The sequence below is a fragment of the Chaetodon auriga genome, chromosome 2 (assembly GCF_051107435.1).
Source record: "Chaetodon auriga isolate fChaAug3 chromosome 2, fChaAug3.hap1, whole genome shotgun sequence".
Taxonomy (NCBI): Eukaryota; Metazoa; Chordata; class Actinopteri; order Chaetodontiformes; family Chaetodontidae; genus Chaetodon; species Chaetodon auriga.
This window is the reverse complement of record NC_135075.1, coordinates 21528377-21655487: the sequence shown is the minus strand read 5'-3', so window position 1 is coordinate 21655487 and position 127111 is coordinate 21528377. Positions and strand designations below refer to the sequence as shown.

General features: G+C 40.7%; 2 protein-coding genes across 2 annotated transcripts; both read left to right on the top strand.

Annotated features, from left to right (window-relative positions):
* Nucleotides 1-14614: 14614 nt before the first annotated feature.
* On the top strand, nt 14615-95354 carry LOC143326801 (A-type voltage-gated potassium channel KCND3-like). Its single transcript, XM_076740720.1, has 7 exons — nt 14615-14970; nt 15949-17120; nt 77062-77224; nt 84738-84839; nt 90675-90767; nt 91508-91752; nt 92788-95354. Exons 2-7 carry the CDS (start codon nt 16018-16020, stop codon nt 93023-93025), a joined length of 1944 nt encoding a protein of 647 aa, XP_076596835.1. The 5' UTR covers nt 14615-14970; nt 15949-16017; the 3' UTR covers nt 93026-95354.
* Nucleotides 95355-101794: 6440 nt separating this feature from the next.
* On the top strand, nt 101795-116165 carry inka2 (inka box actin regulator 2). Its single transcript, XM_076740706.1, has 2 exons — nt 101795-102221; nt 112897-116165. The coding sequence occupies exons 1-2, from the start codon at nt 102150-102152 to the stop codon at nt 114157-114159; spliced, it is 1335 nt and encodes a 444-aa protein (XP_076596821.1). The 5' UTR covers nt 101795-102149; the 3' UTR covers nt 114160-116165.
* The last annotated feature ends 10946 nt before the right edge of the window (nt 116166-127111 follow it).

The window sequence follows — 127111 nt, the reverse complement described above, 5'->3', positions numbered from 1 at the left end:
AAAGGATCTGAAAGGATCCTCCACCACTGAAGAAACATTACAGTATTCCTCTGGATTTCTTTTTTCTGTTTTGTGTATTTCTCATAAATAATTTGCATATTTAATATTGATAAGAAAAACAATTCAGTGTTGAAAACCTGCAGTCCTACAAATCCTGTTCAAATGAAAGACCTACAAGTCAAAATTTTGTTGTGTCAGCACAACTTTTTTTTGTTGTTTTTCACACCAGTCTTCCACCACACTCTTCCTTATCTATGCTGACATAATCGCTGACTGAGGTGTTTTTGTCAAGTCCATATTTAATTCTTCCAAAGCTGTCCTGGCTTTCAGCCCGTTTCTGAATCCAAGTCCAAACAGAACATTGACATTTAGCTCAGCAGAGAGGGAGCACCATGAAAAAAAAGTACACTTTGACTTTCAAAATAGCTGCTTGAATGATAAAGAATATTACCCCTAAAGGTTGTGGTGTGCTCAGATGTGGTCTCTTCAGCTGTGTGAAAGCTGTTCCGAGTTCCATCAAAAGTTTTCCAACTTGAAAAGCCATATTTAACCCCTAACATCTGGGGCCCCAATCAAACCTATATGAATATACTACAAAACTTCAATCTCTCTTACTTCTGCAATATCATTCCCTGCTTAAGTGAAAGTATTCTGGCATTCAAAATTCATCTCCATTTCACACCTGGCGCTCCATCGTAGACATAATGTGGAGATGACACGCCGTGGTGGCACAGACACGATCAGAGGAGGGATGGAGAGAGGGAGGAGTAAATATAGCATCAGAGTCTTGGCAGGAGCCGATGACAATCTAGGACCTAATCTGAGGCAGTTATCAGCATCTGTTGCCTGGCACCCAGTTCTGTGGGGGTTTTAGTTATTCATCTATTGCTCCATATCTGTCACTTTTTTTTGCATCTGATTCCCTGTACAGAAGATGCATTCAAGAGTGTGGGAGGATGCAACCTCTCAATACCCCTCAGTGAGTCAATCTGTCAGTAATTCACACATCTACGTGCTCAGCTCACCTGATTACATACATGCAGCCGTTAAAGAGTTTAAGGTTGGAAAATTGATTTGTTTTGCCACTGGCCATGTTAAATGTAAATTGCCCGAGTGCCTGACCTTGAAGCAGTCCTGATTAATCATTTGCATATCTCCAGAGTGGTAATGTGTCTTCAAGCAGCAGACTGTGTCACTGTTACCAACGTATTTGTTTTCTAATCATGTAGCAGCAGCTGGATGTGGTATTTAATATCTAACAACTGCTTAGTTATTCATGTATTCAGGGTATATGTGTTCAAGTTGCTTACTTATAGCACTTAGATGTTGTAAGGCATTGATTGGATCCTAAAACTGTGCAAAACTAAACAAGTGTTCCCTGTTAACTCCATTATTCAAGTGTATGTTGACTTCAGTCGCTAAAAGATGAACATGATCTCTGGAAGGATTAACTGAAAAACTCATGATCAGTTTAATTTATGGGCTGAGACAACAAGAAGTCTCTGAGCTTAGACAAACTATAGCCCACTTAGGTATTAGCTGACAAAAATGGAGCCAACTACAAATCACTGGCTTACAAGAGAAGAGAGACAAATGGAGGTTTGGCATGTTCGATGTGATTTATCAGCACCCTGGGTGACATTTGAACCAACTCTTTGACAAAGGTCTTTTTTCCCCAACTAGACAAACCAACCCCATCAATTTGGATGCCCACTGCAGTTTTTGTTATCAAGGCCTGTGAGTTATAAACCAAGAGTGTGTTGATCAGCATGAGGCATGGGGAGTTTTATGACCCTGTCTGAGCTGAATACACCTCAGCTCATTTTCCTGAAGGTGAGTTGTTTTTGTAAACGATACATCGACTGAGTTTGATGGCTTTGAGGTGCTATATAGGGCCAACAAAGTCTGATTTAATATGTCATCACAAGGAGAAATGGTTGCCATCTTAAAGTGGAAAACTCTTCAACCTAAGTAGCTTCAAAACCTTGAAATGTGAATTATTGAGTCGTTCATGATGTATACAAAGTAATGAAAAGGATCATTGCTTTCCCTCATAAAAACAGTTGAGCTTAAACAAATTTGCCGGACTTGATACTTGACCCAATCTCTCAAGAAAGACTTTGTGGCATTAAAAGAACAACAGCTTCCTCTAGGCAGCTGGCAATATAATATGATCAATACCACACAGACAGACAACTAATAAAGTCATCAAAGGCATAAACATGGAAGGGCAATGTGACAGTCTGAAGATATTGTTTCTCTTTCCTGCTCCCAAATGACACTCAAAGTACTGTCTAAAAACCGCTATTTGGATAAATAATGGCACAATACAGAATACGCATATCTCAGTTGGAAGAGGCGGCCTGTTTATCCAGGCAACCATCCAGGCTAAAAGCACCAGATAGCAAAATTATGAATGGTAATTTAATCACATAATGGCTCCTACACTCTCCAAAAGTCTAATTCCTTGTGTCTGCTCCTCTGTAACAAGTATGCAGTGTGAATTTTAATGACGCGTATTGAGGACAATTGTTTTATTCCATTTTAGACAACTCTGTTCGTGACTGATGGAAAATGATCTTCAACAGATTCGATATAGTAACTCAAAGGAGAGCGCACGGATATGCACGTCTGATATGAACACTGTTATAAAACTGAATTCGATTATCTACTTCATAAGAATATCTAGGCTACAAGAACTCAAGAAAGGCCCGTTATCATTTCTTCTCCTGCTTTACAGTTCACATTTAAATATTTATCTGCAGAGCTGGAGTTTTCAGAGAGACAGTTGATGAGACAGTTGATAAGATTTTTTACATGAAATGTTATTAAGTCTTTCAAAGTGAGAGTAACATCAGAGGTGACTTTTTGAAAAATATTACAGCTGGTGCTGCATGAGTACATGAAGTATTTGTTGTTGATTTAAAGCTTAATTAGAATTCAGTCCATCTGCAGCACTCATCCGTCGGCAGCTGAAATACAAAACAAACTTTCATATTCAACTCCATCGCCAGGCAAGACATATTAATATTGGACAATTCGGCAAATCCTCGCAGTACCTACAGTGGCAATGATTTTTGCTTTGTTTCATTCTTACATTCAGTGCCAACATTTGCCTCATGGCATCCTGACATAAAGACTAGCTTGACAGAGTTTTTGTGCTTTTGCTCACTGAGTATGATGAATTCCATGAGGTGCTCAGTGAAGTTGACCGATGGAAGCACAAAACGCTGCTCTACGCACAGCTGTAAACAAGTGAAAGAGAAACTGTGTTGGTGCTGTCAGGTGGAACCATGAAACAGAGGAGAGGTCTTTTTTTCCCTTCCTTTGTAATGCTTTTCCGAACACTAGACAGATAGTATGATATACACTGCTTCGGTAGTCATTGTTGGTTTACGTCATTGCTCCTAGAAGTCGATTTTCTAGCAGCCGATTACATTGAGCAGGTAGTTAAAGATGGTAAGCTCAGATTGGTTTGGAAACAACAGTAAGAATTTTTGACTCTGTAATCACCTAATCTGACACAGTCACCAGACAGACAGAAATATTGTGCAGTGTGAATGCAGCATCACCACACCGACCTCCACACCCTTACTTTCTGCCTACTTAACCCAAGGGGACCGTAATTGACCATTATTTGCAATTGCGATTTCTAACTGGCGACCATTGATTTTGTTGGCTGAAATGACAGCCATCGTTGGCAGATTTTGTTAATTATAGCTCTCTTGCAAATTAAGTGAATGAGCTGGTTGGATATGCTGCTCTGGTTGACTTGTGTGTTTAACCCTTTTTTAACCAGATTAACTGTTGTTTTGCTCAAACATAATCAAAGTTTTTGCTTTTAAGGTCAGAGGAGAAAAGGCTTTTAGGATGAGGAAGAGCTGCTGTGTCTGGAAATGTAAATCCATCTCTGGTAATACTGACTGCAGTTGGAGTGTAAACCCAAATCTAATAAAGCCGCTGATGTTTCCTCAAATTCCCTCATAGCTTCCAAACAGTGGGGGAAACTGTGCAGTGTATGTCCTAGTTGGGAAGAGAGCTTTTTAAATGTGAACTGTAAGCCATCAAACTAATGTAGTTAATCAATTAGGTGTTCTGTGCAATGATGATGTGAAATGCAAAGCCTGACAGGCTTGCCGTGCCTCAAAAAGCACAATCAGTTCTTTGCCGTTAGTCTGTCCCTTAAATAACATGTTCTCTTTAATGCTTATGTTTATCACCCAGGTGAACATGAAACACATTCAGTAGTTCTTTTCACTCTCCCTCTCACCGATTTTGGTGGTAACTAATCAATAGTCAAAGGATAGATTGCTTTCTGAACCGGTGGAAGTATCCCGCAGGACAATGCGTGGCAGGGTGTTATTCAGCTGGTGTGGTTCTGAAAGCCAAGCACTTTTTTACTTTTATGTTGAAATGGTGGCACTATCGATTTAGAGACACAAACAGTGAGGGCTTTCAAAGCATCCCTCTACCCCCCTCTGTATCAAAGATCTGTTTGAGGGGATTTGCAGGTGTATTCTTCTAAGAAAACCAAAATCTGAGCAACAGCTCCGAGATATCAATGAGTGATGTGAAACTATTTTTTTTAGCATCTGTTTAGAGGAAGATGAGCTGCAGGTAGCAAATACTGTCTGAATAGAAGGCTGATTTTTGTGACACAGAACAATGCCAGCATGTCCAGATGAAGTAGGATTGTTTCTCTTGTACGTATCAATTTCATGACAGCGTTTTGAGCTCATCAAAGTATGTGTGCTAAACACAATCAAGCTGATCTGTAGCTGGACTCGCGTAAACACATTCGATTTTACCGATGAGGAACGTAATTCTCTCTCCGATGTGAAATCTCAGGCTGTGACTGCTCATATAGTGCTCTGTTTACCTCCAGCTTTGTCATTATCACTCACCAGACAGATTGATTCAAAGGCCCAATCAGCCATGTTGAAGTAGATTGTTTGTATGTCTCTTTGGCTTTGGGTATTCTTCCTGCAATGCCCTCTTTCGGTCCTGGAAATAGGCCACAATTTCTCACTGTGGCCCTAGAGTAAGCACCATATTCTGTCATTTTCATCAGTAAAAAAGAACATTGGAAACTCTAAGATGACAGACAAATTGTAGAGTGCAGCATTTGGAATGGCTACTAAGAGAAACTTGAAGAAAAAGTTTTTTAACAGATTTGAACTCAGTCTAAAAGAATTACAGCATCACAGCAGAGGAGGGATAAGACGAGGCTTCACAAAAATCAATCTTTGACAGAAATGCCAAATGGATTTAGGTATTTAGATAAGGTGTTTCCCACATATCGCACACATACCACGCCATGGCGGAAATTGGACACAGCCAAAAATGTCTGGATATCGCCGCCCAAAAAGTTTAAGTACTCAATCATACTTCACTCTAATCTAATTGAGTTGGAAATTAAAGCCCCAGAATAAGGTTAGTGACAGAGCTTTTATAAATGAGGTATAATAATAGCCAAAGAGAATTGGATGTAATGATATCATCAAGTCAGTTTTAGGATTATTGAGTCATATGGAAGGTAAAATACCTCAGGAGAAGTTGTGTATAGTTTGTTTGGGAGAAATGACAAATGGAGGCCAGTTACACAATATAATGACACAGTACACGTGTGAGCCACGTGAATATACATTAACGCATACTGCCTTTGAAAAACAACTGCACATAAATGTCAGAACAGCAATCATCTTCTCAATTAATGCCGGCCTGTGAGTCTTTTAAAGATAGACCATTGAATAAATTACTCCAGTAATGAGCTAAACCAACGCTACCACTAGAAATGTGTTACCAAAGTAACTCATTTAAATTGTTTGACTTTTAGCCAAAGTGAAATCAGGTTCAGAGCATGCATGTAGCTTTCAAGTTAAAATTAACATTGTCCATGAAAATATCATCTAAATGTCATCACAATATCGCACCTTACATCTCGTTGTGTGCCACTGACCCATGGCTGATTGGCCAGTCTTCACACCTTCGCACCTGTTGTACCCCTTTCTTTGATTTTTATGTTCTTTCATTTTCACACACACACACACACACACACACACACACACACACACACAATTCTATTTTGAACTCAGCACCCCAGACCTCTCTAAGTGTAGACTCTTAAAAATGAGATCGTAATCTGTCAATTATTTATCGTTTTGTCTATAAAATTAGTTTGAGTTTCAATAGCATAAAACTCACAAACAAAACCGCAAAGAAAATCAGCAGTTCATCACACTGGAAAGACTGGAACTTGAGAAAGTTTTTTTTATTTTTAACGCTAATGATTCCCTGACTCTTCATCCAGCTCCACCATGGGGTTGCCCTTTTGAAGATTTGAGTAAAACGTCCCAAACAAGATGGCCGAGAAATTGTTTTTGGTTCATGACCCAATGAAAACTAATGGCTTTCCCATCAGTATCAGTTGTTAAAAAAGGCTAAATTAAGAGCGAGATGATGGTAAACATTATACCTGCTAAAAATGAACATTTTAATGTTGTCGCTGTCTGCCATTAGCATTTAGCTCAAAGCATTGCTGTGCCCAAGAATTGCCTCAGAGTCGTTCTCCTGGCTGTAGACTTAATGCTGTTGCTTATTAAATGGCTTTTCATAATGCATCAACTGTTAGAATTATAACAAATGAGATTTTTCTCATTCAAATCATCTTTTAATCAACTCAAAGTTTCACCGCTGTATAATTTATTGAAATATTATTGTGGATTTCCTCAAACTTATTCAGCCTGCTTCCCTCCCAGGACAATCAAGTGGCTGTCTTGCGTCTGCTCAATGCTTTGATGTTTCTGAATAAATGTGTTGCAGATAATGATGCAAACCATTACACAGTAAGTAGGTCAAGACAGGAGAGGCCCAGTTGGGATTTTGTATCCTCCTGTTGTCACATTTCCACCTATCAGCACAGCATTGTGTGCATGCATGTGGGGGTGTCATTCATTTGCAAGGGCATGCAATTGCAAATAATGCAAGTGTTAACAAAAGCAAATAGAAAAAACACTTGTTGCTCCCACATCACATCTAAGCCAAGCTGATACAGGATGACATTTGTCTCAATTGAACCCACTGATGCTGATGATTTTGTCATCCAGTCAGACTTCTATAATTGAAAATATTCATTACTGTATGTAATTTATTACTTTGTCATAAGTCAGCCTTGGAGTCCTTGGACCATTCACTGCACTCATTATAGTTTTAATTAAAAAACGGAGCTATGATAACGTTGCTATTTTCTGAAGGGCAATGACACATAATGGGAAAAGTTCCAAGTGTCACCAAATTTGACAATAAAGTACAGTCAACACCACTTCTACTACTACTACTACTACTACTACTACTACTACTTCACTATGTTGCCATTACTCAGTCGTGTACATCTTCTCAAATTTCATCCTTAATATTTAAGACTGCATATTTGACTTTGTCCTTCAATTGATGTAATTGAGTCATTCAGAACCCTGTGTGATATCACAGCTCAGCTGAATTGATCAATATTCAGTGAAGGGCACTGACACTGGTAAAATTTCAGTTCCCTGCTTTATGTTTTCTTTATGTGTACTTCAAAGGTATACATTAATCTAAAAGCAAAATGCACTGTAGCTGGTAAATATGAAAAGAATACCGCAAACAACTTTCAGAAAGGATGATTTACATCCACATTAGAGTGCACTGCTTTAATGTGTCATTGGTTAAATGCCCTATAATGTTAAAACACCTGCACTATCTGGGTCCATTTGCTGTTGACAAATTACTTTTAAAACTCTGCTGTAAAGCTTTCTATTCATCATTTCAGTGAGACTTATGGCAGTGTGTTTACACTATATGCTAATTCCTCATTCTCCCCCCCACCTGATTTGACTGTGTTTTGTATGCGCTGTTGGCTGTTATGAATTTCACATAGGAGTCTGTGTGGTTTTTATTTGCTCTGCTGCTCAAAGTTTAAGGGTTTCCCAAAGTCAAAATAATTTCTCTCTGAGTGGTGGGCTTCCATGAGCAGCTGCTGTAAACAACAGCCAGCCTGATGGTGTTGGTCAACACTGCAGTCAATCCATTTTTTGTCTCCGTCTTCGTACATTTTCTCTGCATCTCCACAACAGGTTGGATCAATGGGATTCATGCATGTTGCACTGTAGCGTGCTCTGTGTTTGGAATAATGAAGCCCGGGCTTGGATCTTTTTGTAAGTGAGTCACAAGATGACTGCTCAAACACAATCAATGCTACTGGCTTTCATCTGAACTCATTTATCCACACCCACACTCTCTTTGGGTCTATACTCTGTCTCAGACTGATGGTCTGGCTTGCTTTTCTCTCTTTAAGATACACTTGTTATTTTTCATACTCACAATGATGCAGACACGACCGTCTTTCTATTAGCTCTTCCCTTTGTTATTTTCTTGTAGCCTCTCAGGGCCACTGCTTCTCCAGCTGTTCATGCTCTGTAATTGTTCAGGGGACACCTGTGGCCCATGTCCAACTCATTACCTTTACTTCCGTTTCATGACCACCACGTTTGTTTCTTTCTCTACTATTTATTTCCCTATCTTTTTATGTAGGTAATTGTTATTAAAATGGCATGCGTGTCATTCTATGATTTAACAAACAAGTGGCATCCGCCTTTATTCTCTGATGAATCTCCACTGAATCTTGAATTTCAGTGTATTTTACTGATGAATGCCTGTAGAATTATTCTTATCAGATAAAGACGGCCATCAAACCCTCTATTTACAACATTCCCCATGATAAATATTCAGCAGACTGGGCCCTGGCAGAAAGATTACAGGATACCAAACCATTTGCAATCATCATGGGTCACATGGTGAGTGCTGTTTTTATGTGTAAGTTATGCTGTGTGAGATGATGCAGATTAATGAGACTATAGCATGTTTTGGGTTTTCATCTTGGCATAAAAAGGCATTTTAAATGATGTGAGGGTTAATTTAGTGGGGAAAAAAGTAATGGTTCCCTATCACATTAAAATCCACCTCACAATACATTTAGGAAAGAACATCCAAGGCTTCAAAAGGGCGTTCCACTGATTCCTACATCATTGTCGCAATCAGTCACAATGGAGCGTTTAAAATTGAAATGATCAAAGAGATATTTCCTTTTTTATTCCATGCATTCTTCAAAACATGGCACGCATGTGACCCATTTCAGAGGCCACAGTGTTATCTTTATGAATTTGAGTAAAAAAACAAGTAAACGTATGATTGGGGAAAAAACATTACATTACATTGTTTGTCTAAGGGAGATGGATATAATGCTAAATGTTTTAATTATTGAGAGTCAGTTATTTATAAATGATTGAAGAAGCCAAACATTCAGTACCTGTAAAAACTGCATTTACTGATTTTTTTCCCCCTTTTTATTTATCTATTTACTGGCTACACGGAGGCAGTTCAACACGCTCGAAAAACAACAGTAACACGTTATAAACTTATGAAGTTGATATGACAAACATGTTAGCTAACAGTTGCATATTTACACATCCCACAGACACTGTGTGTCTGTGTGTGTGTGTGTGTGTGTCTGTCTGTCTGTCTGTCTGTCTGAGGAATCTAAGTCCATTCACTCTCCTTTTAATCCTATTTTGGTCTCTACCAGCTCCTTTTGAGGGACTAACCCATCTGTCTTTTTAGCTGCTAAAAACTCAGCACGTTCAATCGCTCGCTTTTTCACGAACTCTGACTGTCGGCTGTTTAAGTGCTGAGGCAACACGTTCTCATCCCAGGTTGTCAAATACCGACACCGTATTTGACACCCAGTTTCTTTTGATTCAAACATGCCAGCCTGCTGTGCAGTAACACTGTCTTTCTTTCTTTTTAAACTAAAGTTGAAAGTTGTGAGTGCAATTATCCTCAATTCAAGGTTCTCTCCGATTCATTTAATTTTTCTACACATAAACCATCACTATATGCTTTTAAGTCTTTTCCCTGTGGACTGAATGCCACAACTGAAGTGCAGGGAAAAAAAACATTTGTGTGTATGCTATGAAAACCTTGAAGGATGGATAGGAGGCTGAAAACAGAAGTAACCCTGAATATCAGCTTCTGACATAATGATGATGATCAAACATCTACTGTAAATGAAAGATTTTTTTGTAGAGAACTAATCTAATTCAAATTTCTCAATCCAAATGAGAAACCGCTCAAATAAATGGCAGTAGATGAAGCCTGCATCAGGCTCTGTACTCTCATGGAGTTAGTCTGTGTTTAGGGAGCTATAATTCATAAAATTTGGCTTTCATCCAATCAGCAGCAGCGGCCCCAGGTGCAGCACACCCAGATGAAAAATACCTTAAACTCTCAGCTGTTGCTTTAGCTCTGGTCAACAGAAATTGGATGATGAATTATTTCAGAATTGATACAATTGTCTAACATTTAAATATATGATAAACAGTGATTGATTATACCTGCATTTCTGAATGCCAGATTTGTATTATTTCTTTGCCTTTTATCTATGGAAATTGGAGCTGAATAAGTCTCAACAACTGCATTTACTGAAAAGCTATCCACACATGAATTTTGTTGTAAATGAGCACCAACTAATGTCTTACTTTCCTCAAACTTCAAGAAATATAGTTTGAGATAAAGTTGGCAAATTTCTGTGAAAAACCCTGATGGATTAGCAAGGCTTTAAGAAAATATGCTGCGATAAACAAAGCTGCATTACACTGAAAGACAGCGCGTTTGAAAAACGGTTGACATAATTATTTGGTTGCAGTGATATTTACATATCCGTTTCCCTCTCTGGAAAGCGTTTTATTCCCTCTTTACTTTTTTTGCAATAATGCTCTTAAAATACCCTTCTTTTTTGAATATTTGAAAGCCTCGACTGTCACCATCTCATGCAAAGTACTGTGGAAAAATTGCCCATAAGTGTTCTTCACTAAGTTCAAGTTCAGCAGCTACCCCAGAGGTTTGAATGTCACAAAAGAGTAAGAATGGGGAAGATCATCCACAAATCACAAATGAAACAATGCTGCAGACAGTGATGGCAGTGCCAAAAAATAAGATTTTATTGATCTTATTTTTGTTTCAACTGTATGCGGTGTTATTTCTTTCAAAAGTGTGTACCCAGAAACTACAGTGACGTACCTAAAGACATCAGTATAATGTGAATTTGTGCCCTCTGATTTCTTTAATGGTATAGTGACGGAGTGGGTCTATATGTATGTTCAATGCTCACTGAAAAAAGAAGTGGTTACACCACAGAGAAAATGCAGTTTTAAAGGAAATAAAGATGAAAAACATACCTAAAAATATTTTCATTCTGAAGCTCCACAGTGCTATAAGATGAAACAAAAGCAAGCCTCTTTGTGTGAGAATCCCTGCAACTTAAAAAATACTCAATTCATGAATATTTCACAGGATGTGCCAGAACTTCATCTGAACATCTGAATGTACTGGAGTCCATCAATAGCCTATCTGTCTTAACACCCAGGCCACACAGACTCACTCGCTTTCTTTCTCTCACTTTGCCTCTCTCCCTCTCTCCTCTAACGGCCACACACAAGGCCATCCATTCAAAGGCCCCCCTCATCCAGCCACAGCCGTCCCCTGAGGTGCCTATATGTACAGACCATGCTGCTAGGATTGAAGTGTAAGTTGGGAGGGAGAGCCAGTGGGGATCGTTGCTTCTTCATCTCTGATGACGAAGCTCTGCAGGGCTTCCTCTGACACCCACTCTCTGCTTTGCTCAAAGTTTGATGATGAAGGCTTGTTTGAGAAAAATGATGGCGGAGGGAATTTTTAGTACTGGTGCAATACTTAACACTTGTATAAGAGCCTTTGTGGCTAGTTCTTCAGGCAAAAGGAAGTCGTGAAATCATCTCTAATTACTAACTGCAACACTGCGGAGTAGCTGGTGTGGATTTGTTTTGTTTCCAGATTAGCTGTTTGTTGAAGTAATTAATTAATTTGCTAGAAAATACATTAAAGCTGATAAAAATCACTGAAGTCCAGTATAGTTTTTAATTTGTGGCTTCCGAAATGAGTGGTGTCACGCAAATTTCAAAATCATAGCCACTTATTACTCAACATTGATATAATGTTAATTCAATATGCACAGCCCATGGATGGATTACCACCCAGGCAGAGCAGGTGACTGCCCACAGGCCCCAAAAGCTCCTCTGTATGTTAACAAGTTTGTACAGGTTAATTTTTTTCCCGGCTTTTGGGTTAGTTTTTCTTGATCCAACTTAAGGGTCTCAGGATCGAGGGTGTCGTGTGCTTTCCAGATTGTAAAAGCCCTTGAGGCAAACTTGTGATATTCGGCTTTGAGTAAAATTGACTTGACTACTAATTTAACTGAGGTTTTGTTTGGGAGTATGCACCAATCAGGTTGGATAAATGAAATTATAAGGGCCTAAATGTGGGTCTTGCTTTGTTTACCTAATCTTGACAGGAGTTTATTGTGTTGAAATAAGACAATAACTATTTTATTCCTGTTGCTTATTCCTAAATCAGCGTGTTAAATCAAGTCACCATACATCAATCCTGGAGCAATAATGACTCAGTGTGAGACCATTTATTTTTCTGGATATTACATTTGAAAAAGTGAGGGTTGTATTGTATAATTGAGGACAACACATTTACTTTGTCACAACAGCAGACGTTGTTTTTGAATGGAACGAGTATCGGCCCCCGCATTGCAGAGCGAGCCTGTTACATTAAGCGAGTGTTGCTTTGGACTGTGTCCCACCTCCATCCACTGTAAAACAGCTGAACAGGTTGACAGCTTCAAGTACCAGGGACTCATTGTGGATAATAAATCAGTTCTTGACCAATATGCTGCTACTATTCATAAATGATCTCCTGTTACTCTACAAAAGCGTAATCCTGTTGTACCATTCCCCCTGTTTTTTCACCATGCTGACCATAATTAGCTTCCCTACACCTAACCTCTCAGACCTCAATAACAGAGCCATCACATGCACATCACACACCATAATAAATGACCCCGATCACCCACTCGATCCACACTTCACATAACCTTTGTGTGGCCACAGATACAGGACTTTAAAATGGAGGAGGGTCCGCTTTGGCAGAAGTTTTGGCCCTTTAATCATTGCAGAATTACATAAAATACCTCACTGAATTCAACATATAGTTATGTGTTTGTACTTGTGTATGCAATATGTGGGGATGTGCATGTAGTAAGAGGCATCAGTACATGACCATGTAGAATATTTACTGTATTTATTCTGTTGTGTGCTTTTCTTATGAATCTTGTGAAAATGTGCGAATTGTGAAAACAAATTTCTTTCCTGGGACAGTGAAGGTTATCCATCAAGAGTCATTTTTCAAGGTGCAAAGGGAGACTGTCTTTTAGTCAGAGTCGTCTTATATTCTGACCAATACAGTATTCTAGTGTAGAAAAATCTAAGAAAAAAAAAAAAAACCAAAAACTACATGTCGCACACACAGACCATATAAAAGAAGTGGATGTAGCCTCTAGATCTGAAAAGAGAATCCAGGGCAGAAGTGCCTTAAATGTGTATTCTATCTATTGGTCAGCACTGGTTGCAAAAAGAAGTCTGATTGTATAGAAGTCTATGAGAAAATGACCTTATTTCTTGCTTGATTTGTTATCTCAGTTTCCGAATAAGTTTAGGGTCTCAATCACTAGTTTCAAGCCTACTTCAGTACAGTTCATTTTGTAAAATTATGGTCCCATTTAGAGTAAAATAGCTGACAGTGCAGGATGTGCTATGAGGTGTAGCTACCTTGTGATTGACAAGTCCCTACCACAGCATCCTGTCAATCAGGATAGAGGGGTAGCAATATGTATCCATGGCACTGTGTACATGAAATATCCCTGATCTTGTTTTTGGGTGAACTTTGACCCTTTCATGGTGTGTTTTCAGTTCATTAAAATTGATAGTAACATTTTGGTCCACATGTCGAAAAGGCAAAATTAGCACCCTAATCAATATCACAGTTAATGTGATTTGGCTGACCAAGCTAGCTGGCTAGCGCTAGCATGAGCTGATGCGTGAGCTTGTCCAAGTATGGTCCCTTATGGCTCCAAAAAGAAGAAGAAAAAAATAACAACAACAGTCGAAGTGTCAAACTCAAGGCTTGAAAATGGTCGTCCACAACCAATGGGTGACATCTCGGTGGCTCCTTGACTCCTTGACTTCTTTTCGACAGTCTATGATTGCACAGAGTGGGAGGAATGGGGGGTTAATAGGGGCCCAGCAGCTCATTTTGCCCTTGGCCCCTCAAAAAGTTGAATCCGGTCATGTTATACCATCCTGGAAAATGAGAATAATGTTGTGTAAGGAATTAATTACACTCATTCAATTAGTGTATGAGTTAGGACAGTTATTCTGCAGCCTTTTAGTACTTAACTCACTACAATATGAGTTCATTATACTGTATTAACCATCTGTACCATACAATGGTATTTTCTGATTTAGTAGGCAATGCAGCTCCACAGTATTGAATGTAGCCGAAGTGACAGGGTGGGTCTGTCACATATGATGGCAAAGTGAGGCAGAGGGAAGGAGGGCTGATGACACAGGGCTGGCACAGTGAGAGAGACGCACATTGTACTTTGCGCTGGAGAAAAGGAGGCGCGCTGCTCTTCTCCATCACATTTCACTTTCCCAACACTGACGAGGAAAACGAAAGAAAGCCAGGATGTAAAATCCAGTCAGGGGACGTCCACAAATCCCGCAGCAGACCAGTTTCTTCTGAGTCTCTGAGTGGTTCCATAGACTGGCGAATTCTGCTCCATCGGTCGCGGTGTGTGCGCTCTGCTCGGTGCAGGAGTCTGTCGACCGACCGACCGCCGGGGAGGAGAGGTGCCGCTCGCTGCTTCATCCCGCTGGATGGATCCGTGCTCCTCTTCGCTCACTTGTATCTGAGGACTCGGTCTTTACACAAAGTCTCACTCTGTTTGGAAGAGTTGGGATTTTGCTCCCCTCCCTCCCCCCTCCACTTTTATCGGTGAGTGTGTTTATGCTTGCTGCCTGATCCATTTCACACCATTTTTATCTGAGAACACGTTGAGATGCGTTTCTAAATTAGCATATGTCCAGTGAGCAAATGCATTTCGCGTTCAGCAGCTATGTGCATGGAAAAAGTCTTTTTAGTGTCCGAAAGTAATGTTAAGCCACTTTTGGATATATTATGTCTGTGTAAACATATGCAATTTAACCTTCTAATAAAAAAATCAAATGACCAGGGGATATAGGTTGTTTCTTAAACAATTTTCAGGTCAGTAATGTTTTTGATTGAAATTAAAACAGTTGTGTAATTACATTTCCATGGAGATGAATGTGGAGCAGTTGCCCCCTTATTCAGATTCAACAGGTTAGTTTGAGTCCTGACAGTCTGCTTCTCCCTGTGGGTCACTTAATGATGCTGCTCAGGACAGATAGGTTTGCAGTTCTAGTTGTGTCTTTAATGCTTCTGATGCTGTTAGTTTAACCGATTAGCTACACTGTCCTCGCTGTACATCTGCCTGCACTCGTTTTGTTCATAAATGCAGACCAACAGATTGCTGTTGGCCAAGTGTATGCAAACTGTTGCAGGCTTTACGTATCTGTAGAAATAATGGAGCATAAATTTCATGGAAACTTTCCATTGAGGTAGTTATTTGTTAAAACCTGAAGAGAACTGAGATTACACTTCATCTTAACCTGTGCGCTGGTTGCCTGGCACTTGTGCTTCAGCTGTTGCCATTTATCAGCTTTTTCCTCCAAACTGAATGACATTTTGGACAGATTCTGCTGGACTTTGATTGAAAACGGGGGTGACTAGAAATTTAATAGAGATGAAAACTCAGAGGGAACTCAAAATGTCACAGTCTTTGTGCCGCTTTGTTTTGTGCCATGATGGTAAAAACTGATGTTTTGGTTGATCATCTAGTGTGCTGCTGTTTTCAGCTTTGTTTCTTTGTTTTTGTTACCATTTATTCCTCAGATGTCAGTTGAATTTGAGGAAAGTCAACTCTGAAGGTGAGGAGGACTACTTCAAAGACTCTGCTTCACGATGGCGACAGGTGTAGCAGCGTGGCTCCCTTTTGCCCGGGCAGCAGCCATTGGCTGGATGCCTGTTGCTAACTGCCCCATGCCTGTTGCACCAAGAGACAACAGTAAGAGACAGGACGAGCTGATCGTTCTCAATGTCAGCGGCCGTCGTTTTCAGACCTGGAGAACAACTCTGGACCGCTACCCTGACACCCTGCTGGGCAGCTCTGAAAAAGACTTCTTTTACAATGAGGAAAGCAAGGAGTACTTCTTTGACCGGGACCCTGATGCCTTCAGGAGCATCCTCAACTTCTACCGGACAGGGAAGCTCCACTACCCCCGCCACGAGTGCATCTCGGCCTACGATGAGGAGTTGACCTTCTTTGGCATCATCCCTGAGATCATCGGTGACTGCTGTTATGAAGAGTACAAGGACAGAAAGAGGGAGAATATAGAACGGCTGCAGGATGATCAGGAGGAGAACAAAGACCAGAAGCTGCCCAACATGAACTTCAGGGAGACCATGTGGCGGGCCTTTGAAAACCCCCACACCTCCACCATGGCCCTGGTCTTCTACTATGTCACAGGTTTCTTCATCGCCATCTCAGTCATCACTAATGTGGTGGAGACAGTGCCCTGTGGTTCCACCGCCAACCAGAAAGACATGCCATGTGGTGAACGCTACACAGTGGCGTTCTTCTGCATGGACACCGCCTGCGTCATGATATTCACAGTGGAGTACCTGATGCGCCTGTTTGCCGCTCCTAGCCGTTACCGTTTCATGCGCTCAGTGATGAGCATCATCGATGTGGTGGCCATCTTGCCATACTACATCGGCCTGGTGATGACCAACAACGAGGACGTGAGCGGCGCCTTCGTGACGCTGCGTGTGTTTCGAGTGTTTCGTATCTTCAAGTTCTCCCGTCACTCGCAGGGCCTGCGGATCTTGGGTTATACACTCAAGAGCTGTGCTTCAGAGCTGGGCTTCCTCCTCTTCTCACTCACCATGGCCATCATCATCTTCGCCACAGTCATGTTCTACGCAGAGAAGGGATCCAGCTCCAGCAAGTTCACCAGCATCCCGGCTTCCTTCTGGTACACTATTGTCACCATGACGACACTTGGGTGAGTAATAGACATATGCACACCTACGTAGACACACACACAGGTAAATCCATAAATGCACATGTGCACATCGTTAGCATCCTTTAAGTTGTTCACTGCTTTACAGCATTCGTTCGAGGAAGAAAGCAATCATTTATTATGTTAATGGATGCACTAGATGTTTTTTGTGTTCTTTTTAAATAAATTGAATAATTTATGAAAAGTGCTTTGAATTTCAAATGAGCATTAAACAGCCTGCCCCCATATTTCAGTATGCTACAGCTTATTTGAAGCTGCCAGCGTGAGTAAGGGTGGGCAGTGTAACATTTGTCTACCAGCACAAACACTCGAGGCATTTTGTTTGCCTCACTTAGAGCTCACCAAATAAGGAGGCAGTGAACACATACACCTGAGTATTGAAACGATGCCCAGATGCTACACAAGTTTGTGTGCGCTAAGCACTTGATTGATGTTTTTGCTTTAGAAATAAACATTTCTCTTTTCACTTTTGGCCTTTTTAGAAAATGATGTATAACCTGTGGCTTGACCTGAGACGTACAACAGGGCTTAACCTTTTTGATTAAAATGATGCTGATGTTGGAAACTGACATGATTAATTGCCCAGTTCATAGCCATTCAATAAACTAACAATCTTTAGAATTTGCTACACGACTCCTTACTATCTTTGGATGAACAGTGGCTCAGCTAGATTTTGTTGCAGAGAGAAAAACACATTTTCTGTATTGTACTCCTGCACGTCTTTTCCCCTAACTGGGGCCACACGAGAAGCATCATATTTATGGCCCGAGCGTTCAGTATAAAAATGCCTTGTGAGGAATTAATTTAACTGCATTATAAAGTCAGATCTCTCAGCTGTGTGCCTGGAGGCGAGGTGTCCCATGAGAGATCCTCTGTCACCTTTATTATGATTCCACTCCGCTGTTAATCTTTCACACGAGCTGGGATTCAGTGCCGTGAATGGCAGGGTGAACTTGAAAGTGCTCCCGAAGTTTGGCAGAGTGGAGTGCACTATTATGAAGGCACAGTGAAAGAATAGTTATGAGTTCCTAAAAATGTCTTTTTTTTCTGGCTCTCTTTGTAGATAATGCTCCATATGCAAAATTGACTTTTGGAATGAAATTAAATTCAGTGGTTTCACTTATTCAGATGAGTAACAGACAGCATGAGGATAAATGACTGTCAATATGATCAGGCAGGAGAAGCATTAAAGGATAGATTGACATTGTTTAAGTCTGTCTTAAATCCCACATGCTCGTTAAGTATGTACATTACAAAGCATAATTGGTGTGATGTCATTATTTCAATATAAGTGAATCTCACAGTTCTCACTTTGAAAAAAAAGTTCAGTTGAAGCTAATATGAGGCTTCAGAGAAATGTAGCATTTGAAAAGCCGGAGGTTTTTTCTCTTGACTTAAATGATTAATCGATTATCAAAATAGTCAGCGATTACAGTTCTGATCAACTGAACTTTGGAAGGTCTGACTCCATTACTGACACCGTAATTGTCCTCACAGCCACTATGGGTTGTAGGGACAATTGTAGCAACCAATAACTGCAGGTACACACGGTCATGTTGGTTTGTTTTAAAGGTGTAATATTAAGATTTTCATGAAATCAAGGCCTTTTTTGATACTTTTCATATTTATTTGCGCAACGGCCATTCAATTCAATACAATTCATTTACATTTGTCACCTCTCTATATATTACTTTTCACTGTCAGTGGAAATCTTACGAATTGTAACCTTAAAACAGACTTGAAAATGTGAACCTTCACATGAACCATTTTCTATTACTGAGGATTTAGGCACCTTGCCAAAAATCTGTTCAATAAAATGAAATTTAGGACATTTTTTTTTCCCAGATACACCTCTCCAAATAGGACCACAGACTGAGCGCTTTAAAGCCTGTTCACATTGTGTCTAAAGTGCTCTGTTTCCTGCAGTGTTCATTACTGAGAGTGATCTGCTCAGGGACTAAGAATACTGGACAGGAGAACGTGTAGGCTGTCATGCTGCACCTCATATGACCCATAGCAAGATACCTAATGATGTGACCTTGTGGCTTTTTTTCAAACTAAGTATGTTCAGTTTCCCTGTTGAGGGGTGACATGTTTGGCTGGCAGACTTGAAACTTTCTGTCCTTTAAGGTGACATTACAGTAGTTATTTCAGCTGTGGAAAACATTTTTGCTTCGGGTTATGGTCAATGTGTCAAAGTTCTGTCTTTTCACAAACATAGAAATGGAAACCAAATGAAGTCAGGCATGGATCTCCAGACATTAGCCTCTATACTGAAAAGGCTGCCTGACCTTACGTGCTCTATAGTATTTATGTGCGTATGTGTGTGTTTGTGTGTTGTGTGTATATATTGTGTAAGTATTATAAGAGGGTCTTTTGTGCTGGACATGAAAAAGGATAGAAATGCCAAGGTGAAAGCATTATGTAAATTGCGAATCCTGAACAATGAGTTTGAGTGTGGAGCCATTATGTCGGACACACAATCGGCAGCAGCACTGAGAGTCTATCTACAGCTCCGACAATAGAGATCCTATTCCCTAACCAAGGACAGTCATTTGCAGTCAGGAAAACTATCACCTGATGCATGTTCAAGGCTCACATAATCATTTTGTGAGTGTTCAAATGCACCATGTTTTATCTTCCCAGCCACACGGTTGTATGTACTTCATAGAAATGGTAAGATATTGTCTGGCATATTTCTGTGCCAGATCAAATATCTAAGATCCAAAAGCAAATCTAAGAGAATACGAACTGTGTAAGCTCGAACTTTCTGTGCTCTTCTCAGATAAAAATCTGTTCATTTTCTGCTTTTCCAAACAGAATCCAACCACATTTCTTTGAGTCCCAGAGTACGAATGTAGATAAGTAAAAGTAGAGCTTCATTTCTTACTGCATAAATTCAGAATTTTGTAGATTTTAAACAACACAAAAAAGTATATTTTTAACAGCATTTAAGATAAGAAGGTATCATTTTTATCTTGTGATACTAGGCTTTGTTTCTGTACTTTGAATATAAATCTGAATATGATCCATGCAGTATTCAGCTGTTTGCAGCACCATGCACTGTGACCTCCTTTAATCAAAACATTGCCCCCCCCCCCCCCCCCCCCCCACACACACACACACACCCCCCGCAAACTTAGAATAAATATGTAAAAAAGAAAAACAAACGCAAACAGGTGCAGTACAGCCTTTGTTCGGTAGAACTCCAACCCACACAAACAAAACAAAGCAAGCAGGTGAAAATAAAATATGTTCAAATACTGGTGCTAGTACGTGCCCCCCGACCTCCTCCAGATTCGTTAATGTGCAGTAAGAGAGGCTAATCTGTGCATAATTACAACCGCAAGTGAACAGCCAGCCCTTTCACGAGGCTCAGCGTTCCCTCCTGCCTGTCGCCTGTCGATCGGTTCACCTGCTGAACGCACATATGGTGAGGTGATGAGGTGACCAATAACCCATCTGTCAATGCACGTAAAAGGCACCGGGGGAAAATCTTAGAACTACAGGACATTAAGTGAATGAATCGATAGCACCAATCTATGCTGGCTTTTACCTGCAGGTTTGCTTAATTGTGCCTAAATTTGGCAAATAGATAAAAGAAATCGTACAATTAATTTGGTCACAGGAAATGCAGCGTATTTGTCACCTCAGCCACTTATAAAAAATGTGTTTACACAACAAGACATGCTCATTTGGGGCGTTTCTGATGGTGGATCAGGCTTCAGTAGCAGGTAGTAGTGGAACAAGAAGGAGCAGCCACAGTGAGCTGTTGAGGCAGAGAGCTGTTGAGACTCCAGCTCCTCATCAAGGTAGTTCGACAATCTGTCCCCATTGAAATGGTTTGTAGTCCATAATTTATGTTCAAATGGAGCCTCTGGCAGAAACACACAGACATTAACAAACAAACACACACGTTAACTGTAGGCAACAGTTTTTGAAGCCTCTAAATGGAGAATCAGCCAATAGGATACGAAACATATAAACACACTTGACATTCTGCAACAGAGGCTACATTTACATGCACAAAATATTCTAGTTTTCACCCGTGTTCCAATGAATACAATACAAAGAACAAAATACAACAAAAATTTTGATGAAAGTGAAATTCCACTCATTTTGCCTTTACATCCAGCTGCACATGCTCAGCCTCACTCTTTCATTCGCTCAGCCACCTTTTTGAAAAGGTCAGGGTCGTGATATTTGCACATATCCAAAAACCTGTTGAAATCCTTTCATAATGTTTAATGTTTAAAAGCAGCAAGTCTCCGTCCAACCAGAGATGTGGATTTTTCTTTGTGCATGCATCTCTACCTCAGCCTTGCAAACTGTTGGCTAAGCCATGCACACAGCTGACCGTAAACAGCCAAGAGGCCATGAGTCACAAACTGCAGTAAAAACCCCAACTAAGTCGTATATTCTGAATCCACTGTGTACATGTCTCCTGAAGCCAGTATAACCTCAGCATATCCCTTATGTCTTGAAGGAAAGTGCTGTTTGAACGATCTATGTAACATTTAAAATATTGTCATATTTGGAATAATAGCTGAAATAAGTGTGCACATAAATGTAGTCAGGGTGAAATGTGTTGATGTTGACAGCTGACTGTCAACATTTTGATCAGATGAATATATATATATTCTCAAGGAGCACATACACACATTCATATTCTGGTTCATCACACCCACACACACACACACACACACACACACACACACACACACACACAGTTATTGCCTCTGATCTTGTCTCGCCTTTATGACCTGCCTCTCTGTGTCCTCTCCGTGTCTGCGTGAGCCCAGACAGGGCAGCGCAGCAGTTCTGGGTAATGGGCTGAAGCTGAGGGAGATGAGGGGGAAAAGGGACTGACTGGCTGTATAATCAGCCGCTTTCACTGTCCAGGAACAGGGGTGTTAAATCAACCTCAGGTGCCTGGTAAAAGGATCTGGATTGAATCTCAGCAAGGTCCGCTCCCTGCGGCTGCTGCTAGAGTCGGCCGGATCCACAGTCATTGGTATCAGTGGGACAGGATCCAAAAGATTGATGAGGCAGGAGAAAGCCCTCTCTCTCCTCCTCTCTTTCTCTCCCTAACTTATCTTTCTCTCTCCCCCTTCCTCCCCTCATCCCCCACGAGTCTCCCAGGGGAACAGCTATTTTGAGAACACAGGCTCTGTGTGTGAAAGGGAGTTATCTGTTTCAACTATAATCTGATACACAATACAGGCACAGTGGATGAGAGCGGCCGTTTTTACCTGCATGACAGGTGCAATGGAAGCAAAGGTTCGCTGGCACGCCACCGGCTCTCCCAAGTCGCCCACGCCTCCAAAAACATTATTAACCCAATAATGAGAGAAATATTAATGAGGTGTGCATTGAAATCTGACTCTGGTGTTATAATTAGAGTGATTCTCCCAGTTGTAGAGTCCTGGTCCTGGACGGAGGCTTGTTCTGTAGCAGAAAGTGAGAGAAAATGTTGTTATGCATGTAGGTCATGTTCCCATCTCTGCCTTAATCAGTGGCTATATATAATCTGCTTCTTTCTTCAGAGAGACTTTTAGCTCGCTCCCCTCTGTGTCCTCTGCTCAACATCTCTATTAGACAATGTGGACTGGGCCTAGGGGCCAAAGGCAGGAAGAGAGAGGTCAGACAAGTCAGGCTTTGGGTCCACGGGATCTCGATGGTGCAGGGTTTGTCGAAATAGAAGGAAGTGGCCGAGAAAGGCCAAACAAAACTTTGTGTGTTGCCTCAGTTTTGTCCATATTCATAAGCCACGCTGTCATGCATATGCATATGATGCAACTAATGATTATGGTGATGAATTTTTCAGTGGATGTATGAAACTCAAATGATACTTTTCATAATCTCTGAAAACAAATATCTGCATATGAATACAGAATCTGTGGGCAAGGGATAAAATTTTGGTATTGGAAGCATTCCTGTTGCCTGATTGTAGTCCAAGTAGCGTTGACCAATCACGTTTGGGCAAGCCTTGGTTGCATGCAAGTAAATGGTCCATGTGGAGAGCAACAGAGGTGGAATGCATTGGCTGAAATGCAGTCTTAAAACCCATCAGCTATTGTCTGACAATGATTTAGCAATTCATTTTGTTTTAATTTATCTGCATTTATGTGTAGACATATTTTATAGAGATTAGCCAAAATGTTGAGTTTGAAAGTCAAAACCCAAAAGCATTAAGTTTGAAACAAACGCAAGCAGCAAAACTTCACAATCTGGAACCAGCGAATGTTTGGCATTTGGCTTGAAGGATAAATCAATAATCAGAATTATTGTGCTTTTCTGTCAGTGGGCAAACCATATCTGCACAACACCTTTTCTTAACTGCATTCAAATGTCCACACAGACTTCTTTTTTTCATCTTGTTTACCAGCATTGCTGTTGTTTAGTTTGATCTTTTGGAAAATGGCATCTTAACAACATCTGATAAGCCGTAGTTGCCTGCTTTGTCTTGAAGTTTGTGCTCCTCATGAATATTTTAAAAGATGTAAATAAGGTTAATTGTCTTAACTTGACCGATGATCTCCATGGCACCGTGAAACCGCAGTAAACAAGTCTGGAGCAGTGAGTTGGTGACAATAGAGGAAGCATTAATCTCAGGCCTGGTTGTGATGAAAGGTATTCTTAACTGCGTTCTTAGCTTGGCACCCGGCTCTATGTAAAGGGATTAATTAACACAGGGTAGAACAAAGCCTCTCATGTTGGGAGTTAATCAATAGTCTGAATATTTCAGTTTTTACAGCGTTGATGTAATATCTAAAGTATCCTCTGTCATGTTTGATCTCATTGTGTAAGATTGGAGTGTGGTTTCTTATCTTTTGATTTGCTTGATTTGCAATTAATTCTATGTTTTCCAAGTACTCAAGAGCTGGAGGTATTATGTTTACAGCAACAGTGGGATAATTATAACAGAAGTGAGGAGTTTGGATGGCCAATTAATTCTGGAATGACATACATTGTTTTGTTAATAATTCAGGATCTTTGCGCCGTGCTGCAGCAGAACAGAACTGGGATGTGGGGCTGCATAGTTTGTAAGTGGGAATGTTCTTTCACACAAATCGTGAGAGGTTACTTATTGTGGTGCTTTTCTATGGCAGCCTGCTTTCAGATACAATTAATGGACTATTTTGCCGCTTTGCAGAACCCCTGGGGTCAAAACGAGTGCAGCTAGTAGGAAATTAGAAATATTCCTGCCTTTATCGGGCCAAGATGCTCTTGGAGCCAATTTCCCAACACAAGGCTCCTTAATAGAAACCTTTCTAATGATAGCTGTGGAATTTAATTTAGCTCCAACACGGGTTCATTTAACACCTAAACTCATTTAAAAAGAATTAAACTTGCAAAGGATAGTGGTGTCTGGGAAGCTAAACGACCTCTGTTCTTTCTTGCCATTTCTCTTTCTCTTACTGGAGTGGTAAAGTGATCAAAGCTTTGTCCCACACACACACACACACACACACACACACACACACACACACACACACACACACACACTACCCTTAACATGTTGAATATGCATGTGTGTATGGTATCACAGCCTGACCTCTAGTTTGATGGCAGTAAAAGAGAGAAAGTGGCTGATGAAACTCTTGTTTCACACAGACGGTACCCTTTGTCAGTACTGCCGTCACTTCGAGCAGCAGCACAAAAATCACCTGTGAAGTCAAAAAGTCACAAACCAATGGCACAAAAGATCTCACAACACTCTGGCCTCAGTTTAGCCTCTTAGGCCGATGCATTTCGGCCAAGAAGTCTTCTTTAGAGCACCACAGAAGTGGTGTCAACCTCTTTTTATAGCGAGAAAGTTGTTTTTCCAAGGCTTGTAGGGAAGGTGTTGACTTAAGCTTGGTTTAGGCTTCGGCGTCGCGGCGACGCCGTACCTACGGCGTACACCCTACGCCGTCACTGAGCATTCGTAGTTCTGCGTCGACGGAACGCGTTGCTCCGCAATTCACCGTCAAGCCGCTAGGGGGGTGCGGCTGTGTCTTTGTATGGTTTCGGGGGCTCTTGCTGCCGCGAAGAGGAGTTGTAGAGGTGGTCGTACTTGCGTACCTCCTCGATAATTCTTTCTTCGGCTTGGTCCAGTTTTTCTTGTAGCTCTCACCACAGAAACTTTGAAAATGGCGGTGTTGTTGTGCTGCGACCATAGGGCTGCGACTGAACCGAAAATTACGTTCTGAACGGACCAATCACAGTCCTCGACGTTCACGTCACTACGCGTCGACGCGACGCGTAGTCAGGATTTTTTGGAGGTGCGCGTCAGGCTACGGCGTAGGGTCCGCGTAGGGGTCTGCGTCGACGGCGTAGGTACGGCGTCACCGCGACGCAGAAGCCTAAACCAAGCTTTACAGTGATCAATTCAATACCATAGACGTAGACACAGACATAGACAAACTTTATTGTCATTCAGTAAACAGCAGGCGTACACCAAACGGAATTTCTATTGCAGAGCACGCTCATTAAAGGAATAAAAAAGAAGTTTTCAACATGACGTCAAATCATATATAGACTGTAAGCCTTAAGACACCATCATTCTCCATCAGAACTGCTTGTCAGAGGGTCGAATAGCTTTGGAAACTCCCTCCTCCCGCAGCTTTCCAGGGTCGGATTAGGGAGGTTTGTGTTCGACCAGTTCTGTAGCGTTTCATAGCAGGCAATCTGACGTTCACACCCACCCTACTTTGTGATTGGCCAGCTGTATGGAAGTGCGAAAAGAGCTGAGGTTTTAACTTCTCTCTCAAGCTTTTTTTTTTTTTTTCTTTCATTTTTGACACAACTATTTCTGACACTGTTCATGTGCACAGCAGAAGGAAATGTATGTTTGTTGTCCCCCATATTAAAAAATTTTAACATCTCCTTCCATTCATAGCTTTGGGTGGCTGCTTGGATCACGGATAAACACTTTTGTCCTCCAATGTGGTCGGACACCTCGTCATACACGCTACTTGTTGAGGTTAATCCAGTCCGTAGCAGTAGCTTTGTACTTTTCTTAGAGACCAACAACATATGGAGCTTCACTATTGACAGGGGCAGTAGGTATCCTTGAACTCTAATCTTCCTTAAAGCAGTATTAAGTGATTTTTTTCACCACTTGGGGGCAGTAGATCAAGCTGTAAACACCAAACTGATATTATGACCTTGTAAAGGGCAAACCGGAGCACTCGGAGTAAACCCACGGAGGCAGGAAGCAGCTCCAGGTCTGGATTTGAACCTAGAGCTGCACCCTGTGAGGCTGCAGTCCTAACTGCTGATCATTGTAGATCAGGTAAGCAACGGGCCGAGTTTGGTGAGTTTGTCTCTGCTGCTCTGGACAACCATCCAAAAAGGAAGGGTGAGTTCTCCTGGGGGTGACTGTCGTCCTGCTTATCTGTGCTGAAATTGTCGTGGGGTTTCAGCTTGACTTTGAGGGACTTGATTTCAGATTGGAGGCCCTCCTTCTCCCTGGTCTTCAGCTGGAGCAGATCTTTGAGCTCGTCCTCTTTCGCAAAGATCAGACGCTGCTTCTCAATAAATGGGTTTTTTCTCCAGGATCTGATTAACCCGTCCAACGTTTTGTTGCCTCACAATCTCTTTCTGAACCATCGCAGTCTCACACTTTTCCTTTGCAAGGCAGAGTTTTGAGGAAGATGACTTCCCCTTTGTGTTTCAGCTCCTCCTGCTGTCCAGGTGTCTCCTCTCCTCTCGCCCACCTGTTCCTGGACACACAAACTTCGTTCAGTTTGGGTCAGTTCAGACTCAGAGTTGCCTCTCGATTCTGGTTTTCAACAACCTCTGTAAAGGGCCTGGTTTTCACGAGAGGACCTCACCCAGACGTGTTTTGAAAAACTTAGTGTGGCATAGTTATAACTGTAGTCAGAAACATGTAGTCAGGTCTCCCTTTTTGAGATTTCCTGGTTAACCTGAGATTCTGTTGTTATCATGCAATGCAGTCCTTGGCCTTTGATGTGACTTGTCAAAGAGGAAGTGATGCCACCAGGTTGAGAATATCAAAATGAATACGAAAAATTTCTACACAAGATGTGAAAAACCAAAACAATGAACCAAAACAAATATTTCTGGATTTTGTATAAATAATCCAAATGAAATACGTAATGAAATTAATGCTTTGGCCACTTGAATAGTGCACTTATGGATTTTCACTCTCTAACTGTTAATGTTTCACACCATCAGTGTCATAACTTAGTTATTTATTACATTGTTACCAAATTAGTTTTTAATTCGTTTAGTTCACTCTTTTATGCTCACATTGATCTGAAAACAAGAAATTCTGGCATCGCTGAACAATCCTTTATCCATCTTCAGAGCATCCAGCTTGAAAAGGCTGAACTGTTTACTCTCGTTTCCTGCTGTCACTGGACTCCAATTTTTTTTCTTTCATTTTTTTTCTTTCATGTCTTTTTCTCTTTCTGTCCCTAATTGTTTAGGACTCTCCTTTTGCCAGTAAGGTGTTAGGATTGTTTTTCATACTTAACTTGCAATAACAGAGCACTGAACACAGAGTGTAGAGTAAACACCGGCAGCTTTAAACAGTCCAGTATGTGCAAATGTCATAAACCTGTTAAAGTATATTTCCTTTTTTACCCAAACAAATCATTATTGCTTCGTTGTAGTGATGTCAGAAAGGAGACCAGTGGGAAGAGGAGTGGCAGCCTCTCCGTGTTTTGCAGCTGATGGGTTTTGTTTCATGTCAGCTTACTTGATGAAGTTGTTCTGCTGTAATCAAGAGCTGTTACAGACCAATGTTTCTTCCTTTCCACATCAAGCACAAAGACAGGGCATCTGGCGTCTGTTTGGCAGGGGATGCACACTTTTTTGTGACAAGACACAACAGGAAATTTTACTTTAGGGAACCACAAATTGACACGTTTAGCACCTTGTAAACATGTTGCCCTTTAAGTTGTCTTGTTCAGTAGCATAAAGTAATAACTGTTTTGGCGCCTGCTTTACGAATATCTGATTGCCCATGACATTTTTCTCAAGTCTCATGTTTGATCTCACCCTTAAGAGAGAGTCAAATGAGTGTGTGTTTGTGTGAGACATTTGAGACATACATTTTTAAATGTTGTGATATAAAAATATCTTAACAATGTCATAGTGGGAGGAAATGAGGAGAGAGGAGAGGAGGAATGAATGAGGGAAGGCAAGCAGATTAGTAGGAGGAAGGAGAAAAGGAAAAGGGAGTGAGTGTAGGTAGGTGGAAAAAGAAAAGGAAGGAAGCCAATGAGGAAGAGGAAGGACGTGATTCTATCTAGTACAGTTTCCAACATGCTATCTCGAGATGTTTGTATGAGGGCACAAAAGAGAACCTTGAATGACACGGCATGTTATTTATTTTTAGATATTTCGCCCTTATCTCACCACACAGCTGGCTGAGGGAAAGGTAAAGAAAACGTACTCATAGTAACCTTTAGTGTGCTGTGAAGGAGGAGACAGATGAGGAAACTGTAGTGGAACTGTTAGCGTTTCTGAGAGGACGGTCAAGGTTAATTGACCGTGCAGTGAAAATGAAGTGAAGCGCGTAAAACATGGAGAGAAACAACGTTTTGTCCAAGCAAATCCAAACTGATAATCAAATGGCAAGTATATGTTTCAGCGCCTGTGAGTGAGTGTGTCGTCTACCTTAGCCCGGGGTGCATACCTGACATTATATATAATACCATCATGTTTATTTATTTATTTTTTCCATTACTTTCTCAAATGCAGCTCCAGGATACAGTCTCAATGCCTCCCTTTCCACCTCGTGTTTAAATATCAATTTATATGCAGCCAGAGTTCAGCAGATGTTAAAAAAAATGTAAAATGTAGCTTTTCCTTCATGTATTTGAATCAAGTGTCTTTTCCCTCCTCCGATATCACAGCTGAAAGTGATGATGTGCTTGTGTTTCATTCAAGCATTCGCGAAGCAAGAGATGAGATCCGTTAACGAAAAATGAGCTTTCTGATTGGACGGCAAAAGCAATCAACAGTTCTGAGTTTATTATAATAAAGGCCGACAGTGCTTTCATTCTAAAGGGGGGCAGTGTCATCATCAGGGATTGATATACAACAGGTGAGCTGACTTCAGCAGCCATTTGTAATCATAAGTCATGATTAATATTAATGATGCATTGGACTGGCATCATAAAACCCCCAAATGTTCTGAAGTTATCATGTGAAAATAAGACTAATAACACTTTTTACCTGTACCTGTTTTTCAGTTTGCTTGTAGTTTGATAAATGGGGGAAATGTTTGGAGTCCAGCTGTGAACCAAAGAGTGGTCCGTGTCCGCATTCATCATCAGCCAAGTTGCTTTTTTCATGTGTTTACTGGAACACACCTCACGTTTGGAGCAAATAAAATACAAGTAATTTAGGTGTTTTAAACTGCAGAGAGGAGTTACCTCTCTCTTCCCCGGACTTGTAAAGAGAGTCATTTAAATATGAAATAGACCTTTGAAAATCAAAAGCAGTTGGATGTACATTTAAAATATTTGTGCAACCACAACTGTTATGTTTGCAAAGGAAATGATGTGCTCTGTTGTGACAACTGTTGCAAGAGATTTGTGAAAAGTTCAGAACTCCATTGACGGTGGTATCAACCCATTTTGGCTGGAGTTTTAACCCTTTAAGACTATTTTCCTTTGACCTGCTTCTTGGAAGGAGGTGAAGTGTCAGAAATCCCCACTCTGCCACACTTTCCTCGAAATAATCTGCTGTGAAACTGGTGATTTGCATACTCAAACTTCATTAACAGAATATCACAGGGAATCACTCAGATATTTCTGCATGCTAAATATTATAGCTCTTACAAGATAATTATGTGTGCAATTTACAATATGCAACAATAAGTGACCATTGTTACTTGCATACTTGTGGACATGCTTTTAATGGTGTATTATCTCAACATACTTACCTGCAAAATCTTACCGTGTGTAAGGCACCAGATGAGATGAGACCGGAGAGCAGTGGTGTAATGTTTGCCCTTAGAGCTGAAAAGTCACAGCTCTCGCCCAACAAAACAAAACACATCACTGAACCTCATTGGCCTTCATTTCAACAAAGCCCATTTCCTTCAAAGCCTTAATAAGTCCAGTAATGAAAATAACAACTAGCGCTGTGCTGACGTAACATTTCAAATCAAAAACAAGCTTTTAGACACACAGCCTGCACTCATTTGCAGTTACCATAAAAGGTATGCGAGATGACTGCCTGACCTGAATTTGATGTTTGATGCTTCCAGCTGCGCTGTTTGAAAGAAAAAAAAAAAGTAACTGTCTGTGAGCCAAAATGAACAATGACGCTGCTTTTTCAACATGAAAAATACTGACAAGTGAGAAGGTACTGAAGAATGAAACAGATGTGTCTCTTGGCTCGCTGCCGAACGTGCTGATCGCAGAAACACTCGACGCGGTTTGACGTGACTGTAATATAGAACCAGTGTGTGGATAGACTTCCAACTTGTTTCATGAAAAGAGATCATTTTGGAGTAGTGTTTGTTTAGCAATAAGCCGCTTAGTTATTTGTGTAGTTAAGATGAGTGTTGTAGTAGTGGCCTGCGCTTACTTTACTACTGTAAATCTATTAAACAGGACCACATACAGACAGCAGCTTTGGAGTCCCACGTTGCTTTCAATCTCTCAAGAAGAATGTGTTTCTGCTGTTGTAGAAATGTTCATTGATTTTTTTTTTTTTTTTTTTTTTTTTTTGTTTCAATGAGTATTTCAACTTGAGTTGCAGGGAACCTTCACTTTTTTTATATACTACATTGCTTTCAGACAGGCACAAGAGAGGAACATAATGGAGAACCTAAAACAGACAAAAATATTTTTTAATGCCATTTTTTCAAATGTAATCCTTATGAGTGTTTTCAGTAATACGAAAATAATTTCAATGACAAAAATCTGGATGCAGATTTGAAAAAAGGTTTGGTTTGTACAATTTTTTTTACTCATGAAATGTATTTATATAGTGTGGACATTAATGTCTGAAGGCACAGTGTCAGTGATGAAACGCTCCATCATTACATTAGTTTGGGCTGCCGTCATTTACTGGCGAAGTTCTGGTTCCCTGTTGCAGAGTTTTTGTTTGTAGCACAAAAACTCTGCAACAATAATCCAATCCAAAGCAAAAATAAACAACCACAAGCATTTCATTATTCTAAGAGATTCAAGGCCTCCATGAAAGGCTCCATTCAGAATCGTTATCCTCCATCAAACAGGCACGCAGCTCCATTCTCGACCACGTCAACATGACACATTCCTCTTGAAGTGAATCAACAGCTCTGGATGCCAATTACGCTGACATCTCGAGGCTACGATGACCTCTCTGTGTCCTCTCAGAATAAGAAAAGCCTCTCCCAGGCTTGTTATCTTCTCATGAGCACCGTTACTTTCTTCACAACTGCTTTAGTGTTTCGAGTTCAGGTGCTGGTGAAGCCAAGTGCACAAGCAGACCTAAAATTTATACTCCTCTTTACATTTTATTCACCATCACCATCATGCAGACTTCTCTAGGATATAGTCTGTCAAATGATAAGAAATAGTATTAATCATAATCAGTCACTTAATTCATCTTGGTTAGTGTTAGGATTTGATTCATATGTTAGTATTTAATTTTGCTGTTTGTCTTTATGTAAAATGTGAGATTTTAATTCTTTGTTTTCCCTGATAAATTAATTTCAGTCTTCAGTCTTCACTTTATTGTTTGAGTAATGTTTAGTTCAGTGTTGTGCAAGTTCACGCTTCACAGGAGTTAGCTCAGACTTCAGTTCACACAGATTATTTCACAATATTGAATTTTAAACTGCATTCACAGTCCCAAAAATGCATTAGTTCACTTATTATAGAAATGTTTATGCATATTTTTTGTTTAATGAGCTGCAAAAACTGCAGATCTCCTACAGTGTAGTCCAGTATAAGTTTGTCCACGTGTTGTTGGGAAACATCAGCCAGACGGGTAAAAAAGTAACCGGTCCTTCACAAAGTGCCCTGAGTTTGACTGACTGATGTTCAGACTTGTTTTTTCAGACCTGGTGGGCAGAGTTTGCATAAAAATGTAAGATTTTTTGTTGGAATCTGTACTGATTTGTTCATAAAGCTCCTTCAGATATTCACGGCTCCATCTGAATTGCCAGCTGCACAGTCATGTCGGCATTCTGGGTGCGTAACACTCACGCTCATTAGTTGCGAAGGGATCCGTTCAGTTCAGTACTCACCAAAAACATGAGCATGTTTAATTAATTCAGGTGGCTTAGTCAGAGTTTCTGCATCCATAAAATACTGTGAAGTTATTATTTAGTTTATTATTAAGCAGTATTCAAACACTATACTCCCTGATACTCAACATCTGGAAGTCCTTTTACTGGAGTTTTATGTAAATTGCTCACGTCCATTGTCTTTATGGATTTGTGCTGCTGTTGATGCAGCTTTTTGATGGCTGTTTTAATGAGATGTTTTCATTTAAGCTGGACAACCTGATCACAAAACACATAATCTATAGACAAAACTGGAAAATGGTCATCACAGCTCCTGTCATGAGAGTTATGGATGAAAACCTCCTGTCGCAGACACTCGGTTCACCAGGTGACCACATGTCGATTTAGAAGACAGTGGCTCACACATTATAATGTCAGAACTCAGGCATCCATAATTTTCATTGCATTTTTCATTACCCTCTGCTCATACTGTGTGAATGTTGATTATATGGGAGCCATTAATCTCTTTCGAGGGTGTTTAAGGCATTGATTTTATACAAATGCAGTGTCAGTTACTTGTTGACAAAGATGCTTATGACCAGGATCTGTGAGATGGTGTGAGATTATATCTAAACATACCATGTTTAAGGTGACGTTTCGTTCATCCCAAATCGGATTCAGCATAATCCACGTAAATCCACATATATATTGCAATGAATGTATTTTTTGGCATTGAGTCCTTTATGTTTTATCTTCTTCAGATAATAACAATGGGTCTGTCAAGCCTTAAGTTGCTTGTTTCTCGTGTGTTGCCGCCAACTAAACGTTCTCCCTTATGCAGTCCCTCGTTATAAAATCTACTGTATTGATAAAGGATGTGTTAGAAGGACTGTGAGCTGAAGAAGCATACTGGCCGCTTCAGAGCGAGAGCTGCTCTGGTGAGGACTGTCACGGTCCGTGTCTTTCAGGATATTAATTCTCCTCAGCACGGACCACAGGTGAAACTAAATGGCAGATCCTTCTAACTGTGAGCGGTACACATCAGGAAGCCGCGTTTCATCCTGAGCCACCTTCATACCTTGTCTGTGCTGAATTCCCACACGTGGTTAAACTTTCTTATGAATGACGGCACCCAGGTGTCAAACAGGACAGAGCTGCGAGAGGTGAAATGGGAAGTGCAGATAGGGAGTATTTCCAGCAATGTCTGTGTTTGAACAACACTGTTGCGCAGTACCATTGAACTGTCAGGCCTGTCAATAAGATTCAGCTCCAGATTCAGTGGAAATCTAAAAATAATGTCCCATGACAGCTGTTCTCTTCCACGATCTCACGCGTTTTGGCTTCTCTACTGTCACTTCTGCTGCCTTTATAACCACAGCAAAGATTTTTTTTTTTTTACCAAACCATTTTCTTTTGGGTGTAAAAGAAACATTTTTGCATTCATTAGACCTTCACCATCACCAGGAAATGCAGGAAGACAATCCACAGAAATTAAGACGAACCTTTCAAAGCCGTTAAAATGCAATTGAGCCGTCAGCAGGACATAATGACAAACCAAAGGAGGAGAAATTGAAGTGAAGTGCGCATCAACTTGTAGTTTTAAGGAGCTCCTTACATTTCTGAACAGTTCATAATAAACAGCAGCTTGGACCGACAGATTGGTTCTCCTATGAGCAACAGAATAATCATGTGCCATGACTGTCCAGTGCTTTAATCTGAATATCAGAAGGCAACAATAAAACCCAACAGGTTTTCACACATCACATGACCGTGAGGGAGCTGCTGGAGCTGGATCATCACAACAGCATGTCAGTAAAAGCATCCAATGTTAATATCTGACGTATTTATTTTTTTTTATTATTTATTCACTTCTTTGCTGTCAGCAGCTCCTTGATATTCTGTCATTTTGTTCTCAGTATTGGAGCCAAGAGATGGATTCTCTTTACATTTAACTCAGTGTAAAGAGACAAGTAATGAGTTCATTTTAAGAGCACGTTTTGTAATTGTTTCTTCATTTAAGCCACTTTTAATTTTGTTTACTGTTTAAAAAGATTATTAATAAAGTGTGACATATCATAACAACAGATAAAAGTGATTTCCAAATGATTTAACACAGAGGTATGACAACCAATTCTAAATGTTAGATTATACTCAGGATTGGAATCACCTCACCAATATTTACATCTATACTGTATATACAGACTGCAACCGCGGTTGTTCAGAGGGCAGAAACAGTGATTCAGTTGAAACAGTGTCGCGAACCTTCAGGTGCTTTCGAAGTTAAAACAAAAATTATCACAGAAAAGACAACACTGTTCAGACATTCCGGTAGGCAAAGCAAGTAGAGAAGTTATATTAAAAGCCTTTAATAAAGCGCTGACTGGTTTCGACCAGGGTATTAGATATTATTGCATCACATAATGAAATAACAGACAGACAGAGAAACCTGCCATCACTATGATATCAAAATATTGATATCGCCCCAAAAAAAATTATCATACAAATCATATCAGTTTGATGCAGTCCCATCAATACTGGAGGTACAAACCCGGATACACCAAGCCATCAGTCACATTGTCTCTTTGCAGCATTTTTACAGACAGTGACCTTTTTCTGATGAACCGTTCGACACGTTTACACATGAAGTTGTTTAATTGTGTTCTTCTTTCGATCAGTTCATTACATGAGAAAATATTATTTGTTCAGTAATTCCTATTTTGTGAGATTTCTTCAGATATGTTCTGCTGTTCAACTTCTGTTTGGGCTATTTTTGATGGCCAGTTCATCTTCAGAGGCTTGAAATTACAATGCATTCCCTGTTTTTATGATATCTCTCAAATAGCTAGTTTTCTCTTGAGTAGTTCACATGTTCACATGTTGGCCGTGAAATAACTTTAGGTTTCTTTTCAACCTTTTGTAGTCACATAACACTGAAAACATATATTGATTCTTTGCTGTGCCATTGATTTACAGCTGTATTCACCCATAAAATCCAACAATAAAAGTCGACTATTGAGGTCACAACAGAATCAATGTGTCATTATATGCACATATTTAATTATAGCCCTTTTGACACAAGCAGTGCATCCCTGCATGGGGTCATGGGTTCATGTGAGCATAGATTGACATTACACCAGAAGGTATAGGTAACTTGCATTGTGTGTAACAGTGTTCTTGTCACAGCTGCGCACTTCAGTCTCATGAGAGTGTGGAAGTTCAGCCCTCAACTGGAATTTAGACGAGAAACGATATGACTGGCATATTAGTCTCAGGCTTTTGCTTTCAGGTCCATTAAACCTATTATTGGTCTCATTACAGTACTGTGTAGTCCTGATTTGCTTGTTTGGACACCGCTGTGGTTTCTGAAATTTTCTAAGTGGGCCATAACGAGGCACCAATGTCAGTTGCACTTTTGGCTTAATTTAATGGTATTTCTTAGTGGCAAAAGGTCAAATATAAAGAGCGCACAGAGTGCCCTGCCATTGCTCATGACATTGTGTGTGTGCAGGCTCATTTTACTTCTATTTATTCTTCACATGTGAATTTCTGTTTGTCAATTCTTCATAAAAGTTTTCAGGAGATTGCATAGATTTGTTTTCCACACGGCTGTCACCTCTCATCTAACAGTGATTGCCACCATTGATTTCTTGTGTTTCCAGCCTCAGGAGAGCTCATCTCTGCTTGTTGTATCTGAGTTGTTTTTTTTTTTTTTTTGTTTTAATAATTTAAGACAAGAGTTAGAAAACAGCGCTGAGGTTTCCAGAGGAGTAATAATCGTGGTCTCTGCCAGCTCACTCAGCCATATGAAACAGTATCAAACAAGTTTTGAGTTTAAAAAGTTCACATCGAACTAAAGTAGAAGGAATTCTCTAACTGTCCTTCAGTTTTCTCGATAACCAGTCATCCGATTGACTTTATAGTTTGTGGGTGTTCTGCTGAAGGCCCAAGGAAGTGCAGTGTTGAGTGTGAAGTGGTTTGCATGAGTGCTTCTCAAGAAACATGACAAACATCACCCTGTGTGACTACATTATACCCTGATCCATGTCTCTCTCAATGCCGCTGGTTATACCTAATTATGCTTCTGCTTATTTGAGTTTTAACATTTTGATAACCCTATGAAGCAGTTAACTTAATGTTCTACAAGCTAACATTAGCTAGTTATGTTCACTAATGTCAGCTTATCCTTTGTAACGCCCTGAGAACTTGGGCTAGCTGGCCAGCTTCAGCATGAATTCAAGAATTTTATCCATTATCATTATCAATTAATGATATAGCTGTAAGGATTTCAGTTCATTCTCTGTTGGCCACATCTGGAAGAAAAACTTCTTTTAGTTGCAGGGCTTTTCTTTTGGCATCTTCCACAACTGCTGATAATATTAGTCCATTATCGAACGTTGTGGCTTGGGTTATAATGGCTTTTTCAGTAAGGATAGAAGACCTTTGTTGTCACAGTTCCTGTAATCAACTGTAAGTTTGATGGTTTGTTGTCCAATCCATCCACTCCCAACGTCTTTCCTATGTGTGGCTGCAGCTGTTTTCTTGGGAGGACAGTCTTCCTTCAGTCCTTTTTGCGAGTTACATGCTATTAACAAGGGAGCAGTAGAATGAAGAAATGTTTGGTTTTGTATTGGCATAAGTTAATACAGCTCCCATACAACAAGGAGAGCAATCAGAAAAAAGCAATGCTTCTGTCAGTTAGATAAAATTGAGCAGTAACGTTGAAGTACATTCTTGCATTGTGTCCTGTGAATCCTCATCTAATTTATTTGAATAGCAGGCTGCACCACGAACAATGAAAACCACTATATATAGTTCTAATTACAGAATGCACTGAAGGGCTCTTGCAGTTGCAGTCCTTCTGTGACACAAGGGGTTCATTAACGCCACATGTTAGTCCATGTTTGTGGTCAGACCTCAGACTCAGCCCAGCACGCCTGTAACATGAAAGAGTTTCTCGGCACTGGCAGCCGCCAGCGAAGAGATTTCAGACACGCACCAATTACTCACTCATGAGGTGATGTAAATAATATGCTAATAACAGTGGACCTAGTCAGGGAGACATGTTCAAAATATGCAAAAGTTAAGTTCATCTTCCATACAGATTTGTTTCTACACATATCCAAGATGCTTTTGTGGAAGGATTTTTCCGCCTTCCTGCAGTCATTTAATGCACCAGGGAATTGCTGGTTTTTAGTCACGCTGGCAGCATGGCTGTAGGAAGGACACTGTTGTTCAGTGAGTCCACCACTTTGGTTCAGACTAAAATATCTCAACATATTTCCAATAGACTGCCATGACATTTTGCACAGACAGTCATGATGCCCAGAGGATGAATCCTACCGACTTAGGTGATCCCCTGACTTTTCCTCTAGTGCCACCAAGCAGCTTGACATTTTTTTTTTTTTGTTATTGCAATATTTTGACAACTGTGACATGGATTTGATATGAGATGCTTTGAGGATGAATCCTGGTGACATTGGTGATGCCCTGACTTCTTGACATACTGGCACCAGGACGGATTTTTGGTTGTTTCATTGTGTTTTTTGCTACTTAGCAAATGTTAGCATGCTAACATATAAACAAAGATGTTGAACATAGTAAACATTTTACATGCTTAGCCTCAGCATACCTGCATTGTCATTGTGAATATGTCACCATGCTGATATTAGCATTTAGCTCAAACTACTGCTTCAGTGCTGCTGCCATGGCTGTGGACTATTTGCTAGCCTGGTACCTGCTCTCAACTGCATAACTATGCAACAATAACATAACACAATTAACACAATTTTTTCTGTAAAAAGAACATGATCCTTTTTGTGTTTTACTTAATTCAGTGCAACCCATACAGATTGAATTAAAGTCTCTTTTCCACAACATGCTTCATTTGACATAGGGTCACAAACCTGTGCTTGTTTTTCACAGCTGGAGAATTTTTCACACAAAACTGAACTTTGGAAATGTTATGAACATTAGTGAGTCTAGTGGAACGTGGAATTAACTGCACTTGTGATATCCCCTCCTGGTATTTGTACAACTTTCTCTTAAATACATAAAGGAGATCTGTGCACCTCGCAAATAGCGGATGACAAGCCAACTGTGCTTCCAGGCTGGTGTGTCTGTTCGATAAATAACACACACAGAAGGGGCAGAGCACATTAAATCAAGACTTTACTTGACATTTATTGGCCAAAGGTAAAAGGGTAAGACTACACTTTCAGTGAGTGTAGGATGCCACAGCCTTTGCGAAAGGATTATCATTTTGAGGTGCAATGATGATCTAATCAACTAATAAACATTGCTCAGATAGGTCGCTATGCATTCTGTCAACGAATCTTGTGATGTTTTAAGTTCAGTGTAAAAATGACGGCTTAATTTGCCCAGTTAATACAGCTTATGGTCCTATAATGAAGCACTTCATAAGTCACCAGCAAGTGGAGGTGGGTAGGGTCTCAGTAATCAAGCACAATTTGCAATTTGTGGCCAACAGTTTCAGGATATTCTTAAACATGGATAGGCAAATGTATATCACACAATCTGCTAGCATTCACAATCTGTTCACATATAGCAGAACGTCTGGCTGATATGCATCATTTGAAGGGCCCACCTGTTGACAGAGTGACCCGTGAAGATTTCTCTTTCTCGTTTCTGGAAATATCCCTCTCCTCCTCATCCTGTTCTCCTCAGTGGCTTTGCTCCTTCATCCTGGAAATCCTTGACATCCTTTTTATGAGGTTACATGAGAGCTTCACTCACTTCTATATTTAGCTGATTCTATAATGACGAATCTGTCAGGCTGACGGAATTCAATTACATAAACATAACATTTTCAGCGGCACCGTAATCTCAAGAGTGATTTCTCCAGCTGTGTGGACATACATCTCTTACTTTAGTATTTTAAGTTTGTTGTGGCTTCACAGCCTATTTTAAGGATCATAATGGTCCTCACCATCTAGTTTATCCTTTTCCTTTTTTATCCTATCCTTTTCTTGACACATCCCAAGTTGTGCATCCATTGTCCTCTCAGAAAAATTAACTTTAAAGCTACTGCCTACATTTGTTACTGCATTCAATCCTCTCTCCAGAATCATTTGAATAGTGTGCTCACAAATCATGCAAGTCTTAAAAACTGCCAAACATTAAAACAAAATGTTCTCTTCTGATAGAAGTTGTTTTTCTCTGATTTACAGGTGTTATAGTGTTGATTGTGTTATGAAAAATGAGTCTTGTTACAATGTAATGAGAGCTCACGCTCAGGCTGCACCTGCAGCAGAGGCAGTGGGTTGGTGGTGGGGGTGGAGAGGGAGTTTGGTTGAAGTTTTGGTCTCCGTTTCAGAACTGTAATACCAGATTTACAAAACCAGATTTTATGGCAATCCATCCAATAGCTGTTGAGACATTTCACTGAAAACCAAAAATGGACGAAAGATGGGTCAATAGATCACCATTGTCATCCATAGTCACACTGCTGACATGGCTTTAAAAAAACAGTTTATTTCTGTTTTTCTAGACTCTGCAGCCTATCTAACTATTAAGGACAGGAGATACTTCTCTAAGGACAGGACTGTGCACCTTTTCAACATGATGGCCTGTAGGATTTTAGGAAGTTGGGTGAAATGAGCAATAGACTAGAAAGAAAAACTAAATAATAAACATAAACATGGAGACAAACCATCCCTGTAGACCACAGCTGGGTCTCTTTGGCCTCCACAAAATATCATCCATTCCTTTTACTGTGCAATGACTCTCCTGGGACCACAGTAACAAGGTAACCAAATGTGTTATTTCCTCCCAGGGCCATTTCATCCAAGGTGTCGTACATGTGGCAAAAAGACCTGCTGCTCCAGGACATTAGTGTCACTGTGAGAGAAGTTGCATAGTGTGCTACTCTTAAAGAGGAGAATGCTCATATCTAATAGTGATAATGTATTCCTCCTATTCCCACGCATCTTTGTCCACAATCCTACTATAAAGTCTGATGCCAGTGCCCTGCTGTCGAATCATGAAAAGAGTACAATCAAAGTTGAGCATTTTTTATTCTGTCATCTTCTGTTGCTACGTTAAACTGTACGGCAGCTGATGGTATTGTTTGGTTTGTCAGAACTGACATAATTATAGAGAAAATGACTTGTAACTGCATTCTTCACAGTAATTTCTCACGTCTCTATTTTTTGAGTTGAGGTGAAGTCAAATAGCTATGCAACTTGACTGCAAATGCACATACCTGCTGTGTACAGTATGGTACCATCGTCACTTGCCATTGATCTCTTTGGATATTGTTTCCACAGCTATATTGTCAACACTGACAGCAAATACAGCTTCTGTATTGCTATTTTTGCCAACAGTAAGTAAAGCATCTGAATAGAAACACACTATCACACAGAGACAGTACCTTCCATGTCACTTCGTATAATGTTAGAAGCCATAAATTGGATATCTGATCATTTGTGATGATGAATTCCCACACAGATACAAAAAGTGTTTTCTTCAATTTATAGCAATCAGCCCTGGATGAGCCCCCATTTACATTATGACCCTGTTTGCTAAGGGAAAGGAGAAGCAACGTAAAACCAGATGGATTTGGTGAAGTAATGTATTTGCGAGGAACTTATCGTTAACAATATTGACAGAAACAGATGTGCTTACAGTACACATGCAAATAAAGAAATATAACCAAAAGAGGACTCTTAAAATAAGAACTACAGCTAACCGCACCTGAAAGAAAACAAAAGAGAAAAAAAAATACTTCCAGTCCTTACCTGATGAAAAACCAAGAAAAATCTAAACCACACCATCTTTATTTAGGTCAAAGTCCAAAAACTACAGCAAGATTTCTGTCTTGGATTGTAGATTTTAATGTCATAGATTCAAGATGAGCACTGACTTTTAATCTTTCTTGTTTAGGGCCAATAACAGTTATTTTAGGATTTTTTTAGGAGGTTCTGACACATCCACCCAATGATTTGTTCAATGCACTTGACTAGCTGTTGTTAGCATGCCTGGCTATGAGGTTATCTATAGTTACTTAGTGTATCGGTGTAAGGCCAAGTCAAGTCATTAGCAAAGGACTTCAAATCATTTTCTCATATAAAACTGATATTATTAGAAAATACTAACAAAGCATGAATCTGACCTTTGTGTTGATAATCCAAGTTACCTCTGAACAGCACTGTTAGAAAGAAATGTCACTCTGATAGAACATGTTAATTAGCTAGCTAGCTTTAATGAAGTCTGCCAGCAACAGTTTTCATTTCAGCCACCAAAATCAGTGGTTTAAGATAAAGAAATGAGAAGATGCTTTTCTCTACTTTTGTCTCCGAGAATCTGTTGTTTCAAAACTCTTTCTGAATTTCGAGGAGTACTTCTGCCACTGTTTTTATTGTAAGTGTATAAACATCAAGACTTAGAGAATGGTCAGTTCCATGAGGATACCAAACTGTCTAGAATGACATAAATGTTTCTTGGATGTGCAAGTCCTTTAAGTGCAATTATCCAGGATCAGTGGTTTTAAAGTTCCAATAACTCCTGGTGATCCCAATAACACCTCATCATTGTGAGTTGTTGTCTATGTTTAGACTTTGCTGGAAATATCTTGTTAGCGCCAAGTCAGACTGGAAGAACCAGGGCAGCTCTTCAAAGTGAGGAGTCACCATGGAGACGGACCGACTCCATCTAAATTGTCTCCTGTGGCCTTTTCTCTTCTGTCATTGTCTCTTCAGACGAAGCGCCAGCACAATGCTTCATTCCCTCGAGCTGTCAGCAGTGTGTTCCTCCACTGTCCTCAACACAATAGACAGGCTGCCTTGTTTGGTGCTCGTCCTGGAAAACCTTGTGGCTGTGGGAGCTTTGGCACAGATACAGCATCACTGTAGCCATTAAGAAATGCTCTTCTAGACATTCATTTTTAACAAAAATCTGTTAAATCTGACATTAAGCGATTGATCCAAATGTGTTGAGTCTATATTTTATGATATGAATATGATCAGCTTCAGGGCTGACAATTTAATCACTTGTTGTGAGCTCTGGCCTGATTCTGTTGATGTACGAAGCAACTAATTTTGACAGTACCTCACCAGGAGTGATCAGCAAAATGAGGCTTCTTTTCCCAGTACACCGTTCCGCCATTAATTACACCAGGAGGATGCATACAGTAAAAGGCTCCACTTTGTGCAGTTTTCTTGTGCTGATAGCCACCCGAGACTCTCGGGGATATTTAGTAAACCTGACGCAAAATTACCCTCATGGGTGCAAAGTTTTAGCCAATGCAATTTTTCAATTTAGCTACTGATGTGAATAAACCAAACGGCAGTCCATCTGGAGTGTAAAATCACGTGTTTTCTGGACCTGAGTATTGTTTTTATAGGACTTTTAATTGTGGAATTGAAGGCATGTATTCATCATTTAAGAGGAGGTTTATATGTAAGGAAAATAGCTGAATATCCTCATGTGAGAGATCAAAGATCAGATGTCAGTATGGGAGTTTTCTCATAAAACTTTGAAACTCCTCTGATTAGAGGACTGTGTAACACACCTAGTCAAAAAGTATTTCTGTCTGTTTCAATCATATTGCACTAGACTGAGCCTACTTTAGGCCATTAAAGTCAGGCAAAATACCAGCAGGAGGCCCATGAAAGAGACAGAAAGCTGCTCAAGCTGCTCTTTTGTTTTGTGGTGCTAAATGAAGAGCTGCTGTAAAGTAACTCCATGATGCATCTTTTAATTTGCTGAAATGTCCTTTTCTGCCGTCAGGAACGTCTTTTCATTGTTTGTCCTTATCTCACAATTTCTGTTCGTCTCTCGCTCACTGTTTCTACCTAAGATTTCAGACACAACTTACTTGTTCGTCCTTTAGACAGCTAAATTATCAACACAAGTACAAATTTAAATTGTATCAACAAATAAAACCATTATCTCACTTCCTGTCCTGATGACCTTGAATTATAATCTGTGATTCATTGCAAAGCAGAAATCTGTGTTCTTTAGTTGGGGAATGCAGGAAAACCAATTTTCACTGTGTATTTACTTTATCCTTTACACTATGAGTTCTCATAAGTTAACATCTTAAAAGATAAAATTGGAATCCATTTGTAAGTTGAGAATTTCTAGCGAGTGCAGCAATACAGGCTAAGTTACTTAAACTACTCCGAAAAGTAAAAGTTCTAAGTTGTGACAATGTAAAATCATTTATTCAAACTTGGAGGGAGTTAATAGAAGCAAAAAACTGGAAGCCTCAACTGAAGAAATTAAGTGAAATTGCCTAATTCAGAATTTTACAGAAGTTTATTGCCTTGAAATGTTGAGTTTTCTCAACATGTTCTGTTTTACAGTGAGTGGTCTTTGGCCAACGTTGATAAATCAGATGCAGAGGCTATTTGTTTAATTCTCATTTCCCTGTAATTCCCACCTTATAGTAAAACACAAGCCAAAACATTCTACCTGCAGAAGTCTTGTTGCAGCAAATCATTTGACTATTTAGCACCTAAAGTATCCACGTCCTAACTAAAGCTCAATCACTATAATTTTTAGAGACCATATTCAGAGCACTTGGTGGTTGTGGTTTTGCAACATCCAGCCAATTCAGTAGGGCCACATAGGTTGTTTGTTAACAGTGTAACACTTTCAGATGCTTTATGTCCCTCATTGTGTTGTCCCATTTGATATAGTGCAACTCACCCACAGTATCTGGTGCTTAAGTGACCAAAACAAACCTTGTAGTATTGTTGATCAGGCCATCTTTTATCTATATTTCTAAACACCCCTTATTCACAGACTACAAAGTGTCAGCAACCAGAGATGGGAAACAGGGGACGGTATTGTGTTAATGGTTGAGTGTTTGATGATGATGGTTCGGGCCTTTTTATAAGTGAGTCACAAGATGACCACTCGAGCACAATGAATGTTCCAGGCTTTCAAATGAACTCATTGAGCCCACCAACTCATACTCCCCGCACACCTCAGTCTGTCTTTCTGTCTGTCCTTCCCACTCACTCCACTGCTAATTCTGCAATTAAACCCAATTTACTCTCTCAAATTATGTATCATCTCTTAGAAAATACTCATAACATGATGGCGCAAACAGGTGAAGAGATAAAGCAGCTGGTGTTCAGGAAGACATTAGAGCTGAGCCTTTCATGAAACTACAGATGACCAGTTTCAAACAACAGGCAAACAGCAGTGATGCTAACTGCTCAAACTCTGAGGACTTCTACAGTCACAGCTGTAGAACAAAGTATTTGCAGTATTTGGTACCACACCAGACCATTTAGTATGTGGTGCAGGGATCAGGCAGAGAGCCAATACTGCCTTGAGCCTCAGTATGTACTGTATGTCATGGAATGCTAATGTGGTTCTACTTCAGGGAAGAGCTCAATTTAACAATACCTGATGTGAGTACATTAAAAGAGTTATCCGAGGAGTGAGAGGAGGACTTTAATGATAATGATTCTGTGTCAACATCTTTGATGGATGTCCACCCACATCTAAACAGGTGGCATCCTACAGGCACAGCTATCACAACCTCATCAATAACACTGACATGCTCCCTAATATTCTGCCTGCATTTCAGGGTGTCTGCAGTGTGGTTTGAAAAAGGCTTTCCTATAAAATTAGATGGATGACTGTACACTTTCTCAGTTATCTGTTATCAGCCTACCCTCATTGATTTAAATTGGATGTGCAAATATATAGAAACACTTGGCAGTATAACACAATACAATTAAAGAGAACCACAAACTACATCCTCAAAAATGATCATAGAGGTGAATCAAAATCTCTCTACATCCACATTAATAAGCTTTAAGACACATATTTGCTATGTTTGCGCCCACCATCCATAATGCTTTCGTGTGTTAGAACCCCTAAAACTGAGACTGAAAATGCTGCTGACCCCATTTTTGTTGAAAACTCAGAGACTGTGTTTTACTGGACGGACAGAAATGTAGACTTCAACATGGATGACAAATTACAGGTGTAACTGCTCCTGCCATGAAAAGCAGAGATCCTAAAGAGCATCAGAGGTCCTTAATGAAGAAGACAAAAAAATTAATTCTGTAACCTTTTTGCAGTTCTGTTGTGTTCTTTGGAAGATTTATGTTGGTGTGCTGAGACATCAGGGCTAAGCAACATTTGTGTGTACTGCTCAATTGTTTCATTTCATTTTGAAGTGAATATACTTTGGTTAATTGAAGGTTTAAGGTAGAAACAAATTATTTATTAGAGTAGATAGCCTCAGGGTTCACATTTCTCCATAGTCATCAAGGGCCAAATATAGGCAAACTTAACACCCATTCAATTTTATTTCACAAAATAAAAAAAACAAAAAAGCAGTGCAATTGGGGCTTAAAACCTAATGAAATGAAACAAGAAATAAAGAACAATCAGAGCTTAAAACTAAAGAAAGTAAAAGCGCTGCAACAGCAATTTAAACTAGTGTGACGCGGTGTGTAACACACACACAACACACACAAGTTAATAGGCCTAATAATAACAATAACAGGCCAAAGAGAACGTTTAATTTGCTGGAAAGGATAGTCGGAAAGGTTGTTTTCAAGCCAGGCTGGATTTTATCCTCCAGGTTGCACTTATTTGTGGAAGTTGTGAAGTTTGCTAGCCTTCTCTCAGTCTCTGCTAACAGGCACACCTGCTTGTCAGAGCACAGCCAGGCTCCTCACTACTTCTCATAGATAGAGAATGGGAGGTGGAGGGTCTATCTAGCCACATGGTCCCCCCATATAACTGCTTTTTATGCTCTCACAATCCACCTTCACCACTTATAATCAACCCAAGTGGACCACTGCTATATACGGTCATATACCATATGCACAACCAGTGAAATGACCTGGAAACCAGTTAAGATGGGTATTTAACAGCAGTCAAATTGAGCAGTCCACTGCACCTGGTTTTTGTGTGTGGTGGAATGGACGCTGATTTAATTCAAAGAGCTAAAAATACAGTAGGCCAAATGGCTACTGTATTTCTAGTGTTTGTGTGATTGCAGGAGATGGATGAACCTGATGTGTTTTTACTGTTTTCCCTCTGCACAGAGAGAATCAGACACTCAGTATTTCAGCAGTATCACCACATGAAGTGGGCCCTTGAGATTGGAAAGACTTTATCAGTTTGACTACTTGATATGCAGCTTAAGGACATCTGCAGAAATGCTGCATATCTAATGCTTTGAACAGAAAATTGAATATCAGTGACTGGATGAAGAATGTGGACAAATCTGCTGACAGGAAAATACTACTACTTCATTACAAATGAACTAAAATATATAGCCATTATAGAGTTTTAGAGTTTTCCATGTATTAACTGATGAAATAACTTTGCCTTTTTAAAATTTGTCTAGTTTGCAAAAGGCAGACTTAAAATAATGTGCCGTGATAAAACGATACATATTGTGGGAGTTTGCACAAATTATTTTACCTGCAATTTCAGAAATGTTAATATTTGTAAGTCTGATACACACACAAATATTGTTTTAAAGAAATGTAAAGGTAGTAGAAATTCACCAATACTTGTATTTAAAAGTACTGGCAATTTCCATTAAAATCATATTTCGATGTTGTTACATTTAGAGAGACTCAGAGGACTCACATAAGCATAGATTTGAGATGTTTTAGTCTTGAATGTTTGTTAAGTTACTGATGTTACATTTAACACCAGTGTTAGCTAACAAGTTAGCCATATAATGCTAATAGACAACCTTGGATCATACATTAGCAAACTAACTTTAATGACACATACATATTTAGTGATGCACAACAGGAGAGTTATCACTCAGCAGGTACCAGACTCCATGTTGAAGTTGACCTGCGGGTAGATGTAACACCACAAATATGGACAGACTTGCCGCAGTCTGGCTTGTGGGATGCAGCTCTGCCATCACCATCTCGCAATGGTGTTATGACCAGTTCAAGTAGAAGAAAATGTCAGACTTTTGTTCTGCTTTTGGATGTTTTAATAAAGGAAATGGTTAAACTAAGCAATAAAATAGGATAATACAAGATAATACAACAGGGAATAACATTTCCCCACAGAAAAGTAGCTTTTTAAGATTGTGTATTGTGTATATGGATATAACGCTTAGGTGATTGGCTAAAAGGGGAGGGCCCATCTGACTATGACATCTATTATGTGTGAGGTTATATGAGGCTGTAGTAAACCTCATAGCACTTCTTATTAAATAAAATTAAAGATATACAAAAATGCATGAAATTTCCTTCTATCCCAGAGCAGCCATTTAAACTGTTGGTGAGGTAGGCGTCACACACAAACAGTTGGAGAAGTGCAAATTACGATGTCAGACTCCCTGAGTGTCTTGAAAAACTTGAACAAATGAAATGCACAGCAGTGCATTATCATCTAGATTTTTACACGAGTTCAAAAATAATTCAAAGAGTGCAATGGCAGATTGCCAACTCCTTCATAAGGTTTTTAAAATGAATATTTGAAAGAAAACAGCAAGAACTGTGTAGAGAAATAAATCAAAGAAGTTAACTATGAGTGGACGCTGGCATCTGGATCAGTATGTGGAAAACTGAAAATACTTTTGAATGCATGCCTTATATTTCTGGATTTCCCCATTTTTTACAAACAAAAGATGTTCGTGTGTGCATCAGAAATACCCTTGCAAACCTTATTGTTATGTGCATTTTTTGGCATTGATATACAACCATAAATACTCTGTGTGCATTGAAGAATATTTATGTGGAGAGTCATTTATATATGAATCCAGAAATACATCTGTGAATCCTTCTGTGTGCATTCATGAATGTTGAGACTGATCTGACTCAAAACATATGCTTTTGGCTATGAAATTGTTCCTCTGCCCCTGTTTCCAATGGCAGAAAATGAGTTGATAATACAAAATACCATATGTGCCCTAGATATAACATGACTGTGCAGTTACAGCCAATCAAAAACTCATATTCAGCCATAAGTGCTTGCAAAACAATCTTCCATATGACAACAAAAGGCGCAGAAATGGAGTTCATGGAGTGATGATAGAACATAAAACTCATTTGAAACTTAAAGCCTCATTGGTATTAATTAAAGTGCCGCAGCCAAACAGACCATCTGTTAATGTGAATTTAACTCTGTGGTGGTGGAGTGTACATGCGCTATCGTGGCGCTAACACAAGGCTTCGGTCCCCTGGGCTGCAGGCAGAGGCTGAGCCAGATGAGTGCCTGATCACACTGCTCAGTGGTCCTCCAGGGACCTCCATGAACACTGAGTTCAATGTGGTCTGAGTTTCAATGTGCAGTAGTCCGTGACTGCTTAGACTGAGTGCCTCGACTTCTCACAAACTCAACCCGATTCCATCATAGTTGCACCAAACATAATGTTGCGTTTAAAAGAAATTGGGTTTAAAATCCTGTGTTCTCACTGTTGTAGTTGAAATCACATTGCAGCTGCACAGGATTCAGACAATAAAGACAAACGTAGCCGATCCTGTGAAATATGTGAACAAGACCTCTGACTGAAAATGAAAGGCATACTATAACAGCCTCAAATATGCTGTGTAATCTGAGACAGAATATACTGTATGCTGCAGGCTAGTGGAAGTTATGCCCAGCTTTTGAATAATGAATATGTCAGGCTGTACTCCAAAACTTAAAATCAGTGTTTTTCCTCCATGTGTGAGCAGACAGCAGGCTGCTCTGTAACGTTCCCATCTGCTTAACTATTAAAATATAATATTCTGCTTGACCCCAGTCAACTTGGTCAACTACCACATGTACTTGTTTATTGCAAAAGGACAAAGGTCAGGGTAGAAATACAGTAGTTGTACATTAGGTATGAGCTGAGATAGTATTGGAAATGACCAGTGAGGGCGTAGCTATCGTTCAGACTTTTTCTTCTTAAGAATATCTGAATAGGTGCCAGAGAATATGAGATCTGAAGTTGCTTGCAGTAGTGTAGTGCCAGTCAGTGCTTGAAGAAATCTTACAAATACTGGAGACTACAGTGATTCTTGTTAGCTGTTATAGAACCAAATTAACATGTCTTTCTTCTGTCTATGAGTTGTTAAAATACAGTATAAATACTGCAACACTGTCCCCTGATTCTGGACCAAGGTGTCAAGTAGGGATGTTTTTAATTGAATGTTTCCTGAACATTAATATGGAGGTCCATGATCATAAACTACTGTACTGTCTCTTCAAAGCCTTGGCACGATGGCTTCCTCTTATGAAAAGCACCTAGTTTGTTTTAAGCATAAGCAGGTGTTCAGACAGTAAACAACTTTAAAACAATGCAAGGGGCTGTGCTGGTGGGGCGTATTATTTCAGGTACTGGTGCGACATGGAATGGCATCCAGGCAAACCCAGTTTGAGTAAGAGAGCAATGAGTTTGAAGACTTATCACAAAACACTGCAAAGCTCTGAGACAGGATGTTACAACTCTGGAAAGTTAACATGGTGCCAAATATTTTCTCTTTCCTGCAGAAATACAATGTTCATGTCACATTGCAGTGTGAGCCAGGTTCAGTCTGAATATGGACAAATAAACCCAGGCTGAAGGTCACTCTGCTTGCCCTTGTTACGTGCTCCATCTACACACACTTCACAATACAGTCATGCAAGGCTACATCACCAATTGTGACGACGGTCGTTATCCAATGTCCAACAGACGTGATACTCTCTACCCATGTAGGGCAGTGCTACAGTACATCTCTTTCGCACAGTTTATTGTCAGTTGCTTTTTATAAAGACAAATAAACAGTGTCATCTCTTGGCCTTGCATTCCATTATTTTATAATAGAGCTTTTTGTATTTTGTAGTATGTAGAATGTAGCAGTGTCTGGACCTTGTGCACACATACACTGGAAACACTGGAAAATAGAGATATTGCAGAAAGAACAGTTTCAGAAAGTTAATCATTTTACCACTAAATTCCACAGAGGCATGTCTTGTATTAAAAGAAAGAATGAATTGGATTGTGAGAAGAGACAGGCAGGTGAAAAAAGATTATTTCCCCTATGACTTCTGCTTCCCTTGTACAGTGTGTCCTGAGATTAATTTCTGTTTCCCTCTGTTTACAACAAAAACAATAAGTTATTCACTTCTCACCCTCTGCATCCACTAGAGCCTTGATCCCAGTGTGGTGCATCGCGGTGTTTTTCACCTGCCCAGTGGAAAGAGAGGTGCAGCTAAGTGGCTGGATGTAATTTGTGGAATCTGCAGTGCTTCTGCTCGCTCTGTTTGATTGCAGTAAACAAACATCTCTTTCAGTCACTGACAGCTGGACACCAAAGTTGCCCCCAGACGGCAAAACAAAGGTGATTTGTAAATTACAGGGCCTTATTCTAGGTGAATAGCACTCAGTACCCGTGAGTGGTGGCAAAGGTTGAGTTATTCGATTTTGGTGGTAGCTGCTTGCCTCTAAGTAGAGCACAAGAGAACAAACTTTAAGTTCAAATGCTTTTATTGGATGTCATTGCCTGTATTGCAGCAATGTTAAGCGCTTTGTAGTGTGTCACTGCAAATTCACCAGTTGCTCAACCTGTACTAACAATTGGGTTCCAGGTAATAGTTGCATTTTTAGCCACTTGGCTCAATGAGTGACAATAGATCCAGACTGAAATATCTCAAGTGTTGGATAGATTGTTATGAAATTTTGTACAGGCAGTTGTGGTCCCAAACAAGGAATCTGACTGACTTTCATGATTCCTTGAATTTGTCTTAAGTGCCACCATGAGGTTGTCATTTTTGGATAGATTGACATTGAATTTAGTACAGGTACCAATGGTGCAGACTGAATCTTAATGACTTGAGAAGTTATCCCCTGATTTTCATCTAACGCCCCCAGCACATCGAAGTTTGTGTTTAATTTTGAAAAATCTCAACATCTACTCAATTGGTACGAACATCCAAGGTTCTCAGACGATGAATCCTAATGACTTTAGTGAGTTCCTGACTTTTCAACCAATGAAACAACCCAGTTGGAATAGAGGAGTATTCACCAGCGGCCAAATTGAGCATCCCATAGCACCTGATTTCTACAGCATGTGGTGGAAAATGTATGCAGATTTAATTGTAAGATGCATTATGCTGATAGCAGGAGACTGATGAACCCGGTGCCACTGGTTTTTGGGACATGTCTCAACAATTATTGGATGGATTGCCATGCTGGGTACAAATCCATGATCCCCTCAGGATGAACTGTAATAACTTTGGTGGTCCCCCCATTATCAGGTCAACATTACTGTTTGTCACACTTTGGCTGATTATCTGTGTTGTATCATGTGCTGTATCATGTGTTTGTGTGTGTCCATGTATGTGTCTGCAGCTAATCAGGACCAATCAGCGTAATATTTTTTTGCACATTTATGACTGCATGCTCAAAGACCTCTCATGGTTGTGGTGATTAACAGTTATTTTTTGACTGCTACATTTTATACCACCATTTCAGCAGTCTTCTCCATTGTACAATGTGTGTTTGTTAGACAGCCAACAGTTACAACATAGTTAAAGGCATTTCCAGCAATCGGCTAGGCTATCCCAGATTTTATCATTGCTGCCATCTTGACTGGGAGGGAGGCAGGAGGGACAATTGAGCGAGATTCCACTCTTCTTTTTTTTGTGAGGCCTGGCTACGACTCACCTACTTGCAGCATGATAACACTCAAAACTAAGATGTCCACCAAGGCAAACATTATATCCACTAATTGTCAGTGTGTTAACCGTTGACCTTTTTAGAGTCAGGATTCTGCCATGCTGACATTAGCATTTAGCGCACAGCACCACTGTGCTTTAGAACAGCCTAACAGTGCTGCTAGCATGGACATACATGTAGACCCTTCTTTGTTTAACATGCCATTGCAGTCCAAATGAAAAGTACATTCTGACAATGGGACTGACCCCTTGCTTTCACTGACTGAAAAATGATTGAGCGATAGAGGCTTTGATGAAAATGCAGAGAAACAGGGAGCCGGTCTCCTTTTACTTTTCTGCCGACTGAAAAAGGTTGAGGTCAGTTGGAAAGGGCATGAGGTGAAGCCTCAAAGTCTGAGTGGGACTGAGGGTAAGTTAGGCTGTAGACTCCCCTGCTGAGGACCACAGCGGGTGGAGAGCTCTGAATAGCACGAACATGTTCTGTTCTCTCCCACCAACACCAGCCTCTATGAGATGAAAGCGTGGTGATGATGGAAGAGATGTGGGGTGTGGGGGAGTATGGAGCTTCACAAGGATCGATAACAGTATTTTTGTGACTCTTGTGCCAAAATGCGTGTGATTGTGTTTCCTTTTGTTTTTGGCAGTCAGGCAGGCTAATACATTCACACGTGCAACCTTTTCCCTTTTTATCTTACACATTGAAATGCGTAGACGTTCCACTTATGTTTTTCCAGGCAGTCATTTCATATTGCTTGGCATTTCTGTCATCTCATCTCTTCATGCCTCCAGCAATTGTGGAACTGATCTTATCAAATCCAGTGTTATGCTCGCTTTTTATGTAGCCCCCCATCTTCATAAAGAATCATCTGCATTGCCTTCCAGTCCCCTTACTTGTCAGAGAGTTAGGTCTGATATCAGGTGACAAGAACGGACACCTTGTTCCCTGTCACACTTCAAAATGGGAGCTTGGCAGGATGCCACCTGAAAAAGCTTTTTTAATTCCTCCTCACATGTACTTCAGAACTATAGAGCTAGCCTTCAGGCTGTCTTCAAGAGGTTCACCCTATCCATAATTGAATGACTTGGTGCAAGCTATGAAGCATGTGGACTTTCAACCCAGGATCATCCTTATCTGACCATTGCTCTGTGAGCACAGAATGCTGTGAATGAACATTTGTTTAGGTGAATAAATACAGTTGTTTAATATCAGTAGCTCATGTTCAAAACATGCCTGTTCAGAACGGGCTGATTGCTTGATCTCCAGTATTGCCTTCGTGCAGCTTTCTCATTATCATCCACCTGCAGAGCCAGACAGCCCCGCAGTTCTAGACCCTCTGTTTTAATGTATGCATGCACCATTAGTTTTTCTTTTTCCTTGATTAACTTGATTAACACTACAGTAATGTGCCACCAATTTTAGACAACTTATTGATGTGTTCCTTAAACATGAGCCTTACACCTAAATTATTGATATTAGTAATCATTATTGTAATTTCTGCTTCTTCATTAATGATATTTAATTGAATGGATGTAGGCCAAAAAACATTTTATGTATTAAAAATATCAAAATCCGCAATTAAAAAATCTGATTGTAGACTAATGTTATCAGCATCTGTGGGAGATATTGAAAGAAAGCCCTGCCACTGAAATCTAACTCTGAGAAGTTTTCATCCAGGAGTAGCAGTGAATGAATGAAATCGTAATGGTTTATCCTTACTATTGATAAAATGCATGAATTCATGCTGAAGCTAGCCAACTACCACAAGTATAGCTCAAGGGTATTCATTGAAAATTCAAGGAGGTCACATTGGAGAAGCTTTCCTCAAGCAAACGTTATGATATTTAACTTGCTGTGTATATATATTGAAGTGCCCTAGTGGCTTTATCAAAGTCTGCATGTATTCAACTGACTCAACTCAGTCAACAAAAGTACTATTCACTAATAATATTTGAACAATATTTATTGTGAGTTTTCAATTGGAATTACAAATGATAAATGCTTGAATAATACATAAATGTTCCTTCTCATTTGTCAAAGTCAAATAAGGGCCACATTTATATAAATAAAATACGTAACAGCTTTTGAAAAATGTGAATCTTAAAGCACTCAATTTTGGATAAATGAAATTGAAAGTGTAGCTTGAGTTTCCCTTTTTCTTCTTCTTTGTTAAACAGATAGTTCACGGTTTTTGAAATGGGTTTCTATGAGGTAGATCTGCTCATCTGTTCTCAGTGTTTTACCTATGTTGACAGCAGTTACGTCCATCTATGCTCTCTTCAAAGGCACCAGACTCCTTTGACAAAAACAGTAATTTTACCACACAGAACACAAGACACAACGATGATTCACTCGTAATTGAAGTACTTTTGCACGGTGGAAGTTTAGATGAACATGTATCTCATTTCATAACATCCCGACTGGAAGTGTCAGGCAGGTCTTTTCCATCCTCATGCCCCTCATTGTTAATGGCTCTCACTGTGATTTTTGTCCCTCATCCTGTTTATATCCGCCGCGCCTTGCTTGCAGTCCTCCAGGTGTCCAGACCTTAACAGCAGCCTGTAAACACATCAAGGTGTGTGACCTCTACACGATGACATTATTGGATATTACCAGTATGAGGCTGTGCAAGCATGACTCACACTTGCACAGGTACACGTACTCAGACGTGTACATGCATGCACACAGTATATCAGTATGTTGTATTGTATGATAGCGCTCATTTATCATGTTGAGAGGCATCTCTTGATATGCTCTGTAATGCTGTTTGTTTGTCACACCAAGTAAATATATTTTGGTGTTTTTTTCTCAACTATAACTGGAATTCAGGGAAAAACACTGAAACTTGATTAGTTTGTCCCTAAATGACTACACACACATGGTAATGTAGTCTGGTCAAATATTCTGGATGATCTGAACTTACATTTCTTAAGTTTTCCTCTTAGATTTGGACTAAAGTTCACTCAGATATGATTCAACACTGGCTTCATGTACTGTGTTTCAAAGGGGTACCCAAAAGTAATCTGCCACGCTTTTGCCTGGTGAAATTTTCAAGCTCTTAAGATAAACAATACATGATCAGCTTTATAACAACTGTCTAAGGCAAAAACCATGTAGTGATAATGACTAAAATGTCTGCACACACTCATACAGTAATTATTTTTGTTTTGTTGTTTCATAAGAACTGCCACTTGTCCGCCTCATCAGCTGGGCTAACCTAGTGTGCCTAAAAGCAGCAAGGTAACATGCATGTGAACAACATTTGCAACGCTGGCAGACTGACTACTTTTTATTTGATGGAGCCGGTAAAAATTGTTTCAGTTGAATCATGAAAATTTACCGTACTTTTCATACCATTTGAGCGATTACTCATGGGTTTCCCCTTACAAAAAGTAACAAATACAGGAATGAGCCGTTTGCTTCTCTTCTCCAGATATTATGATTGAAGACACTATGTTCAGTACATGCAGGGCCAGGCTGATGATTGACATGACCAAATGTCATTTCAGATTATTAGCATACAACTGTGCTGAAACTTCTTTCCTGTCCTATTAATTGGTCAAAAAGTTACAGCCCTGTGATAAAAGCCTTGCAAAAAAAGAAAAAAAAATCTTGATGACAATGAGCCGATTCCTTCCTGACACCATAAGACAAATCTAATAATGTTGTAGATGGTTGCGGTTGTTTTTGTGACCAAACTCTCTGAAAATCTTCACACAAACCCACTACAGACTTTAAAAAAATAGTATTTGCAGTACATATTAATGTTATGACAATTGGGCAGATTTGAAGCTGTAATCAGGCTGCTTGGCATCACTCAAATGTGGAAACACTGAACACTACGCATGCTTTATTCCTAAACACTTTCAGCTGTTTTGCCTTCATTAGTTAGTTAATTAACTTGTTAGCCTCTTAGTCTGCTAACATGCTAACTGCAGAGTTAACATGGTAACATGTTAACATGCAACTTAGCGGGTAACATTTATTGTGTTAGCATACACGGTGACACGGTAAGGCTTACTGTGTTAACATGACTGTGATTAGCATACTAACATGTAACATGTTGGGACAGATATTTAGCACATTAGCAACAAAAGCATATTAGCAAATTATAAAAGCTACTAATGTATGTACATGAATAGAAAGACAGACACATGAAGTAAATCCAGAGAGGCAGGAAGCCATCTTTATTCTCCATGCGTACGGGATCAAATGTAAATCTTCTGTCCTTGTTGGGTAGCTCACATTTCCATGCTATTACACACTACTCACACTTCTGCTTGCACTTGGAGGAGCTCATATGGAGAGAGTGAAATGAAATGCAAGGTGAGAGACAAAGTCAAGGGATGTGGTGAAAATCACAGGGACGCCAAAAGGAAAACCCGCAAGGCTGTATTTACATTTTGTGTTCATTCACAATTGAGTTGTAAGACGCATAAATCACATATAGCTGAGCAAAACAAGGGAATCAACCAGTATGTAAATATGAAACAAGAAAATAAAAAGTGTTTTCCATTGGCATAGAATCCCTGAATTATCACCCCCATGGAAAATGTCAGATATAATTTATTCTGTCTGCCAGGTAGCTTGGGGAAGCTTTGCTGCCTAATATTTAAAACCTATCGCAGCTGAGCAGATGTTTGCCCAGGGAAACTACAGAGTAAATATTGTTTGTTTAAAGGCCTAATACATGGAGAGACAAGCACAAACAGATGGTAATAGTCTTGGAATTACCCAAACATACACCTAAAACTGACATCATGACAAAATCCTTGTCTGGGGTGCAGTTGTTCTGCCTCACATTCAGGCAGCTAATTCCTCTGTTACTGATTTGAAACGTCTGCTGCTGCTATCACTGCCAACTGACCTCATCTAACAGTGCAGGTTCAGCTGAGTTCTTTCATCTGCGCCATTCATGTGTGACATGTAATCCAGGTTTAGACTTCCATCGCTGTCTCTGACCAACCCACTGTTTCAGAAATGTATTTTGGCCTTGATAGAGTAACACCATGTCTGACTTTCTAAATGACAAAAATGTTACAGTAATATTTTAACTGCTATTGTGAAATCTTTGCCTCTGAACTGAAGTCAATATCATAACATTATGTGATATATTAGAACCAGTATAACATAACACAACCAAACCATTAAATGAACACATTTCTAAAACCATTTCAGCATAAACTGAACATTATGACCTTCATCAAGGAGGCTGTACGAGACGGCACCCGTCTTTGCGAATAATCAGTTGGCAACTCAGTGTTTGTGCAGATCTCAAGTGGGAGCAAACTGGTAGCTATAGTTTTCTGCCTGACTGCAACATGGCCCCCATTGGCAGATCTCAGCCAGACCACCCATCGTCACAATCACCCTCATACCCAAAGCAAGAGAGGAAGTTAGCCACCTAAGGCCTGGCAAACAGACCTCCTTTAAGTTAAAGGGTTGACAAACATAGGTTTCATAGCCAACACCAGTTCAAAGGGACCTTCTCTCACACTGACGAGGACAGATGGTCCAGGCATCTACAGCATCTAGAAACAACAAATATAAGAATCAGTTAACACTATAGCCCTCATGATGATGTGTCTGGGTGATGTCAAGACTGGTGTGAGTTGCTGATCCTTTTTGACATGTACAATCGATTGAAAATAGTACAAACACAGTATATTTAATGTTTTACCTCATCAGCTTCATTGATTTTTGTAAATGTATGTTTATTCTGAATTTGATGTTAACAACACATTTCAAACTAGTTGGGACAGGAGCAACAATAGACTGGGAAAGATGTGGAATGCTCCAAAAACACCTGTTTGGAACATTCCACAGGTAAACAGGTTCAATGCTAACAGGTGATAGTATCATGATTGGGTATGAAAGGGGCATCCTGGAAAGGCTCAGTTGTTCACAAGCGAGGATGCAGCGAGGTTCACCGCTTTGTGAACACATGATCAGATAAAGAATATAATACACCTCAGAAACCATTGTTGATAACCACAGTTTGTGTGAAAATGATTGCACTGTACTCTGTATTTATTCACATTTCTACACACATGTATACATATACATATATTTAAGTGTATATTATGTATATACTCGTGTGTGTGTGTGTGTATATATGTACACATACATATACATATATTTATACATATATATAGGAGAAACACAATACCTTCATTTCTTCTTTGCTGGTACTGAATCTATCGCTTTTTTCTTCCTGTTCAAAAAATTTAAGGAAGGAGGGGAGGCCTTGTGTTGGGGTTTTTTTTTTCCCATCTTGGTATGAATTCAATCAGCCCAGGGGCACGGTTTACTGAACCAACAAGGGAAAACAAAGATGCCTTAATTAGGAACATCAGAGGAAGTCATTGCTGTTGTGATTGAGCTTTATGGATGCCTGTGGGTGGCGTATACGTCTTTATTAAGCCACAGTGATGAAAAAAAAAAAGAATTTGTTCCACACTCATCAGACAAGATTGTGTTCATATCCTGGCTAATTACAGCCATGCATTGCCCAAATATCTCACTCTGATTAAACAGTATAAAATGTAAATAACTGAACATGAATGACCTACTTTTATGTTTTTGATATTATATTCATGACAGTGTTTATGACTCATTCTGTGGAAAATTGACAGTTGTTTTTTGTGGTGTTTGAAGTCAATCACTTTTCTAATGTAAAATGAAAACTCACTGAAATGCTGCATATCTTTGAAAGCACTGTATGCTCATGGTTGACTTTATGATGAAATTTTCAGCAACATTTTTCTTTCTGCATTTTTGACCTCTATGAAAGAAACTCGTGACATGTTACATTCATGCCCAATAAAATGATAGTTCCTTTAGTGGACTCAAAGGCCAGCTGCTTTTCATTTTTTGAACAAATCTTTCAAGCTAGTGTGTTGTCTGTTTAGTTTGTACTAAATTCCAGCAGAGGAGTTCGTAAATAAGAAATTCAAGATGTAGGAATGATTCTTTTTTTGTAAAGCCACCATCGTGTCGTTCAGGCATGATGTTCCCATGTCTTTGTGTACACACACTTCTGTTTTCTCATTACTTTTGTCCCTCATGGAAAAAAAAACAGCAAAGCAACTTGCGCTGTTATCATTTAATTAGATTCTATCTTTGTTTCCAGACTTAATTAAGATATCTTATTAAAAGACCTCTTCTCTGTTTTGCTGAATTTTGTTTGGCTGCTTAGTAAAGTGAAATAGAGGCGTTCTAAACAGTCCTGTTGATAAGTATAGGCTGTTAGTTCTCATGTCTTATCTGGATTAATAGCCGCATAAGCTATTCTATCTTATTGACACTTGTACTAAGGCTTAATTTATGTTTGGTCACTGTACACTAGAAAAGATGGTTTGTCATACCTCGGCCCACATTTAGAGACAGACAGTAGAGAGTCTGAACAGTGATGAAACGCAGACAAAACCTTTCCTGCTGTGCCGCTTCTGGCAAAACTAGTGTTAATTGCCTGAATTTATATTTATTTTGGTGAGTCATAGACTTTAGCACTTCCACCAGCATTGTTTTTTGGAAGTAATGAGTGTCACCATGCCAATGTCCATTTACCCATGCTCTAACCAAATTCAGTATGTACACAACAACAACAGCCCTTTTTTCTCTTAAAAGTGCTGAATTTCTGTTACACTGTTTTATCAAACCTGAAGGCTTAATTTACACAACTGAAGTTACTGTACCGTAATACTTCTGTTACATAGTTGGTAATGAAATACACATTTGGGCAAGTTACTGCATCAGAATGCAGTCTTTATTTACCAATTTAAAGTATGTGTTATGGGATGTACTGTGGCCTGTAGTTCAATCGAACCCCTGCTGGTTTGACTCTGGCAGCAAACCTTTGTCCTCCAAATGAAAGAACAAAAAACAATCAGTTCCAAGTTCCATTGGTTGGGATGCTGTGTAAATCATAAATTAAGTAAAATGGGATAATTTGCTAATACTTTTTGAGATATGCTCAAACTGTACAAAGACTATATTTTTTAACCTCATCAGCTTCATAGATTTTTGTAGATATATGCTTATTCTGAATTAGATGCAGCAACAAGTTGGTTCAGGAGCAACTAAAGACTGGGAAAGATGTGGAACGCTCCAAAAACACCTGTTTGGATCATTCCACAGGTAAACAGGTTGATTGGTAACGGGTGATAGTATCATGATTGGATATGAAAGGGGCATCCTGGAAAGGCTCAGTCACTCACAAAAAGAATGGAGCGAGTTTCACCACTTTGTAAACACATGATTATATAAAGGATATTACTACATGGGCTCAGGAAGACTTTGTAAAACCAGTCATTCATTAATTCTGTTTTTCATTACATATCACACAGTGTCCCAACTTTATCAGAATCAGATTTGCACATAATTCGTCGATACTGTCTAAAAACGACACATAGAAGCATTTTCAGATCTGAGACCCCCATCGGCAGGAGGACATAATTCACCTGTGCTTTCCAAAGTCATTATAGATCACTGTTGAGAAATTCATGTTTTATCATGTAACAATGGGTTTGGTTAGATTGAGGCACAAAAATGTCTTTTGGATTTAGAGAAAAATTAGGCTTTGGGTTGAAATGAGCACTTTGTTAAGGTTGGTGAAACATCATGACCACATTAAGATGAGGGGAGCTTCATGGTGACAGTAACCATGTGGGTAAGGTTAAGAACAATCGTTTCATTTTTAGAAAAGACACTGTCGACTGTTGGTTGGAAAGAACTGTCTGCTTTGTTTCTACAACCCCTGAAGTTCTTTGCCACATGAATGTCAGAGTGTTGTTATGGATCTTCTTGAGAGGACAGTGCCTTTGTTGTACGTCTTACCCGTTGATCTCTTAACAGATTTCCTTTGTCTAGTGTCACCATCAAGAACAAAGCCAACAAAATGCATCTGCTAACAGAATAAAGAGGTCAAGCATATTTATGCATATATGTATTTTCTTTGTTCTTAAGAGCTAAGATTTCCAAAAACAGGTGGAGGTCGCTGTAATATCACAAGACATATAAGGTTGTAGTCATACAGAACACGTTTGGCTTGTTAAAACCCCCCCTTTTTACATCATGGATGGATGCCTATCAAGTAATGGGACATCTGTGATTAAGCCTATGGGTTACTGATGGTGGGTAAAATTACATCTTTCATGCAATCCTGCTACATAATAGCATGCATCATCTGCCCCACATAGATATATAATAATCTATTACAAATTTCATGCTTAATAATGATTTAATTAGTGAGGACTACATCTTCTTATATAATGAGGAAATGAAATTGGTGAAATTAGCCACAGTAGAAATGTAATGCTGTAAATTTAAAGGTGTCTGAGGGGTTTTTCTTCATGTTTTTAAGATACCCAAATTAAGGATTCAAGACATTTATAAGCAATAGCTTCTCCCAATTGTTGGAAGAGACTTGTAGCCATAAAGGCTGGCAAAGATGGTGCCAAAAATAGTTTGTTTTTGGGTTTTGCTCTAAAATTGACATTAGAACAATTATGTTTTCATCTTTCACAAGTGGTATATATATATATATGTGTGTGTGTGTGTGTGTGTGTGTGTGTGTGTGTGTGAGTGTGTGAATGATCCCCAGATACATTTGAGGCCAGTAACGCTCTACCTGCTGCATCACAAACACCAAATTTGTATCCATCTCTTCATGTGGACTCCTGAAGTGGGATGCCACTCCTCTCGAGTGATTCAACAGTACCTCCTTGGGTCTCCTGAGCCTTTCTCACAGCCTACTTTCTCCTGTAACCTACTTAGGAGGCTTTTTAAAAAGATCCCAAAGAAAGCATTTTCATTTCTGTTCTCGTCTCACACTCTCTAAAGGAGCCAGATGGAGAGACAGCTGATTGGAGGTTAGAAGTGAGGAGGGATACACCATAAGTGAAGTTTGACACGTGGGAAGGTGGTTTGTGGAAGCATGTGATTGGACAGTAGAAATGTAAATGCAAACAGCAGTAGTTCTCCACTAGGAATCCTATCAGCCAACTACTGTAGAGGTCAGATGAGGTGTGAAGTGAACAGCGTTTGTCATATTATGTCTCCCTAATTATTAAGTGAAAATGTATTTTGTGAAGCGAAAGCATTGTGCAGATGCTGCCTCATTTTACTAATAGTGATCAATAATAGCAACGCTAATTCAGACGTCTGCCATAAACCTTCAACAAACACTTCTTGCTCATCAAACCAGATGTCTCCTCTTCTGTAAAGCCGCTTGCTATCGCAGCTTTCAGCCAAGAGTCTTGATCTCATCTCACAGTGATTGTTCTGCTTCTTTGTCGCCTGTCACCTTACAACTGCACTGTGTTTCAGCTTTCATGTTTTTCAATCCCCTGCTTTGGTTTATTGAAACTGTCCCTCACTGTCCTCGTTTGTGTTCAGAATCCTGTATTTTTAAGATGAAATGTACTGGAGCAGCTGTTTGGAGGGTCTTGTCCAGAAGGGTGGCATTAAGCCAGTAAACCACTCAGCACGCTTCTTACTCGCTAGTGATCAGCTGCGTCTGGTTGACCATCTGCGGTGGATAACAGGTCCCTGCTCTCCGACTCATATCATCTCATTTTTCAGCTTTTTCTGCCAAAACGTCTCTACCCTCTGATTCGTCTGTGTTGTGTCTATCTTGTATTAATGCCGCTGCTCTGGTTGTCTGGAGTGTTTTGAGAGAGAACCTCGAAAAATTAAAATTGGGGATATGTCAAAACAAAGTTATACCACAAGACCCAAAGACAGCAGATAATAGGATTTCTTTTGAAGAGTATCATTGCAGGCTGTCTCAGAGAGTAATGGGTGGTTGTTGGTTCAAATCTTAAAATTGGCTCAGAAAAGAGTGAATTGAATGAGTAACCCACTTCCCTTTCATGAGAGGCACAACTGAATAGAACAGAGCCCTGAGCCCAGAACTGTTCTCCTGGAGTTAATCATGGTCAACAGTGCCTGCACCTTCCCTCCAGACATCCCCAACACTTGTGTGCAAGACAAACATAAACTGCAACCACTTGCTACTTTCCACCATAACAAGGCAGGGCATGGCCAGGACATGGCCTTGGGGGGGGGCACTGACCCCTTATATCTGACTGGCCACCTCAAGTGCCACCCATTTAATGGAAAATATGATTGGCTTTCTGCCCAGTGAGAGGCAGAACTTTAGTTTATAAAGTACAGATGTGTTATATTACTTTATACGGTGCCACTCTGTTATGTTGTTATGATTGGTGTGTGTGTGTGTGTGTGTGTGTGTACTTGTACTTGCTACATATTGGGGAGAAGGTTTTTAACTAACAATGTGAGGACAGTTCAGTTGTGATGGTTAGGGTAAGGGGCAAGGGAATGTATTATGTTGAATGTCCTCACAAAGATAGAAGCATAAGTGTGTGTCTATGTGTGGCCATGTATTACTCATGTTCTGGGAACATAAATTTGTGTGTGTGTGTGTGTGTGTGTGTGTGTGTGTGTGTGTGTGTGTGTGTGTGTGTGTTGTGTGTGTGTGTGTGTGTGTGTGTGTGTGTGTGTGTGTGTGTGTGTGTGTGTGTGTTCATGCCACACCTGCATAAGTAAGTGCCCCACTTGAGGATGCTAATAGACGCCTCGGTTGTTTCAGCTGTTTCTGGAGCTGTAATTATGTTATTGTTTGTTTGTTTTTTCCAAAAACAATCAACATGTACTGACATTTCCATTCCAAGAGTCACACTGTTAGTCATTCCATCACTTTGGTCCAGACAGAAATGTCTCCCTTGCTGGTGGATGGATCATTATGAAATGTGGTGCAGATATTGATGGTAATCATAGGATGAATCCTAATGGTTTTGAGTGACATGTTCTAGCAACTGTTGGATAGTTTGAGATTGAGATTTGGTGCTGCTTATATGATTTCTGCTGGACTCTGTGCCAAACAAACATGTTCTCTTCTGTCTGGAGAACATAATTTGTAGGCCAGGGCATCTCTGTAGCACCACAGTGCTTCATTCATGACGGTATGTTGTGACACATTTTACCTTTATCAAAAAGTTGCAGCAGTCTGTGTTTTGCACTTGTTCACACTGTGATAATATTTCGATTAATTGTTCAGCCTTAATTATATACATCATAGCTGCTAAACTTCAGCATGTCAGCTTGTCATTGTGAGTATATTAACATGCTGTTAGCACTTAATTCAAAGTGCATGGCTGTAGACTCTCAGCCGTGTTCTTTAATTGGCTGATGCATACATCAACTAGGCCTGTCAGACACATCAAGTTAGCAAAGTGATACTTTTGGCTGGTTTTATTGTCCACTTCCACTCCACACTAGCAGGTTTGTCACTACCCTTAATATGACAAATGCTCTCCACAAATACATAAAGAAATTAATTCAACCTATGACACATAAATGCAAATTTGTTCAGAGTAAACATTTTTGGCTTGCATTGGATTCCTTCAAACACGGTCGCTAATTTAAAATACTTGCATATCAAAGTAATTTGTCGGACAGTGGGATGGCATGTCATACCCTGTAGTCCTATGATCTTATGTCAGTTCAGTCTGGTTCCTACACAGTCGGTGCAGAGTTTGTTATTGGTCTGCAGATGGAGCTCAATCACAGAATTACAAGATTGGCCCATTAGCGAGGGAATGACAGGTTCAGGACATCTTGCTTATTAATTGCCACATTTTCATTTTCTTGCCCCTGATACGACATAGGAGGCAAGTTCCCCCAGATCCATCGCTAATTGGCTGGCATTCCATCACATCATGGTGGAGGAAATTCAAGTACCATTGATCAAGAGCTACAGCTCCTTCCACTGGATACACCCCTGATGACAGAGATTAAGGCCAGGAGGAAGAGAAGCAACTCAAGCAGAGATGAGAAACTAATTGGATGTGGGTTAAATCACTGGCTGCAAATATGGCCCCTCTTGTCCAACATTACACTCACCAGATGTTATGTATTCAAGTGATGGAAAGTTCACAGTGAATGTCAATTACAAGGTAGAGTTCACAATAACTTAACAGTAGGAATATTCCTGACTGTAGGGACATATGCAGGGGAGACGGTCGCCCATGTGTATGCTGTATACGAGAGTGATCATTGGGATCCAGATTTCTATGAGAAATTTAGTGAAGAAAAACATGTCGGACCATTTAACAGGACAGTTTGTTTCAGAGTGACTCAAAGACGCTGAAACAAAATGATAGCCTTTACACTAATAATACTCAGGGTTTCACAGATACACATGCTTTTGGCTATTGAGCCAAATAAGCTGTGTAATTCTTGTGAGGTGGATGCTGCAGTGCGTCTTTGTGTGGAAGGACTTAGTACAAAGGAGATCAGTAACAATGGGTCTGATTCAACAAGCAAGATGAAGACGGATCTAAGTATCTTCATTCAAATACTTCAGTCCCTGATTAAAACATTTACTGAAACTGTGCAAACATTTGGTCAGTTTTTACTCAGCATTTCATCACTTTGAAACACTCTAAACACATAGAAGTGTTAATTATTCAGCCCAGATAAGTCAGTCTGCCATTCATTGCAGTCGTGTAGTTCAACACTGTAAATCCTCAGTTCACAGAGAAGAAGAGTGTGATTAAGACCAGAGCTTATTGAACGATGCTGTATTTTATAGCCGTGTTTATAATAGACTCTGGCAGTGATCTGTTATTGTCTGCGTCCATTGGAATGCAAGGTTTATCAGGCTTAATGTTTCATTGTAGTCTTTTTATCACAGTAAAAGAAAAGTCAATACCAATCCTGTTGCCTTGCTCAGCACTCAGACACAATTGTTCCTGAATGTTCTGCTGGCCCAGCACTTCTCTGAGCTGCAGACGCTGCTGCATCTCTGCAGGAGAGTGAAACACAAAAGACAAATATGAATTTCCTGTCACATCCTGAGGACACTATGCTTCATTACTTCGGATGATTGTGTAGCTGAAATTGTCAATGAAACCTGTCTGACGGCACAGAGAGAAGCTCCATGAAGACACCCGTGCAGCCTTGACAAACGGAAGCCAAGAACAGAGAGAGCACTGATTCAGAGTAGTAATCCACGAGGATGGAGGGGAAATGGAAATGCATGCAGCTTTACACTTGCTTCAAATTGTAGAACTCACTTTGTGATCATCTGATTAACAGACATTAGCCCTGACACAAGATCATCTTTTATATTTTTATCCTAAAATCTCATACTTTTTCTGCACAGATTTGCTTTTTATGTTTATTCATTTATTTATTTTAATATTTAAAATATGAAATATTAATATTTGTTTTATAGTTACTAGTGAGTTTGCAGAGTAAGATTTTGCATAAAAAAACATAAATATATGAAATACACAGTCACAATGTGAAGACAGTGTCTTCACAGTTACAGTCATTTGACAGCCAGTTTTATCCAAAGCGACGTACATATGAATTCACACACCGATGGCGCGGCATCAGGGTCAGTTTTGGGGTTCAATATCTTGCCCAAGGATACTTCAGCCTGTGGACTGCCCAGGCCGGGGATGTCTGCAGTAGTTTTCCCTTCTTTTCTTCATATTAATCATCTCACAATCCAAATTAATTGAACAGCTTTTTGGAAGGGTAACACTGGGTTGTGCCCTACAGGCAGATAAGACCCAAAGTGAGATTACGTCCGTGAGAGGACGTTCTGAGGTGGCTGGGACATGCCTGCTTCAGTGTAATCAAGACCTGTGGTGAATCAGTATCTGTGAAGGAGGAAAAGATTCTGTTGTGTGTGTGAACCATTGAAAGCAGAGGCACCAGACGAGTTCTTTCAGAGCTTTTAGACTTCTTCAGATTTTTACCTTTATTCTGCTCTGTTTTATTGTGTGGTTTTATGCATTGTCTTTATTTCTGTTTTCACCCTCATCTCCATCGTATTTAGCATTCATTTTGTCCATTCTGTTTTCTCCTATGTAAAGCACTCACTTGGTGCGTGAGATTTCTTTCTTGTAAAGCACTTTGAGCTGCAGTTCCTTTGTGAAAGGTGCTATACAAATATAGTTTATTATTATTACTTTGCACATACAGTCTTCACTTCACAGACAGTTAACTGGCACAGTTTGACATTAACGTAAGTAATGATCAATGTTAACCTCACATACCTGTAACTGCAAATCAGATTGTGTCTGCATTATGAGTACTTTTGCTTTTGGTACTTCAAGTATATATTGACATTCTTTCGTACTTTGTACCTTAATAAGAATGCAGTATTTTTACACTGTGTTTCTTTTACTTAATTAAAAGAGCTCAGCACTTCTTCCACCACTGATTGTTTTGAAGAAGGACAGTTTGTTTGAACTCTTCAGACTCTTCAGAGAAAGGCCTAATGGGAAAAATGTGAGTAACCCAGAAGAGGACAGTGGTTAAACTGGACAGTGTGAGCGCACTGCAGCTGCATGAATATGAAGCAGGGAGTGGAAAAGGACAATGCATGATTGCATTGTGGCCTGGGTTAATAAAGGTTAAGAAAAATTGCCTTTAGTCGCTGTTTTTATTTTCTGCTATTGTGCAGCTGTTGGTCTCTCATACATCATCCTTTGACCAGTAATGAACCTCAGCTGAACCTGCTTTATTCATGCTTTTAAATAAACTTGCTATTGTTCCGGTCATTTTCTAACATGCCCTCTGTGGCAGCATAGTTTGCCCTTGATGTTAACTCTCCCCATTGAGATAGACCAGCCTCTAATTTAAACAGGAGCTCACATAGGTCATGATGGATGGTGCTTTCTTTTCAGTGGCAACAGGTCACACAGACTAATATCCCACATCCCTCACATGCTTTTGTGTGTAATAACAGACATCAGGTTGTTTCTTTTCCTTCTGTTTAATCCCATCCCACTCCCTTCCCTCCTTCTCCCCTCTTGTTTCTGTTGTTATCACCGCCTCTCCTGAAAAGGTGAGATTGTGTGTAAATATCATTACAGCAGGTTGTGTACCCTTGCAGTCCCCCTAGACAGATGGTCAGACCAGCCATTGCTCATGTTCAGGTTCTTGAGGTGTAGTAGAGCAGATTTATTTCGGTGTTGGCTCTGTGCTCATGAGAGGAAAAGAGAGGGTCATAAATGTGTCCTAAAGCGTGAAAGAGAGCAACAAACAAGACCACAGCAGTGCTGCAGGGAGGTGTTAGACCTGTGAACACGGCTTTACCTGCAAGGAAAGTGAAATGTATAATGTCATGTTACTCTGATTCAAAACAAGGCAGCAGCTGTCAACAGGACTTTGCACTGATAAGAAGATTAAAAATAAAAAGTTGAAATGTGTAGTTCTCATACCATCTTAACAGCAGTATTTTATGTAGCAAATATACTGCAAGTATATGTGTGTTCTTGTGTACCTCTTGATCATATAGTAGTTTATAGTACTGTAGCATAGTTTCAATTTATTACACTTTGGGTCATTAGCACTGTACTCACACTAATTGCTTAAATCTGGTAATGAGGTGACATCGCTAAAAAGAAAGACTTTTTTTTAAGCTGTCAATCAATATTTTTATGGGAACAATGGGTGAAATGACTACGTATAATGTAAAAGGGGTTGTAGTGCTAAACCCACAGATAATAATCACCCAACTCAGTTCCTCTCAGCTCTACACAGCATCGAAAACATGGTTCAGCTTGTTATTTTGGTTGTGTGACCCGCAATTTTCCTGTTTGATTGACTGTCACAGCTCTCATCAACCTCATTTCCAGACACAGCAGGCAGCTGTTTTCAGTGAAAAAGCCCTACCTGTCCAGCACTAGACAACGTTAGCAACTAGCTGATGAACATGATGGAGTATCTTATAGAGACAGATATTTCTCTCAGGAGTTGGTGGAGACCAAAACGGAGCTAAAGGGAGAGTGAATATTGGAATATTTGCCAGGTGGCCAGAGAGGGGCCAACAAATGAATGTTAGTGTTGCCCTGTTTCTGCTGAATGTGTAAATAGGCAACTGTTGGGTAAAGGTTAAAGAGTCATCGTGTTTCGTTACCTTAGGATGAGCTCTTTATATCTACAGAGTGAGTGTATTCAGTTGGTTGCAGTCTGCAACTTCACCACTAGATGCCACTAAATAATACACACTGGTCCTTTAAGACATTCACCATATCAACTTTAAAAGGTGGCTATATGTAATTTTATGTTTACTGATTGTTCTGCTGCTTTCAAGTGGTCAAAAGTCAATGAGTAACGCTTTACACAATCCTCAGATCATCAATGTTACGGTTCATATCACTTTCAGTTTTGCCCTCAAATTAAGTGGTTCAGATAATCAGGCAGAACTGCTGGCTGGTTACATCTGATAATAAACCAAAATTGTCAACTCTGAATTGCATTTTGAGGGAAAAAAGATAAAGACAGTAAGAAGAGTGAAAGACACAATCAATATTAATGACAGTTTTGTTTGTTACCTGTTTTCCGTGTATTCAAAGCACTCCCAAATGTCCGCTCATTACCTCTTTGTTTGGCTGATTGTTTGAGTGCCTGGCAGAGTGGACTGACATTCTCCAAACTCTGCACTTGCATCTACAATGGGATTATCCAACACCAATTCTATCAGCATACTATTAGAGCCATTCAGATTCAGGGCAGATTATGTAAACATCATGCAGAGAGATCTGCTATTAACCTGCAGTGTCACACAGCAAGTGTGCATCTGTCAGAAGAAGCAATCAGGATTCATCAGCTTACCACATATTCAGGAGATTTATAGAAATGTGCTGTTGTTAATCCTTTAAAGACATGGAAGGATCATTCATCGTGTAGCAAATGGAACTTCAAATCATTCACCTTAATTTATTGTTGTTTCTTTGTCTATGATGTTGTCACTTTGATGAATAATAACCAGTTAGATTAGCTTTTTTGGGATCAATTTAACCTCATTACAGCAAATATATCTTCATTCAAATGCCCTTTCTCTTCATTCAACAAAAGCCCCCTGAAACACAATCCATGAATTGGTGGAATCAATGGTGACTTAAAGCGGTAAATTAATCATTTTGTTTGTCAGCTTTAAATCAATTGCACCAGATGGGCACCAGAGGCATTTGGCTTCTTAGAAAGTGTAATGGTGTAATGTTGAAGAGCAATGAACTCAAAGTTCTTCACATTCCTTCTTTTGAGGTCTTGCCTTGTGCTGCAGCCAATGACAGATTTTTGGGGGAATCCAAAAGAAGTTGAAGCTCCTCAGTCTTTCCCTGTTTTCTTTAACTTGTCTCCTCTTCTCAGAAGTCTTTTCAAAGTGCTCAGTTTTCAGCATCAGAGTGTAATGTATTCATCTGTTATGATCTCCAAATGCTTCACAAGAATGTTTCCAATCGTCCATTAAATCAGTTCTTCAGCTGTAGCATTAGCATCCATCCGCATCATCTTGAAGGTAGCATCAGTAGCCGGCAGCGAGCCTCCGTCTTCAATCAGAGCACCTGCTGGGCCGCTTTCTCCACTGCGTCATTATCTGCTGATGTCATCCAGACCAAAACACTTGCTCATTTTTGTGTGTTTTGTGGATTCATCCATAATTAACACAACAGAGCTGTTAGTTACAGTCGAACCAGCCCAAGGGAATCCCTCAATGACCCCATGTATCATTTACAGCAACAGCAATTCCTTATTCGGATTCTGATTTGGTTGTTGCACCAGCTAGTACCAGTAAAGCAAATTAAAACATGTTTACACAGAGCAGAGTAAAACACTGCATGAGACTGTGCAAAACAACATTTACTGAGGTAAATTTATGCACAAGAATATGACGTGAAATATTTCAGAGGAGGTTTAAACCCGAAATCTTTAAATGCATCCAGGGATCTTTACTGGGGAAGAAACATCACTGACAATCGTTTATGAAATAATATAAATATAGTAAAATACTCTCCAGTGTGTAGATATTTAACTTAATGGAGACATTTTGTTCTTTTTCAGGTTTCTGAAAATCTTATATGTAATTGGAGATCACATCTTAAGAGTAGGTAGAACAAAATCCTGCCAGCAGATGTGTGTGTGTGTGTGTGTGTGTGTGTGTGTGTGTGTGTGTGTGTGTGTGTGTGTGTGTGTTGATTGATGACTTACATGTCCAGTAACTCTGGTCATTTATGGGTTTTTTGAGCCTTTTCAGGTACTCTCACACAGGTGATCAATCTTCAAGAAATAAATGAAAATGACAAATTACAGTGTAAGCCCTTAACACCTGTCAAAGGGAGAATAACACATGTCCCGTAGGATTAAAAAAAAGCAGTTTTGTCTTTTAGCTGCTCTACTGATAACAGTTTTTAATGTTCCTCATCACAACTGTAACGAAGTCTGACTCGGTTAGACTCTGCTGCTTTCAATTCTGCCTCCCATAAGCAGAAATCATTCAGCCAGATTGATTGCTTTGGTTTCATATTGCCTTTTTGATGCCGCACTTCCAATTCAATTCTGTTTTATTTGATGCCCATCACAGATCTATCAGGAGCACGCTGCTCCTTCCACATATTGTGGAAGCCACAACAGAGCTTCTATTAATGAAGAGCAAAACAAGCGAGAGATTGGAAAGGATAAAACACATGACTGAATAAATTCCCTCGCAATTGATTTTTCCACCCGCTTAGGCCTCTGTTTTAAACTGTGGCAGATGGAAAAAGCAACATAATGAATGCTGTTTACTGGAGAAATAGCCCCACTGCTGTGTTTCATACCTTGTTGCATCGTTTAACTACTCTGTCAGGCTTTTCCTGAACAATTCATTGTTTACTCAATCTTAATTTACTCCATATATCGGCCTGTTTCTCAGGTCATCAGCATATTGATTTGAAAAGGTTAGGTGTGTCATCAAGGCAAACCAGCCATTTGCTTATCGGGGCGACAAGGGCCTTTCTGACCTGCAGTGTTTAGCATTATTTATACACAAATATTTGTATTTCTAACTCTGACTGTCAGTGACTCCATAATTAATCATAATTATTTGAATGAGAGGAAAATTCTAACTCTTGACATTTCATACTGCAGCCATCCAGCAGTCCAAACTGATGCGCAACTGATGCAAATTTACATGTCTGTTTATTCAAATACAGCCATGGGATTAGGCAAAATGCCTCACAAAAGACTATAGAGTGCTAATAAATCCAAATAAATAGAAATTTATAAAATAAATAAGACATATTGGTGCTATAACTGGCAAAACTTGCCATGCAATTATATCACATACCACACAGCCATAAATGGTATGACACATCAGATTGAAAAAAAAAAAAAAAAAGGTGAGTCATGTATATTTTAGACACCAGAGAGTCCACATGGACGCTATTAGTCATCAGTTGTTGCTGCTTTTAGGAAACCCTTGATCATCCAGCACCTTTCCCTGAGTGATGATCCACCTAATACACAGAACAATTGGACAAGTTATAATTTAATTTTATTACATTGCTGAACTGTCCCTGCTTTGAAGGTAGGAAGACGCCATGATTTTAAGGTTTCAGGTGAGCTTCATTCTGCTGTGTATTGCACCTGGATAATCTTGAATTATTTTAAAAGAGCAATACTAAATATTACATGTTCATGTCCACATTCTACCTTTCATCCCACCAACACTCTGTGCTAGCATGCCCACTGTGTAGTAAAAGCTTTGCATATTTACTTTTTCTCATTTCTCATACATTATTTTTTGTCCAATTATATTTATTTTTCTAATTTAACAGTATTTAGTAGCTGCCTGATTATGAAGCATTTTCTACTCCACAAATGTGTCATATTGTATTATTAATGTTATTAATAGGAGTAGTGCTAAGCGGGCTGTGCTGGTGGTGGCATACTGCTTCAGGCACCGGTCAATGAAATGAAGTCCAGATCCGTGAGTTGAAAGTTTATGAAACGGTAAAACACCACATGGTGGTTTATAATGCTGTGAGGCGTGATTTAACAAGAGCTACCATGGTGGCAACTTTTATCTTCCATCCCGATGATCACAGGTAAACAGCGGAAATACTAGAATCCCAAGAATTTGCACATGCTTGATTGGCCAGCACGGTGTCTTGTCGGATGGTGTGGCATCCCCGCTGTGTCAACAGAGTGGCTTCATTCAAATAAATAAGGGGACTGTGTTTTTGACCCCTAATGCGTGGAGCAAAGGTTAAGGAAGTGGTAGACTATTTTTTTTTACCATCAGAATAACAAAATCAAATCACCAGTAATTATCTGAAAACACCAAAAGGGCCGATAATAATTAAAATATTGTTAAAGAGCTGGAAAAAAGACCGTCTGCTCTGTGTTAGAGGACCTTTTGATTACAAGGTACATTTAAATATTATGAGAGAAAGTGGTTGGTCACAGCAGGTGATCAGCACAGAGTGATGGGATGGCTCCAGAATGAAAGAGAGGTCAACCTCTTTTTGTGCCTCCGTAAAAGCAGTCGTAACTATAACTATTCATCATTTAAGTGCTTTAAATACAATGCCCTGTTGTGGCCAAACTCACTGCAAAGAGCAAAGTTTTGAATACTCCACCATATCACAGTTGTAATGATGTTTGACACATCGTAGTGGGTATGAATTGTCAAACATTAGTACAGCAAAGCAGTGAGAGACGCAGCCAGGAGAGTGTCATCTCTCATCAGCCGACAGACGGTGAGCAGAGCGCACTGTGAAATCATTTGTCTGATCGCCTGGCAGCCAGAAGCAGAAACAATAACAACAAGCCCTGTGGTCAAATCTCGTTAATCTTGTTAATAATCCTCCGTATTTCTGACTCTCTGCTGCCTGTGCTCACAGTACAAATCAGCCTTTTTGTGTGAGTTTTCCAACAACATGAGAAAAAGTTTTACTCAGAAAAAGAAAAAGGAGTTTGAGTTTGGTGTGTGAAGAGAAACTATTACTGCCCCTGCTAACATGATTAATAACTCAGTGATCGATCGTAACATGCAGCCCCACCTTTGCTCACTGTTGCTATCAGTCTTGCACAACACATACCGAGTGCAGTTCAGTCATAACGGTGGAAGATTTACCAGTTGAAATGTTTTAAAAAATGTGTCTCTGGTTTCAGTCAGACGTAAACAAAAGCAGGCTTCTCTTTCTCAACCTTCATGATAGCTGTTGCGAGCATGTCTTATCCCGGCTATCTTACTAACAATCATTAGCTCTGAGTCGTTTTCAAACTGTGAGACGAGAAGCCTGTAAAAGGATCTTGAATATGCACTTGATGGCTGCATACAAGAAATTGTGTGAAAAGACCAACGGTAAAACTGCATTTCTTGTTATTTAGAAGACCTAGAAATAACAGAGCAGCATAGCTTTAGTACTGCAAAACTAGGGTAGGACTAGCTAGTGCTAGTAGGGAAAGTTTGGTTCTGACATGACTCTATTTGGATGCCTAGCTAACAAAAAACATACTTAATTACGTAACACGGAGACTGATGGTTTATGCTTCATTGTTCATATTTTCAAACTGTTTTAGCACTTTTAGTGTTCCAAAGAAAAACCTTTAAAAGGTTAATAAAACACATTGGGTGTCTCAGTCCTGAGGGGGGCATTTTCCAACATAACATGACATAAAACCCATCAGAAAAGGGGGTTAGTTAATGATGTGCTGCATGGCTTTGGAAGTCACACATTGTAAGTAGCCGACTAAGCTAGTTAGCCGGAGATGCTAATGCGTGCGGGTTACGTTAGAGCAGGCAACCACACTGTTTAATCCCTTACACTTTTGTTTTGTGTTTTGGTTTTTGGAAAGCCTCGTAAAAAACAGCTGTACAAATATTATTGTTATAATACAGTACACCAATTTGCACATGTATGGATAATTGTGTCTGGACTTTGACCAGATTATTTCACTGCAGCATCATTTAATGCAAATCAGTCTCAGAAGAAGTTGAAACAGCGTGTCAGTTTATAGTCAGTTCAACTCATTTGTGTCATTATCATCATCTGTTCTCGCCTCTGCTTTGTAAAAAGGAAAAAAATGTGGAAAAAGTAATTTTCAAAGAGGATTTGAGCAACATCACGTCCTTGCCTCTCGCTCGTATTTGTTCAGGCAGAGCAGAAGGCTGGGTTTGTGATAATCCCCCAGCTCTTCAGTTTGTGGGTAGTAAGCAGGAGGTAAGTCTAGCGATTACAGTGCTTTTCAGCATGGAGAGTGGGAGCTTTGGGCCAAAAAAACAATAGTCAGAAAAGTGGAAAGCCAGCACCCACCCACGTCTGGGCAGAGAGCGGCCCTCAAGAGGCACAGTGGTCAACAGTGCATGGGGCTTACCTGTCAAGAGTCTCATTGTGTCGAGAATGCAGTGGAGAGGAAACTCAGAAGCCAAAGAGGCCAAACAGCCAGAGAGCAAGAGAAAAAATTGCCTTTTGACAAGTTTTTTAGTGAGAATTTTAGGATCAAAATGAGACCTCCATGCTTGATCAGTTTCTTAAAGTGGCTCTTGAGGAAATCAGTTGGCTAAGCACTGTGGTCACCAGAATAGACCCTTATGCAGAAAATGCACTCATCTTTCCTCCCTCTTATTATCTTTCTTGTTTTCTAATTATTCTTGAAAGGGTGCCCATCGTGCACCAGAAAACATGGTTTCCCATCGTTTCACATCACACATGCTTAAACTTTATGTGAGCAGGCTCTCCAGGAGACTATTTCAGTGTCTTTTCCCGACCACTTACAAGCTCGTCCTAGAAGTGTTTTTAAATCAATTTGTTCCACTACACGCCGTCATGGCCCACAGCTTTGGCCAGCGAGTCAACCTTGGATTCTTACTGGCCCTGGATCCCACTGGCATGGTTTTGTTATACCCAGTCTGAGCTGCATAGATAGCAGTGGTCCAATCTCACTACCTCTGCCCACCTTTTACAGAAGCCATTCACCTGTGTAATCGAATTATCTGAAGCCCGGAGGAAGCTGAGAACAACAGCAGTTAAAGTGGGAAATAAAGAAAAGGAAAAAAGGAAGACTGACGGTGTCTGAAATCACTCCTTCATTCACTCATTCACCTATAGAACAAAGACTTAACAGTTAAAGCTGCTCTAGCTCATATTAACAATGGATTAAAGTACCATGTGTATTTAAGAAGGGTACGACCCTTCTTATATACACATGTAATGAAGAACCCACAGAGAATTAACACTGTGGTTCCCCTCAGCTTTACAGAGCATTTCAGTGTCTTTCAGCTCATTGTTTTGGTTTTGGAAAATTTTGGTTTGAAATGGACTATTTTGCATCTGCACTGAAAGGTGTAGTACATCACGGTTGATACTTTTGCGCTTATCAAATGCAGTGAACTGTGTGGTGGGATCAAGTAGTTCCTGAGTGGCCCCTTGAGTCTGGAAAAGTAATGTATAATTATGAGCATGTCCGTTTGAGTGACAGCTAGGTGCTAGCTTAGCAACCAGGCTTCATTCAGCCTGCCTCAGCTCCACCGACGCTCCACCTCTATGCCCATTGTTGCATTAGCTAGAAGTTTGGTGGAGTCCATCGTTGCTAAGATGGCAACAGAGCTACCATCACTGAGCTTCACAGTGGCTCTTCAGAAACCTGGATGGCGTCACGGAGACTACATCCATGTTTTATATAGTTTATGGGAGGCATTGTAGGCAAAAGATAAATATAGCTCACTGAAACAGGAAGTGCTTTTGGATGCAGTCAGGTCAGGGAACTACTTCTGAAAGTTGTGGTTGTGCACAGCAGTGTACTGTTAATGTCTCCATTAAAATTCCATAAGTTTAAGTGAATTTCTGAAATTTCTGCAAAGTTTTATCTTTGCACTTTTCTTTTAACTACCTTTAAAGAGCGGCAGTTGCTTTGGTGCCTTGATGCATGATGGCAATTAATTGCCTCTTCTGATCCACGTGGACTCTGTGGTGTTTTTATCAGCCACCATTTGAAATCGGGGCCCCCACTGTTACTGCCACTCTTTTTATTCTTTATTTTTGGACCTTTCTGATGAGTGGTAGGCAGCATAAAATTAAAGCTTTGTCTGCAGAAGCAGTAGCAGACCCCACAGTGTCGAGGTGTATTCAAAAACCATCCTCTCTCTTTTGATATGCCAGCTTTTCTTCGTCATCAAAAGTGGAAAGGCTTTTTTTAAAACACTTATTTTGAACATTTTAACTCAGGTTTCATGCCAAGTGTATCCTAAGCCATGTATCTACCCCCACCATGTGTGGATTTCAACACTTTGTCTCATTTCTTCTCATTTCTAGCTATGGAGATATGGTGCCGAAGACGATTGCCGGGAAGATCTTCGGCTCCATCTGCTCCCTGAGCGGTGTGCTTGTGATCGCTCTGCCCGTCCCCGTTATTGTCTCCAACTTCAGTCGCATCTACCACCAGAACCAGAGAGCAGACAAACGCCGCGCTCAGAAGGTAAAAGACAGTGCCTTTAGTCATCCCATCTGCTCCAAAAAGGAGAGTCCAGGTCTGTGAGTGGTTTAGAAAAGTGTGTTTGTGTCTCAGTGTGTGCGCATACATATCAGCTGACCGTTAGGAGTGTACGCTCGTGGTTTTCAAGAGCACAACAGGATCAAGTTCATGAGAATGAATGGATGGTTCAAGTGCTGAAAAACACAGAGCAGGTGAAAATGAATGGTTATGCCTGAAAAACCTTTTGAAGGTCTTTTTTTATATTCAGATGATTGAAAATGCTGACCCTAGGTTAAAAGATCTTGAGGACAGATTGATTTCTCATTTTTTAAATAAAGGACAGAGGACACATTTTACAAATTTAGAAAAAGGTGAAGGTTTGACCCCAATTATGTGTCTGCATTGAAAATCGCTGTCCTTCAAACTACATAATCTTTCCGACGCCATCACACACATACGCACGTGCACACACACGCGCACGGGAAATTTGTTACCCATCAGACCCACGTTATTCATCATCCTTCCACACATGCACACACACCACTCCCTATCTCTCTCTGTCTCACACACACTTAAAGTCCGAGTACCAAATGTTAGCTATCCGCTCACCGCACTCACCCAGTGGGCTCGACCTTTCTGCAGGTTTAGATAAGAGTGCTATTAAGTTAGAGAGCAGGGCTGATAGCTAATTGAGGAGGGAAAAGTCTGGTTTGAATCCATAGTGATATAAGAATCCTGGGGGAGTGGTTTTCTCATTAATATATTGCTTTGAATCAGCAAAAGTAAAATGGGTTTTTTCCCAGTTCAAACACAAAAAGTGAACGCCTTAACACCTACACATGTTCCAGTTTGGGTCTTGTCAGGTTAGATAATGAGAAAAATCCATTTTAGCTACAAGAAATGACAGACATATTTTACTTATCAACTAGTTTTGCTAGCATTTTATGGAACTGCTGCGATACCATCAAGAAAAAGCATATTAATGATGGTATTTTTTATAAATGTTGTGACAATATACATGATAGGTTACACAGCCGCATGCAATTGATGGGAAGTGATAATTAACTGGTAAAGCATTGAAACTATGTAAGTAGTGAAACGAGTTATTCTTTCTTTTTTAAGGTCACGAGGACTGTGAAAATGGTGTTACTCATTTTCAGATTTCTATATAAAATAGTCCGTAATGCTTTGAAAGTTGTATTTTGTAACCTCTTCATTGACTTTTGAACATTATTTTGGATTGTTGCCTAGCAACCGCTACTCACAGCAGGAGAGACTGAAAGTGTTGGCTGGACAGACAGACTTAAATGGGAGATTAAGAGCAGCAGTGTAGACTAGGTGCTTTTTAAAGCATAAAGATATTTTGATACTATGGGTTTTATGTTATGTGCAATGAGAGTAAGTTTATTCAATAATGTCACTGTAGATTCTGTCCAACAAAGCAGCATGTGTTGCTAAAACAGTTCCTTCTGTGTCTGAATGCACTTATTTTAAGTGTGTTGGGCAAAAAAGAGTATTGCGTGTCCATCCATGGTTTTTCATGGTTAGTCCAGATTTGTATGGGTATTTCAAAAAGTAAAGTAATTCAAAAGTAAAGTAATTAGTCGTGCAATTGCTTTAAACTGCAAATTAAGTAGGCTAAGCCCATTACAGTATTAAGGAAGCCAAATGAAAAGCAGGAGTAATCAGTACATTAGAAGTAACTGTGCAGGTCAAGTGATTCTGATTTGGCAAACCAAGCGCCGTCCAACCTGGTCATGTGAGTAAGATCCCAGCAAGCTGATGATTTTTCTTACTGGTCCTCTGCAAAGCATTACAACACAACAAGGACATTCTTAAACTGCTGATTGAGTGCAGAAGTCACACACACACACACACACACATATGCTGTATATATGTGTCACACGTAACACAGCAATAACCTTGTCCAACACGTTTGGTTTTCACTAGCAGCATTTCTGTTATGTTGTACAGATACTCAGCATTGTCCCTGAAGGAAATACTTAATTTTCCTCGTTCTTGGCAGTAGTTGTAAAGTATGTGTTAGGCCACAACAGGACAGTAAAACTCTTCAGTAAAACTCATGTTAATGAAGTTCTTTCAGAGTTAGCGGCTCCTGTGGCTCATCCATCCCATTAAATTAGTGAGAGGAAAAACTCTGGGACACATAACCTGTTTAAAATGAGGAATTAATTTATAAAAGCATCATTGAGTTATTAAATTAAAATTAAGAAGACATTACATTTTATTGCAGCTTTTTTGCTGTAGTCACGGAAGCACAGTATCAGCATTTTGAAGACCAAAACTGGCCTGATACGTTTGATACATAGGGGCCGTGTCCACCTAAGCATATTTTTTTAATTGTTTGTAATGGAAGTACTCAGCATTTGTTGTTTTTTATGGTCACCAAGAGTTCAAAAATGTTCAACATTGGGCAAAACACACACTCGTCACTGTCACTTTATAAAGGTTACAGTGGAGGAGGGCCAGGACAAATAGAGCAGCACTTCAAACTACAAGCATACAAAAGTCGGCTACTCCTTGAACCGGACTCCATCAAACTTCAGCTCTTGAACCAAATGATGGTGCTCAGCAAGATGTCGCGTCTCCCACAAAACCTCACAAACCCACATTGACCAGCCGATCTGTTCTTTGTGCTTCAGCCTTGCCTTCATCCAGAGCAATGGCCACAGCAAGTAAGCTGCAGTTCAGTATTTGTTGATAATACAAACTATGAAATTATGTACTTAAAACATGCAACGGCGTCCCTCGAAGTCCTCTCAGTCCAGCTGGGCGTTTTCAGAAGAGCGCTTGGTGTTTTCAGCTGGGAATAAATGCTTTGGTGGACACGGCCACTTACACTGACTGTAGTCCCCTAGTATTGTTCTTTGAGTTCAAGTAAGTAGCTGGAGTGGATCAAACTGAAGCATGTACTTGAACAGAATAGTGTTATTAGCCAAATGTGCACTGAGTAGTTGTTGTGGAGCTTTCTATGGACTTGTATTTCTGGCCATCTAATAAGTCTAAGTCCAATATTCACTCTTCACTACTCAGCCCATGTTTTGGTCTCCACCATTTCGTGAGGGAAATATCTGGCTCTTTAGCTGCTCCACTGTGTTCACCTGCTAGTCTCTAAGTTTGTCTGTCTGAAGTTTGGTCCATGGGCGGATGGTGCACGGTGGGTTTATAGAGCCTTTTGCTGAAATCTAATGCCTGTTTATGCTGAAAGCAGCACTTGAGAGCGAACCAAAACAATAAAGTTAAATCAATACATTGATCTGAATGACACTGTGTAGCTCAGGAGAACTGAGGAGTCAGGACCCCGCTTCACACATCACATGATCCATTGTTAGTATAACGATACTACAGATGCTTAAAAGGCTGAAATTCTAAGCAGCTTTTAACATGGCCAAGAGGTTAGAAAGGCAATGAATTTTTAACTTTTTAACATCTATTGTTGAAAGCCACAGAGCAGTTATGAGTGGACTTAACTTCATAATTATATTTTCTAAGCATTCACATCATTAAGATCAATAAAAATAGATCTTTTTTGGGGAAAACTATACATAATATATGACTTTATTGATCCAAAAGGATTTTTTTTTTTCAGGCATAGAAATATATATAGATTTAAACCAAGCTGCAGCTCTAAATTCTTTATAATCTTCTTGCTCTTAAACACTGTAAGTGCTTTGCTAAGCCAGGAAAGTAAAGTGCATGTTGTACAGGTAAATGGTTTGATGGACTGGTCTGTGTAATTTTTTTGTTCTTACCGTCTGTTTATCTGGTAAATGTCCACAACTATAAAGGGTTACCTAGACATTTACCGTGCATCTGTGAGCTGCTTTTCACCAGTGTGCAGAAATAGCCACACATGCTCTTTGTTTTACCCGGTGGTATGAGTTTGAGAACAGAAGGAGAGGGAAACAAAAGAGGAAAAGAGGGAAACGAGACGATCTGTTTTATATTAACCCTGTTCATCCGCAATCCCTCCTATTACTCCGTCTCTCCCGGCCTTCCCTTCCTCTCTAGGTCTCATTCGTCTTCATTCTTATCTAACAACAGGCTGCTCCAGGCTCCCATTACAATTATGTAGTCATCTGGGGATTTGACTTTACAAAAAGGTCCTCTCATGTACTCATTGTAGCTTCACAGTCAGAAAATAGAAATGGAGAATCTAAATTGGATTTAATGATAGTCGTTCCCTACTAACTACAGTCGTGTGGAGGGGGGGGCCTCTGTGTGGAGTACAATGTCTCCTCTTCATGTTCAGTCACCCACAGAGGGCACAGGAAACAACTCCTAATACTAATGTGCCTAATTCCCTGATAGGTTGAAAAGGAAACTTCCCCAGGAGAAGAAGACAGGTTTCTTTCTTTATTCCTGCACAACTCGGCATTGCAGCGTCAACAGAGTGTCTGTGAGGGTCGAGGCAGTAAATGGACTGAGGTCAGGCCGGTAATGGGACAGCAAAGTCAAGTGGAGCCACACTAAGAGATGGCAGGTTGTCGAGGATTAACCAAAAAAAAAAAAAAAAAAAAAAAAGACCCAAGACCAGAGACGTGAGGGCAAAAACAAGACGACAGCAAGAGAGGAAAGAGAGGAGGAGGTCGGACAAGAACACAAAGGAGACGGTCAGCCAAAGGAGAAAGTCTGAAGGAGAGAGGCTGATTGGGAAAAGAAAAATAAAAGAGGAAACGGTCTGCGTATGCAGCAGTTTCAAGGCTCACTTGTCTTAGAGTGAACATTTCATTCCTTTTTCCCTAGACTGCTGCAGTCTGGCTGTCTGACTGGCGGACTGTGGGTGGTAATGTTGGAGCATATAGGCTTGATTTGCTCGGTCAACCAAGACCACGGACGGGGGAAAAAAGTAAAATCACAAGAATCCATCATCACCGGGCGACAGAGTGTTCTGGAGGCCCAGTTGGGCTGTCTCTGAACAGGCTGTAATTTTAGCATAATTTACCTCAAAGACGTTCTCCAGCCATGAAATGCTTCCTCACCACCCTCAACCGCTGACCAAAAACCTCAAAAGTGACACGGACAGTTGCACTTGACATGTTTTTTCATTACTATAAACATGTAGTTTATTATCTGCTGTCTGACTGCTGCTTGAATGTAAATTCAACATATATTAATCCACAGCTGAAGATTGTCCCCAAATAACGCACTTTACTCCTGCTTGAGTAACCTGTGCTAGATACTACAGTGCTCAGCTGTTTTCCGGAGTTATTTACCCTTTTCATAACCTGTTTTTACAGAGGAACTCTTAGGAGACGTTGACACAGTGCATGCCGTGCATCGTAACATACACCCAACTGCTCCATGAAGAAATCTGTTTTTATAATCGATTTAGTCATTGTTGCAGCGCTTGTGATCTTAAACTTCTGTCTCAAAACTTGACCAAACTTGAATGGTGCACACGTCCAAAACGTCAGAATTTCATCACCTCAGCCTTAAAGGTTCCTTAGACAACCATTTGGGCTCAATGGACCCTCAGAGAAGACTAAATACTCAAAACTACATCAGTGCAACCGGTTGCAGTGCTCTTGCACTCGCAGTTATTCTTTAATATTTTGTTCTTTCTTAGTGTCAAGTAGAGCTTTTGATCAATAAGAAAAGCAGCCAGCACACGACAGCGCTTTCTCTTTCAAATTCATTCACTCTTTAACCGAAGCAGTCAAGGGTTGTGCCCCCCCCCCCCGACACTTTCTCTTCATTTCACATACTGTACACGTACATACACAATCATCGTTATTACATCTCCGTCTCCAGCATTCCTCACACCTTCACAGGAATCTACAGTCTGACAGACAAATTCGGAAGCATCCAAACTAATTCCATTACTTTTGATTCGCGTCTGGGAGGCAGATATTGCTCTGCCTCATCCCCATTTCTGAAATGCATTTATCGGGGAGAGAGAGCAGCTACACAAGGTTAAAGAAATCCCTAACCTTACGTGTCCAGAAGCACTTGAGGCAGCTTTATATTGTATAGAGTCATCCTACAGTAATATCCTCTTCATTTTAAGAAATTCCCAATAGGATTTCTCTCTCATTTCCTGTCTGTCTTTCTATCTCCTTCGCTGTGTTCAGTTATCACATCTCTCTTTTGGAAGCTTTATCTGTCCGCTACACCTAATGGTAGACAGGGATGTGGATGTAAGTGTAAAACATTAAACACGACTGATTTTTCATTCATCATGATAATGGCGAGAGTGGAATAAACATGTTTCATTGTTTATTTGGATCCTCATTAGCTTCAACAAAGTGGTTTCTGTTCTTACTGGAGTCGTCATAAATCTGTGGTAAAAGTACACGGCAATTTAGAATAATACAGGATCAATGGAACAAGAAAAGGCAGAACAAGTCAAATACAAACATCAGAAAATACAAGGATTGATTTTACAGATGAAAAATCATCTGAGAAGTCACCGAGAACAATATTGAATCACATCTAATGGCATTATGGGATTCATCTATTTTTGTTTCAAAGAGTTTTTGAAGGAAAATCTTCTTTGATCCCTTTTATGGCCAAAAGTATTTGGACACCAATGTTCTCATTAGGCTTACAAATAGTAGTTATTTTCATGCTCAACTCTCTTGACCATTATTTGCTTTGATGATCAATCAGTTGTTGTTTTTTTGGTCTAATAAAAGTAAGAAAATAGTTAAAAAAAAAAAAAAAAAAGGTCTCCCAAGAATCCCAAGATGACGTCTTCAGACCTCCTTTTGTGCAAGACAAAACTCAAAGATATTCATTTTCCTAAAACATACATACAAAGAATAGCAGCTAATCCTCACATTGCAAGAGCTAGAACCAGAGAAGGTATGTGTATGCATGTATATATGTATATGTACATGTAATGATGGATTTTTGCCTGAAAATGACTGAAATAACAGGTATTTACCAGTGAAGTTTCTGTTGATCAACTAAGTGATTAATGAACAAGCTGGATGTTTTCCCACGTTTTTCATGGTTTGGCTTTGCCCTTAGTTAAAAAGTAAGCCAACTCTTATGTTATTTCCAGTGGTGTACTTCCACCTCCCTGGCAACAGTATGTGACAATATGACAATGCTGCTGCTCACAAACAGGGTCCGGTAGAATTGTTTTTTTCCCAGTGTCGTGTGGAATAACTTGACTGGTTTGCACAGAGCCCTGACTTCAACCCCACACAACACCGCTTAATGGGAGCAAAAGAAGAGTGGAGGCTGTTAATGGCCTTGGTTTATGGACTGAAATGTTGAACAATTACATATAGGTTTAATATTTGGGTGTCTACATACTTGTGGCCATATAATTCAGATGGAAAAAGCTCTGTTGAGTTCTGTGGTCATGCATGACAAAATCTGAAATTAAGGGGGTACAAGCAGTATAGCTGAAGCTGTGAAAATTACTACAGAGCTTGAGTGATGAGTTGCCAGATTCTCACCATTAAACAAAGCATTAGTCATCTTCTGTTACCTCCCACCCACCCTGTCTGATGCTGTGACCTCTCCTTCTTCCCACGCCCAGAAAGCCAGACTGGCCAGGATAAGAATATCCAAGTCCGGCAGCGCCAACGCCTTCATCCAAAGCAAGCGCAACGGACTGCTCAACGAACTGCTGGAGCTGACGGTGAGAAAGACCTCTGACCCTCTGAACACTGCAGTGGGCGTGATGATTACTGCGAAGTCTTCTCAAATGTGTTCATTAAAACTGACATGAAATATCAGCAGACTGTAATTCAGTATGAGAGATTAATCATATTGTTCCTTGTCAAACATCCTGCTACTAATTATTTCAGTTCAGTGCAACTCAATAGCTTGGAAGCAGCAACTTCACATCAGCAGCATACACACAGCTATCTACACACACACACACACACACACACACACACACGGCTATCTATACACACACACACACACACACACACACACACACACACACACACACACAGCTATCTACACATACAGAAAATGACAAACAATTACTGCCATAATTAAGCAAAGGACAATTTGGAAGTCATTTAGAGGCTATAAAGGAGCAGCAGAAGTTGGAGTCATTACATTCTTGTTGCTATACAGGGCAGGGGTGATAGCAGAGGAGTTATGCCTATAATCCTCCATGCGGGAGTAATCAGTGTAATCACACAAAGTACTTTTCTTAGTTGTCTTTGAGTCCTAAACTTGATTTAATCTATGACTGTAAAACTGGCAGAAAACAGAGGTTGTTTTTACTTGATTTGCTTGTTTTGTTGCTGTTGGTGATAATTAGACGGTTAGTGCATTAAAAGAGGCTGCAACTTCAAAACTGCACCGGTGAGCAATGAGACAATGGACAACACTTAAATCTCACACTCACCCCAGCTCCTCTTCATGCAAAGGTACAAAATGTTTCTATCTTTCCTCCTCTTTTGAAGCAATAAGCCCCGAGAGGCTGTGGTTTGCAGTGATTTTAGAACAGCTGAGGGTTGTTGTTCAGCTGTTCTGAAATCTCTACAAACCACAGAGTCTCTGGCTTATTGCTTTTATAAAACAGTTACTGCATACACCACACATAATTTAGCTATAACAATCATCCTTCCGCCATGCAGTGTAGTTTTACAGGGACATTTAGAAAGCAGAACCATTAGGTGACACACAGGCGCAGTGGAAAGCATGCTTAAAGATGGAGGCTGTGGCTCAGGAGGTAGAGCGGTCGTCCGCTTATCAGAAGGTCAGTGGTTAGTATCCTTGGACCCCCAAAATTGCCCCCGATGTTGTGCCATCAGTGTGTGAGTTGGTGTGAATGGTGAATGTGAATGTAATTAGCAGGTGGCCTAGACATTGTATGAATGTGTGTGAATGGGTGAATGGGTGAATGCAGACTTGTGTTGTGAAAGTGCTTTGAGTGGTCGTCAGATTAGAAAGGGGCTATATGAATGCAGTGCATTTGCCATTTAAAGATGGGAGTGATTCTCAACATTTATCTGGATATTTCCAGTAATTGTGCAGTTGTTGAGTAGTGTTCATTAATGTTAGTGCTCCTCTTTGCTGGTACAGGAGCGTTTAACTATGGACAGGGGCGTTTTAAACTGCACGATTCCAGAAGTAAAGATATTGCTCCGGCATCTTCTGTCATAGTTTGGGCACCAGAGAGTAAACCACAGGGTTCACCTTTGCCATTTTTCAGTGATATAAATCTGACTGACAGTCTGGTTTAGCTCCATTTTGGTAATTGTCTTAAAATGAGTAGGCAGATCTTTGAACAGCAAACAGACCACATAGCCAGTTTAACGGTCCCGACTTTGTTTCATGACCTTTTCGGCTCTTTGATTTCTCTCTTAATAATCTCAGCATGTTTCACTCTGTTTTGTTTTACTCCTCTATCCTGTCAATCTCTTTCCACCACACATCCCAGGACACCAAAGTTCACAACAAAATCTTTGAAACAATTTGTTTGCAGCAGTAATACTGATGTAATGCACTCACAGGCGTGTGTTTATATATATTTAAGATGGCTTTGAACACCTTCATCATCACACCTTAAACCTGCAATTATTGATTGTTGTGGCCACTCAGCCATGGAGGCAAGTTGTTAACACAATGCTGACATATTATCACCTTATAAAGCTGATATGGTAAACAGACAAAAACAACATTAGCATTTATTTAAAGTCAGTTTCTAACCACCTGCAAATGTAGGTGTAATATTCATAATTTTGCTACAGCTTTGGACAGAGCTGGGCTAGCTGTTTCCCCTGCTTTCAGGTTTTACGCTAAGCTAAGCTAAGCTAAACACCTGGACATATTTGAGGGTGGAGCTGGGGCGGATACGTGTTGCTATACCTCCATGCTGACTGGATTTGACTGAAAACTTGAGGACAAACCAACCTGTCAATCACAAGGTAGCCACATCGAAGACATGAAACTAGCGATTGAGACCATAAACTCATCAGCAAAATGTTTACTCAGGCAATAAATTAAAGGTAATTTTCTCACAAGCAAACATACAATTTAAATTATTTTCAAAACCACTGGTGCCTCCTGCTGGCGTTTGCTGAGGCTGACGCTTTGTCCACTTAATATACTGAAAATATATAACATATTGATCCGCCATACTTCTTGTTGTTATAGTCTACTCCGTCACTGCTCTACAGTGGCTCCCCACCCTTCAACATTGGTAAACCAATCATTGCTGGCTGACATAAAATGAATCACGTCCATTGCACCTGCACCAGATTTTAAAACTCTGGTAAAACTGCAAAATACAAAGAGATTTACCTGCCAGTGATGGGCATAATTGCCTGTTGTTCCTCGTTTGGCAAGAGCTTGAATGTAATGGACATTCATTTATATGCAGAAGTCTCACAGTCCACATCCAGATTACATGTCCTTCTCTTTATGACTTCTTGCAGACATTAGCCAACTTTCTACTTTTTAAAGCGAGCGTCCACCACTATCTTTACCTCCACTTTTTACTCCTCCTTTTTTTTATCTTGTCACCACCATGGAAAAATGTGTTTGGTAATGTGTGAGCAAATTGCCTATATCCCTCCCATGCAGTCCATCACTCTTGCTTTCACTGACACACTCCCCTTCTTGCAGATGGTTACGAAAATCCATTTGGATCTAATCGAGTCCAGTGTGAAAGCTCATGGGTGTCTGGAAGTGGTTAGAATTATCATATAAATGCCATCTGTGAGTGCTGAGCGACCCCCATCCCTCTGCATGTGTGTGATGAGGCTGCCAGAGTCCTGGCGCATCAAATTACAGTGGTGTCACTGCTGTCAGTCAGTCGCTGCGTGAGGCTGGGGTGGGAGTGAGTGGGGATATATGACAAAATGACTGGTTCGCTCATAGCCTATAGTTAGATTAGAGGTTCTGGTCTGCTGGTCTTTTCAGTTTTCCCTGAAGGCTTTTTAATCTTTTGAAGGACATTTATTTGTTTGCCAGATCACAGGCTCATTATCAGAGAGTGTGATTCATTGATAATCCTGTAAAGTTTATGAGAACTTTGCATAGAAAGACCTGACAGCTTTATCACTTTGGGTGTTGTTTACTTAATTTTCCACTTTTGAGCGACAGGATTGTTTCTGATTTCAATCAAACACGTCTGGTGTAGCGTTCATTGACAACAGACAGCTGGACCAATCATGTTTGTCGGGAAGGATCAAGGGATTCACAATACAGTTCCCGTGCCAATAATCTGAAAAAATGGAGACAAATGCAGATGAGCTAAACTTAACTACATGTGTTTTAGGAATGGGTAGTATAGATAAAATCCTCTGTTTTGGTTTATGTCATAATATATCGACATATCAAAGGGGTGAATATTGTGAGGTCATGCTGATGGATAAAGTAACCAGATGGCCAGTTATCTGCTTTTAACAAACACAGCAAATTAAATGTTTGACAAGTAAAAGTTAACACATTAATGCAGAATTCATATAAAAATCCAATACAACCACAAAGCAGCTCTGCTCATTGAATTGCAGCATTGGCAGAATTGTCTAATACACCCACATTCCTGACTGTTGACAAATGTACATAATCTCATATATATCCTAACATCAGCCACCTCGAATGGATGGTTGTGAGATGACTTGCAGAAATAACAGATCTTGAATTGAATGAATGAACCAACCAGTCAGTCTAATTATCAGGCATTTTCTTGGGCACGTCTCCATGTGTGTCATGAGACAATAGAAATGTGTTGACCAAAAGAGATTTTTCTCCTTGGTATACCAAGGTAATGCTGCAGATGAATGAGCAGGACTGATTTATGCCAATGTTGGAGTTTACAGAGCATCAAGTTTACATCAACAACATCCACCCGATGAACACTGATCCAGGACCGTATGCTAAACATCACCGTGTTTGAATATCTCCAGGAAGTCGGACATTTGTCACAAGTCTGCTCATAAAATTTCCTCTTAGAAAGGATGCTGAAAACTCACTGAATGGTTTAAAAAAAAAAAAAAAAAAAAATCCTCTTTAAAGTGAAAAAAAAATGACGTCAGGCTATAAAGTTAATATGAGTAAAGTAACATAAATTGTATTCATCACAGTCAAGACGCGTCTCCTCCATTGAGGTCAAAAAGGCGGGGCATCTGTGACGGAAATGTCCAAGCTCTGGGTGATCGTCATTCAGGATGGTGATATGGTCCTGAATATAGGCTATTTGATGAAATACCTTGATTTATCAGGTATTTAATTCCCTGGGTGAGCCAAAAATAAACGGCCCCATCTGGTAATTTGGCACTAATATAAAAAAAGAATAGACATTTCAGAAATGTGTCTGTCACGATTCACATCTATAATACAGAATACTGTACATTACACATACCATGATGGGTTTTACCCGGATCACCTGCTCCCTTACTCCTTGAGTAAACTGATTTCCTCTCTTCACGTATTAAGATAATACGAAAAGAAAAACTTCCTCAGAGGCACTATCTGAGTCATATTTCAGACAGACTTCATCAAATTCAACCTCTTTCTGTACATGAAAAGGACTCTTGACACAGGTCTCAGTGTGTTGCTCTGCGGTGTCTTTTAGGACCTCTTCCATAGGGAAAATCCACACATTGAGACGTGAGAAGGCGTATTCTCGTGCCCACGTCGCTCTATTGTTCATGTGTCTGGAATCTGAATGAGAGTCCTTGGGCTGGATCGCCACCCACCCAAATCCTTTGAGTAACAATGTGCGCTGTGGGGGGAGAATTAATTTGTTTTCAGTTTTCATGTTTTTTGGCAATTGTGATTACTTTGAGACTAAGCTATATTGGAGCCCGAGCTTTGAAACCAAGTCCCGCTTGGAGAAACACCAGAAAACGGTTCCATAAGTTTCTTTTTCTGTTTTTCTTATTTTTCCTCTTTCTGAAGCTTCATACATCAATAACTGTTCAGCTGCCTGGAACATCACATAACACCCAGTGGTACCTACTTAGATAGTTAAGCAATAGAGCTGGCAGCAACACGGTTTGAGAATTTATATTTTATTAGTTCAATAAGCTGCGGGGGGGCGGGGGTCTTTCTGCAATCTGCTTACACAAGGAACCAAACCAAAGGCAATCACGGTATTAATGGCTGAAAAGATGCACAATAGAGAAAATTAATCAGAAACAAATCACTTGCCAAGGCTGAGGGATCAATCCACAGCGAGCAGAACTGTGGTCCATTATGCAACTCAATGGCTAGCCAGTTATTTGAAAGTAAGCAGCAGGGGTTTGTTGGCTACCTGCTCATAAGGAGAACGAAACAAACGAGCATGAACCAAAATAGTTCAGTTTATAATGGGAGACACGAAGCACGACACGTCACTGATGACAAAGTGTATCAAAGAGTCCTTTCAGCACCAGAGCCGCTAATGAGTGACAAGGATACACCAACAATGTAATTTGTCAACATTCATCAAGTGTGTTTGTGTGTGTGTGTGTGTGTGTGTGTGTGTCTCTGTGTGTGTGTCTTTTGTTTGTTGCTTATTAAGGATACAGAAGAGGATGAGCAGAAGCTGGCTAAGTCCATCTCTCTGTTAGAGATCCAACACCACCACCTACTGCACTGTCTGGAGAAAACCACTGTGGGTACACTTCTCTTTTAGCCCTAAACATCCACTTACTGTGCATTAGTGAGGCTGCAAAGGTTGAACCCGTATTGTCTTATGATAACAACATTTTAAACCAGTTAAATAAAGGGGGGCAAAAAGGTTTGATGCTGGCAACCACAAGACAAACACATAATTAGAAAAAGGCTCTGCCTGCAAAAAATGCGACAATTGTGTATTTCATTTCCTTTTTTTCCTTCATTGCTTACATTACTTCCTATGTATCTTGCTCTCTGGTATTTAGCATATATTCCTATGACATTTGGACCTGTATATTGATTGTCTGAGGTGGCCAGGCTTGTTTCACACACCTGTATGCCATCGTGAATCGTTACACAAACAGCGTGGGCGTATATTTAAACCTCCGGGGAGTTAATCCCGAGTCTGCACGCACTGATTTGGATGTTCTGTGACTCAGTGTAATCTTTTAAAGTGTTGAATTTGATTTGCAGAGAGCTTTGATGGAAAAAAACAAAAAAAACAAAACATAGATCCGTGTACAACAGTGACACTGAATCCACTCTCCAGTCAGCAGATACACTAACCGAGCCATGTGTGAGAGTTTGTGAATGACAGTTTTACTGTTAGTTTGTCATTTATGATCAGTATTAATCATCTTTCTTTGGTTTACTGTTTGCATATTTCATATACTAACACCCTCTCTGCACCCACCCCTCCCTGTCTATTCAAACCACCACCCTGTCTCTTCTCTGCAGGCTCATGAGTTCGTGGACGAGCAGATGTACGAGCAGAACTGTTTGGAAACGGCGCTCCAGACGTACCCATCGCGCAGCCCCTCTGTATCCAGCCACGACAGCTCTGTGGGGACCTGCTGTGGCCGCAGGGTAAAGAGAAACACTCCTCTACCCAACGCCAGCCTGCCCTCCACCCACCAGGGCCCCCTGCAGGAGCTCAGTGCCATCCACATACAGTGTGGTGACCCTCCATCACACACCGCCAGGTAAAACTAAAGGACAGCAGAAACACTGCAGCATCGGGGGGAGACAGAGTTTTGGTGTGGAGGTCGACGGCTGAACTCTGCCAACTTTGGGACTTTTCTTATTTCTACATAAAGTTGAATTGGATGTAATTATTCTGGGTACACAGTGACATTACCTCGACTTCCTGTGTTGAAATTAAATAGTTTCAATTTTTAAATTAAATTCGATTCATTGGATAGTGATATGTTGCCTGAACTTGCATCAATAATAATTATTCAAATGTGAACTTATTAAAATGATATTTACTTGATTAACAACAGGTAATAATAAGTCCATAACTGTAACAAACAGTGATCACATAGGGACATCTAAGCTCCATGATATGCAGGAACAGAGGAAATGGTGTCTGGAAATGTGTTTATGGGATCCTGCAAAGTTTTTTATTGTTAATGGCTCAGATTTGATTTGTTCATGTAATAGTCTGAGTCCTGTTATGTACTTCATCTTATAGACAGCATTATCTCTCACATTACTCCATGCAGAGATTATAGTGGTCACTTTTTTTAACAGCTTTTTTTACAGCATGAAAAAGGCTGTGAAAAAAGTCACTGTGGTGTGTTCACTGACTCGTATAGTTTGGGTAGATGTACATTATACGTGCAGCTGTATAAACCTGATTCCAAAAAGGTTTGGATGCTGTAAAACAAATAAAACAGAATGTGATCATTTACTAACCCCTTTATACATACACTCATCAGAAAACAAAGACAATATATTTAATATTCGACACCTGTTTGGATCATTCCACAGGTAAACAGGTTGATTGGTGACAGGTGATAGTATCATGATTGGGTATGAAAGGAGCATCCTGGAAAGGCTCAGTGGTTCACAAGCGAGGGTCACCACTTTGTGAACACATGATTGGATAATGGGTATTAATACATGGGCTCAGGAACAATTTGGTAAACGCAGTTTGTTTACAAATGATTGCATCCTGTTTTTGTTCACGTTTTGGACTCAAAGTTGTACATATTCTCTCTTTCTTTTCTCTCCAGTCGCTCGAACCTCAACCTGAAAACCGATAACAGCGGCAGGATCAACTGCAAAGGCGGCCGGATCACGACAGCCATCATCAGCCTCCCGACGCCCCCGGCTTTGACCCCCGATGGCGATGGCCTCCACGGGCCCCCGCAGAGGAGGCCGCCCCCTCCCCCGGGGCACCCTGCAACTCCCAGCATTCAGACCACAACAAGCTCAGCTGGCACCAACATCGTCAAAGTCTCTGCTCTGTGACTGTCGGGCTGATGGATGCAAGTCAACCCAGCAGGAGGAAGGAAGAGGAAGAAGAGGAGGAGGAGGAGGAGGAAGAAGAGGAGGAGGAGGCAAAGCAGGTCACACTACCTTTAAGGACGCACCATGTCCCGTCCCACAGGGTCCACAGGAAGAGCGCTGTTCTCCGGAGGAGTCACCAGTTGGTGTTTTAGAGAAGACAGATGATGCGGAGACATTTCAGAGGTAGAGGATTGTAGATATGTGAACCGAGAGTCACGCACTCGTCATGTCGTGTATTCACTGTAGATACGGACAGAATCGCTGCATTTCTAATAGTTTCTAACAGCAGTACAGGTGTTTTACAGCAGGTACTGTGGAAAAAAGATTGTGCAATTAGCATATCACATCCCACAAATTGACTGTACATTTAAAGTGAGTTGACAGTGAAATAGTGAAAGGAATATTCTGTTGACTTAAAAGAAGAAGAAAAGTGTTGACTGTGTTTACTTGAATTTGACTGGTCTTGTTTGTGTTACGTGTCGTTTGTCTTGAGTATTTTGAGAAAAGAAAAAACAGTTGAAAACAGTTTTAGTTTTCTTTACAGCATCATTTGAAGAATCACTGCACCCGACGCTCCTAATATCGCACCGCTGAAACGTGAGTGAGACTGAAAAGAGTGTTTTTGTTTGGTTTTTTAGTTGCTTCATGTTTAGATTTCTGACTGGACGTTGACTTGATAACATCATAGCTCATACTGAGGCGACATAAAGCGGTGATTCATCAGAGCCCTCGAGCTGACCTCTCAGGGGCCGTTAGTTCCCACTGAAGACACTCATTTTAAAAAGACTTTACACAACATTTTTCATTTCTAAAAGCTGAGTAATCCCCTTGAACACAGAGGCACTGCAAACATTACTCCAACAGGAGTTAAAAGTGTATTTGCTTGGGTCTATTTTCAGCAGCTCAAGGATAAAATATGCAAACGCATAAATGGTTTTGGGTTCTCGTATCGACTAGAAATCTTATTTTCTCATCTTCTCTCTCGTTTTCCCTCTTAACAGACGAACAAATGCCCAAACTGGTTGCCTTCAGTTGTACCATTTTGTGTCTTGAGTTCAAATGTCCACGACTAAATACATTTCACAGCTGACTAAACTGTTCAGGGAGTGACGTCCTGAGTAAATGTGTTCTCCTGAGTTTTAAATGAGTGTGCACATGCAAAGTTAATGAGAACACAAAGCAATGCGCTCGTGTGACGGAAGAATCCCAACTCAAGGTCCCCGTACTCGCTTTTCCAGAGTTTTCAACCATACGAGTTGTCATGGGGAGGGATCTGCTGACACGCAGAAAATTTGCTTGAATTTGAAGTCGACATGGATAAAAAATGCAGCCGCTGACGTCAACAGATCCATCTCCAGGACAGCCGAGACGATGAAGAACATGTGACGTGGTTGAAGGCTTTAGCAACAGGCGTCAGAACAGGCGGACTTTGAGTTGGGATTGTTTTGTCGAACTGCTTCCAAAGTCGATGAAGAGCTTTGAATCTAAGAATATTAATGGCTCGTGAAAATCTCACCTGATGGTCTCAAAGATGGTCACAAGATGGCAGCAAAGACGCTTTCTGACCCTGAAGCTGAAAATGAATCAAAGTGATTGGTTTACGGCCTTACTCCTGCATCCATACATTATTTATATCCCTGCCGGCTGCTCATTGTTGCTCATTTAAAGCTGATAGATGCCTGGTGTTTGGAATACTTTGTGACTACTCGCGTGTTATTGGTTTATCTGTATGAAATAAACATTGTGTTTATTTGTTTGTTTTGCTAAAGTGGAAACTTCGGTTCGACTTCATGTGTTTTTCCATCATGAATTACCACGTGAAGCTGTTTTTTGCTGTATTGGTAGACTTTGTGTTGCATTTCTGTATTTTGTCATGTTCTTTATGCTGCTATATAAAAAAATACAAGCCCTTTAGATAACTTTTCTTCTCACTGTTAACGCTGAAAATAACGAGCGCTCTGTCGTGGTGTTCATAAGTTGGATCTCGGTTCCCGCCGATGCCGTATGGACACGTTAGGGCTTTTTGCAGTACCATAGATCACCATCATGCTTCAACAGAAAGCACTTCTCTCACACCAGTGTGACGACTGTCTGATGGACTTGACTTCAAAAGGCATTGTGGGGGTCACTTTTTTAAAAGTCTTGGCATTGCTGTTTGTGTTGTTTCTTATCTTTTTATCCTTTTGAACGGAGCTTTTCTGTCTGTTTGCTGTGTTTACAGTACTCTGTCAGTTTATTTGTTATAACAATGATGACGTGTCAGATGAAAATTAAAATCTGCCACAACATCCGAGTGTCGTCTTTCTTCTTGCTCCTCTCACCAACGTAGAATGTTTTCTAGAATTCAACAGCTCAATCCTGAGTTTTTCATGTGGGTGTGCAGATAAGCCGGTGAGCTAACGCTAAGTGTGAGTGTTGATCATTGTGTACTGTCCTCTGTACATAAACAAAACATCAATACTGAGCTTTGAAAGCTGCTTTAAACAGAGTCCATGTCATTTCTCGAGTGCAGCTCTGAAGAGCAACACAGAGGTGAAGCTCACTTCTTTACATTTGAACACATCTATCACACTATCTGGATGTCGACTGCTACATTTGGCCACTTTAGGACCGTCCAGTTTTTAATGATTGCAGAAATTCGAGCTTAAAGAAAATATTACAGCACTACGTAAACACTTACTGACTTGACTTTAAAATTCAGGGGGTTGATCCTGTGCATTAAAAGTCTAAAACTACTACACATCTGCTTTGTTTATCCCTGGACATTATTTGTGGCAGCATCATGTCCCACATCAAGAAACAATCAATCAAGAAAAACTACGACAGCCACAAATGTGTGTGTCTGCATGTGTGTGCATGTGTCACTAGATGGCAGCATAATACACAATTCATCCTTTGTCGAGCGTAAACTAAACTACGTTTTCTATGCACTAGTATTGAAGATTCTATGATCAATTTAAGAACTGAAAGATTTAACTAATCAAACATCTACTTTATTCAGTGAGTACATGCAACACTAATGTGTCTGAACTGTAAAATGCTGGAATGGAACTTTTTTCAATATAACAGTTGATACTGACAAACGTTTCATCATCTTTCATCATATTGTGATTGAACACGATGTCAAGAGTTAATCGAAAGCTTTAACAGCGTTTATGATTGTAAAATATGAATTCTGAGTGACATTAAAGAATTTATTTTTCAGGGTGAAATGGGGGTGTGCTCATAATATTTCTCTTAATGATTACACATCTTAATTATTATAGTCAAATAAAACTACATTACTAACTAAATTATCATCTTCAGTAAGAAAAATCCAAACTGGAGCCACAAAATGAGCAGGGGCACATGCAGGGGGGCCACCACTGAAATCTGACTGGCCACACCAACTGCTGCACCATAATCCTAAAGTATGATTGGCTATCTGCCATGTGAGAGGCGGGACTTTTGTTCAATCAGCTGTTTGAAGAGTTTTTGAATGTGTCTCGTTTTCTTTTCTACTTCTAGTAGTTTAATTTCTTTTTTAGGACTATTTATATTTTTAAATTTTAAATACAGGAATATATGAACCTGATTAAATGTTAGGGTGAAGACTTGGGCTCAGGTTAGATTTAGGCAAGCAGTGTTTACACTTATGGTTAGAGTCAGTCTCCAGGAAATGAATGTAAGTCTGTGTAATGTCCTCAAAAGTGATGGAAACACGAATGTGTGTGTGTGTGTGTGTGTGTGTGTGTGTGTGTGTAAGCGTACCTCATGCCACCCCTGCATAAGCCAGTGCTTCACTTGAGCCTCCCCAGTCCAAAACGTCTGGACACACCACTGAAAATGAAGAAATATTTCATGACTGCTTCTGCAGCACAGAGCTCAGCAAAAGACGAAGATGGAGAACTCGACCAAGCAAAACCAACATCTAAAGGCTGAAACGTGATTCACAAAGTCAAAGGGAAGTTACGCTTCTGACACACCTCTTAAACACCAGTTGCGTGTATTTAACCAGGTGTTTCACTGCCGGCTCACTGCCGGCCACATGAGGGACTCTGATCTTTGGCAGCTTATCAGAGCCGTCATTAGTGGTTGTCTGTCAGATGTCATCACACAGAAGGACTGGATGACTCAAACAGGCATGACTAACTCAGTTTGGACATAAAAACCCACACATCCAACTGCTCCACATGTCAGCTTCTCTGTGGGAGACATGATTCAAGCACACCATCAAATCTAAGTATACAAAAGAAGATGCTATTTCAGTTTTATGCAGTACTCTTGGATATTAGGGTACACTGTATATCTTCTCTATCTCTGGACTGTAACCTTTGTTAGTTGTTGCTGCACGATAAAATGCCTAAAAGCGACTTTTTTATGGTGTAATCTGAGCACTGACAGCAGAGGTGTGCCAGGAAATGAACGGGGAGAGAGATTTGTAGTGACATGCAGTTCATGGTCAGCACTTTAAACCTGTAGGCAGTGGTGGAGGAAGTGTTCAGACCCCATGATTAAATAAAAACACTTTGTTACATACAAAACTTCTGTATTGAACATGTTACTGAAGTAAAAGTATGCAAGTATCATAAATTCTGCAAGTAGTCAGAAAAATGTATTTTAAGTATTAAAAGTGAAAGTACTCAGTGCAGAAAAATGTCCTCTGTAACTGTTATGTCTGAAATAATTAGATTATATTACTCGTGCATCAATGTAAAAGCAGCTTTGATCCCTTATTACTGTAAGTCTTGTAGTAACAGCTCCCAGCCTTTAGATGGCAGTGTATTAATACCTTTGGTACACAAACACTATTAAAGTCAGTTTTAAAGAAGACAAAGTGGCACCAAAGGTCAGTAAATATTGGCCATTTTCTCATTTCAGAGCCACACATGTTCTTCACTGTGAGTCCAGTACAGATCATGTAGGTACTGTTCATTTCTCACACTTTCTTTACTAAATTAATGATCATTACTGTTTTCATAACCCCCACTTCATCAAGTTTAAACAGTTGTGTTTGACATAGTGTGAAGTCTAATTACTGAGAGAAAATATGAGTAGAAAAGAACACAGAAATATGGAAAGTCTATTCTTCACACATTTCCTTCAACATTCAGATGAAAAATCCGAAATACAAATACAAATTCCTTCATTCCTTCCTTCCTTCATCCTTTCTGTCTTTCCTTACTTCCTACCTCTCTTCCTCCTTTCCTTCCATTCTTCATCCCTGCCTTCCTTTGTCCCATCTTCCTGTCCATCCTTCCCCCTTTCCTCCTGCCCTTCCTTGCCTCCTTCCATGTAATCATTGCTAGATAATATAAATCTTCTTAAACTGGAACGAAATAAAATGAAACGAGTCGGGCTGCAACAAACAACCATTTTCATTGTTGAATAATCTGCTAATTCTTTTTTTGATTCATTAACAAAACACTCAATCATGATTTGATTAAGTGCTCTATAAAACATCAGAAAATTGTGAAAAATGCTCATCACAGCCAATTAGAGCCAAAAAGTATGTCTTCAAGTGTCTTTTTTTGTCTGACCAACAGTCAAAAACCAAAAGATATTCAACTTATATCACTTATGCTGTAAGAAAAGCAGCAAATTTTCACATTTGAGAGGATTTTTTGATTTTTCTTTTCTGATTTTTTGTTTCAAAAATTACTTAAACAATTACCTGATGACCAAAATTAACTTAAGATTGACTTTCTAATGTTTGACTAATTGATTGACAAAGTCTACCATGAATATAATATATTTAAAAAATCAGTAAAAACCTGTGATATATACGTACTTTATCCCTAACCAACCTCATAACCTCATAAGGAATCTAATATATTTGACTGATGAACAAGTGGAGAGTAATGACTCAAGTTATTGGATTCCTCGTATTCTTTCTATCATCGTGTATTTCATCAGCTCTCTAATGTTAAGTAACAGTTTCTGCTTTATGTAACAGGATGACATAAAGGCATTACCTGACACTGACGTGGTTTTATAACACATTTCACTGTTTAGGAATGACAGTCATTAACTGGCAGACGCTGCATCATCACAGCGTAAATCTACAACGTGAAAGCAAGTCCTCCCATCCAATTATTCTCACCTCCACAGCACCACAGTGATGTAACTCAAAGAGATAAATAATGTACAGAACCATTAATGGACCTGATGCATCATTTAGATGAACTTGAAATAGGGCTGACTGGTCCTGAAGGCACGATCACCTCTCAGTGCACTGATTGACTCGCAGTCATGGAGTCCCATCACTGAGACGCTCTGCTTGCTCACAGGCCGCAGATGGTGGCAGCATCACGTTTCACAAATGATTGTGCTTACAAATTGCCGATAAATTGAGAGTCCAGCAGGACTCTTGTGTGCTCGTGCACGGAAGAACGTTTTTTGATTTTATTAGTGAAACTTGATGCCAGCTTGTGGTGGGAAAGTACAACCTTTCTCTAGTTTTCCAGCCCAGTGTGAGTTTGAGATGATCAGCTGTCAAAGCAACCAAACAGATGTACAGCAGAGGATTCTTCTCTCTGTACATGGACTCAAAATGAGCACATTTACTGTTTCCCAAACCTCATAAAAGGGATGACGTTACTGTCAGAGAGGAACAAACCAAAATCAGGCCCGTGCACACGCCAAAACGCCGGCGCTGCATGTGTCGGAGCAGTTCCATCGCATGTTTTGTCTTTTCTCTTTGGTTTCATTCATTTTTGAAGTGAACTCAAAAACACAGGCGCAGCCAAACAAGTCACAACACTGAGTGAGTCACATAAATGATGATAATGCCGTGTGTCTGCACTGATGTAGACACAGTTGCTGCGGTTGCTGCATGTGTTTCAGCACTGAGTGATCTGAGGAGACACTTCCTCCCAGCTGTCAGCATGAACACACGCTGCTTCAGGAAGTGGACACATGCAGGACAAGCAGCTGCAGGTCGAGGTCACAATTAGGATGAAATCCTGACCCGCACGCCATCATCATCATCATCATCAGAGTGCTGCATCTTCACAGAGAAAAGAGCAAAACTCAGCGTAGATGAGATACATTCTGCAAACAATGCATGTGATCTCTGTGTGTTTTTGTCTGTTTTTAGAGAAACTACATGGATTTGGGATTCTGCCCCCATGAAGTTAACTGAAGTTAACTGAGTGTATTTTAACAAAAAAAGCAATCTGAAGTCATCGTCTTGGGCTCTGACAGTTATAATGGGCATTTTTTTCACCACTTTCTGACTGATTTCATTGACAAAAAAACTTAATCAAACAACCAATTAATCAATTGATAATGAATTGCTTTTATTTACTGAATGAGTCATTTATTTACTAAATTAGTGACTTAAACAGTTAGTTTGTGTAAAACTGTGATCACCACACAGCCTTTAAAAACCTGAGGGGAACTGACATAAAGAGGTTATTTTAAGGTCTTAAAGGGTGGGAAGGATCACTTCCTGGATCCGAAAAAGCGCTTCATTATTCATTATTCATTATTAATATCAATACACAGTATTTTTATAGTAGTTTTCTAATGTACTCAGAGGCAGTTTTTTTTTATCTGACACTGCACAAATAATACTACATAAACATGCTGATCGTTAACATGTCCCAGACTGTAATAATCAGGCACAGGGGTTAATGCTACAATAAGCCTTGAAAGACGTTCCTAAGCCATAAACCAGCTGTATGAACACATTATCACATGAGCACGTTGAGTGTTTTTAACGGGTAACAGAATAAAACACAAGTCAGTCAAAGCTCTTCCTCTAAGTCATGCTGACTCATTCATTTTGACTCTTTCATTGCTTTTGGGATCTACTTCCTTCTCATTCGGTCTTAGCCTCTGTCCATCCGGGACGCATCAGGCCTGATATTAAAACCTCCAGAGGAGAGACAGAAGCAGGTCAGAGGACACCAGGTTTCCTGACGGTCAGATAAAGGTCTTTGCTGCAGAGGGAGGAACCGGGTGAAGTGCCTTTAAACATCTGATATTGATTTGATGATGTATGTGCCGCATTACATATGCAAATGTAGGCTGTATGACTGCACATCACTCTCATCCATTCATGCACTACAGAGAGAGAATAAACTGCATTTCCCTTAATGTGAATATCTCAACACAAGAACTTCAAACAGACTTCATGTAGTTTCCTTGACATCGTCAGATCAGGAGTGAATGTTTGATATTCTGCACGTGCAGCCATTTACAAATGTCAAATCTATACTGTGAGATTGTGTCTCCTGTATGTGCAGCTCTTCCTTCCCTCGCTAATACCGCATTATATCCGGGTCACACAACAAAAGCTCGTGGCTCAGGTGTTTCCTCTGTGCGCGCGGTGAAGGTGGTCAGGAAACTGTCCCTATAGCTCCTCTCGTGACACACATGGTTTCTTTTAGACACATCCTCCTTAAAACTTCCTCCTTCAGCCAAACAGTGGCTGCAGAGTCTCTTCTACCAGTCTGTCAGAGTTATGGAATATTTCCTGGTATTTTTCATGCTCCATCTATCTGATCCCTCAGCTTTGACTCAAATATCTCCAGATGTTGGAGCCTCTGTCTTCATATGACTGTGAAATGATTACAAGCTGCTCTGGGCGGCCATAATAAATGACGGATACTCGTTTGATCCCGGTTTGAATGAGATCCGGTACGTCCGGAGACGCTCACTCATTGGAGGAAATTGAACGGGCAACGTAAGCGCTCCTCTTGAATGGGAAAATAGCAGAGAGTGAAAAAAACGGCCCGAGCGACACACACACACACACAAACACACACACGTACAGCAGGCTGACAGCAGCCAAGCAGCGATCACTCACTCACTCACACACACACACGGACTGAGTCTCCCGATGCAGCCACAAGAAGGACCTCATTATCATTTTTTGGAGTAAACGCATTTTCGTCATCAGGAGTTGTTTTCTTTAATTCCAGGAGTCGCGTCATTACGCATTCCTCAGCAGGATCTGCGCATCTCCGACTGCACATTGTTTTCTGCTCTCCACGAGAGCGATGTTTTAATTGCTCGTGGCCGACAGAAAGCTCTCACAGTCATGCCCGAGCGGCGGCTGGCGAAGCGTTTCATCTGAGATTCCCTCGTTTCAGAGAAAATGGAACAGCGGCTCTCCAAACCAGAATGCAAAAACATGGACGCGTGTCTGAGGCGACTGAAGCAAGAACTGGTATGTTCTGTTCTACCTCCAGTACTTCTACTACTGCAATCTGTACCATCTACTTTATTATTGCACATTTTCAAACATGTCGCATGAACATTTCTCACCAAACAAACATGCATGTAAACATTTCTTTGCGTATTCCCGTTGCCTGTCCTGCCGGGTCTCTTATTCCAGTTTCTAGCTTCAGTTGGGGGTACATGTGTATTTTTTAAATCGCATTAATCTGTGTGGGCTTAAAGCTTTGAGCACACCAGAGGCATGTGAGCGTATCCTCCTCCTCCTCTCTGTCCACCCATCTGGGACAGATGTTTTAAGCGTAATAAGCCCAAGACAGTTTTTCCTCTTCTCCTACAGTTTTAAGATTCACAGTGTTTTGATCACTGATATGATTAGTCGATCGACTATTTTGATAGTTGACGAGTGATTTGATTTACTTTTCAAGCAGAAATGCAAAGAATTTGCTGGCTGCTGCGTCTTAAACGTGATGATTTGCTGCTTCCCTGTTTAAAATATCAATGTCGAGTGAATATGTTTGACTTCTGGACCGCTAATCAAGCAAAACAAGACATGTGAAGACATCATCTTGAGACAGATTTTATAGACAAAATCGCTTGATCGAGAAAATAATCCGAGTAATCGATAAAGGAAATGCTGGTAAGTTGCAGCCCTGCAGTCGCCTGCTGTGAGGTCTTGCTTTCAAAGGGGAGAGAGTGAAATTGGCAGTCACAGTGAGTTTCATCACATCAGTATGCCCTAAATGAATTCCTCAGTCTTCCTTATTAAATATGTCCACATCTCCTCTTCTCTAATAAACACATTTGTTTGATGGTGGCAAATTCAGAGCGCCATCCCTTTCCCCCGCTCTTTGAAACGTAGAAACAAAATGAGTAAGCTGCACCCTCACTCCCAAATCATTTGGCAGTGCCACACTGTGGACCCGTTTTCAAAAGGAGCCTTAACTGGCACACATTTCATTTGGAATCATCTTCAAAGCAGACACAGATTTCTTTTTTCTTTCCATCCAGCCACTGGCCCACAGAAAAGCCTCGCATGGCTGCGTGTTTTGCAACATGATCTGCTCTGTGACTCCTTCGTCCGCTTCTCCAAATTAGCCACACGTCTGTGGAGTGGCACTTGAGATTTCAGGGGAGCGAACGCCGATGCCAGGAGGACATGTTGTGTTATAGCTGCCATATCGCAGTTTGGTAACATAATAGAAAAAGTGTCGTGCCATGCCGGGGATCAAACAGGAGAACAGAGAGCAGATGCCGGTTAAAAAGCGAGGCTCTCTCCCCCTGCACGGGACCATGTGGGATGCAATCTGTTGTTCAGAAAACAAGGGGCGTCTATGCCAAGGTTGTCACTTTTCTTTCCACTGTGACGGCTTTTCACCCACTGCTCAGTGGAGAGTGGTAAACCAGCTCCATCTGCAAAACACAGATCACACACACCTCACAACCGACTCACACCTGCTGCCACGCAGAGTCGAGCAGGTCCTCGCTGTCGCTGTGAAGAGCAGAAGTTCTTCAGAGGGGCGGCCAGATGGGTCGGGAATCGCACTGCTCTGTGTGTAGAGCAGTTTAAAGCTGTGTCGCTGTGAGACTTAAATCAAATACTGATATACTTTGGTTTCTTATTTTGCATAGACTCACATCAGTGCAGTTAACATTTTGAGTTTCAGGACCGTCCTGTTTAATGTGTGTGTTTGGTGATTCATCGGTCTTCAAACAGGCTTGTTGTCCTTTTCCTTAAAAAGACGTTCATGCAGCATTAATTTGAAGGCAGACATTGATGGAGGCCTCCAGTTGTTTCAGGTGATGACCATCATCTGGTCGGTTGTGTTCAACCAATCATATGGGACTCATGAGGGTGGACCAGTGATTGTGGCCACCCTACTGGTGCCAATGTGTCAAAGACTGTGATTGATGTGTTTTTTAAAGGCCTGTGCCAGTTGTTTCATACATAACTACTCTCAGAAAGCTGTTGGTTTCCATCCATCTTTGTATTGAATGTGAATCAGTTCGCAAACTGTTGAAAATTGCCTCAGTTGTGTAAGTTATGTTATCGCGATAGTGCCGCTCATTGACCGATTTGACTCATTACATTATACAAAAATGTAACTTTGACAAAGATCAAAGCAGACTGTGGACAATTTGAGTGTAAAGGAGTCTGATAATCTGAATTTTGATTCATTCACTTTAATAATCAGTGCATCATTGCTGTTTTCCGTTGGGGAGGGGTTGTGTCTTTGGCCTAACCTTGACTTCAATCAGTCATGAGCGTCTTCGTCAATGTTTTTCACATCAATCAAATATTTAATGTTTAATATCTGTAAGTTGACCTATAAAACACAGGTACAGCTGCCTTGATCTCACCTGCACTTGTCATCCATTTACCGACATTTTTCTTGCTCTATTTTTCCTGCTGTTTGCATAGACATGATGTCCTCATTCTCACACCCACCTACGTGGAAGAGAGCCATCAAGACCTCTTTGAAACAGTCATTCAAAGGTCTGGGGGTTCAAGAGTCTGCTAATTGATTGTACTGTACAGAACTGGCTGGAAAAACAAAGGAAAAAAGCGACTTTAAAGCACACATGATGTTTAAATAAAGAGCTGAAACTTCCACATGTATGGCCCTTTAAATGTTCATCTTGATACAGTTAAGCTCTGACAGTTTTCTCAGAGGAGGCAAATCTCTGTAGTCTTCAGTGTCTGCAGCATCACAGAAATGTGAGCGAGGCATTCAGAGCTCGTGTAAAAGCCACATAAATTACAGCTGTGAACTCAGTGCTTCGCAGTAGAAACCCTGAAACCCTGCCAGCTCTAAAAGAAGACCAGTGTCATACGAAAGTGTGAACACTGTGTCAGGGGTCGGAGGGGTCAGTCTGTGTGGGGTAGTGTCAGGTCACGCTTGAACATTTGACCTTTCACCCCAAGAGAGCCTGAGGCTAACTGCTGACCACATCCAACGCAGCAGTGACGCTTAAACTCGGCTCTCAGAAGTTTGTCAACAGGCTGTTAGCTTCCCTAAAAAAAGCTCTGCAAGGCTCCATAGAAATCCTGAGGATATACTGGTAACAATGACATATTTTTAAGTGCCGGTACATGCATGACTCATTATTCACCCAACAGACAAAGAGTCATGACAAAAAAAAACAACCTAAGCCCTTCCTGCCTACGGAGAGTCGAAGATACAAACGCTGACATGTCTTTGAGTCACCTCGTCTGAGGCTCACACCTGCTTAACTCTGCCATTTCAGACACTAAAGCGCGAGTCGAACCGTTTGATGCCATCACTGCTGACGCTGATTTCATATGCATCATGCTCCTTTATCCCGTCCACACCTGAGGCACGTTTTCAAACATGGCTGTCACTCTGGAATTCAACACCAAAGCCAGAAAGCATGAGATCATGAAATCTGAGAGAAACTCACACAAGTGCCAAACTTATCGTGTATTCTGGAAAGACTGTGCGCCTCACAGTCGCATGTTCTTTGTTACCTTTAGGGTGTGGGATCACTAAACCGTACACAACACAAAGCAGTGTGGTGTTTGACTTTAAGCTCGTTTGTTTGGTGCCTCCCTCATGGCGGCTGTTCTCCAACCTGCCCTTCCTTCCCCTCGGCTAAAATTGGCCCGGCTCTCGGGGGCGGCTGTGGGGTTTAGCATGGGTGATCATTGTGTTTGAGATGGAGCTGCTAACCTTTTAGAAAGCCTGTTGATGTCGCGGCAGTGCACATAACCTGCTTTATCATAGATCACAGAAACAAAATGAAGACGTTTGAAATCACATATGTGACCCTGCTGGGCTAAGATGGAGCTGTGTCTCCTCCTCTGTTGGCCTTCACTTGAAGAAAAATGTGTGGATTATTTCTCATGGCCGCTGCTCTCTGAGCTTTAGGTCAATATTGTGCTCTCTCATGTTGTTGCTGCTAAAATGGAAGATGTGTTGTATAATGAATGAAAGCTGCATTAATTGATTTTTTCGGCTGCTAGGGGGCAGCGGAACAAGCACTAAACGGAAAATTGACAAATTATCACCAGTGTGGTGATAATGAGGTTGCATCCAGCGCACAAAACAACATTAGCTTTTATTTGGAGTCGTGTGTCAGGACATCTGACAGCTACTTTTAGCTCTGAGTTTGGTCTCCACCAAATCCTGAGAAAAAATGTGTGGCTCTTTAGCTGCTAAATGCTCCACTATGTTCACCAGCCAATCACTAACTTTGTCTGTCTGCTGTTTGAGGAGCAGGAAGTGGACAGTGAGTTTAGCAGAACACTGAGAGCGAACCAAAAACGTGATGTTTGAAACTGCAGCTTTGGGTGAAAATTCATCAGCACATAGTAGCCCTTTTCAAACTACATTAGATCCTCTGCTGATACAAAAATATTGCCGAATGCAGCTTTAAAGTCTTCAGAGGCTCGTTTACTCCCAGGAAATCTCTGAACTTAATAAGCTTCCAAATGTATAATAATAATAAAAATAACGCTGCACATGAATCCGGCTGCTCGTCTTGAGAGCTCGCTGCAGTCACATGCATTTTCATCAGGAGGTGCTGCTCCACATTTACATTGCTTTTGAAGTTAGACGGGGGCAGAATCTGGAGTCTCTGCAAAATTAACATCGCACTTGACGTTACAAACTGTGGGCTGAAGAACTGGCCGAGCACTTTCGCTGCCCACACGCACACAAGGCGCTGACGTCAACTCTATCTATTTAACGATCATTGTACGCAGTGAAGATTTTCAGCCCGGAAGACAGCAGATTGTGTCCCAGACTGTCTCCAAGCATCATTTGCCAAAAGACCATCATCCTCCGTCTCCCACAGCAGCATCGCGGTTGTGATTTGTGTGTTTTTGTTATCTTAAATGAGCTCCAGCAGGAAACGAGCTATTAGACCACCTCCCATGTCTGAAAAGGCCATGAGGGAATGTTCACTGGGTGGCAGGTCAGAGAAGAAGTGATAGATTTGGTCTAAGCAGACTTTGTTTTAAAGCGATAGTTCACCCACTCCTCCATTTCCTCTGATAGTTGAGCTCTTATAAGCCAGGCTTTTGGAATAACCGAGTTCTGCTGTTACCACAAAGCACTGGAGGTGAATGCAGTGTCCTTTGCGTTGCTCACAGCACTGCAGTTGAAGTTACATTTTTAAAAATGCATGAGCATCTTTTTTTTTTTTTCTTCTTCTTCCAGAAAGACACATCTAACAACCCAGTGCTCTGGATAACCCACAGAACTCACTGTCAGGATTTTCACAGGAACTATTTTTTTTGGAAGAAAGTAGTTCCAATGAAAAGTGAAGAGCCTGCTGTTCCAAACATTAACATCCTTCTCAGGGAGCTACTTGGTTTCAACTCTGCTGGATGGTTATTTGATCTAACACTTATCCTAATTGTGTCTTTCTTATGTCTTCCACTGAAAATTATTCACATTGATGTCTTTAGATTATCTATCAAGTCCTCTTTTGATAAAAATAACAAAATATGTCACCACTCAAGGTTTGGTTAGATTCAGACGCTGATAGTGAATCAATGCACTCAACTCCAGCATGTTCAGGAAAAAAATCATGAGTTAAGAGTTGGAAAACATCAAGGTTTTGGTTAAAGAGCCACTCGGCTCTGTGAAAAGGTGCTAAACTAAATGAACTTTACTTACTGACAATAATACAGACGAGACAGGTGCTGCAGAAATCTGACGAATATCTCAAAATCTGAGCAAACAAAAGCAAAACTACCAGGTTAGATACCACTGAGAGGAGGTGAGAAGTTTTATTTTTATTTATTTACTTTTGTAATTTAGGTGAACCAACCCTTTAAAACATCCTACCTTATGTGAGGACGCATCATATAGTGAGATTCCCCAGAGAAGCATGTCAGCACATTGAATATTAAGTAGAAAATTCAGGTTAAAAAAGTGGATGTCCGCACGCAAAGACCAGTTTGTGGTGACATCGCAGACGAGGGATTTGTGTCCCAAACTCTTTTGTTGAACATTATTCACACGGCTTCTTCTCCTGAACGTGACCCCGAGGACATTCGGACCAAACAGAGTCACCGTGTAACCTTTTTCGTCAAAGAGGCATTCATGGCCGTGCGCACAGTAATTTATTTCTTTCAGCTGACGCTCCACAGCTTTATTGCCCTCTTGATCGCGACCTCGGGGCTGTACGCAGCGGTCTGTGGCGTGTCCAGCAGTTCAGGCACAGAGACCCTCTCTATGTCCCCCCGGACAGAGACCCCATTCCTGTCCTTGACCCACACAGCCCACCATTCATTTTTAATTAGGGGTGGAGGTGGAGGGAGGGTGGAGTACACTAGCTGTTGCTGGCCGGCTCCTTCTAAACAGGAAGACCTTTTGGGTCTGATAACCTTGGCCTCACTGTTTCCTCCCCCTGCAGCCAATAACAAATAAACAACAACAGTGAATAGCCTGCGTTTCACAGCCAGAACAGAGCGGCGGTTTGTTTTTGATTTCTCCTTCGTCTGTTTATTTCTCACCTAATGATCCAGTGAACGTATATCAGTGAACACAACGTGCATACATGCCTTAGAAAAGTGGGACACTGACTTCATTGAAGCGAGGCGTGTCTGGACATGTGTGGATTTGTGCAGCTCAGTGTGTTTGCACAGTGAATTTATTTTTCCCTCCATAACTGAAGGAGGTGATATCGAGGCTGCGATGAAGGCGGAGAGCTCGATCTCAGCAGAAAGCACAGGAGGAGCATTGATTTATTTATACTCTGCGGTATTTAATTCACTTGCATGCATTTTGAATGGTTTCTTGACGCGCAGTAGATGGATCTTGACGTGAGAATATAAAATAAAGAAGGGATTTTTTTTTTTCTTTAATTAATTAAAATAGCCAAAACTTTTTAATAAGCCTCCATTCAACATTAATTCAAGACTGCCAGCCATTGTTCTTAAACTTTGAAGCATTCAGCCTTTAATTGGCAATTATGTCTGGTTGGCTGGCATCACTGCAGCATAGAAGAAGTAGTGGGGGATGAAGGGGGAGAATCTGGACAGCCCCTGTTTGTCCTTCTTTCATTCATTCAGCAGATTTTCACTTGGCTTGCTTTTTTATAGTGATCTTTTTATAGGAATGCACGCTTGATGGACTAAATGGCTGAAATAGTTTGGAGGCTTTAGTTCAAAAAGAAGATTTCATTAAACTTCACAAGACTGGGTTAATGATGCCAGTGTTTCTGGGCAGCACAGCAATTCCCCGCAGCCCCAATTTCATCCCAGTTCTCTTATTAAATTTGATTAGACAGACATTTTTTTCCCGCATCTTCATTTTTGTGGGTAGAGTCCTGAAGGTGCTCGTGTGGGCTCTGTCGGGTCCTCCGTGTCTTTGTCCTAACGAGGCCCCTGAGCTGATTCACACGTTGTAAAAGTGAGACATCTCAGGATGAACAACATCTGTGTTTAAACTAGAAACTGCCGCGGGACATTATTGTAAAGTCACTTTTAGCATCCTGGGCAGACGCCAGAATGAAGGTTGAGGAGTCTGACATATTTGGGCCACAGAGTTCAGCCTTGAAATGGCAGAGGTGGAGTGCCTGGAGTTAGCTGGCGTGGTAAAGGTGGAATAATGGGGTTTAGTTTACTACTGTTCCTCTGTTTGTTCCCCAGGGCACAATATGAATTATTAATGCTGCCTTAGAATAGAAATGCCAGTAAACAACTCAGTGTGTTTTAAATAACCAATAGGAATGCCTGCGTTTTGGGGATAATGGAAAAGTTGCATGTGAGTGTTAAATTAGGGTGTTTTTGGTTAGCATGTGCGAACAGGTGCGGCCCGTTTAGACTGCATGAGAATGGACTGCCGAGGAGATAATATTTCAAAAACAGATTTAATACAGCAAAGTGGTCCAGATTTCTCCAGCAGCTCAGAGTGCCGTAATCCCTCAACTGATCCCTGAATAAACTTCACTGAAGCCACATGTCTGCCTCCGAGGATGTAACAACAATACATAAATCTGCACGTCAACGTGTCTTCAGACTTGTTGACTTTTGATGTGGAGGAAAGTAAACCGTAATTATGTGCTCTTTCCCAGCCTCTCCCGGGACACGGGGAATTACAGCTAATGAAGTCAGCCATATGTGGAAGGCACAAAGACAAGAGACAACCTGATTGTGCTAATTACACATACCTTCGCTGCCTAATTTAGCGAGCCAACGGGAAGCTCAGAGGCTTTTGTTCCCAGCATGTGCATTGATAGGCTTATTATCTGATCTTAGAGGCCATTCACGCCCCGGTGCACCTACTCAGCCATATGATAGTGATAAAGTGCTTTAACCCAGAGGTTTAATTTTAATGGTGCAGGATATCGGATAAGTGTCAAGATGCAGGAGATGTGAAAAGGCCAATTAGTCAGTGGACAGAAAATGAACAACAACTCTGATGATCAATTAAGTAACTTATCAAAGAGGAATGCCAAATATTCTCTGGTTATCTCAAAATTAAATATTTCCTTCTCTTCCCTGTTTTATGTGATTAGAAATAGAATATCTTTGGTTTTAGACTGATGGTTAGACAAACATTTGTAGACATCAGCCTGTGAGGAGGACTGCAATTTTCTTTTAAATTGAATGATTAATGGAGAAAATAAAGGGGAGGATAACCTGATCACTTGCAGATCTTTAGCAGATACAATGTTTATCATGTTCCCCGTATTACTTTAGTGTGTTAGCCAACATTTCACTGAAGTTAATCATACTGGGAGGCTAACAATCACAAGGTACACATATATTGTTGCTTCTGTTGCGTTTTTGGTTGTTTTCTCATAATTTAATTTCATCTAAATGTAGCCCAAGACTTTCTGTCATCTCTGACATTTGTCTGTTTTCCCAGTAAACCCCTCATTCTGCAACAGTTCCGCCTCTCACGGTGCTTATCGGTGGCTTTGTTTATGCTGCCGTACTGTCAGTTGTTCTGCACAGCTACTTTTCCCACCCGGGGGTTCAACACAATCACTGCTCCCTCAAGATTAAGTATCACCGCCTGGTGTTATTACACCTACAACCAACCCCCCCTTCTCCCATCTATACCCCCCTCATGTGTTCTTATGGTGTCATCCATAATTAAATCCATCAACAGTTTTCTCTTCGACATCTAAACATATGGCGAGGGATCCCTCCCCATCGCATGCAACCCTTCTCCTCCCCTTTCCATCCCCACTCATCCGGCTGACTCTCACCATCCCTCCTGTTCACCATCTCCCCTCTCGCTTCTCTCATTGTCAGTCAGTTTCCGCCTGAGTGACCCTACCCCCCCGCCGTTTGGGGGTTATAGTCTAGACGGGCAGCGCTGATTGGCTGTCACGCCCAGCGGTGTCCCCCCATTGGAGGGAGATACATATAGGGGCTGTCACACTGATCTGTTTGAAAGGTGAGAGACAGTGACAGGCTGGCAGAGGTGCAGGCGAGCAGAGAGACAGACAGGGATTTCCACACCTCCTGCTCTGTGAAAGTTTGCAGAAGGTAAGCTGTGGGTTTCGACTCCTAAAGACTCCTAATATTTGTTTTATAGACTGAGATGTGAGTCCTGTTTTTAATTTTCTAAGTATAAGTATATTTAAGTTTGAAGTGCTGCTGCTGCTGGCTCTCATGACGGAGGCCTGCTTTATGTGCAATAAACCGCTTTAATGTTTAGATGACAGTTAACCGACAGATCCTGACAGGCAGCTTCGTTCACAGGGAAATATTGTTTATCGGTCTTATCTGCTGTATGGTAGGTGTGCTGTAGACGTTTCTAACCAACCCACACACACACTCCGGCACGTTTTTCTAAATTCCTTGCATGCTTTCTTTCGTCTTCCCACAGATGTTTTTCTTTTCTCAAATGAAAGGGAGGGCTCTCTGCAGGTTTACTCATCAATCAATTGCTGCCAATTTGAGCACGTTCTTAGACAAAGATAAACCTGAGAATGATTCAAAGTCTGGGTCAAGGTGTGAAATGATTCAGGCCTGCAAGTCAAGACACAGGTCACGTTGCTGCCTCCGGGCCTTCGTCTGCCTTCACGAGGAGACAGTTAGTCCAGGTCACATGACACAGGCTCTCAAACAGATGAGAGCAGAAAGAGAGGAGGAGGATAAAAGCCGAGTGTATGATTACTGCTGCACAGAGGGAAGTAAGAGTGAAGACAAAGAGCTCGAAGGAGGGAGAAAATATAAAGTAAATGGATGGATGCAAAAAGAAAAAGCCAGATAAAAAGAGGAGGAGAGAAAGAAATGGCAAGTTTGTCTGTTTTACAGCTGTCACTGGTTGGATCCTGTCTCGTACGCAGGCCATATGGGACCCTGGCCTGTCATCCAAAACTAGGTCACATGACCCATAATTAAACAAGGTACACAGCCTGACACACAAGAGAGGAGTCTAACAGACACAAAGGCAAAAAGCAGGACGATTCTTGTGATTTTTGTTCACGAATACATGTGTTTAATGTCTTTGATAGTGTCAGTTGATGGCGTGTAATTGGATTTGTGCTGAGATAAATCATGAAGACGGGGGGGGCGGTGAGGAGATCAGTCTTTGATGGATGAGATGTGTCTTACAGGAGACTGAGGAGTTAAATGATTGAATTGATGACCTCCACAAGGTCTTTCGCTGTTAAGCAGAGCTGGGCATCTTAGATTGTTGTCTCTGATCATCATCTCTTTATTGCTCCTGCAGGTGTCCATGAAAGAAGCCGGTGATGGCCTTCACGCTCAGATGAATTCAATGATGGGAGCCCTACAGGAACTCAAGCTCCTTCAGGTTCAGACAGCGCTAGAAAACCTAGACATATCAGGTCGACCCATTAACCGAGGACTCCCACATCCTCCTCCTCCAGCTCCTCCCGAAGCATCAGCTACAGCGGCTTTGACCACAGGCAGCCAAACTATGCCAGAAGAGCCCAGCCAGAGTCCGACGCCAAGCCCGAGGCCGTCTCTGGAGAGCAGATACACCTTCAGCCAAGATGACAGGAGCCCATCTCGAAACAGAAGCAGCCTGGGAACCTCGTCTTCCTCGGCATCCAGCCTTGAAAGTGAGAGCGAGAGAAGTGAAAGAAGCGAGAGGAGTGAAAGAAGCAAGAGAAGTGCACGAAGCACGAGAAGCGAGAATGACCTCGAGTCTATACCCAAGAGGTGGTCAGGATACGCTGCCCCGCAGGTGGATTTCTATGGACCAATGGTGGGAAACCCTCCACCAGGGCCCTACCTTCATCCACAGGCTCCCCATCGTGCTCAGGTGGTGGACCTGCCTGGGATCCTGTACAGCCTCTCCAGGGAAGGTCCTTCACTGGACAGCGACTACTCCCAGGACAGCACAGACGATGGCAGCGACTGGACTTCTTCGCTCATGAGCCGCAGCCGCAATCGTCAGCCCTTAGTGCTGGGCGACAACGTCTTCGCCGACCTCGTGGGCAACTGGCTGGACCTGCCCGAGGTGGAGAAGGAAGAGGGGGAGGAGGAGGAGAGGAGGAAGAGGAGGGAGGAGAGGATACCAGACGGAGGGGCGGAGAGACCAGACACTCCAGCTCACCCTCTCCGGCTCAGCCGCTCACAGGAGATCTGCAGGAAGTTCTCCTTAACCACAAACATCTTCAAGAAGTTCCTGCGCAGCGTCCGACCCGACAGGGACAAGCTGCTCAAGGAGAGACCCGGCTGGGTGGCTCCTGAGCTGCCAGAAGGCGACCTCTTCAAAAGGCCGAAGAAACTGGTTCCTAAAAGCTCAAAAGGCAGCTTCTACTTGCCGTTCTGGGCAAACGGACAGCAGGGCAAAGGCAGGCTGTGCCCGCATCTAGCTGAAGCAGAGAGGAACCACCAACACCACCACTTCCCCCAGGTCCACCAGCAGCCATTTTCTGGGATTTATTTAGACAGGAGACAGCCAGAGCCTGGTCTGGAGAAAATGCAGCCCTTGTTTGACTACAACACAGCTGTGTGGGTCTGACAGAGAGGCCAACAGACTGCCAGTGATGCCAGGCTGAGTGAGTGACAGGTGCTGGGGGATTTTTGGCTGTGCTGGAGGGGAATGAATGAATGATTGAATAAGAGGCTCGGATACAGTTATCTTCCAAAAATGAACCGTTGAACTTCACACCCACAACGAGATTATCAGGGCAACATTTTGTCTGACAATCCTAAAACCTAAACCTCGTTTGCTGTGTGTGTCTGGGTGTGCGAGTGCGTGCTGGAGAGTGAGACAGAGCTGGAGAGAAACATTATGCTGCAAGTTTTGTATTATTGGAGTTTCTTCTTGTGCGTGTGTGCATGTACGACTGGGTTCTCCGGATGTCTCAAAAGACGGTACTTTGAAATGGACATCTTTCTCAGAATGTCACCATCATCACAGACTTTTTCACCTCTATGCTACAGGACATGCTCTCATATAACTCACATCTTTGCATCTATGAATAGAAACACCAACTGTTGGATTGCATGGTTACTGTTTTTATAAGCGACGCTACAAAACAGCTGTTACTGAACGCACTGCCACTAAAACACAGTCATAAGCTCCTTTTTGTTTCCAACAGGCCTTGACGCCTTGGAAACTCAGGTTTAACTGAACCCTTCGGTCTCATTCACCTTGCTCAGGGAATGAATGGTACACAGGAGTAAACGATGAGACACTGCCGCATTTCAATGGGTTTCAAACACAGTTTAGGGAAATCTTGCCTCAAAAGACGTAGCAGCAATACAGTGCATGACTAGTTCAAAGACTGCACATTAAACTTTGAGATTTGTCCCTCATAATCAGTAGTGTTGTGCTTGCTGTCCTGTTAGAAATACTCATTTTTCTTCTCTGCCATGTTGACATGGCACATATTGAGTCAACTGTCAGTCCTCCTGGGTTGTTACGCAGAGAGAGGAGGGGGTAAAGATGGCACAGCCAGCACTGACTGCCATCTGGTACCCGGTCGTTATGTAAAGCTCATTCGCGACAGGCAGGAGATGCAGAACGGGCTCGTTTAATCCCAAAGCTTTGTGGATGAAGTGAATTATGACGATGGTGTTTCATACTGTATATACACACACACACACACACACACACACACACACACACACAGGTGAATACATTACAGGGCTGTAACAGTAATGCGACAGTCGAGAGTGGAGGTAAAGCCCCGTAATCTCTACCAGACAGGATCAAGTTCAATGTACAGAACATTGTACATATTTGCCATCAACCAAACTGCAGCAATAACGAGCATTTATTCTAATATCCCATCGCATGGTTTTCATTATTCTGCACAAATATGTCACAGTAATACTACAGTTCTTACCATAAACACATGTATTTAAACCGCACACTGATGAGTTCATCTTTGACCTACAGTATCTTTTCTCTTGTATCATAATAAACTGCTTCAGTGTTTTTCCATTTCAAGCAGTATCATAAACGTCAAAAACAAAACAACAGCTTCCTTCACAAATTCACATGAATATCAGGGTTCCCTCAGGAGTACACCCGATACTGCCCGCTCTGACTTAAAATACTGTGTTTTTATAGAGGACCACTGTTATGCAAGGACAATCTGATACCCTGACTTCTTATTGTTATGAAAAAACAGTTAATTTCACTCACTTTTCAAAAAGGATCCCAGACCAATCAACTTAGCCAGCAGGGATTAGGCCTTAGGTCTTTTGAGTGTCTTGGCCAGTCGATCCATATGGTGTTGTCTTAGTATTCAGGTCAATACATACAGCACATTCAGAGGGTCCAACACACACACGGTTTCTGCTACGAGGCACAGTCTGAGATGTCATGCCACACAGTATGTGTATGTAAATGTGACATTTATTTCCTCCTACTTACAGGTGTCTAAGTGTAATTTTCAGCACTGTTGTTGATATTTTTCATCAGGGTTCTGCGAACCTTCAGTGGTGATTCTGTGTCATGTGCACTGTAAAACTGTCACCGACTCTTTGTAAATTAAATCGGTTTTCAGAAAGAAAGTCCTGACTTTAGTTTTTGATTTGTCTGTTACTTTGTTTGTCTCTGAGTTGTTGCTCTTTTAGAAAAACAGTATCCTGAAAAATGTGGCTGAAATCAATATCAGCATATATTAGTAATTATAATCAATAATAGTTGGTGAATGTGATGTGATTCATTCTCAGAGTTAGGCGAGGGGTAGGATTAAGCATCTCAACAGCATTTATTTGGCAGAAAACACAAAGTATATTATGTAAGTACAACAGTCAGCGCACCACAGGGCACGTCTATGAAGAACATTTACATACGGCAACACTGACGCAGCGGAGCGAGCTTTCATGTAACAGCAAAACCAGCTGAGCTTGTGTTGCAGTATGAAGTGTGCAGATAAGGTTAGATCTGACTGTGTGAGACCACACAGAAACATGATTGGCACACTGAAATATCCTAAGAGCTTTCCAGTAGTTGTTGTTGTTGTGGGGACATTTTCCTCAGATTCATCCACTGGATCTTCATTTCCTGGGATGGTGAGACCAGGTGGATGTAACTGTGTGCAGCCTCTACCTGCATGTTATCACAGGCCACCCACCCCTGATATAATCACAACACTCCTGTTAGTTATCATCCAGCCCTACTTGCTGCATAACTCACACAAGCACTAATTTTCATCAATATTACACTATGGTTTAAATAGTTTGACATTTTTTTGGAAATACACTTATTTGTTTCCTGTTTGTACCTCTGGTGTTAGTTTATCTGTTAGCTTAGTGTAAAGACTGAAAGAAAGTGAAAACATGAGGTGCAGGATATTACAACATGACGTTTAACCTCAAAATGATCGTGGGGTCAAGATTCGTTAGATTTATTACTTTTACATCCCTGATAAGAAAATATTTTGAGACTGGAAGCTCATTCTTGGTAGCTGACAAAGAAATCTCACCACAAGCTGCATTAAATCTCTCCTCTGGAGCTTTTGATTGGATCACTTCAGCCAACACATTATCACCAAATTAACCCATATATGTAGAATCTTTAGAGTATATTATATAGAATATTTACACATTGAAAACACAGTAAAACATTTTGCAGGACAAAGATAAAAGCGGTCTTTATTAGCCAGCTTTTGCTTTCAGCCGCAGCTCTCAGTCTCATTTGTTTGTGCTCTGCTCTGCAGCCTCACCACAGTAAAGTGCTGCCGCATGACGAACGGGTTCATCGAGGGCAAAGCCAGCAAGTCACTCACTGCCTGTGCATCAACTGTGCGCTAAATTGATTCTAAATCTGTACAACAACTCCATCAGTGTCTTCAATAAATAAACAAAAGCCACATGAACTCTGCAGGCCCGCAGTTCATCACAGGCTCCTCATGACACTCAATGCCTGAGATGCTTTTTATGAGATGCACATCAAACCACATCAGTCTGTTCATCTGTCTGTCCTCGAGCACTTTGTTCAAGAAAAGTAAGTAATACCTACTGCAGAGATCCTCTGCTCTACAGTGGAGAAGTGACTCCCTAACATGATGTGCTGGCCCTTCTAGAGCCGAAACAATTAATGTATTCATTGATTACCAATATATTTTATAATAAATTAATGGTTTGAGTCATTTTTCCAGCAAAAATGTTACACATGACATGGGTTCAGTTTCTCTGTTGTGTCTGTACGTTCTGCTTTTTTCTCTTTTATATCATTTTCAACTGGATATCTCTGGGGTTTGACAACATAATTTTCAGATAAAATAATTAATCAGTTAATCAAGAAAATAATCAATTATTCATTGATGAGGAAAACATTCGAGTTAAAGCTGAGTTTGTGTTTCGCGTTGGTGCATACTGCATTATATCATTATATCTTGATGTTGTTAGTTAGACAACCACAAACTTTTCTTTCTGTGTGAAGTCATTTGAGACAAACTCCGATAAAGAGACACATAAATAAATGAATCTGAGCTTGAAATAAGGAGGCCGAAAACAAAGATCCTTTGAAAACAAAGCTTTCTCTGTTGTAGCTCGGACGCTTTGTAGAAACTGTAACATCACTCACTCAACGTCATTTTTAACTCAGACTGTCTTTCATCATTAGTCAGTTTATCAACATTATGAAATTATAGAAAATTAGGAAATCTTGACAGGAATTTTTCACTATTTTCTAATAGACACACAATTCATCAGTTACTCAAAATAAAAACAAGTGTATTAATACTGAAAACTTTAGTTGCAGCCCAGAATCAAGAAGGAAAAGTCATAACTTGCCTCTTATGTTACTGTGTCGTATTCTGAAACCCAGAAAAGTGAAGCAGTGCTTTGATCAATATTCGTAGTCATCTCGCAGCAACACATTATAATTTTACATAACACTCAACGAACAGGTCAGCGAGCACTCTAGATTAAAAAAGACGCCAGGGTTCACTTAGAAATAGGCTATGAATAGTGTGTGTGTGTGTGTGTGTGTGTGTGTGTGTGTGTGTGAGCAACAACAGCTGCAAATGTAGTCCCTTCTCTTGTGGCTCAGTTTCCCTTGGGATCCCAGGGGTGGACGCTGACTGTCTGACCACCACCACCACCACCACCACCTCCTCCCTTTCCTCCCTCCCCTCCTCCCTCTTCTCTGGTCCCAGCTAGTCAGCTGTCGCTCTCTCACAGCCTCACAACACTACTCCCACCCCAAATCTGGGGCAGGCGATGCCTGAGTGCAGCACAGTTGTACAACTTTGCCAGGCAGAGAGTCTGCAGAGCTCAGAGTCACTCGAGGACTCAACATAAAGACCGGATCATGTTACCGCAGTCAAGCGTGACTTATTGCCTGAGTATAATGATGGGATGCATTCGATGATCGTATAAAGAAGGGATCATCATCAATGGGGGGAGGTGCACAGGGAATGCAGTGCATGAGTGTGCGTTTATGTGTGCGCAGGCTTGTTGCTGTGACCCCTCTGGATCCCACTGTAGGCTAATTTCCTGCTAAGCGCTCCTCTTTCAATAAGCCCTCAGCTGTGCAGACACACAGCTCTACCTTGGCCCTCAGGAATGCGCTCACGTTTCACTTTTTATAATCGTCAGCAGCTAAAAGTCCAGAATCGTCGCCCAGTGCGGCTTTCTGCAAGAAGTTCCCACAAGAAACATGAGACACACTCACACATGCTAAAGCTAGCAAAACCATAGGTCATTTGTAGTAGCACATAAACACCCCCACCTCTGGAAATGAAAGGCTACATCTTAAAGCCACAAAGCAGAGCCAGATTTGGCAGAGAGATAAATGCAAGAGTTAAATCTAGGGCGAATTATTTGGGATTTAACATCTGGCCGCTTTGCGGTGCAGCGCTTATCGTACAAGATAAGTCTCACACTCTCTTGTTCTGCTAATGCATGCAAAGTGGAACTTCACAGACATGAAACGATGTTCCATTAAACATTATTAACCCAGGCTTGTAATGTGGAGAAAGGGGCACGGCTTTACACCAAAAACTGCATTAATGACGCTTCAGAAGGTTCACCGCATGAACATATGCGAACATTTAGTTTTTTGCATGTGGAGTTAAACATGGTCAATGAACACACCTGTAAAATTCACATGTACAACTGTGCGACCCTGATTCCAAAGAAGACAGGACGCTGTATGAAACAGAAATAACACATAAAGTGATAACTTGCTGATCCTTTTTGACATAAACTCAAATGAAAACAGTACAAAGACAATATAGTTAATCTTTTTTCTCATCAGCTACACTGATTTTTATCTGCTTATTCTGAATTTGATGCAACAACACGTTTCAAACAAGTTGGTTCAGGAGCAACTAAAGTCTGGGAAAGATGTGAAATGCTCCAAAAACACCTGTTTGGAACATTCCACAGGTAAACAGATTCATTGGTAACAGGTGATAGTATCATGGTTGGGTATGAAAGGGGCATCCTGGAAAGGCTCAGTCGATCACAAGCGAGGATGGAGCGAGGTTCACCACTTTATGAACACATGATTGGGTAAAGAATATTAATACATGAGCTCCTGTTGTCAGTACACACAGTTCATTTGTAAATGACTGCATTCTGTTTCTAATTACGATTTAAACAGCGTCCTGACTGTTTTGGTTTGGTTGTAAGACGTGTGGCTGTATATATGAGATAAACAATGTATGTGACCTCATAGACTAACATATGCAGCAGAAAACAGCAGTTTGCTCAGATGCTGATGTTGAACGTCCTCTTGCTAAATACACCATATAAACCAGACAATGTGCTAATGGCACGTTACCATAACTAGGTCAACATAAGCTTGAAACAACAGCTGCATACAGACTCGTGTCAACACTGGCTTCCAGCAGCGTAAACCTCATAAGAAGTGAGCATTGTTCACGATAAGTCGGCAGTATGTGAACTATATGGACACCGAAGCCGGAAAATCTGACTGAAGTCAATACCACAGTCGAAATAAGACTATTATCCAAGATCAAGGATATGGAAAATGTATGCAAACATGCAAATCTATGCATATTTATGTAAGATTATAAATAAAATAAACTGATGATCAGTGAACCGCGTTCCACTGTTCTGCATCGTGTAGTCGACTGTGAGAAAACTGATTTATCCTGCCGGCAATCATACAGACAAAAACGTCAAACATTCGCTGGTTCCAGTAGATCCACAGGATGTTGTGCTGGACCGCCGTTTCTGAGCAAAATGCACGCGCTGGCCTTCAGACCTGGAGTTTAAAGCTGGATCCCAGCAGTGCTGAATATTTCAACCTGACAAAACACAGCACCGTTTTTTTCTGGTCAGACTGCAACATGAAGCTCCCTGCAGACCACCCTCCTCTGAAGCCATGACTGATGTCTTTAGGTGCTCTGACAGGTGAGTCTAACACACAGGAATGTTTCCACGCTTTGATCTCCTTCCTGCCTGCCAGTGTTTTGTGAATCTGAGGAATTCAGTGTGTATTTGTACAAATGCAGTCTGACTTTGCTGTAACTCCGCCACGGACGAGCAGAAGTGCCGTCGGAGTTGTTGTTTCAGGGCTGTCGGCTCCCTGACTCCCGCTGAGTCCCGCCCCTGAGATCTTCCTGGGAGGTGAAATCGGGTTTGACGGTGCTGAGTTCGCACTTGGGATTTATTTCAGAGCTCAGACAGTAAGTTGATTAATTCTTTAGGCGATAAACATTAAATTAACTGACTCAATTTCGAAGATCTACTAATTGAGAAGTAAGAAATAATGACAGTCAATCAAATGTGAGGATTTTTTTTGCAAAACGCAGGGACAGCTTCTTCAGTCCAACTTAACCACCACAACGAGTGTCACTCCACCAGGCTACACTGTCACACACAGACAATATGAGGAATTTTACAGTTTTCTGTTCACATCAGACCTCAAAAATGAGGACGTAAACTGTGAAGAGCGGAGCTGAAACAATTAGTAGATTAACTGATTCGTCAGTCAACAGAAAAATAATCTTCAACTGTTTTGGTAATCGATCAGTTGGTTGATGCTGATGTAATTTTTTAGTTCCAGCCTCTAAAATGAGAAAACGTGTTGCTTTCCTCTGTTTTATGTCATTAGAAAATCTTTGTTGGTCAAACAAAACAAGACATTTGAAGACTGCACTTTGGAAGCTGCGACAGCAATGAGCCCCACACAACTGTAGGGGTGCAGCTAACGATCATTTACATTATCGATTAATCTGTTGATTATTTTCTTGATTAATTAATTACTAAAATGTCAGAAAATGGTGAGAGTGTCGATCAGTGTTTCCCTTTAGCCCAAGATGACGTCCTCAAATGTCTCGTTTTGTCCAAAAACCAAAGATATTCAGTTTACTGTCGTAGGAATGAAGAAACCGTTGACTGTTGATCAGACACAAACTACAATGATGTGACTTTTTTCCACCATTTCTGACATTTTACAGACCAAACAGTAAACTGATCAATCAAATTATTGCCACATTATGAATAGTGAAAATAATCAAACCAAAGCAGTGTATATGGTTACCATTCCTTCAGTGATATCAACCATCACAATAAACATTGGTAAAGGAAGTTAAGCCGCAAAATAAATCTCATTTTATTCCACTTATGACTTCCTTTGTGAGGTATAAGTGTGAATTTTACATTTTGATAGCTTCTCTAATGTAAGGATTTGCTTTGTCTTCCATTACAGTAAATGACATATCTTTGGGTTTTAGCCTGTTGATCAGAGTCCACGAGCGATTTGAATAAATCAACTTAATGATGGTCATTGTTCACTGTCATAAACAGCATGATTAATCCAAGAAATAACCACCAGATTAATAAACAATGAAACAATCTTTAGCTGCAGCTCTATAAGATTAAAACAAACATCGAACTTCCTGTAAGATGTGGGGAAAGACTAATTTGTTTCTGTTTATTCTATTTCTGTCAACACAAGCTGCATGAAGCCTGCTGCCTCCCACACTGACAACATCACAACATATCATTAAGTGCTGCTTCCAATTCACTGCTTCTCAGCGATAATTTAGGAGATCATCGCATCGTGCCGGCTTCAGATTCGAGTGCCTGCAGAGCCGCAGCATGCAGCCCCCCCACCACCACCACCACCACCACCACTCCCCACTCCCCCGCCTCCGCCTTCGAGGGCGTCGGACCATTCGTCATCATTAAACAGGAGCTGGTTCCCTCCTGGTTCCAGTCAGAGGGGAAGACTCCTCCAGCACCAGCAGGACCAACGGACACTCAGATCAGAGGCGACCCCAGCTAATGGCCCAGCAGCCACCGTTTAAACTTCGCCACCGCCTCAACAACAAAGCATCAATTTTCACGAAGCTCCTCTAATTCTCTTAAAACCCTCAAACAGTAAATAATTGAGCCTTGTTCTCTCAGCTGGTCTCTCCTCTGCAGGCTGTCGCTCTCATGAAGTGGCTGTTTGCACTCACACTCACACTTTTGAACACCAATGGATAGGCTACACACACACACACACACACACACACACACACACACACACACACACACACACACTCCCTCCTTCCCCCACCCCTCGTTCTATTAATTTCTCCCTCTATTTCTATCATTCCTGCACACACACGCACACACACAGATAACACACTCACACAGATCGCTCCAGGGGGTCTGCCTCTTCCCTGCTTTCATTAAATCATAAACTGCGGGCCAATGGGGGCTCTTCGTCATCATTAATCCAGATTAAACATAAATCTCCACTTCTGACTCACACCCACAGACGGTTATTTAACGCCGCTTCCTGTTACTCAACATAAGTCACCATCGACGCCCATTTTGTGCGTCTCTTATTGGAACATCTTCTATAAAACCTTTTTTTTTTTCCACAACTCAGGGTTTTCAGAGTCTGTTCTTGAGTTGATCTCTGCTCTCTGACATTTGAAAAGGTCTCTCCAAAACCAGCTAACCACACTGTCCACGCTGTCTCCAGGCATTTTCCTCCACGTCTGTCTCAATGCCAGAGGAGATTTCTTTTTTTTTTTAATAGAGGAGTGTTTGGTGTGGGAGAGCGCTCTTCAAGTTAATGTATTTCCAGGCTGAAGCAGAGAGCTGCAAGAGGAAGAGGCAGCGCCGTCTCCTCCGCTGCATCGATAACAACAGTCTGCCCCGTGGATTCTTTATTAGGTCGCAGAGTTGGAGTTTACTTTTCACCGGAAAACTTGGAAATTTGATAATGGAAGGACAGAGACCTCATCGCTCCCGTGTTCTCAACTAAGCACTTCCAATCACTGCCAGGAATAAACTACAGATAAATCTAACCTCTGAACTCCTCCTGGTTTACAGCAGCAGGTACAACACTCAAGTTAGGCAGCGGACAGTTATTACCTTAAGGTCAACATTGAATCTCTTGTCATTTTCCCCATTTACAGTTTATATATGTTGTCAATGTGGCATATTAGGTATTAATATAAGACCTTCTCCAATGAAAATGTAGCATGTCCATATGGGTTTTTTTATGTGCTACAAGACAAATCATGAATTAATAAGCAGTCATGCTCAAGCATTTGGACCTCAGAGCCACAGAGGACCAAAGACAGTCTCACAAACACACATTCAGGATGTGATGTGAAAATCTGATAGCCAACTGCAGCCTGCAGGAGCCTTTTTCCAGAGACGCATTTCATCACACAAGCCTGACGCTGTTTGGCCTGTTAGGCCCACAGCTCACTGCTGGGCCACAACTGCAGCACTTATGATATTAAATCATGTTCATTTAGTGCAACAGAATATGCAACAAACACAGTTCCGAAAAAATAAGGACAAAGGACAGGAAGAGTATAAAATGAAATAAATCCTGATGGTAGAATCCATCATATCTCACAGAGCCATAAACAAAAACACAGAAGAAAGAAAGAGCTCAGCCGCGACCAACAAGTGATCCATAATAAATACTGACACACGCCATACACAAGCTACAGAAGAGCAGCAGTTAGCAGCCAACAGAAACCAACACATCAGCTTTAGCAGCCTCAAACAGTGAACTCATGAAATGCATGTTAGCACCAGCAGCTGGTTCTTACCTTTGACACGTGATCCACAGCTGGCAGGAAAACTCCACTTCCTGATTGAAATGGCAACAAACAAGCAGCTCAACAGCAGCAGAAGTCAGTGCAAACACAGTTATTCCTGCTCAACGGTACCATGACTCAGCATGTTTTCTTATTTAGCAGCTAGCGTTTTCAGGTGTGCTACAGCAGCTAGCAGGCCGGCCATTCAAACAGCCCGCCCTGAAAGGGTGCGTTTGATTTATGCCGCAGCAGGTAGAGGTGTGACACGTGTCGGTGCAGCTGCACAGTTTAATTGGTCTGCAAGTTTTTGGTTCAGGAGTGATGAAAGGAGCATTGAACTCATTCACTTAAGCAGGAGTAATAAAAATACTCCTTTACAAGTAAAAGAACTGTAGATATCAGCAACAAAACGTTTCACACATAAAAGTACATCATTGATGTGCTATATTATATGTATATATTATAAGTAGTACTTTAATGTTGTTGGTCAGGGAGGAGCTGATTTATACACTGCTGGTAGTTTCATCTGTAACAAAGCATCATATTTTATAAACTGATGTTTTTTGCAAATCAACTCTCAACTGTGGTGAAGTAGAATTATGAAGTCGCATTAAATGGAAATAAATAAGTACAAGCTGCTCGGTGCCTAGCCAGTGGTGGAAAGTATGTAAGTACATTTACTCAAGTACTGTATTTGAAGTAACTGTACATTATACTTTATACTCTACTTTACATTTCTGCTCCACTACAGTTCAGAGGCACAAACTTCAACATTAACATGAACATTATTCTGAATAGCAACAACAAAAACAGACTTGTGTATATATATTTAAATTGTTATATTTTATGCTCTTATTTTAGTAGATGTGTCATATTTTAGTAGATGTGTCATGCACCAATTTCACCAGAAAAAATTCCTCGTATGTGTAAAAGCGTACTTGGCAATAAAGCTTTTTCTGATTTCTGATTTCTGAAATGCATAATGAGTACTTACACTTCTGGTATATTAAGTACATTTTGGTCATACCAAGACTGGTTGTACTGGGCAGCTTGTACTGGTCATCTCCTCATCGTCTCCTTTCTGCTGCACTTTGCTGTGAAAGTGAGAACATTTCCTGCTTCTTTGCGTCATCGTAGTACAGTGCTTATTGCATCTAAAACACAATTAGACTTAAATACAGATGAGGCAGCTTCTGGTGTGAGACAGGAAGTGAAAGTGGTCCTTTGGTGCTGTAAGAAAGCAGCAGCGTCTTGTGCCAATACAAGATGTTTATCAATCGAGTAGTCAACTGACATGAAAGCAAAAAAGACATTTGATGGTGTCAGCTTTTTAAATTTGAGGTTTTGCTTCTTTTCTCTGTTTTATATGATTGTACATTTAATGGACTGTTTATCCGACAATAAAAGGAAACTGGAGATTCTCTTGGGCTTTTTTTTTTTTTTTTACTGTTCTCTGGTATTTTAAAATTAATGAATTAATTGAGCAGAGTTGAACTTGGAAAACATTCTTCTTACTGTTTTGCTTTTTCTCTCGTCCTCATCCAACATGTGGCCTCACTAATCATGGCCCAAATTCTGTTTGGTGTCACAGCTGCGTCCTATTCCCTGAGATGTGTGGTGCACAAAATCCAGAGTCCTTCCTCATCATACATGCTGGAGCACTGGTTCTGCATCACTGAGTCTCCTCACAGAGAAGGAAGGAAAAGGAGGAGGAAGGGTGTGAGAGGAAGCTTTGGATGGACTCCTTGGAGATCCCAATCATCTCGGTGAAGACATCATGAAAGCTACTGGATGAATGAAAGTATTTGTTCAATGATTATTCTCCTAAAACTTTACTTTCTACCTACTGAAGCCGAGAAGGGCCACACTCGCAATTATTCTTTTAACGTTGTCATCTCGAGATCACAAGTTAATCATCTCATTATCTCGAGATAACAACGCTTGTTTTCTCAAGGCTGATTTCTTGAGATTATGAGAAAACCACTTGTGTTTTCTCAAGACTATGTGACACTTAAGGAGAGCTTGACAGAGAGTCTCTGGTTCATCTGATCACACACTTCAAGATCACTATCATGGCTGTTTGTGGAGGATTCATAACTGCACAGTGGCGTTCGCAGTGATCAGCAGGATCAGTGGAGTGCACTCGCCTGTGAAGCTGCAGCCGTGCCAAGTCTTGTCCTGCAGTCACGAGGACTGATCTGAACAATATCTCGAACAGAGAGACACAATGCAGCTTCTGATGTGTTGGAGCTTGATTCAAGTACAGTCCGATGTGTCGATCAGTAGTGGGTACTTGATCTGATATTTTCAGCTAAAATCAGCTGCTGCACTTGTTAAGACACCATCTATGCATGCTGCCACTGCACTCCTGATTGTTGATAAATGTCATAAGTGATTGGAGGAAACAACCTTTCATTTTCTCACGATAACCGATGGATTCTCCAGTCACCTCGAGATAACGAAGCTCGTTTTCTTGAG

Excerpts from the sequence above, each read along its gene's own strand:
- LOC143326801 (XM_076740720.1), top strand. The coding sequence starts at position 16,018 with ATGGCGACAGGTGTAGCAGCGTGGCTCCCTTTTGCCCGGGCAGCAGCC. Across the intron at positions 77,225-84,737 it reads ACAAACGCCGCGCTCAGAAG|AAAGCCAGACTGGCCAGGAT; the intron begins GTAAAAGACAGT and ends TCCCACGCCCAG. Across the intron at positions 84,840-90,674 it reads ACGAACTGCTGGAGCTGACG|GATACAGAAGAGGATGAGCA; the intron begins GTGAGAAAGACC and ends TTGCTTATTAAG.
- inka2 (XM_076740706.1), top strand. The coding sequence starts at position 102,150 with ATGGAACAGCGGCTCTCCAAACCAGAATGCAAAAACATGGACGCGTGT. Across the intron at positions 102,222-112,896 it reads GGCGACTGAAGCAAGAACTG|GTGTCCATGAAAGAAGCCGG; the intron begins GTATGTTCTGTT and ends TTGCTCCTGCAG.